The sequence below is a fragment of the Neoarius graeffei genome, chromosome 1, assembly GCF_027579695.1.
Source record: "Neoarius graeffei isolate fNeoGra1 chromosome 1, fNeoGra1.pri, whole genome shotgun sequence".
In the NCBI taxonomy this organism is placed as follows: Eukaryota; Metazoa; Chordata; class Actinopteri; order Siluriformes; family Ariidae; genus Neoarius; species Neoarius graeffei.
In genome coordinates this window covers 7,619,211-7,763,389 of record NC_083569.1, presented here as the reverse complement: position 1 = coordinate 7,763,389, position 144,179 = coordinate 7,619,211, and the positions used below count along the sequence as shown (strand labels likewise).

At 42.8% G+C, this 144,179-nt stretch overlaps 2 protein-coding genes across 2 annotated transcripts; one reads left to right on the top strand and one right to left on the bottom strand.

The window, feature by feature from the left end:
* The first annotated feature begins 38,066 nt into the window (after positions 1–38,066).
* pcolce2a (procollagen C-endopeptidase enhancer 2a) lies at positions 38,067–91,667 on the top strand. The gene is made up of 9 exons (XM_060917707.1): positions 38,067–38,137; positions 42,364–42,472; positions 42,579–42,834; positions 45,300–45,424; positions 59,610–59,746; positions 59,948–60,114; positions 73,535–73,618; positions 79,464–79,631; positions 91,430–91,667. Exons 1-9 carry the CDS (start codon positions 38,067–38,069, stop codon positions 91,558–91,560), a joined length of 1,248 nt encoding a protein of 415 aa, XP_060773690.1. The 3' UTR covers positions 91,561–91,667.
* A 13,361-nt stretch (positions 91,668–105,028) lies between these two features.
* Positions 105,029–143,864, bottom strand: pls1 (plastin 1 (I isoform)). The gene is made up of 17 exons (XM_060921446.1): positions 143,806–143,864; positions 137,917–137,982; positions 137,640–137,748; positions 137,146–137,306; positions 136,841–136,970; positions 134,679–134,811; positions 133,946–134,027; positions 128,401–128,566; positions 126,036–126,178; positions 125,645–125,740; positions 120,186–120,381; positions 114,770–114,848; positions 114,379–114,493; positions 113,930–114,063; positions 107,670–107,793; positions 105,491–105,615; positions 105,029–105,404 (listed from the first exon to the last, which is right to left on the bottom strand). Exons 3-17 carry the CDS (start codon positions 137,707–137,709, stop codon positions 105,275–105,277), a joined length of 1,884 nt encoding a protein of 627 aa, XP_060777429.1. The 5' UTR covers positions 137,710–137,748; positions 137,917–137,982; positions 143,806–143,864; the 3' UTR covers positions 105,029–105,274.
* Positions 143,865–144,179: the final 315 nt, after the last annotated feature.

Here is a 144,179-nt window from a genome sequence, read left to right as displayed (position 1 = left end):
GATTCTTGAAAATAAATACAGATATATCTGTAGATGTGTTTTTAACCGATAAGAAGCAGATTTATTCCCCAATGATTCACTTTAACTCACGACAGAAGTTAAAACAACAAACCTTTTCCAAGTACACACGAAAATTCGGGTCAAAAAAGATGGTAGAAAAGGTAAAAACAGCTACAGTTAGGTCCATATATATTTGGACACTGACACAAATTTTGTTTTTTTACCTGTTTACTGAAACATATTCAGGTTATAGTTATATAATGGACATGGACATAAAGTCCAGACTTTCAGCTTTCATTTGAGGGTATCCACATTAAAATTGGATGAAGGGTTTAGGAGTTTCAGCTCCTTAACATGTGCCACCCTGTTTTTAAAGGGACCAAAAGTAATTGGACAATTGACTCAAAGGCTATTTCATGGGCAGGTGTGGGCAATTCCTTCATTATGTCATTCTCAATTAAGCAGATAAAAGACCTGGAGTTGATTTGAGGTGTGGTGCTTGCATTTGGAAGATTTTGCTGTGAAGAAAACATGCGGTCAAAGGAGCTCGCCATGCAGGTGAAACAAGCCATCTTTAAGCTGCGAAAACAGAAAAAACCCATCTGAGAAATTGCTACAATATTAGGAGTGGCAAAATCTACAGTTTGGTACATCCTGAGAAAGAAAGAAAGCACTGGTGAACTCATCAATGCAAAAAGACCTGGACACTCACAGAAGACAACAGTGGTGGATGATTGCAGAATAATTTCCATGGTGAAGAGAAACCCCTTCACAACAGCCAACCAAGTGAACAACACTCTCCAGGAGGTAGGCGTATCAATATCCAAATCTACCATAAAGAGAAGACTGCATGAAAGTAAATACAGAGGGTTCACTGCATGGTGCAAGCCACTCATAAGCCTCAAGAATAAAAAGGCTAGATTGGACTTTGCGAAAAAACATCTAAAAAAGCCAGCACAGTTCTGGAAGAACGTTCTTTGGACAGATGAAACCAAGATCAACCTCGACCAGAATGATGGAAAGAAAAAAGTATGGTGAAGGCGTGGTACAGCTCATGATCCAAAGCATACCACATCATCTGTAAAACACGGCGGAGGCAGTGTGATGGCTTGGGCATGCATGGCTGCCAGTGGCACTGGGTCACTAGTGTTTATTGATGATGTGACACGGGACAGAAGCAGCCGGATGAATTCTGAGGTATTCAGAGACATACTGTGTGCTCAAATCCAGCCAAATGCAGCCAAACTGATTGGTCGGTGTTTCATAATACAGATGGACAATGACCCAAAACATAAAGCCAAAGCAACCCAGGAGTTTATTAAAGCAAAGAAGTGGAATATTCTTGAATGGCCAAGTCAGTCACCTGATCTCAACCCAATTGAGCATGCATTTCACTTGTTAAAGACTAAACTTCAGACAGAAAGGCCCACAAACAAACAGCAACTGAAAACCGCTGCAGTAAAGGCCTGGCAGAGCATTAAAAAGGAGGAAACACAGCGTCTGGTGATGTCCATGAGTTCAAGACTTCAGGCAGTCATTGCCAACAAAGGGTTTTCAACCAAGTATTAGAAATGAACATTTTATTTACAATTATTTAATTTGTCCAATTACTTTTGAGCCCCTGAAATGAAGGGATTGTGTTTAAAAAATGCTTTAGTTCCTCACATTTGTATGCAATCATTTTGTTCAACCCACTGAATTAAAGCTGAAAGTCTGAACTTCAACTGCATCTGAATTGCCTTGTTCAAAATTCATTGTGGTAATGTACAGAACCAAAATTAGAAAAATGTTGCCTCTGTCCAAATATTTATGGACCTAACTGTATTTATAGAAATGGATTGCTTCGCATCACCAGTCAAACTCTTATGGTTGTCAAGGAATATCAAGTTAGCTTGCCCACCACAGGCTTGTTGCTATGGGGAAAACTGACACGTGGCCAATTCCTGCAAATGGCCTATTCTCACTATACATTTGGACAGCACTACAAAATGGCGAACTCGCGATATAGTCCACTATATAGTGAGTAGTGAGTGATTTCAGACACAAGGATTGTCTTTCTGGTGTGGGTGTTTCTGTTCAGTTGTGTTTAAAAAGAATTACTGATATACACTTGACACCCACAGCCCCCTCACTTCTAGTGTGTGTATATATATATATATATATATATATATATAGACAAAGGTACTTGATTTACCTGGGATAAGAGACAAATGGACTTGTTTTAAGGTCATAAAATGTTCATTTCCAAGCCCTTTTTCTAAATGAAGCAAAGTTACAGCTGATGCCAGGAATGCCCTCCTCAGACATTCATCTCCGATAGTCATAGTCAACCAGAAACTAAGAAAAAACATTCCCATTAGCGAGGCATTTCAGCTGCTGTGCTTCATGCCGACACGTTCTCTGCTGGGAGTATTGATGATTCACCACATTTTTTTCTCTCTCTTGCTTCTTTTCCCTCCATCATTATTCATCCTCTCCACCTTTTTAATCTCCAGCGGGCTGACTCAGAATTCATTTTCTATCCAGGAAGCGCTCAGCTCCTCAGGAGCGTCGATTAAGAGGGTAGGGAGGAAATTACGTTTGGACTGTATTTTTAACACTTTTTGTTTTATTTTTCAACATGCCAAGTTTTTCATTAATACCCAACGTGGGCGGTTGGTTTGTGATCAATATCTGCTCTGTGTCAAGCAACAGAATTCATATCAAGGCTCTTCAGGGGCTTTGTTTAGACGGTTGCTCTTGGAACGTTTTCTAAAAGGGAACTATGGCTTCCACTATTCATTATTCAACAGGTTATAGAATAGCACTTGATCCAGCGCACAATTTAATAAAGCCAAAGGATACTAAATGGAGGTTATGAAATTTTCAAATTACAAAAAAAATATTGGCGGTGGCGGCACGGTGGTGTAGTGGTTAGGGCTGTTGCCTCACAGTAAGAAGGTCCGGGTTCGAGCCCCGTGGCTGGCGAAGGCCTTTCTGTGCGGAGTTTGCATGTTCCCCCCGTGTCCGCGTGGGTTTCCTCCGGGTGCTCCGGTTTCCCCTACAGTCCAAAGACATGCAGGTTAGGTTAACTGGTGACTCTAAATTGAGCGTAGGTGTGAATGTGAGTGTGAATGGTTGTCTGTGTCTATGTGTCAACTCTGTGATGACCTGGCGACTTGTCCAGGGTGTACCCCGCCTCTCGCCTGTAGTCAGCTGGGATAGGCTCCAGCTTGCCTGCGGCTAGAGATAATGAGATGAGATACTGGCGGTTTTTGTTAATTTGTGCCGTCCTTTAAAGAAAACGGACGCACAGTTTGAATGAGAAGCTGACCAATTGTGTGTAACAGAGACACACCTCCATTTTTAAGACACTTCTTTTCTAGCTACTCTTCTTCAGTATGCCGTCAGTCTCAAATTAAGTTCTTTTCTCAGTGAATATTACAGCAATAATCTTCCATCACACACTAGGCTTTTGGATGCGTTCTACTAGTACATTTCATATTACAAATGCTGAGAGACCCCCCCGACCACCACCCTTTCCCCGTTAAATCCTCAGGATACTATTAATATGATGGGAAATGACTTGACTTGAGGTATGAATGTTTTTTTTTTAAAAATAACAATATGCATGGCGGCACGGTGGTGTAGTGGTTAGCGCTGTCGCCTCACAGCAAGAAGGTCCGGGTTCGGGCCCCGGGGCCGGCGAGGGCCTTTCTGTGCGGAGTTTGCATGTTCTCCCCGTGTCCGCATGGGTTTCCTCCAGGTGCTCCGGTTTCCCCCACAGTCCAAAGACATGCAGGTTAGGTTAACTGTGTGAATGTGAGTGTGAATGCTTGTCTGTGTCTATGTGTCAGCCCTGTGATGACCTGGCGACTTGTCCAGGGTGTACCCCGCCTTTCGCCCGTAGTCAGCTGGGATAGGCTCCAGCTCGCCTGCGACCCTGTAGAACAGGATAAAGTGGCTAGAGATAATGAGATGAGAAGATGACCGCATCTCTGAAACATCAAATGTGCTGGGAAATTAAATGCTACTTAACGTCAGGTGGTTGGACGATGGCTCAGCTTTTTATTAGGCTTATTAAAAATGTCATCTTTTATTTATAGCCGGACTTGTTTGACTAAAGTTTTGATGTCATGTTACGTGTGACAGGAAGGGTGTTGATTGCACTATTGTATTCCATCATAAATCTGTCGAAAACTACTGGCTGCTGCAATTCACCGTTTGGCAGAAGAGGATTTTACAGTGCCTCGTCGGAGATAAATCAACATCCAGCATGGTCTGTCGAGAGACATTATTTCACACCTGACTCTAATGCCTCTGATCAGAGCAGTGAAAAGGCTCTCACCAGCTGACAGTTAACAGATATTGAGCAGCGATATGAGAATTTGGTGTTTTGTACAGTTTCCCTGGTCAACAGTGGATCTGCAAATAAAGCACGTTTTCTATCAGTAGAAACCATTTCCTATTGTCATGTACACAATCAAGCAAAGGTTTCGACACTCCTGCTCATAGCAGCGTTTCCTTATTTAATTACGATTTTCCAACTTTTCCACCAGAAGACATCAGATAAACTCTATGAAATAGAGTTGACTTCATGTCTTCCCCTAGGTGCACGAACGGAAAAAAGGAAAACGGGACCTCGATTTCAGAATATTCTGCATTTAAATATATCCTTTAATGAATTTAAAATGAAGCCCGCAACAAGACAACAACCCAAAACCAACAGAAGAAAATTGTTTGAAAAGAAGTCAAAGAACTTGAAGAAGAAGACGTGAGTGAATGAGATATTGAGAGAAAAAAAGCACATTGAGGAAAAAAAGGTACTCTGAGGAGATGAAAAACGTTGGAGTCAGTGAGGCAATGCGTGGAAACTTTATTAAAGAATATTTATATCACATTCAGAAAGAGAGGTGAAAACTTTGCAATCGCTTATTTTTCATGTACAGTGCTCAGCGTAAATGAGTGCACCCCCTTTGAAAAGTAACATTTTAAACAATATCTCAATGAACACAATCAATTTCCAAAATGTTGACTTATAACGTGAAAGTAAGGTTAATAATATAACTTCGATTACACATTTTTCAGTTTTACTCAAATTAGGGTGGTGCAAAAATGAGTACACCCCACAACAAACACTACTACATCTAGTACTTTGTACGGCCTCCATGATTTTTAATGACGGCACCAAGTCTTCTAGGCATGGAATGAACAAGTTGGCGACATTTTGCAACATCAATCTTTTTCCATTCTTCAACAACGACCTCTTTTAGTGACTGATGCTCAACTCGTCTCTTCAGAATTCCCCGTAGGTGTTCGATTGGGTTCAGATCAGGAGACGTACTCGGCCACTGAATCACTTTCACCCTGTTCTTCTTCAGAAATCCAACAGATGTGCGTTTAGTCATGTTGGAAAAGTGCACGACGACCAAGGGCACGGAGCGATGGTAGCATCTTCTCTTTCAGTATAGAGCAATACGTCTGTGAATTCATGATGCCATCAATGAAATGCAGCCCCACATAAGGACGCTGCCACCACCATGTTTCACTGTAGGCACCAGGCATTTTTCTTTGTATTCCTCACCTTTGCGACGCCATCAGTTCCAAAAACATTTATCTTGGTCTCATCACTCCAGAGTATAGAGTCCCAGTAGTCTTCATCTTTGTCAGCATGGGCCCTGGCAAACTCTAGGTGGGCTTTTTTGTGCCTGGGCTTTAGGAGAGGCTTCTTTTGTGGACAACTTCCATGCAGTGTACGCCGTATTGTGTCACGGGAAATAGTCACCCCAGTTTGGCTTTCTACTTCTTTAGATAACTGCAGTGAACTTGCATGTCAATTTTCTTCAACCCTTCTCATCAGAAGACGCTCCTGTCGAGGTGTTAACTTCCGTGGATGACCTGGACGTCTCTGTGAGATGGTTGCAGTTCCATCTTTCTTAAATTTTTGTACCACTTTTGCTACAGTATTCTGACTGATAAGTAAAGCTTTGCTGATCTTCTTGTCGCCTTCACCTTTGTGGTGGAAAGAAATTATTTTCTTTGGGGAATTCTGAAGAGACGAGTTGAGCATCAGTCACTAAAAGAGGTCGTTGTTAAAGAATGGAAAAAGATTGATGTTGCAAAATGTCGCCAACTTGTTCATTCCATGCCTAGAAGACTTGGTGCCGTCATTAAAAATCATGGAGGCCATACAAAGTACTAGATGTAGTAGTTTTTGTTGTGGGGTGTTTGAGTAAAACTGAAAAATGTGTAATCTGAGTTCTATTATTAAGCTTACTTTCACGTTATAAGTTAAACAGATGTTATATTAAACTTTGCCTTTTCAACATTTTGGAAATTGTTTGCGTTCATTGAGATATTGTTTAAAACGTTACTTTTCAAAGGGGGTGCACTCATTTACGCTGAGTACTGTACATGCATCATGTTGTGATACGTTTCTTTGGACTAAAATATAATATAGTTAGCGATTTCCTGCTTTAACCCCTTTATTAACCCACACCTCCTGCACTGGACAGAGTGGCGCACTGGCCACGCCTATTTCATCCTGAATGACAGTTACTCCTTCATTATGATCTACGGCTACATTAGCCACTAATAACAAGCCACACCTCCTTTACAGAAACTCACTGTAACAGAGGCCAGACCTCCTTTAGTGACAGACTGAAAGAAAGGCCACACCCCCTTTATTGGGCCTGGCAGGCACATACGTAGACCACACCTCCTCCATTATGATGGATAGATACACAGACAATGCCTCCTTCACTGAGACTGATAGTCAGGTAAGTCATGCCTCCTTCACTATAATTGACAGACACATGGACCACACTTCCATCAGTGGGACTGAATGTTACAGTAGCCACACCTCCTTCAAAAACTAACAGGCACAGAGAACACGCCTCATTCATTAAGACTGACAGTCATATAGAACACGTCTCCTTTACTATGATTGACAGACACAGGCAACGCCTCCTTCAGTGAGATTGAATATTATAGTAGCCCCGCCTCCTTCAAAAACTAACAAGTGCAGAGGCCACACCTCATTCATTATGACTGACAGTCATACAGAACATGCCTCCTTTACTATGCTTGACAGACACATGGGCCACACCTCCTTCAGAGGGATTGAATATTATAGTAGCCACGCCTACTTCAAAAACTAACAAGTGCAGAGGCCACGCCTCATTCATTATGACTGACAGTCATACAGAACACGCCTCCTTTACTACGATGACAGACACATAGGCAATGCCTCCTTCAAGGGGATTGATTGTTATAGTAGCCCCGCCTCCTTCAAAAACTAACAAGTGCAGAGGCCACACCTCATTCATTATGACTGACAGTTATACAGAACATGCCTCCTTTACTATGATTGACAGACACATGGGCCACACCTCCTTCAGAGGGATTGAATATTATAGTAGCCACGCCTACTTCAAAAACTAACAAGTGCAGAGGCCATACCTCATCCATTAATGGCCCTTTTCCACTACCCTTTTTCAGCTCGCTTCAGCTCACTTCAGCCCGACATGGCTCGCGTTTCGACTATCTAAGAACAGCACGACTCAGCTCGCTTCAGCCCTGCTCAGCCCCCAAAACTCGCACGGTTTTGGAGTGGGGCTGAAGCAAGCCAAACCGAGCCGAGTGGGGCTAGGGGCATGAGGAGACACTCCCCTGTGCACTGATTGGTGAGGAGGAGTGTCCTCACATGCCCACACACGCCCCGCGAGCACGCTGGGATCTGTAAACACCGTAAACCCGGAAGAAGGAGAATTATGAATTATGAGAATTATGAAGCCTTATGCGCCTCGCCTCATCTATACGCTCTTGCCAGTATCTGTTGGCGTTGTCGGTGACAACAAGCCACAGCACCAAGACCAGCAACACTAACGACTCCATGTCCTCCATGTTTATTGTTTACTATCCGGGTCGTGAGACTACCGCTTAAAAGCTCACTGATGTCACTGTTTGCGCCGCCTAACGACATCATCTGACGTCCACCCACTTTCGCTAACTCCACCCAATGTGTCCACCCACTTCCAGCCAGCACGGTTCAGCGCGGTTGTAGTCGAAATGCAACTCCAACAGCCCCACTCAGCTCGACTCAGCCCAACTCAGCACGGCACGGCTCAGCCGCGTTGGTAGTGGAAAAGCGGCATAAGACTGACAGTCATAAAGACCACACCTCTTTCACTATGATTGGCAGACACATAGACTATGCCTCCTTCAGTGGGATTGTATGTTACAGTAGCCACGCCTACTTCAAAAACTAACAAGCACAGAGGCCATACCTCATCCATTAAGACTGACAGTCATAAAGACCACACCTCTTTCACTATGATTGACAGACAAATAGACTATGCCTCCTTCGTGGGATTGTATGTTATAGTAGCCATGCCTACTTCAAAAACTAACAAGCACAGAGGCCAGGCCTCATTCATTAAGACTGACAGTCATATAGGCCACACCTCCTTCACTATGATTGACAGACACATAGGCAACGCCTCCTTCAGTGGGATTGAATGTTATAGTAGCCACGCCTCCTTCAAAAACTAACAAATGCAGAGGCCACGCCTCATTCATTATGACTGACAGTCATATAGAACACGCCTCTTTCACTATGATTGACAGACACATAGGCCATGCCTCCATCAGTGGGATTAAATGTTACAGTAGCCACACCTCCTTCAAAAACTAACAGGCACAAAGGCCACGCCTCATTCATTAAGAGTGAGTCCTATAGGCCACACCTCCTTTCACTATGATTGACAGACACATAGGCCACACCTCCTTCAGTGGGATTGATTGTTATAGTAGCCCCACCTCCTTCAAAGACTAACAGGCACAGAGGCCATGCCTCATTCATTAAGATTGACAGTCATATCAGCCACACCTCCTTTCACTATGATTGACAGACACATAGGCCACACCTCCTTCAGTGGGATTGATTGTTATAGTAGCCCCGCCTCCTTCAAAGACTAACAGGCACAGAGGCCATGCCTCATTCATTAAGATTGACAGTCATGGAGGCCACACCTCCTTTCACTATGATTGACAGACACATAGGCCACACCTCCTTCAGTGGGATTGATTGTTATAGTAGCCCCGCCTCCTTCAAAACCTAAAAAGTGCAGAGGCCATACCTCATTCATTATGACTAACAGTCATACAGAACACGCCTCCTTTACTATGATTGACAGACACATAGGCAACGCCTCCTTCAAGGGGATTGATTGTTATAGTAGCCCCGCCTCCTTCAAAGACTAGCAGGCACAGAGGCCATGCCTCATTCATTAAGATTGACAGTCATATAGGCCACACCTCCTTTCACTATGATTGACAGACACATAGGCCACACCTCCTTCAGTGGGATTGATTGTTATAGTAGCCCCGCCTCCTTCAAAGACTAACAGGCACAGAGGCCATGCATTATCATTAAGATTGACAGTCGTATAAGCCACACCTCCTTTCACTATGATTGACAGACACATAGGCCACACCTCCTTCAGTGGGATTATTATAGTAGCCCCGCCTCCTTCAAAGACTAACAAGCACAGATGCCATGCCTCATTCATTAAGATTGACAGTCGTATAGGCCACACCTCCTTTCACTATGATTGACAGACACATAGGCCACACCTCCTTCAGTGGGATTGTTATAGTAGCCCCGCCTCCTTCAAAGACTAGCAGGCACAGAGGCCATGCCTCATTCATTAAGATTGACAGTCATATAGGCCACACCTCCTTTCACTATGATTGACAGACACATAGGCCACACCTCCTTCAGTGGGATTGTTATAGTAGCCCCGCCTCCTTCAAAGACTAACAGGCACAGAGGCCATGCCTTATTTATTAAGATTGACAGTCGTATAGGCCACACCTCCTTTCACTATGATTGACAGACACATAGGCCACACCTCCTTCAGTGGGATTGATTGTTATAGTAGCCCCGCCTCCTTCAAAAACTAAAACGTGCAGAGGCCATACCTCATTCATTATGACTGACAGTCATACAGAACACGCCTCCTTTACTATGATTAACAGACACATAGGCAACGCCTCCTTCAAGGGGATTGATTGTTATAGTAGCCCCGCCTCCTTCAAAGACTAGCAGGCACAGAGGCCATGCCTCATCATTAAGATTGACAGTGGTATAAGCCACACCTCCTTTCACTATGATTGACAGACACATAGGCCACACCTCCTTCAGTGGGATTGATTGTTATAGTAGCCCCGCCTCCTTCAAAGAGGCCATGCCTCATTCATTAAGATTGACAGTCATGTCGGCCACATCTCCTTTCACTATGATTGACAGACACATAGGCCACACCTCCTTCATTGGGACTGAATATTACAGTAGCCACTCCTCCTTCAAGGACTAAAATGCACAGAGGCCACACCTCCTTCATTGGAAATAACAGATACAGAGGCCCCACCTCTTTCAGCAACAAAACTGACAGAAAGGCCACACCTTTCTGTGCTTCTCCTTTCCTGGGCACAGAAGCCACGCCCCCAGACTCAGAGAGCAATAGGAGGAACACAACACAGTGCAAACAATAAAATCATTTACTTGTGTCATAAATTTGAAAAAGCAAAAAGCCCAATTTATGTCCACATATTTTGTTGAATTGTTTTTCAACCAGTCTGATGTATGCATTTTATTTTCAGGCAGTAATACTTTTATGATTATTATTATTATTATTATTATTGCTCACCTCATTTCCCTGTCCTTCTTTTAAATTAATGCACAGTGAGCTGTTATTTCTGGAAATACAGTGGTGTAAGAATAAAGTTTATTAGCCGTAGCTCAGCAGTTGTGTGACCGGAAGGTTGCGAGGATTCTGCCTCACTTGCACGACTCTGCCAAATGAATAAATAAATACAGTACGTGTAACGTAATATCACAGTGCCTAACTCTCCTAACACCTCGCTCTTTTAAACCGCTCTTTTAGACTGCTTTTAAAGGACACATCCTCAACATGGAAAATAAAGTGTCGCTGCATTTCCACTTGAGTACAGACTTTCTGAGGTCATGCCTACTGTCAGGGCTCTCATGTTTCGCTAGCTTTTGTCGTTTTCAGTGCCTTTTCTTGTGCTGAGAGACAAAATTGTGCCGATCTAGTGCTTTTTTTTTTTTTAAGTTCTAAAACACCGATGTTCAGCTCCAGTCCCTGAATAGCCCCAACACTACACATTTTTTCATGCATGCCTGCAAAAATATACACCTGATTCATCTCGTTTTGGGCTCAGTGATCATCAGGTGCGCTTTCACTGACAAACGGTACAACACAAAATTTGTCCTTTGAGTATCAGGTTATAGGCGTTTCAGAAACATCTGGTCATGATACTACATAAGAGACAAAAATCTAATATTTATCCACAGCCTGACAGTAAACTATTAAGTTTGAGTAATTTGTTGTAGCTCAAGGTCTCATTGGTGGTTTAATAAGAATCACAAAGACAGATAGACAGCTGCATTCATGTTTTCTAAATTTTTTTTTAACTTCTGCCAACTTTGTTGGGCCCGCGAGCTGGCCTAGTGGTTAACGTGTCCACCTCTCGATCGGGAGATCATGAGTTCTACTCGCGGTCAGGTCATACCAAAGATCATCATAAAAATGGTACCTACTGCCATCTGGCAAGGCACGCTGCAATACAGATGCGAGTAGGGAAGTCAAACTCTTGCAGTTACCAGAAGACTAGCCCCCAACTGTATAGAGGATGTGCAGTCACGTGACCCGTCCATGTTTACTCCGCCATATTGGACGGCTTCAGCGTAATGGATCCAGGGAGTAATCCCCAAGAAAATTCGGAAAATACCCCATCTACATCGCGCGATAACTTGTCTAAGTTTGTTCAGCATCTTGAAGGTGACGTGAGGCAGCGTTACGTGGAAAAGTGTTCCAGGTTGGGGATTGCAGATCCGTACAACTTGCCGCAATCCTTGTTCAGGGAAATTCGGAGCTGGCGATTTGCCCGATCGGGCCTACCACGACATTTACAATTTTCTTGTTAATCGTGAATCGTGTTACAGTGGCAAAGCCCTCAAAGCTTACAAGAGCCTGGAAGCTTATAAATATTTTGTTGCGGGATGGGTATCCCAACTATACCTCTGGAAGGTTCCGAAGAAGAATGTCTACTTGATAACCTCACGGGTAAGTGGCATTAAGACGTTTATCATAAAGAGACTATGCAGGACGTTTTATCGTAAGAATGTTCGAAATCTAAACTCAGTTCCAGATAATGACAGGGTTGTAAATATGTATGTTTTTGTTTGAAAAAAAAAATCACAAATCACCGACTATGCAGTTATCATTCAATCCGAAAATCAACTTAACAGATGTACTAGGAGTACTGAATTAGAAGATTACACCTACCTGATATGAAGTGTTCACTACAAATTCGGCTGGTAGAACTGGGGTACCAGTTTTCTCTTCGCACAGCGGACACCCATTTTGCGCGTCTCTCAGCGTCTGCGGGGAATCTATAAAATGGCAGGCCCTCCTTATGGCCCTGTCTATTGGTACAACCAAATGCTGAACAAGATATAACCATTCTCGAAAGATCTACTCCCACGCACTTGATAATTAGAACGGGTTCGTCTAAGTTCTATGTGCGGTCATGCCGTCCAAGATGGCAGATAATCAAATATCACATGACCTCGTGACGTCACGTGCACGCTCTCTATAGGCGAGAGGCTGAGGGCTATGGAAACGGAGATCGACACCACACCCGTACACCTCAAAAAGAGCTGGTTAGTACTGGGACAGGAGACTGCCTGGGAAGACCAGGTCCTGGCATGGAAGGGACTTTGGCTTGACTTTGACAACTTTGTTGGAGGAGGTTATGCTTTTGCCTCCATTTGTTTGCCTTTTCCCAATGTAACTCAAAAAGTAGCAATCGGATCTTGGTGAAATTTGGAGGAAAGGTGGGCCATGGGCCAAGGAACAATTGATTAGATTTTGATTAAAATCCTTATGTGTAGTAGATCCAGCATCCAGAAATGTACGTAGATCCCAGATTTTTTCTCTTTTCCCAACGTAACTGAAAAAGTAGTGAATGGATTTTGATGAAATTTGGAGGAAAGGAAAGGTGGGCCATGGGCTGAGGAACAATTGATTAGATTTTGATGCAAATCCCAATATGTATGTGGATCTGGGATTTTCTTCTCTTTTCCCAAAGTAACTCAAAAAGTAGTGAACGGATTTGGATGAAATTTGGTGGACAGCTTTAGTATTATCCTAGGTTCAAGTGATTTGATTTTGATGCTGATAACGTGTGGCTTAGTGGAGGTATGCACTCTACTGATTGCCCTTCTAGTTTCAAATCTGCTCTACTTGCTTCATGTCATGTTTCCACCAAAGACCAAACATGTTCCCCAAAAGGAACAGTTCTGACATCTGTCCTTCTGTGTTATTTGTACTTTGATTGGACAATGTGTGTTTAGTCGATTTACTACAAATACATCAATTCTAGATACTTTCATATAAGTAATGGATAAATATATTGTTGTGCAGTATATCTATATATCCATCCATCCATCCATTATCCGTAACCGCTTGTCATGTGCAGTGTCGCGGGCAAGCTGGAGCCTATCCCAGCTGACTTTGGGCAAGAGGCGGGGTACACCCTGGACAATTTACCAGGCCATCGCAGGGCTGACACATAGAGACAAACAACCATTCACACCTACAGTCAATTTAGAGCCACCAATTAGCCTAACCTGCATGTCTTTGGACTGTGGGGGAAACCGGAGCACCTGGAGGAAACCCACGCGGACACAGGGAGAACATGCAAACTCCACACAGAAAAGCCCCCCTTTGCCACTGGGCTTGAACCCAGAACCTTCTTGCTGTGCGGTGACCGTGCTAACCACTACACCACCGTGCCACCCGGTATAATATATTAAAATGCAAATTTCTTCTTTTATCATTTGAAGAATTTATCATGTTATCATTTACATAAGGCGGCACGGTGGTGTAGTGGTTAGCGCTGTCGCCTCACAGCAAGAAGGTCCGGGTTCGAGCCCCGTGGCAGGCGAGGGCCTTTCTGTGCGGAGTTTGCATGTTCTCCCCGTGTCCGCGTGGGTTTCCTCCGGGTGCTCCGGTTTCCCCCACAGTCCAAAGACATGCAGGTTAGGTTAACTGGTGACTCTAAATTGACCGTAGGTGTGAATGTGAGTGTGAATGGTTGTCTGTGTCTATGTGTCAGCCCTGTGATGACCTGGCGACTTGTCCAGGGTGTACCCTGCCTTTCGCCCGTAGTCAGCTGGGATAGGCTCCAGCTCGCCTGCGACCCTGTAGAACAGGATAAAGCGGCTAGAGATAATGAGATCTAGGGGGCGGGATTATCCCAAATGGCTCAGAGGAAAAAACATGATTCAGCTGTCTAAGATGGCTGCCCAATACTGTAACATTACAATGTTTCGCTACAGCAGGGGGCTTCGATTGGTGGATCCAGAAAGGTATTTTGAAGAAAAAAAACCCAACATATGGAAAAATGCCTGTAATTCAGCAACCCATGGAGTTTGCATGTTCTCCCCGTGTCTGCGTGGGTTTCCTCCGGGTGCTCCAGTTTTCCCCACAGTCCAAAGACATGCAGTTAGGTTAACGTGGGGTGGCCTTGGGCTGAAGTGCCCTTGAGCAAGGTACCGAACCCCTGACTGCTCCCCAGGCGCTCTGGTGTGGCTGCCCACTGCTCTGGGTGTGTTCACTGCTTCAGATGCGTTAAATGCAGAGGATGAATCTCACTGTGCTTGAAGTGTGCATGTGACAAATAAAGCCTTTTTCTTCATGCACCTTCATAGTTTCTGGAGCAGACGCAGCCAATTCTGTGTGTTTATGTAAATTATTTAGCCGAATGCAGTTTGAGGGAAAAAAGGAGCTTTCAAAGTTTCAAAGATTTCAAATGTTTAAAGACAATTGGGCAGAGAATTACGTGTTTATTCGAAACAGTACATTTCAAAACGGACGTTTGATCTGTTCAGGCATTTCGACTTTCGTCAAAAGTGGTAACATGATGCACCAGCGTGAACCAAAACATCACCACTTCAAAATGATGTCTTGTTTACAGCCATAAACCATTCGGTCATGTTAGTCGCTTTGTAAGGAATTGTATGTAACTGACCCCTCACAAATTTTGGTACCCTGAAGATATACACACACACAAAAGTTTAGTTTCTTGATGACAGGAAGTCTCGCTGTGTCCTAAATCACTTCAGTACGTCTCGAAAACACTGGTTGTGGCTTAACCCACAAATGTTCAGACATCAAACATGTCTCAGCTCAATGACTACATTTGTGGTAAGACGTGGAAAATTGTGTCCTTTTTCCTCAAACCGCATCTTTAATCTTAACCTGAGTTTTCACTGTCCATTAAGTGCTTTCACGCCCAATGAAATATAGGATCTTTAGCATTTTAGTTGGCGCAACTGCACTATCATTCACTGGCCAACATCATTATTTTAAACACGCTCTGATTGGAAAAAGTAAGACTTTCTCACTTAGAAGTGTACATTAGCCAACGACTAACTGTCAAAGCTAATAACTCTCCCTTGAAGCAATTTGTCTTGTGGGAGTAGAGAAAGAAATCTGCATTTCTATTGAGCGCTAAGTAATAAACATTGAATTGCACATAGAGCTCGTTCACAGAAAGTAAGAGACCCAGATAACAAAAGCAATTTCACATTTATATTACTCTTTTCCAGACTGTTCTATCCAAAGAGACTTTGAAGTGAGGCAGAAATTAATACACACTCACACTGAGATGCCCAAAGCTAAATACAAAGTTGAAGAAGGCTAACTTCTAATAATAATAATATAAAGTATTTTATAATATTTAAAAAAAAAAAACGGGGCGGCACGGTGGTGTAGTGGTTAGCACTGTCGCCTCACAGCAAGAAAGTCCGGGTTCGAGCCCCGTGGCCGGCGAGGGCCTTTCTGTGCGGAGTTTGCATGTTCTCCCCGTGTCCGCGTGGGTTTCCTCCGGGTGCTCCGGTTTCCTCCACAGTCCAAAGACATGCAGGTTAGGTTAACTGGTGACTCTAAATTGAGCGTAGGTGTGAATGTGAGTGTGAATGGTTGTCTGTGTCTATGTGTCAGCCCTGTGATGACCTGGCGACTTGTCCAGGGTGTACCCCGCCTTTCGCCCGTAGTCAGCTGGGACAGGCTCCAGCTTGCCTGCGACCCTGTATAACAGGATAAAGCGGCTAGAGATAATGAGATGAGATGAAAAAAAACCCCACAGTGCTGCTGAATTCTCAATTCTGATTGCTCAGAAGGTGTTGATTCATTTTTGAAAACAGAGCTGTCTGATGGTAGTTCAGGCTACAAAGCAAATCACAGGTTTAAAATATTAACATGCTCCTTTTAATATTTTAATGTGTTAACATTTCTCTAGTAACAGCAAATTCACAATCTAAAGCTAGGATTAAATTGAAATGGATTTTAAATGAAATTGTAACAGGAACTAGCGTGTTTCATGGATCTTCCATAAGGTTAAATTTAACTATGATATCTGAACTGTTCGTTTTCTGTGGCCAAATTACTGTACAGCGTATTTCTTTCATAGAAAAAAAACCCATGAATTTGATGCAGAAGTTTTAATTTATTTTGGGTTTTCTGAAATCAACACAGGGTCAAAATTATACATACAGGGTCAAAAAATTTACATACGTGGACTTAGATTATTAATTCAGAGGTGCTGAGACTTCCAAAAATGTCTCTTATCTTGCCAAGGCTGAGGCCTCTTAACTTCTTGTTAGTGATCATGATTGACTAGAGCTGGTAGCTTCTCTGCGCCTTCATAAAAAGGGTCTGTTTACAGCACTCACTGGATTGACCAGCACACAGTAAAATGGGAAAGTCCAAGGAGCTCAGTGCAGATCTGAGAAAGAGGATCGCAGATGTACAGTACACAACTCCGGAATGTCTCTTGGAGCCATTTCTAAACAACTGCAGATCCCAAGATCAGTTCAAACAATTGTATGTAAGTTACTGGGAGGTCACTTTGCCAAGCCACTTTGCTTCAAGAAAACCCAAACGGTCACCCTCAGCTGAAAAGAAATTGGTTTGGATGGTCAGGAACAAATCAGGAACCACCATGGGACAGCCCTGCCATGAACTGGAAGCTGATGGATCACTGTCTACAGTTCAGTGAGTTTTATATCACCATAGACTAAGAGACTGCTATCCAAGAAATAACCCCCTGCTCCAAAATTGATATCTTCAAACTTAACTGAAGTTTGCAACTGACCACATGGACAAAGAAAAAGCCTTCTGGAGGAAAGCTGTATGGTCACATGAGACAAAGATTGAGTTGTATGGCCACAATGACCACCATGTACAGAGGGACACTGTACCAGCTGGTGGTGGTGGTGGTGGTAGGATCATCATTCTCTGGGGCTGTTTTGCTGCCAGTGGAATTGGTTCATTGCACAAAGTGGATGGAATAATGAAGGAGGACAACCTCAGAATTCTTCAGCATAACCTCAGACCATTGGAAACTTGATCACGATTGGGAGTCACAACAGGACAGTGAAACCAAACACGCATCAGAGCGGGTTGTGGAGGATATTAAGCTTAAAACAAATCCTGACTTCAACCCTATTGAAAATATATGGACCGTGCTTATAAGGTGAGTCCATGCCAAGAAAAAAAAACCCAAATTGAATTGAACTCTACCAATTCTACCATGAAGAATCGTGAAATATCCAACCAAAATTCTGCCAAAAGCTTGTTCATGGTAAACAAAAATGTTTGGTCAAGGTGAATCTTGTGAAAAGACATTTTACCCCAATATTAGACGTGTTGTATGTAACTTTTTGACCCTGTATGTATACTTTTGACCTGTGTTGATTTCACATGATGTACACTGTACAATCATTCTGCCACAGAAAAAGAACAGTTCAGAGAAATCATTGAAAGCCCAAATATTGCCATGACATTCATATCCAAGATGACATTCATGTCACTGTATGTAAACTTCTGACCACAACTGTGTGTGTGTGTGTGTGTGTGTGTGTGTGTGTATATATATATATATATATATATATATATATATATATATATATATATAGAGAGAGAGAGAGAGAGAGAGAGAGAGAGAGAGGTGCTGAGACTTCCAAATGTGTGTATATACAATGCTCAGCGTAAATGAGTACACCCACTTTGAAAAGTAACATTTTAAACAATATCTCAATGAACACAAACAATTTCCAAAATGTTGACAAGACAAAGTTTAATATAACATCTGTTTAACTTATAACGGGAAAGTAAGGTTAATAATATAACTTAGATTACACATTTTTCAGTTTTACTCAAATTAGGGTGGTGCAAAAATGAGTACACCCCACAACAAAAACTACTACATCTAGTACTTTGTATGGCCTCCATGATTTTTAATGACGGCACCAAGTCTTCCAGGCATGGAATGAACAAGTTGGCGACATTTTGCAACATCAATCTTTTTCCATTCTTCAAAAACAACCTCTTTTAGTGACTGATGCTCAACTCGTCTCTTCAGAATTCCCCAAAGAAAATAATTTCTTTCCACCACAAAGGTGAAGGCTACAAGAAGATCAGCAAAGCTTTACTTATCAGTCAGAATACTGTAGCAAAAGTGGTGCAAAAATTTAAGAAAGATGGAGCTGCAACCATCTCACAGAGACGTCCAGGTCATCCACGGAAGTTAACACCTCGACAGGAGCGGCTTCTGATGAGAAGGGTTGAAAAAAATCGGCACGCAAGTTCACTGCAGTTATCTAAAGAAGCAGAAACCCAAACTGGGGTGACTATTTCCCGTGACACAATACGGCGTACACTGCAGAGGAACGGCATGCACGGAAGTCATCCATGAAAGAAGCCTCTCCTAAAGCCCAGGCACAAAAAAGCCCGCCTAGAGTTTGCCAGGGCCCATGCTGACAAAGATGAAGACTACTGGGACTCTATAGTCTGGAGTGATGAGACCAATATAAATGTTTTTGGAACTGATGGCTTCAAAACTGTATGGTGTCACAAAGGTGAGGAATGCCTACAATGGTGCCTACAGTGAAACATGGTGGTGGCAGTGTCCTTATGTGGGGCTGCATTTCATTGATGGCATCATGAATTCACAGATGTATTGCTCTCTACTGAAAGAGAAGATGCTACCATCACTCCGTGCCCTTGGTCGTCGTGCACTTTTCCAACATGGCAATGATCCTAAACACACATCTAAGGCCACTGTTGGATTTCTGAAGAAGAACAGGGTGAAAGTGATTCAGTGGCCGAGTACGTCTCCTGATCTGAACCCAATCGAACACCTACGGGGAATTCTGAAGAGACGAGTTGAGCATCACTCTCCATCCAGCATCCAGTCACTAAAAGAGGTCGTTGTTGAAGAATGGAAAAAGATTGATGTTGCAAAATGTCACCAACTTGTTCATTCCATGCCTAGAAGACTCGGTGCTGTCATTAAAAATCATGGAGGCCATACAAAGTACTAGATGTAGTAGTTGTTGTTGTGGGGTGTACTCATTTTTGCACCACCCTAATTTGAGTAAAACTGAAAAATGTGTAATCTAAGTTATATTATTAACCTTACTTTCACGTTATAAGTTAAAGAGATATTATATTAAACTTTGTCTTTTCAACATTTTGGAAATTGTTTGTGTTCATTGAGATATTGTTTAAAATGTTATATATATACACACACACACACACACACATACGTTTAGTCCTCTTCACTGTTTGACTGAGCCTTCTGGCGTTTTTTGAAGACTGTGAAGGAATCTGCAGCGTGAATTCAAAAAATATCAACTGAGGAAAAAGCCAATCTTTTGACCTTTCCTCTATCCCTTTTCTTAAATTTACCACATTATCCTAGGTTGACTCTGGGAAATGCTCAAGGCGCTTTATCACAAAGGAATCTTCCAGCCCAAAAGGTTGTGTGGCTAAATCCCAACACTTCCAAAGAAGACCCTTGAGCAAGGACCTTAACCTTCAACTGCTCAGCTCTAGGCATGGATCGTAAGCTGCTTTGGAAAACAGAGGCTGCCAAAAGAATAAATATAGATGTAAAGCTGTAAATCAAATGGTGCATTGACTCATGATTCTGTCTCTGGGGGAGTTTAGAGGAGGAGATTTGTGGGGTTTTTTTTTTCTTTTTTTTCCCTGCCTTGTGCAGAAAGCACCATGGGAAAATGAGCTCCGTCGTAGTATGGACTTGAGTCAAAACATATATGGACATGCGATATGTGCAGACCCCCTCATGCAAAAACAAACCATGCAATTGGCATCATGATTTCCATGTGCAAATTTGAAACTTCACTCTCTGCCCAGAGGGGTGTTTGACAGCCCTGTCCATTGACTCTTAATTGTTTATGTGTTTTAGGTGCTATATTCTGCCTGCTCTTCATTCTGAAGTGGTTGCCTGCATTCATACTTACATTGAGTACTTTGTAGGTGTACAAATGCGATATTTGGAAAAATAATTGCAAAATATGATTGTATGGCTTGCTTCTTTTTAAAAATATTTATATATAATTAGAGGAAGTCCATCGTGTGTAGGAGTCTGACTTCATACCATATTCAGTGGACATTTATATATTGGAATACACCAATTATTCGCAAGTAGCTGTCTGACTTTGCGATGAGTGCATTACACAGTTGTGTAGGTGTAAAAGCCATTACTCCTTCCCCTTGAAACTTGGTAGACATTTGGGATTCAGCCTTGGGGCATTCCGAGTTGGCTGGCAGACTTTCCAATAAGTGTGGAAGCCATTATTTCATACCCTGCGTATGCTATTTATGTAGGAAGTAAGGAGCCATTTGGGATTTAACCTTGTTGTATCCTGAATAGCCATCATACAATACTGAAATGTGTGAACTACTACATACCGACATGTTGGGGGAAGTTTTACAGGCTCTTTCCATGTATTTTGTCTTCCATTTATTCCCTCCTTAGTACAACCATGCACAATGACAAATCGAGATATCAAACTTGTCATGGCTCTATCAATGGTACATCTTCAATGTGTATATTTCATCTATGGCGGCACGGTGGTGTAGTGGTTAGCGCTGTCGCCTCACAGCAAGAAGGTCCGGGTTCGAGCCCCGTGGCCGGCGAGGGCCTTTCTGTGTGGAGTTTGCATGTTCTCCCCGTGTCCGCATGGGTTTCCTCCGGGTGCTCTGGTTTCCCCCACAGTCCAAAGACATGCAGGTTAGGTTAACTGGTGACTCTAAATTGACCGTAGGTGTGAGTGTGAATGGTTGTCTATGTGCAGCCCTGTGATGACCTGGCGACTTGTCCAGGGTGTACCCCGCCTTTCGCCCGTAGTCAGCTGGGATAGGCTCCAGCTTGCCTGCGACCCTGTAGAACAGGATAAAGCGGCTAGAGATAATGAATGAGATTAAGAGCCTTGCTCTACGAATAAAGCTTTACTCAACTAATGATAACACTGGGTTTTATATGATGAATGGACAAACCATTTCAACTTCACAGCACTATGTGGCTTAGCAATAAATAAAAATGTACTAGCGCGGCGGCTACAATTATCTACACCTTAATGATCTTTTCGCCGTTGCAAAAGTAGAAAAGACTTTCAATACGTAAATTGTGCATGAATAATTACTCAAACTTCCACTGGACAAAAATGAGTTGATTCCCGCTTACTTAGCGTGTCAGATCACGTGACCGGTGTCCTCAATTATCGACACCATTCCACAATTATCGACACCCAGATGATCATTTATTAAAAAAAAAATAATCGGTATGTGGTATTAAGTTAACAAAACATAGTTTTTATTTAAAATTTGTTTTACATAGACTTCTATTTCATACAAAATATCTTATATAAATATATCGATGTCGGTGCTTACGTAAATGAAGAAGTAATTCTAATGTTTGTAAACAAATGAACTGATAATGTTTAACCTGCGTCAGAAAATCTTTTTGTTCCACTTTCTACTCACTTTCTAAGTATTTTTGTAGATCACATATTTTGTTAATCATTCGTTGTTGTTTGTATTAATTTCTAGTTTTGTAGTTTACCAATAAATGTCAACAGGCAATTGACATTGTAAGCACATGAAAATCCAGGTGAAAGGTCAATTTTTTAATTGAGATTTTAAATTTACATCCAAAAATATAAAATTTCTACTGATATTGTAATATGTGGTAGATATTTACAACAAACTGCAAAAAAAAATCTGAATGGAATAGAAAAATCTGAATATTTCAAGCATGTAATTTTTTATATGCTAGGAATTTAATTCTGGTCTAATTCTATTTATTCCAGTAGAATTCCAAATACTCAATAAACATTCCATTCTGTTATGAATCAGAAAAAAATTCTAAACTCACAGCACTTTTATTGTCTTAAAGTACTTCATCTACTTCAACAATGTTACACAAAGATCGATCCATAACGGTTGTAAACATCGCTTAATCCCACAGGGTGTCGATAACGGTGGACCCCGGTGAAAGTGATCACTATAATCGACACCTCACGTGACTTCTCAAACACGCGTTTAGATACAAAATGGCGACTGTCAAATGAAAGAGTAAGAAACAAAGTAGGTTTCGACAAGGAGATCATGAAATATCGGTGAATTTGATCAGTAAAAACATGTCCATGATCTTTCCACCATGCTTACCTGCGATGATGACGTCTGGGTTTTCCTTAAATTGTTGATCATGCTGAAAAAATTCCATCTCAGGTAACGAGCTGTGTCATCAGACGACAAGATCAAAGGGTGAGGGGGGTCTTCCAGTTGATTAATTAACCAATAATAAACTTTGGAACTGAAACTCACCCTTGTAAAATTGTTTTTTATTGGTAAATCTGAAAAAGTGTTGATAATTATAGATTGTTGATAATTGTAGCTGCAGCTCTAGTATTACCTTACAGTACAGTAAGAGCTGAAGCTGGTCGATGTTTTATGTGATGCTGAAATGTATAAATACTAATCAGATAGCCAGCTATCAGAACTGAAAATTTCCTTCTATTATACAGGAATACAAATGCTATTTATGTTGTAAGCAAGATTAGCAAAGATAGACCACCAAAGATAAACAGAAGATCGATCATTCGATTGCACTTTCTATCAAAATACTGTTAGAAATAAAGATGGCAGATGTTGGATCTGAGAATAGCAAGCACAAATGCTAGTTATGTTGTTAGCAAGATTAGCAAAACAGAAACAGAAGAACTAAAGCTCATCATTTCAGGAGTTTTGACACATCCATCTTTTGAAATATAGTAAAAATTAAAGATCTCAAGAAAGTAGCTGACATCTATCTATCTATCTATCTATCTATCTATCTATCTATCTATCTATCTATCTATCTATCTATCTATCTATCTATCTATCTATAATAAGAAGATGGCTGAAGTATTATACAAGATTAGTGGGTCAACAAATGCTAGTTGGCTTGTTAGCAAGTTTAGCAAAACCATCAAACAGAAAAATTAACCCTAATTTATGCGTACGTGATATTGTAAAATACATCTATCTATCTATATACTGTAAAAATGAAGATGGTAGAAGTTTTATGTGAGACTAGCTGGCACACAGTGCTAGTTGGCTTGTTAGCAAGTTTAGCAAAACCATCAAACAGAAAAATTAACCCTAATTTATGTGTACGTGATATTGTAAAATACATCTATCTATCTATATACTGTAAAAATGAAGATGGTAGAAGTTTTATGTGAGACTAGCTGGCACACAGTGCTACTTATGTTGTTAGCAAGAGCAGCAAACAGAAACAGAAGAGCTAGTACTAATTTTGATGTGTTATTTATTAATTTATTTAGCATTTTAAAGTACATGTTTCTAAATATAATTAAAAAAAACTAAAGACCCCTCCTAGAACTGCCACCTTATTGTGGTGGAGGGGTTTGTGTGCTTGAATGATCCTAGGAGCTATGTTGTTGGGGGCATTACGCCCCTGTTAGGGTCTCCCAAGGCAGACAGGTCCTAGGTGACAGGCCAGACCAAGAGCAGTTCACCAAAACCCTTATGGAGAATAATCGATCAAGGACCGTGACGTCACCTGGTATGGCACAGCCGGGGCCCTACTCTGGATCCAAGCCCGGGGTTGGGGCTCGTATGCGAGCGCTTGGTGGCTGGGCCTTTGCCCACGTGGCCCAGCCAGGCTCAGCCCGAAGCGGTGACGTGGGCCCGACCTCCTGTGGGTTCACCACCCGCAGAGGTAGCCGTAGGGGGCCGGTGCAGTGTGGATTGGGCGGCAGTCGAAGGCAGGGGCCTCGATGACCTGATCCCCGAACACAGCGGCTAGCTGTTGGGACATGGAATGTCACTTCGCTGGGGGGAAAGAGCCTGAGCTTGTGCGGGAGGTTGAGAGGTACTGGCTAGAGATAGTCGGGCTCACCTCCATGCACAGCTTGGGCTTTGGAACTCAGCTCCTCGAGAGGGGCTGGACTCTCCACTTCTCTGGAGTCGCCCATGGTGAGTGGCGGCGGGCTGGTGTGGGCTTGCTTATAGCTCCCCAGCTCAGCCACCATGTGTTGGAGTTTACCCCAGTGAACGAGAGGGTTGCCTCTCTGTGCCTTCGGACTGGGGAGAGGGCTCTTGCTGTTGTTTGTGCCTACGGGCCGAATAGCAGTATAGAGTATCCGGCCTTCTTGGAGTCCCTGGGAGAGGTACTGAGAGGTGCTCAGACTGGGGACTCCATTGTTCTACTGGGGGACTTCAATGCTCACGTGGGCAACGACAGTGACACCTGGAGGGGCATGGTTGGGAGGAACGGCCTCCCCAATCTGAACCCGAGTGGTGTTTTGTTATTGGACTTCTGTGCTAGTCATGGTTTGTCCATAACGGACACCATGTTCGAGCATAGGGGTGTCCATAAGTGCACGTGGCACCAGGACACCTTAGGTCGGAGGTCGATGATCGACTTTGTTGTCGTTTCATCTGATCTCCGGCCCTATGTCTTGGACACTCGGGTGAAGAGAGGGGCTGAGCTGTCAACTGATCACCACCTGGTGGTGAGTTGGATCCGCTGGCGGAGGAAGAAGCCGGACAGACCTGGCAGGCCCAAACATATGGTGAGGGTCTGCTGGGAACGTCTGGCCGAGCACTCTGTCGGGGAGGTCTTTAACTCCCACCTCCGGGAGAGCTTCTCCCAGCTTCTGAGGGAGGCGGGGGACATTGAGTCTGAGTGGACCATGTTTTCTACCTCCATTGTAGACACGGCTGTTCAGACCTGTGGCTGCAAGGTCTCCAGTGCCTGTCGTGGCGGCAATCCCCGAACCTGGTGGTGGACACCGGAAGTAAGGGATGCCGTCAAGCTGAAGAAGGAGTCCTATCGGGCCATGTTGACCTCCGGGACTCCTGAGGCAGCTGACGGGTATCGGCAGGCCAGGCGTGCCGCAACTCGGGCAGTTGCGGAGGCAAACACTCGAAACTGGGAGGAGTTTGGGGAGGCCATGGAGAAGGACTATCGGTCAGCCTTGAAGAAATTCTGGCAAACCGTCCGGCGCCTCAGGAGGGGGAAGCAGTACTCTGCCAACACTGTTTACAGTGCGGGCGGGGAGCTGTTGACCTCGACTGGGGACATTGTCGGGCGGTGGAAGGTATACTTTGAGGATCTCCTCAATCCCACCATCATGTCTTCCATTGAGGAGGCGGAGGCTGATGACTCAGAGGTGGACTCGTCCATTACCCAAGCCGAAGTCACTGAGGTGGTTTGCAAGCTCCTCGGTGGCAAGGCACCAGGGGTGGATGAGATCCGCCTTGAGTATCTCAAGTCTCTGGATGTTGTGGGGCTGTCTTGGCTGACACACCTCTGCAACATCACGTGGCGGTCGGGGACAGTGCCTCTGGAGTGGCAGACTGGGGTGGTGGTCCCTCTTTTTAAGAAAGGGGACCGGAGAGTGTGCTCCAATTATAGGGGAATCACACTTCTCAGCCTCCCAGGGAAGGTTTACTCCAGGGTACTGGAGAGGAGAATTCAGCCAATATTTGAACCTCAGATCCAGGAGGAACAATGCGGTTTTCGTCCTGGTCACGGAACACTGGACCAGCTCTATACCCTTCATAGGGTGCTCGAGGGTTCATGGGAGTTTGCCCAACCAGTCCACATGTGCTTTGTGGATCTGGAGAAGGCATTCGACCGTGTCCCTCGTGGTATTCTGTGGGGGGTGCTTCAGGAGTATGGGATTCGGGGCTCTTTGCTAAGGGCTGTCCGGTCTTTGTACGAAAGGAGCAGGAGTCTGGTTCGCATTGCTGGCAGTAAGTCAGACATGTTCTCAGTGCATGTTGGACTCCAGCAGGGCTGCCCTTTGTCACCAGTTCTGTTCATAATTTTTATGGACAGAATTTCTAGGTGCAGCCAGGGGCCAGAAGGAATCCTGTTTGGGAACCACAGGATTTCATCTCTGCTTTTTGCAGATGATGTTGTCCTGTTGGCTTCTTCAAACCAGGACCTTCAGCATGCACTGGGGCGGTTTGCAGCCGAGTGTGAAGCGGCTGGGATGAGAATCAGCACCTCCAAGTCTGAGGACATGGTTCTCAACCGGAAAAGGGTGGCTTGCCCTCTCCAGGTTGGTGGAGAAGTCCTGCCTCAAGTGGAGGAGTTTAAGTATCTTGGGATCTTGTTCACGAGTGAGGGAAGGATAGAGCGTGAGGTCGACAGGCGGATCGGTGCAGCCTCCGCAGTGATGCGGTCGCTTTACCGGTCCATCGTGGTGAAGAAGGAGCTGAGCCAAAAGGCGAAGCTCTCGATTTACTGGTCGATCTACGTTCTGACTCTCACCTATGGTCATGAGCTTTGGGTAATGACCGAAAGAACAAGATCACGGATACAAGCGGCCAAAATGAGTTTCCTTCGCAGGGTGGCTGGGCGCTCCCTTAGAGATAGGGTGAGAAGCACAGTCACTCGGGAGGAGCTCGGAGTAGAGCCGCTGCTCCTCCACATCGAGAGGAATCAGCTGAGGTGGCTCGGGCATCTCTTTTGAATGCCTCCTGGACGCCTCCCTGGGGAGGTGTTCCAGGCATGTCCCCCTGGGAGGAGGCCCCGGGGAAGACCCAGGACACGCTGAAGGGACTATGTTTCTCGGCTGGCCTGGGAACGCCTCGGTGTTCTTCCCGAGGAGCTGGCCGAGGTGTCTGGGGAAAGGGAAGTTTGGGCTTCCGTGCTCAGACTGCTGCCTCCGCTACCTGGCCCCGGATAAGCGGATGAAGACGAGATAAGACGAGAAAACTAAAGATGGGAGAAGTTTTATGTGAGACAAGATGGTCTAGAAATGCTAGTTATGTTGTTAAAGATTAGCAAGAGCAGCGAACAGAAATTGAGGAACTAGTATTAATTTCAATGTGTGGGCTATCTATCTATCTATCTATCTATCTATCTATCTATCTATCTATCTAATCATCTCATCTCATTATCTCTAGCCGCTTTATCCTTCTACAGGGTCACAGGCAAGCTGGAGCCTATCCCAGCTGACTACGGGCGAAAGGCGGGGTACACCCTGGACAAGTCGCCAGGTCATCACAGGGCTGACACATAGACACAGACAACCACTCACACTCACATTCACACCTACGGTCAATTTAGAGTCACCAGTTAACCTAACCTGCATGTCTTTGGACTGTGGGGGAAACCGGAGCACCCGGAGGAAACCCACACGGACACGGGGAGAACATGCAAACTCCACACAGAAAGGACCTCGCTGGCCCCGGGGCTCGAACCCAGGACCTTCTTGCTGTGAGGCGACAGCGCTAACCACTACACCACTGTGCCGATCTATCTATCTATCTATCTATCTATCTATCTATCTATCTATCTATCTATCTATCTATCTATCTATCTATCTATCATTTTAAAGTACATCTTTCTAAATATAATAAAAACCTAAAGATCACAGAAGTTTTACGTGAGACTAGCTGGTATAGAAATGCTAGTTATGTTGTTAAAGATTAGCAAGAGCAGCGAACAGAAATTGAAGAACTAGTTTTAATTTCAATGTCTGATCTATCTATCTATCTATCTATCTATCTATCTATCTATCTATCTATCTATCTATCTATCTATCTAATCATTTTAAAGTACATCTTTCTAAATATAATAAAAAAAATCTAAAGATGGCAGAAGTTTTATGTGAGACTAGCTGGTACATAAATGCTAGTTATGTTGTTAGCAAGAGCAGCAAACAGAAACAGAAGAACTAGTATTAATTTTGATGTGCTATCTATCTATCTATCTATCTATCTATCTATCTATCTATCTATCTATCTATCATTTTAAAGTACATCTTTCTAAATATAATAAAAATCTAAAGATGGCAGAAGTTTTATGTGAGACTAGCTGGTATAGAAATGCTAGTTATGTTGTTAGCAAGAGCAGCAAACAGAAACAGAAGAACTAGTATTAATTTTGATGTGCTATCTATCTATCTATCTATCTATCTATCTATCTATCTATCTATCTATCTATCTATCTATCTATCTATCTATCTAATCATTTTAAAGTACATCTTTCTAAATATAATAAAAAAAATCTAAAGATGGCAGAAGTTTTATGTGAGACTAGCTGGTACATAAATGCTAGTTATGTTGTTAGCAAGAGCAGCAAACAGAAACAGAAGAACTAGTATTAATTTTGATGTGCTATCTATCTATCTATCTATCTATCTATCTATCTATCTATCTATCTATCTATCTATCTATCATTTTAAAGTACATCTTTCTAAATATAATAAAAATCTAAAGATGGCAGAAGTTTTACGTGAGACTAGCTGGTATAGAAATGCTAGTTGTGTCGTTAGAAAGATTAGCAAGAGCAGCAAACAGAAGCAGAAAAACTAGCACTAATTTCAATGTGTGGGTTATTTATTTATTGATATATTTTGCATTTTAAAGTACATCTTTTTAAATATAATTTAAAAAACTTAAAATGGCAGAAGTTTTATGTGAGACTAGATGGCATATAAATGCTAGTTATGTTCATAGCAAGATTAGCAAGAGCAGCAAACAGATGAGTTGAAAGTCTTTTTCAGGGAAGACAATTGCAAGTTATGCTGTTAACTACAGCAAAAAACAAACAAACAAACAAACAAGCAAAACCCAAGAAATGATGTTTAAAACTCCCAAGTTTTAGTGTTTTTGACTGATAAGTGTGACTAGTTATGGGCTGTTTGAAATACTTCTGTATGAATACATGTATTGTCCCTGCGCTTCATTGTGAGGGACTCTACGTACTGCAATTATACAGGAAATATGGAGCCATGCGGGATTTGGGGGGCTTTCTGAATAGTTGTCCTGCAATGAGCTATGTTTCACACAACATACAGACCCACTGAAATGTGATCTTCCTTCAGATGTGTGTGTGCTTCTCAAGGCTGAACAGCTCCTACACTGACCATACCAGATACAGAAATGTGATCTTCCCTCAAAAGCGTGTGTTTCTCAAGGCCGACATGGAGCAGCGTACAGGCCAGCTGAAATGTGAGCTTTCCCTTAAAAATGTGCTGTGTGTATATAAAGCAGATGTTTATACTGTGCCCTCTTGAAGAATGTGGCACCTTCAGCATCCGTAGCATTTTAGAGACATCCTTATTCACGTCTGAGTGACTTTCTGGGGTATCTAGGGCCAGTGCATGAGATTTAATTTATGATGTGTCGCACACTCGGCTGCACCTCTTTTCATTAGCTCTACTACTGATGCCCATAAAGGCCATGTCCCAAATGGATGATCTGCCCTGCTCTGTGCTGCCGGGGATTGCAAAAGACAGGGCTGCTAATATGGGGGTGGTAAAATTTGTCCCTCCATCAGAGACGTGTTCGAAGGCAACCGCTAAGCTAACGACAACATGTTAGCGGGAAATGGAGTGAGCCTGGAAGCAATTTCCAGTCGCTAGTGATGGGAAAACAGCATGAGCCGATGAATGATTTCCTGCCTCTACGCATTTAGGCATCCAAACACATTTAGGGGCAGAGTTTTATAGAGACCTTTTTTTAAAATGAGTAGCCTATTATTAAATTCATACAACGTGACATAAGGATTTATGGTAGTGGTACTGGTAGGACAGAGTGATTTCTGCGTTGATTGAGATTCATGTTTAGTATACTAATCTTGAATAATTTTAACCTCCTGGTAGATGCAAGAAGGTTTTCCTGCTACAATATCCCAGCAGTTATTGTAATAAAACATTAAAAAATGTTTTATTATGGCCCTATTTGTGCCTAATCGTCTCATTATCATTATCTCTAGCCGCTTTATCCTGTTCTACAGGGTCGCAGGCGAGCTGGAGCCTATCCCAGCTGACTACGGGCGAAAGGCGGCAGGTCATCACAGGGCCGACACATAGACACAGACAACCATTCACACTCACATTCACACCTACGGTCAATTTAGAGTCACCAGTTAACCTAACCTGCATGTCTTTGGACTGTGGGGGAAACCGGAGCACCCGGAGGAAACCCACGCGGACACGGGGAGAACATGCAAACTCCGCACAGAAAGGCCCTCGCCGGCCACGGGGCTCGAACCCGGACCTTCTTGCTGTGAGGCGACAGCGCTAACCACTACACTGTTAGGGTTTTGCTGGGATTCGAACCTGGTTCGTTGGTGTGATAATCCAGCAAACCCCCACTAGGCCACCAGGGGGATGACTCAAATGCAGAGGCGTGAGGCGGAAGTAGAAAAAGAATCAAAAGGTTTATTTAAACTATATACACTATATACAGGGCAAAACAAAAGACAAAAAAAAAACCAAAGAGTATAATCCAAAAGAAAAGCAAAGTGCAAAAATACAAAAGCTAAGAAGATCAAAAAACACAGTACAAAGGAAACTGGAGATGAACATAACAGCACAAAGACTCCGTGACAAGAGGACTGAACTCAGGGGTATAAATAGACAAACTAATTAAGGACACAGGTGAAGATAATTAGGCAATTAACACAAACACAAGACACAGGAACAGTGGCGGCCTCTAGAGGCCAAAATAAACACGACATGAAAAGGAAATAACAGCGGCCTCTAGAGGCCAAAACAGTCCTAGTCCTAACAGGACCCCCCCCTCTAGGAGCGTCTCCTGACGTTCCCAGGGCGATCCGGATGGGCCGAATGGAAGTCCCGACATAGTTCTTTATCAAGGACATCCCGAGCAGGAACCCAGCAGCGCTCCTCAGGACCATAGCCCTCCCAGTCCACCAGATATTGCAACCCGCCGCGGACCCGGCGGGAGTCAAGCAGGCGATTCACAGTGAACACAGTCTGCCCCTGGAAGATGCGGGGGGGTGGGGGGTTCCTAGGGGCAGGGGCATACGTAGACGTCAGTACGGGCCGTAACAGGGAAACATGGAAAGTGGGGTTGATCCTCAGAGTCCGGGGCAACTGGAGCCGGTAGGAGACAGGGTTCACCCTGCGCACCACCTTGAAGGGGCCAATGTAGCGAGGAGCAAGCTTGCGGTTCTCCACCCGCAGTGGAAGGTCCTTAGTGGACAGCCAAACACGCTGCCCAGGGCGGAAAGCGTGTGCAGGTCTTCTATGGCGGTTGGCCTGAGTCTGGTTGGTTCTGGAGGTCTGTATGAGGGTCTTCCTGACCTTGCTCCAGGTCTTGCGACACCGTCTCACATATTGGTTGACCGAGGGCACCCCCGCGTCCTCCTCCTGGTCCGGGAACAGAGGTGGCTGGAACCCGAATTGGCACTGGAATGGCGACAGCTTGGTGGCCGATGACTGCAGGGTGTTGTGGGCGTACTCCGCCCATGGCAGCCAGGTGCTCCACGATGTCGGGTTATCCATAGCCAGGCCTCGCAGGGTGGTTTCCAGGTCCTGGTTGAGCCTCTCCGTCTGACCATTGGACTGTGGGTGAAACCCAGAGGAGAGGCTGGCAGTGGCTCCGATGACCTTGCAGAACCCGTGCCACACTCGGGAGGAGAACTGGGGCCCTCGGTCTGAGACGATGTCCTGTGGAAGACCAAAGACTCGGAAGACATGATTAAACAAAAGTTTCGCAGTTTCAAGAGCAGAGGGGAGTTTGCACAGTGGTATGAAGCGGCAGGCCTTGGAGAATCTGTCAACTAAGACCAAAATGACCGTGTTACCTTGTGACTCAGGGAGACCCGTGATAAAGTCGACTGCCACGTGGGACCAGGGACGCCGGGGAATGGTCAGAGGATGCAGGAGACCCTGGGGACGCTGTCGTGGGTTCTTGGTTCTGGTGCAAACCTCACAGGACAGGACAAATGACCTTACTTCCTTCTCCATGTTAGGCCACCAGAAGCGTCTTTTCAGGAAGTCCAGGGTCCTCCGAGCTCCCGGGTGGGCGGTGAGAGGGGAAGAGTGACCCCACTGGAGAACCTTGGCCCGGGCTTGATGTGGGACATACAAGAGGCCTGGTGGCCCCGTCCCAGGACCGGGGTCCTGGCGTTGGGCTCGTCGGACAGCCTCCTCAATACCCCAGCGGACAGGGGCCACAATCCGGGACACAGGGATAATAGGCCCGACTTCATTCTCCCTGTTAGTGGCAGAGAACAGTCTGGACAGTGCGTCAGGTTTGGTGTTCTTGGAGCCGGGGCGGTATGAGAGGGTGAAGTCAAACCGACTGAAAAACAGGGCCCACCTAGCCTGTCGAGGGTTCAGTCTCTTGGCTTGCTGGAGGTACTCCAGGTTCTTGTGGTCAGTCCAAACCAGGAATGGATGTTGTGCTCCCTCCAGCCAGTGCCTCCACTCCTCAAGGGCCAGTTTGACCGCTAGCAGTTCTCGATCCCCCACATCGTACCGGGACTCAGCAGGACTCAGGCGGTGGGAGAAGTAAGCGCAGGGGTGCAGCTTTCCTTCCGAACGTTGAGAGAGCACCGCGCCGACACCACTGTCCGAGGCGTCCACCTCCACGATGAATGGTTGGGAGGTGTCCGGGAGAACCAGAATGGGTGCCGTGCAGAAGCAGTCCTTGAGGTCTTTGAACGCCTTTTCTGCCTGAGGAGACCAGCCATAAGATCCACCTGTCCCTTTGGTGAGGTCAGACATGGGTGCTGCCACAGAACTGAAGTTCCTGATGAACTTGCGGTAGAAGTTAGCGAATCCTAAGAACCGCTGAACCTCCTTAACGGACTTGGGAGTAGGCCAATCCCGGACGGCCAGGGTCTTGGCAGGGTCCATTTGGAGTTGGCCTGTCCGTACAATAAATCCCAGAAAGGAGACCTCGGGAACATGAAATTCGCATTTCTGGGCCTTGGCGAACAGATTGTTCTGTAGCAGCCTCTGGAGAACCTGGCGGACATGGTGGCGGTGCTCCTGCACGGTCTTGGAAAAGATAAGGATGTCGTCGAGGTAGACAAAAACGTATAGGTTAATCATGTCCCTTAAGACGTCGTTGATTAGGGCCTGAAAAACAGCTGGTGCGTTGGTGAGTCCGAAGGGCATCACCTGGTATTCGTAGTGCCCAGACGGGGTGTTAAAGGCAGTCTTCCACTCGTCTCCCTGTCGGATACGGATGAGGTGGTATGCGTTCCGTAGGTCCAACTTGGTGAAGACGGTGGCGCCTTGGAGCAGGTCGAAAGCTGTGGACATCAGCGGAAGGGGATATCGGTTGCGCACAGTGATCTTATTCAGGCCCCTGTAATCAATACATGGTCGGAGCCCCCCATCCTTCTTGCCGACAAAGAAGAAGCCGGCTCCAGCAGGTGAAGTGGAGGGTCGAATAAACCCAGAGACCAGGGCATCTTTGAGGTATTCCTCCATGGCCTTGCGTTCTGGCTGAGAGAGGGAAAACAGTCTGCCACGAGGAGGGGTAGTCCCAGGGAGCAAGTCGATGGCACAGTCGTAGGCCCGGTGCGGAGGAAGAACGGCGGCCCTGCTCTTGCTGAATACCTCCTTGAGATCCCAGTACTCTGTGGGAACTTGAGATAACTCGGTGAGATCAGGGGGCTCGGCAGGAGACACAGGAGAGCTAGAGAGCAGACAAGAGGCATGGCATGCAGGGCCCCATTCCACAACCTGGCTTGTTACCCAGTCTATGCGAGGGTTGTGGCGAGTAAGCCAAGGAAGGCCTAGAATAACTGGGAACTCAGGTGAAGGAATCAGGTGCAGGGATATTTCTTCCTTGTGACCTTGAGACTGGAGGAAAACTGGAGAAGTAACTTGGGTGACTCTTCCATCACCTAACGCTTGGCCATCGAGGGCAGACACAGACAGTGGGACTTCAAGAGGTGCAGTCGGAATATTGATGCTTTGGGCGAAGTGAATATCCATAAAGTTCCCAGCCGCCCCTGAGTCTATCAAAGCTTGACAAGAGTGGACAGACTCACCCCAGGAGATGGAGACCGGGATGTAGATTCCTTGGCCAGGGAGTCCGGGAGAGAGGGTAGGCCCCGTCACAACCCTCCCTCGGCTGGACGGGGCGGTCCTTTTCCCAAGAGTTCGGGACATGATGCTCGGAAGTGACCAGGCTTGCCACAGTAGATGCAGCACTTGTCCCTCCTTCTGCGCTCCCTCTCAGATGCGGAGAGGCGAGTACGACCCACTTGCATGGGTTCTGGACAGTCACTGAAGGAGGTAGACGGTCTCCAGGTAGAGGTAGGGAGGCTGGAGGGGCTCAAGGCTTGGTGGCGTTCTCTCATCCTGTTGTCCAGATGAATAGCATGTGAGATGAGGGTTTCGAGGTCACTTGGGCATCCAATAGAGGCCAGACCGTCCTTGATGGGGTCAGACAGACCATGGTGGAAGGCTGACACCAGGGCAGTCTCGTTCCATCCACTTACTGCTGCGAGTGTTCGGAACGAGATGGCGTAATCTGCGACGCTTCCTCCTTGCCGGATGGACATGAGCTTTCGGGCTGCGTCGGTACTGATGTCTGCCTGATCGAAGACCCGAAGCATCTCTTCAGAAAACAGCTGGAAATCAAAGCACTCAGGTCCCTGTCTTTGCCAGATAGCAGTAGCCCAGGCTCGCGCCTTACCAGCTAATAAGGTGATCACAAAGGCAATCTTGCGGCGATCCGTAGTGTAGGTGGTAGGCTGAAGCTCAAAGGTGAGTTGACACTGGGTGAGGAACTCTCGGCACTCACTGTGCTTGCCGTCATACCTCTGTGGTGCAGGAAGGCTGGGTTCGCGAGGTGAAGAAGGCAGCATTGCAGGAGGCACTGGAGCAGGAGTGGGAGCTGGATCAGGAGCAGGAACTGGATCAGGAGCAGGAGATGCAGGCAGAGATGTCAGCTGTGCCAGGGTTTTCCCAATTTGCTGAAGCAGTTCCTCGTGGCGAGCGAGGGCCTCACGTTGGCTGGTGAGCGTACGTCCATGAGCGTCCATGGTTGCTCCGAAGCGTGTCAAAGCTGCCATAATTCCCTGAAGGTTGGCCGGGTAGACAGTTGAAGCAGCCTCTGCTGAGTCGGTCATGACGGAGTCTTTCTGTTAGGGTTTTGCTGGGATTCGAACCTGGTTCGTTGGTGTGATAATCCAGCAAACCCCCACTAGGCCACCAGGGGGATGACTCAAATGCAGAGGCGTGAGGCGGAAGTAGAAAAAGAATCAAAAGGTTTATTTAAACTATATACACTATATACAGGGCAAAACAAAAGACAAAAAAAAAACCAAAGAGTATAATCCAAAAGAAAAGCAAAGTGCAAAAATACAAAAGCTAAGAAGATCAAAAAACACAGTACAAAGGAAACTGGAGATGAACATAACAGCACAAAGACTCCGTGACAAGAGGACTGAACTCAGGGGTATAAATAGACAAACTAATTAAGGACACAGGTGAAGATAATTAGGCAATTAACACAAACACAAGACACAGGAACAGTGGCGGCCTCTAGAGGCCAAAATAAACACGACATGAAAAGGAAATAACAGCGGCCTCTAGAGGCCAAAACAGTCCTAGTCCTAACATACACCACCGTGCCGCCGTGCCTAATTCATCTCATCTCATTATCTGTAGCCACTTTATCCTGTTCTACAGGGTCGCAGGCAAACTGGAGCCTATCCCAGCTGACTACGGGCGAAAGGCGGGGTACACCCTGGACAAGTCGCCAGGTCATCACAGGGCCGACACATAGACACAGACAACCATTCACACTCACATTCACACCTACGGTCAATTTAGAGTCACCAGTTAAAGTGCCATTCCACCATTGGATGTATTCTTTGGCATAAAATACAATATATTTTATGACAACATGACTAGACAGAGAAATCTTTTAGCTTCAAAATGATATATCAAACATAATTTTTTGACAACGACAAGTATATTGGGGTGGCACGGTGGTGTAGTGGTTAGCGCTGTCGCCTCACAGCAAGAAGGTCCTGGGTTCGAGCCCCGGGGCCGGCGAGGGCCTTTCTGTGTGGAGTTTGCATGTTCTCCCCGTGTCCGCGTGGGTTTCCTCCGGGCGCTCCGGTTTCCCCCACAGTCCAAAGACATGCAGGTTAGGTTAACTGGTGACTCTAAATTGACCGTAGGTGTGAGTGTGAATGGTTGTCTGTGTCTATGTGTCAGCCCTGTGATGACCTGGCGACTTGTCCAGGGTGTACCCTGCCTCTTGCCCATAGTCAGCTGGGATAGGCTCCAGCTTGCCTGAGACCCTGTAGAAGGATAAAGCGGCTTGAGATAATGAGATGAGATGAGACAAGTATATTAATTTTGCGACCAAAGTCACCTACCCTTTTAATTTCCGCGTGGTAGTGAAACGTGATGTCATCGGCAGGTTCCCCTTCTTGTGTACCACGTGTCGGTCTATTTTTAGACCAGGAAACCCCCAAAGTGAGAGAGTCATTTCTCCTCGTATATGGGGGCCAAAAAAAATTGCGAAAAATTTTGAGTTAATCTTTCAGTTAGCTAGATTTATTGGTATTATTTTTATCGCGTTCTATCCACCATTGCTGATAATATGTGCCACGTCACACGTCACGCGGTACACAGGAAGGGGAACCTGCCGATGACATCACGCGCGGAAATTAAAAGGGTAGGTGACTTTGGTCGCAAAATTAATATACTTGTCGTTGTCAAAAAATTATGTTTGATATATCATTTTGAAGCTAAAAGATTTCTCTGTCTAGTCATGTTGTCATAAAATATATTGTATTTTATGTCAAAGAATACATCCAGTGGTGGAATGGCACTTTAACCTAACCTGCATGTCTTTGGGGGAAACCGGAGCACCCGGAGGAAACCCACGCGGACAACATGCAAACTCCATACAGAAAGGCCCTCGCCGGCCATGGGGCTCGAACCCGGACCTTCTTGCTGTGAGGCGACAGCGCTAACCACTGCGCCAACAAAAAAACATGCTCTTGTGAAGGGTGCCAATAATTTCAGAGTGTTCCTCAGTGCCCAGAGCCTGTGAATTGGGTGTTGACAAATTCTTGTGCAATGCAGACATCTAGTGGTGGTCCAGCTTACAAACTCACTCACACACACACACACACACACACACCTACTACTACTACTACTACTACTACTACTAATAATAAAATAATAACGTCTACTAAAAGTGTCTATAAAAGCAAAGATGTGTCTGCAAAATGGAAGACTTTTGGAAAAAATCTTTATTTTTTCTGGCACACAGAGAAAATTCCTGTCTTTCTGGAACAAACGGCTCATTCAGTCCCTGCTGGAATCAGAATAAATTGGGAAAATAAATAAATAAACCCAGAGCAGACTGTGTCCCAAACCGCTCCATAACGGCCCTATGTAGTGCACAACATTCAGGGTTCAATGCCAGCACTTTACAGCCTCTGTAGTGCACCAGTAGGCCGCCATTTTGAATTTAGCCCTGGAGTATCTCATATCAATAAATAACCATTTACGATGTTTAAAAACGACACAATTTTGTCATATTTACCTCATGTTTATATCTTTAATGATATTTCTAATTTAAAACCCTCATTATGACTGTCTTAAAACAGTAAGAGAAGTGATAATTGTGTGAACTACAAACATGCTAATTCAATCACTGCATACACGGACAAATAAATGCTAATCGGCTAATTAGTGATCACACAGGAGAAAATTAATGGTCGAATCCTAAACGCACATTTCGTCGGCTAAGTAGGGGCCAGAAACCGTGCTGTGACACAGGCGTATGAAGGGTGCGGAAGAAGGGAAGTAGGGAGTGATTTGGGACGTCGTTTTTCACTCTGCCCTCGAGATGTGGACTGTAACGTGGAGTGTTTGGGTTCCCTTAGTTTTCAGCTCGGTGTTTGGTGAGAGGCAACAAAGGTAAGGTTTTGTTTGTTTAATAAATCCTGAAATAGTCTAGTTTTATATATATTTTTATTTGTTTATATACTTTTTTAAAAAAAAAGTCAAACTTAGTTAGTTAGTTATATGTCCATAATTTATTGAACCTGAGTCCAGTCTGTTTTAGCTAGTTTTATATAAAGTTTTTAAAAAGCTGTCATGTCGAATTAACTTTAATTTTGTTCATTTTTAATCCCATTAAGTCACCTAATTACCAAAAATTAAAAAATGTTTGTTTCTTTATAGGTATCAGAAGCAACAGCTCACTTTCCTAGTGCAAATAATGGCTTAATGGTTTCCATGAATGTTTGAATGGTAGTTAATGGGATGGAACTGGGATTGAAGTTGACGGGCTGGAATGGACGCATGGATTTGAAAATACAAAAATTTTGTGAAGCTTGGTCTGGGGATCGTCTGTGGCAAATTTGGTGACGATTCACCAAGGTTTGTGGGCATTGAAAACTCTTTAAGGTTCTTGGTTGAGTCCAAAATGACGGATACACAAGTGTTTGGTTGTCGTGTCACGACCTTGAGATATCACCAGACCAGCACATCAGAAGATATGAGGGAACCGCCGCCCTATCCGGTGCTCAAATGATGCAGTTTGATGGCGTCATGGTGGTGGAGTGGTTAGCGCTGTCGCCTCACAGCAAGAAGGTTCCGGGTTCGAACCCAGCGGCCGGCGAGGGCCTTTCTGTGCGGAGTTTGCATGTTCTCCCCGTGTCTGCGTGGGTTTCCTCCGGGTGCTCCGGTTTCCTCCACAGTCCAAAGACATGCAGTTAGGTTGACGTGGGGTGGCCTTGGGCTGAGGTGCCCTTGAGCAAGGTACCTGACGCCTGACTGCTCCCCGTGTGTATGTGACAAATAAAGGTTCTTCTTATTAGGGATCGACCGATATATGTTTTTTTTTTTTTTCAGGGCCGATACCGATTATTATGGAATTGGGATGCCGATAACCGATAAATGTAAACATTATAATTCACATGAAATTAAACAACACACACTGACACAGACCTCCATATCCATGAAATGTATGTTTAATTGTAAAATTGAACATGAAATTTTGTGCAGGGAGATGCCAGCAGCATTTGTACAATAAAGTCAAACATTTAGTTAGAATAAAATGAGAAATAAAATAATAAAATATTCACCAATAAAAAAATAAATCACTCCCTACTATATTACAGCTCGCCATTTTCAGTGGAAAATAAATGAAAATACACTCTGGATTCTTTTACACTAAGAACTAAGTAAGACTTACCAACTTCAAGTAGTTTTTAAATAACAAATCAAGTGTAGGGAGCTGCCTGCAGCATTTTTTAAAAAGTAAACTCAAACATAAAGTCGGCTATCACTCCCTATTCTGTAACAACTTAACAAGTAACCATCTACATTCGAATGCTTTTAATGCCCAAGCCTAATATTCCTAATTTAGGAGGATTATATTGTAGTGAAGGAAGCATTACATGTAGTTTCAGCGAGACTAGTTGGTTGTAGGCTAATTCAAGTGCTTCCTTCCGTAAGCTAAGTTTGCCTGGCTACACAGATGCAAATGGACAATTTTAACGAGTAGTAGATGAAGAATGTAAACATATAATGATGTGCTTTTGCAGCTTGTGTGTTTGTGACTTATTGCGGCAAAAGCAGCGTGTCCTTACCTTGAAGTGGGATCTGCTCCTGCCCAAGTGCCCGTACGGTCGCCTTGAAACAGTTCACAGCGTTTAGCTACACGGGGGCAATTCCATGTAAATGTCAACCTCACCATGCAAAAATAAAGCAACATGTAATACATCAAAACCACTCCCAGAGATCTCACCTAGGCCTGTATTTTACAGATGTGAATAAGTTGAACCAATTTGTAACCAACCTAATCTGTCACTGTCAGTCTTTCTTTCTTATAATGTAAAACCCAAGCTAAAATCAACTTTGATGTACAATTCTATATTATTGCCACAAGCCACAGAAATGTATGCTAAAATCCACAAAACAGCAAAACAATAGCCATCCTAAATATTATTTAAGAACTTCGATAGTTTTAGCTGATATTTAGAGAGTTTTTCAAAGGGTTATGGTGGTTAAATTGCTGATTTTCTAAACATATGCCATGTCTATTTCAGACGCGTCACATCCATAACGGAATTTCGTCACATCCATAACGCTGACTTTTCCTTCCGAAACTCTGCATGAAATACAAAATATTTTAAACAAAGATTTTTTTTAATATTCACCTTGGACCCCTCTATCAAATGGATATCTCCATTTCGACATTAGGTTTACAATTTCACAGAGTTTGATAAAAATGTACAGTCACCCAAGAAAAGTGATACTTTTTCTGTCACATCCATAACGCATCTTTTATTGGCGTTTTCTGGCATGCCCTAGATGTACTATGGGAATTGTTCTTGTTCTGTCACTTCTCCAGTATGGTACAGCCTTAAAATATGCAACACCTGTTTAAATACTGGGAGACAATAAAACATGCACTGGGTCATTTGTTGCCATTTTGAGTTCAAGTGTCACGTCCATAACGCTGGAATTGCTCACATGTCGATTGGCTATATCTCTTGTGCCAAACAAATCAGATGTTGTGGTGGGCGGGACCGTGTTCTTGAACTCGGAGAGGCGAGTGCAGGAAAGGACGTGCAGTGACAGTCGCGTTAGGAACGAAATGGCTGCAAAAAGGCATGTTATCGGCATATCGGTGGAAATTATGGCCGATACCGATAACCCTAAAAATGCAGAATATCGGCCCGATATATCAGCCAGGCCGGTTATCGGTCGACCCCTACTTCTTATATCTTCAAGAAGTGGTCCCAAGTCCTTATAACGAGTTGGGCGTCAAAACATCAAGGCATTGCTGAGATACGTCCTCAGACCCTGTTTGGCAGCTTTGCCGCCGATGTCGATTGGTGGTGATGAACGAACGATTTTGAAAATCAAAATCCACCTGATGGATTTTGCGAGGTCTTGCGTTACATTCAGCAGACACTCTTATCTAGCGCATCGTACAACGTACCCAGAGCTTGCTCAAGCCATTCCTGCTGGTGCAGGGAATCAAACTAGTGTCCTTCCATCCATCCATTATCTGTAGCTGCTTTATCCTGTTCTACAGGGTCGCAGGCAAACTGGAGCCTATCCCAGCTGACTATGGGCAAGAGGCGGGGTACACCCTGGATACGTCGCCAGGTCATCCCAAGGCTAACACACGGAGACAAACAGCCATTCACACCAATTAGCCTAACCTGCATGTCTTTGGACTGTGGGGGAACCGGAGCACCTGGACATGGGGAGAACATGCGAACTCCACACAGAAAGGCCCTCGCCGGCTGCTGGGCTCGAAACCAGGACCTTCTTGCTGTGAGATGACAGTGCTAACCACTACATCACTGTGCCTGAACTGGTGTCCTTTTGGTCCCAAAGCTGCTTCTCAAACCTTTAGGCCATGGCTTGTCCAGCTTGTTCTGGAGATTATCTGTGTTGAACTTTTTTCCTAAAATTCAATCCATATGGCGGCTGCATCACTTAGGTTGATGACTATTGGCCGTGGGAAGTCCCACGGTACTACCACACAGGAATTTTTTTTTTTTTAAGGCAAGCACCTCAATGCTTATTCGCCAAATCATACTTTTGCTTATTACGGCAAATTCTAGTGGACAAATGACACACACGTATCTTGTGCTTCCTCAAAATGGAGGCCCGAGTCCATGTACCAAGTTTAGTTTTGAGACCTCAAAGCGTTGCTGAGATATGACCTCATTTCCTGTTTGGCAGCATCTCCATCAATTTGCATTGGACAGCAGCGGCCATATCGTTTGTTCTAACAAAATTCTCTGAATAACTTTTAGTCAGAACCCTCTGTAGTTGACGCGTACCAAATTTGGTGGTGGCACGATGTAGGGCTAGTTTACAACAGTAGCTCTTTTGAAAAATCCAATGTGCATTCAAATCAAGATGATTCAAGAATTCATCACTAGTCTTGGACCAACAGTTCAAAAGTTATAAGCAAAACTGTACCTTGAGATTTGGCCTGTTGATGGCGCTACACAGGTGGATGGATTGACCCCAAATTTGATGTCTGGATACTTTGGACTGTCTGAATATTAGTGATACTAGATACTAATGGTATGAGTTACTTGGAACCTGATATTAGTGATAGCTGTTTAGATAGCTAGCAAAACATTTTGTTTGACATTCGTTTCTCGTAGGCCAGTGTTTACTTGCGGTGGAAACATTACTGGAACTTCAGGCCTCATTGGGAGTCAGGGTTACCCCGGAGTTTACCCCCCTAACACCAAATGTGTGTGGAGGATCACGGTAAGCATCATGGAGTCTTAAATACTGTAGGCGCGTATCGTACATACGCATATTTTGTACCGTAACCATGTTTTTTTTTTTTTAAAATTTTTCAAATCATCCTCAGGTCCCTCAGGGCAAAGTGGTGTCCCTCACCTTCCGTTCTCTTGACTTGGAGAGTGACGGACTTTGCCGCTACGACTACGTGGATGTGTACGATGGATTCGTTAACAGCCAGCGGCTCGGGCGCTTCTGTGGCACGGCACGGCCCAGAGCGCTGGTGTCCAATCACAACAGGATGCAAGTAGTGATGGTTTCGGATGCCAACACGGCCGGGAGCGGCTTCCTGGCCGGATACGCCGCCGTTCGGCCAAACGCGAGGGGTAAGTGTTACTATCCTGGAGTTTTATTCCTTTTATAAAATCAGTTTGGCACAAGTTACATTTTTTTTTTTTCTATTCATTAGAGAGTAAGTCATTAGGGCTGGGTGATATGATGATACAATATCGATATCATTGATGTTAATTGTCACGATAAACTTTTCTAAGATCATGGATTTTTATCTTTTTTTTTTTTTTTTTGAAACTTTAGTTTAAAAAAAATAAGTGTAGTATAAAAATGTTAATTTTATTTTCCTGTTTTTAGTGTTGTATTTTTAAATTACAATTATTTTAATATGAAATGTATATTTTTGAAGACCTTAAATCAAACATCAGGTTTTCTCAAGATATTGAAACGTCTTTGAGAATCGTGATATCTTTGTCATATCGCCTGCATGTTTTTAAAAAAATAAATTTTTTACTTTTTATCCATTTATTATGTCATTCTTTGTATAACACCGTAGTAGTCCGTTTATCATTAAAAATAGGCTTGAATTATGTACAGCGTCCACCGTGAAGTAGCTGTGAATAAGCAGGCTTTCGTCTAAACGGGGGAACAGGGGCGCTGCGCCCTCTTACTCTCGGCGTGCGCCCCCTTACCGACTCCGTGAAAACATCCCAGCAACACTTCGTGACAATGTGTCTGATCATCAAACACGTTATAATTGCTCCAAAAATATTCCAATCATAGTAGATACACCGCCAGACGGTGCAAAAACAATCCGAATTGGCGTTTTCCAGACTGAGGCGCCATGTTTGTTTACTTGTCGCGGCTGCTCTCGCGAGATTTGACATGGGTTACATACAAGGTCAGCTGACTTGCAGAGCGAGATTTCTCGAGACTGAATGACCTTTCACCCACCGGCGCGGGAGCTTTTGACAGAAGTAGTTCGCGAGTTGGTTTTGTTGACACTTGGGCCGAATCCCATTTCACCCCTTGGACCAACCCCTTGGCCCTTCCCCTCCATTTTGCGCGTTCACGTGAAGGGGTAGGGGTATCCCAATCCCAGTTAACGCGGAGGGGTAGGGGAAGGGGTAGGGCTTCTGTACCCCTCCAAACGGAGATTTTCCTGGAGCTGACTCCGAACGAAGGGGTTTGAGTGATTTCCCACAATGCCATGCGGATTTCAGCGAGATTTCATGCGGATTTCAGAAAGATGGCGGTTCCCGCGGCGAAAGATTGTCATAAATGTATTTTCTCCATTATTTACGTGTTTTAAGTTGTTATCCAGAGGAAACACGCCGCTTGATTCGCTTTCGAGCGGAGAATGAGCAGCGATTTCTGAAATCCAAGCTGCTGCTAAAAAGGTTTGGGAGTGAGTATTGTTTTCGGTTGCTTGACTGCGTACGTTTTGTTCTGTTATTCTCGCTTTTATTGTTTACATGAGTGTTCTGACACCTCATTCTGTCGGATGTGGTGCACGAAGCGCCAAAGATATCCCATTCAGTGGTGTTAGTTAACAAATCACACTCTGCCAGCAGAGATTTCTGGTTCTGCCTCTGGCTCTGACTGTAGCGGCTGGTCGCAGCCAGTGACGCATTTGGTCGCGTTTTGCTAACGTAAACGCTGACGGAGGTACGCGATGACGTATGCGATCGTTGAAGGGCTATCCCAATACGTAGGGGTTGAATTTCAAGCCCTATCCCTTGTAGCTCAGTTTCAAGGGGAAGGGCCAAGGGGGAGGGGGAGGGGTAGAAATTAGAATTGGGATTGGGCCTTGGGCATTTAAAGATGTCATCCCGCGGCACGAAGCGGAAGAAAGCCAAAGACTGTCCGATTTCCGATTTTTCAATGTTGACAGACAATTTGTTACAATTTCCCTCTCAGATACTCAGAATGTCACATTGGAGCATTTTTCAAAGGCTTTGCACGGTGGGGGGGGACAACCGGCACCATCCCCCCCCCCCCGCTTCGCTCCCTCGCCATGGTGAGCGCCCTCGTACTAAATTTTTCTAGAAAAACCCCTGATAAGAATTGAGAACTCGGCAGCACCGCGGCGCAAAGAGGAGGCAAGGCGCGTTTATTTTAAAAATAAGTAAGTAAATGTAATGTTCGTAATATTAGTTTTCTAAAATAAACGACTGCAGTTCAGTGCTCCGACTGCTGCCATGTGGACACTAGAGTGTACAGAAGATTGTACTTGCGGCTGATTTGATCTTGTACTCCATCCCTAGTCGGACCTCATTCCTGGTTAAATATAGAAAGAAGCCCAGCTCGGTGCGCGCCAAGCTCATTTTGTGGAAAGATAAGTATGATATTTTGGAAAGGCCACTCATGCCCGCGGGTAGCGCAACGTCTAATTTTCTCTGGCTGCTTCTCAGGGCCGGGTTGTTCTGCGAAGGCTGTGTAACATGCATCTCTGTGCTTTTGATATTTTTTTACCGAACTGAAAACGTCCCCAAGATTTAAAAGGTTAAGAGTGACGTGGATGTGTGCTCAGTGTTCGTGCTACTGCTGTCTGTTCTAGGAGAGCGGTATTGCGGCGGACTCTTGGACAAACCCTCAGGAACCTTCATGACCCCGAACTGGCCGGACAGAGACTATCCTCCTGGTGTGACATGCTCGTGGCATATTCTCGCACCTGAGCACCAGGTGAGTGGAATGTTTAATATTTATTAGCATAGATCATATCGTATCTACCTGATGTTAGGGATGGCGAAAACTAAAAAAACTCTTGTCCAACCACCGAGCCTCATTAGTCGGTTAACCTATGAGTTAAAATTCTAGAACTGGAATTATTAGAATCTATTCCAAATCTAACCGCGAGCATCCGCACATTCAGTCCCAGTCGCTGCCCTCCACTCACATTACCTTCTCTACAGCGCGAAACATTTAGTCAAACGCGCATGGATTAAAGTTTTCCGTCGTGTGACGGATTTCCGTCAGCTGAACTCTCCCAAGGCCAAATGTGAGGTCGGTGCTGATCCGAGGAGAATTAAAATGACGGGTGGTTGGGTAGAGATCGGGTTATAACACTGATGTGTTGCAACACCATCGACTATCAGCAGGGTTTATTTAACTTTTTTGTTTTTGAGCCATGCTTTGTGTCGTTCATTTCCTACGTTCGATCATGTTTAAACGTTCGCTGTCTACGGTGCGGCATTAAAAAAACATGCGCTGTCAAAATTGGCAAAATACATTCCCATGTGCTTGGCGTGCTTGTGTCTGACCATTTCTGTTTTGTATTAAATTAAATCTTGCCAAAATGACTTAGTTCAAACTTGGACATATGGAAATACAACCCCGATTCCAAAAAAGTTGGGACAAGGTACAAATTGTAAATAAAAACAGAATGCAATAATTTACAAATCTCAAAAACTGATATTGTATTCGCAATAGAACATAGACAACATATCAAATGTCGAAAGTGAGACATTTTGAAATTTCATGCCAAATATTGGCTCATTTGAAATTTCATGACAGCAACACATCTCAAAAAAGTTGGGACAGGGGCAATAAGAGGCTGGAAAAGTTAAAGGTACAAAAAAGGAACAGCTGGAGGACCAAATTGCAACTCATTAAGTCAATTGGCAATAGGTCATTAACATGACTGGGTATAAAAAGAGCATCTTGGAGTGGCAGCGGCTCTCAGAAGTAAAGCTGGGAAGAGGATCACCAATCCCCCTAATTCTGCGCCGACAAATAGTGGAGCAATATCAGAAAGGAGTTCGACAGTGTAAAATTGCAAAGAGTTTGAACAGATCATCATCTACAGTGCATAATATCATCAAAAGATTCAGAGAATCTGGAAGAATCTCTGTGCGTAAGGGTCAAGGCCGGAAAACCATACCGGGTGCCCGTGATCTTCGGGCCCTTAGACGGCACTGCATCACATACAGGCATGCTTCTGTATTGGAAATCACAAAATGGGCTCAGGAATATTTCCAGAGAACATTATCTGTGAACACAATTCACCGTGCCATCCGCCGTTGCCAGCTAAAACTCTATAATTCAAAGAAGAAGCCGTATCTAAACATGATCCAGAAGCGCAGACGTCTTCCCTGGGCCAAGGCTCATTTAAAATGGACTGTGGCAAAGTGGAAAACTGTTCTGTGGCCAGACGAATCAAAATTTGAAGTTCTTTATGGAAATCAGGGATGCCGTGTCATTCGGACTAAAGAGGAGAAGGACGACCCGAGTTGTTATCAGTGCTCAGTTCAGAAGCCTGCATCTCTGATGGTATGGGGTTACATTAGTGCGTGTGGCATGGGCAGCTTACACATCTGGAAAGACACCATCAATGCTGAAAGGTATATCCAGGTTCTAGAGCAACATATGCTCCCATCCAGACGATGTCTCTTTCAGGGAAGACCTTGCATTTTCCAACATGACAATGCCAAACCACATACTGCATCAATTACAGCATCATGGCTGCGTAGAAGAAGGGTCCGGGTACTGAACTGGCCAGCCTGCAGTCCAGATCTTTCACCCATAGAAAACATTTGGCGCATCATAAAACGGAAGATACGACAAAAAAGACCTAAGACAGTTGAGCAACCAGAATCCTACATTAGACAAGAATGGGTTAACATTCCTATCCCTAAACTTGAGCAACTTGTCTCCTCAGTCCCCAGACGTTTACAGACTGTTGTAAAGAGAAAAGGGGATGTCTCACAGTGGGAAACATGGCCTTGTCCCAACTTTTTTGAGATGTGTTGTTGTCATGAAATTTAAAATCACCTAATTTTTCTCTTTAAATGATACATTTTCTCAGTTTAAACATTTGATATGTCATCTATGTTCTATTCTGAATAAAATATATGGAATTTTGAAACTTCCACATCATTGCATTCCGTTTTTATTTACAATTTGTACTTTGTCCCAACTTTTCTGGAATCGGGGTTGTAGAGCATGTTAAAAAAAAAAACGAAAAAATAAACCCCGGATAGCCCGCTCCTCTGCTTCAACCAGACTTGAAGACCCGACGGTGCAATGCTTGCAGACTGTCAGAAGTAATTAGACCTAAATTTATAGCTAACAAATCAGCAGACGCCCCAACAATTATTATTTTCGTTAGGCCAATGTGTAAGGTATGTTAGAACCGTGCCTTATAGCCTACGTTATATCACAATTTAAAGGACGTTTGAGGAGTTGGAGGCTGCGAGCGCAATGATGTTCCGACATGCGCTAAACTTTATTCCCTGAAAGTCATACACCAGCGTTCAATGCCCCAAACAGTCAAAATGTCTAGAAGACTACGGTTAAATAATAATCATAGCCTACTGTGGCAGCGGGGGCGTGGTCAAGCACCGGTCTGTGACAGGAGGGCGGAGTTGGGGAAGGTAAGTGGCAGAATCGCTTCACCTGAGTGTCATTAACCTGTGTTTTGTGTGTTCTCCCCAGTAAACCGCCCTATTTAAGGAGGGAGAGCGAGAGCAGAGGCAGACCTGGACGAGACGCTGTGTGTGTGTGTGTGTGTGTGTGTGTGTGTGTGTGTCTCTCGCGCTATTGTGAAAGAGTGTTGTAACCCTGAAAAGTGTGGCAATAAAGCCGTTAGACAAACCTGATCTCTGTCCTGCCGTCCTCTGTGCTCCACGATCCCGGGTTTCGGCACCACTGTAGCGAGAATCGCGTGTGGGTGGAGCACAGAGGACGGCAGGACAGAGATCAGGTTTGTCTAACGGCTTTATTGCCACACTTTTCAGGGTTACAACACTCTCACAATAGCGCGAGAGACACACACACACACACACACAGCGTCTCGTCCAGGTCTGCCTCTGCTCTCGCTCTCCCTCCTTAAATAGGGCGGTTTACTGGGGAGAACACACAAAACACAGGTTAATGACACTCAGGTGAAGCGATTCTGCCACTTACCTTCCCCAACTCCGCCCTCCTGTCACAGACCGGTGCTTGACCACGCCCCCGCTGCCACACCTACTAAGTTAAATTACGTCAAAACATCTGTTTCTGGCCTATGGAATGATGGAGGAAAATGAGAATGAACGCAAAGTAGATAGCAGCCAACTTCACGCGATCTTTTAGGGAACTTAACACTCGTGTCGGCCACAATATTTCTCTTGAATTGTTTTTGAAGTCGTATTCAACGCAAAGTAAGGTCAGATTATAATTTAAATTTTAATGTAAGCGAAAATCCAGACTTTTTTCTATATTGACGTCGAGCACAGAGGAGCATGTCATTCTGCTTTCGGTTTCGGCAGCATGGATGCGCTTTACATGAAAGAAGGCACTGATGTGTCTGCCATCGATAAAGGTGTAAAAACAAGTGGAGGTGGGCCTGGCTGTACGAGAGAGGTGAAAACGGAAAGCCATTTAGTTCATGGTGCAAAAAACTAAACATTCCAGGCGCCTGCATTTGTGTGGTTTGCCACAAAAAAATAATATATGAAGCAATGGAAAGAGAGTGCAATAAATTGAATATATTAATCCATTAATTAATTGATGATAAAGTTATCAGTTCTAACTTAACCATTCTCAGAATTTCATCGGAATCCGTCCATACTACCCCCCTGGTAAACTTTCAGTCAAATAATTTTTTTTTTGCTTTAATCCATAAACGCGCACTGATGTCGAGGGGTTTGTATTGGCGCGGAGGACAAATGGCTCCAGCTTAGAGACAGTTTCAGTTGGCCATGATGGCGTTGAAAATAAAGTCAAGTGCTAGAAGTACATAACATTCAGTGATGGGAATAACGGCGTTAAAATAAAGGCTGTTATAACGCCGGGTAATCTAATTAATTAGCTACAATCGTTATAACGCCGTTACCAATATCAACACGCCATTACTGCATGGTATTGAAGTTGCTCTGAAGCCGTCACCGACATAAAATCTGCGTTTGTCACTCCCCCTCCAGACACCGCTGTCATTTCATTCTCTCCCCTTCCCTCCAAAAGTCGGCATCTGCACCTTTAGTTTGTGTGCTAATTGTGCACAGCCATTGGGAATGGGATAGCTGATTAGCCGCTAAGCTAATATAGCAACTGTCTGATGCTAAGTAACATCAGTGAGTGAGTAACCAGGTTTTAGTTCAGATCTTGTGTATTATTACGTTGACATTAATATTCACCAGACTAATCAACCATCAACTTGATTCATGCGCCGTGTTCGTTTCTTTGATGGTCAAGAATTTCCTTGATGTTACGTAGTAAAATGTAATCCGACACTGAGACTTTTCTTTCGCCGAGCGGCAGCTGTCTTCAACTGGGGCGGGAGGGCGGGACATGACTGAATGGGTGTTTCTGATTTGTCAGCTGTCGTTCTTACACCGCATGCCAAGCCCCAAGCGTTTACAACACGGAATTCCAGATTCTCTGCTCCAAAATCGGCAGCTTCAAAATGATTTTTTATTTTATTTTTTTAACCGACAACCAAAAAAAAATTAACCGGTTGATGTTGATTTGGTCAACCACCGGTCAAATGGTCATCGGTTAACATCCCTAGTTCACAGCGAAAGCGAGTTTTACTCATATATTTTAAGTTCGTTTCTTAGACAAGTATATTTTTTAAGTTTGTTACCTTGTTAACAGTTTCGGCGAGAATCTCCCGCCTTCTTCAGAAACAGTCACCAGATGTCGAGTGGTGACGTGCCTTATCAGCTGATGTTGCGTGCAGGAGGCGTGAACGTCCCGCCCAATTTGACAGGTAGTCCACGCCTCCTGCTGTCAGGTCGCTCCTCCAGGACGGCGCTCCATGTGTGCGACAGCGCGTACGCTCCCTCGTCCCGGTTCATCGTCCTCTGCGCCCGCTTGCGTATCTCCACTGCCTCTAAAATCCAACGCTGGAATCTATTTTCTTCAGCGCGAGTTTTACTCCCCTGAGGAAGAAGAAATAAAAGAAACCATTTCAGGAGAAAGCTAAAAACCTGTAACTGTTGCTAACGCCGAGCAGAAACCTGGCTGAATCCTGAATGACTCCTATTTGTATAAATAGGGGACTGCATAGGCGGCAAAATGTAGTTTTTTTTCCTGCCATGGAAGTGCACTTGTATACCGAGGAGGAAGCCATTTGCATTACAGCCGTGAATGAGGATTCAGAATAGCATTAATTTTACAGCATGGATAGCGATAACGACAGCGTTCACAGCAAAAGCGAGTTTTACTACCCTGAGGAAGAAGAAATAAAATACGTTTCAGGAGAAAGCTAAAAACCTCTAATGCCGCTTTTCCACTACCAACGCGGCTGAGTTGGGCTGAGCCGTGCCGTGCTGAGTCGAGCTGAGTGGGGCTGTTGGAGTTGCATTTCGACTACAACCGCGCTGAACCGTGCTGGCTGGAAGTGGGTGGACACATTGGGTGGAGTTAGCGAAAGTGGGTGGACGTCACGTGATGTCGTTAGGCGGCGCAAACGGTGACATCAGTGACCTTTTAAGCGGTAGTCTCACGACCCGGAGAGTAAACAATAAACATGGAGTCGTTAGTGTTGCTGGTCTTGGTGCTGTGGCTTGTTGTCACCGACAACGCCAACAGATACTGGCAAGAGCGTATAGATGAGGCGAGGCGCATAAGGCTTCAGAAATTCTCGTAATTCTTCTTCTTCCGGGTTTACGGTGTTTACAGATCCCAGCGTGCTCACGGGGCGTGTATGGGCATGTGAGGACACTCCTCCTCACCAATCAGTGCACAGGGGAGTGTCTCCTCACGCCCCTAGCCCCACTCGGCTCGGTTTGGCTCGCTTCAGCCCCACTCCAAAACCGTGCGAGTTTTGGGTGCTGAGTAGGGCTGAAGCGAGCTGAGTCGTGCTGCTCTGAGGTAGTCGAAACGCGAGCCGTGTCGGGCTGAAGTGAGCTGAAAAAGGGTAGTGGAAAAGGGCCATAACTTGCTAACGGTTTGATCTCGTTAGTTAATAAGGCCCATTTTGGACCATGTTATCCTAATGCATAATATTACGTTTGGTAAAAACTTTAAACCAGTACAATCTCCTCTTCAAGGTTTCACCAAATGGCTTTTATTTATGCAATATAAAGGTCATAATACTGTATAACTCTGGTTGAGCAAAAACATGGCTGAATCCTGAATGACTCCTATTTGTATAAATAGGGGACTACATAGGTGGCAAAATGTAGTGTTTTTCCTGCCATGGAAGTGCACTTGTATACCGAGGAGGAAGCCATTTGCATTACAGCCATGAATGAGGATTCAAAATGGTGGCTCGGCTCGGTTTTCCCTTTCAGGCGCTCTCGTTTTCTGTTAGAATTTGGTAAAGAAAAAATAAATAAACGTATTATTTACCAGCGTAAGGTCGGTCCGTACGCCCAGAGGGCCTCGCTCAGTACTTTCAAGACCTCGGTCACGGTATTTCACCATACGGACCTCCCAGCTGGTAAATAACGTATGTATTACTATAACTAATGATTTAGAATATAATTTCCCCTTTTTACTAATTGATATGCTAATTTTCCCCACATGAGTGGCTAGGGGCCCCTTCCCCTTTTCTTGGAAAAAAAAAAAACCCTGACGAGTCTAGGTTTAACTTCCAGATCGGATGTCAGAACAAATGTAGTAAAGCAACCAGGATGTTTTTCTTGGGATCATCCCCTTGTTTGCATCTTTGCCTTTCCTGTTTGAAAGATGCATTTAACTATTAAGTGTATAGTGGTCAGAGTTTGGTTGGATACAGGGAAAGGTGTCAAATGTAAAAAAAAAAAAAAGCCGGGAAAGGGTTTATCCCTTGTAATTGTCAATATAACTAATGGGGTATTGGGTATAAATAATCTTCCCATAGATTAAAATCACTCTATGGGTGTGCTTTTACTACCTTAAACATGAATAGGCAGACAAAACAGTTGACCTACTTTCCGGACTTAGGATTTTTCAGAAAATATGCAAAAATAGTACCATATACAAATGCTTAGTTTATATTGAAGGAGTTGGATAATCAAAGTTTTTATTGGCTTAAAAGTTTGATAAAAGGTGTCTGATAGGGTTAAAGGTTCATTCCAGTCATCATGTGCCCACATGGCCAACTAATGGCCTGAAGTAGGGCGTACCACATGGTAATTTTGTCCCGAAGCCATATTTGGGTAGCCTGGGCCCGCCCATCCTAAGCGTGACGCAACACGAGGGCCTGTTGCGAGCTTAGTCTGGCCAGGCAAGCTATCTACAGCTCTTCCAAGCTCCCGAAAAATCGGGAACCAATCAACTTTGAGCATCTCCAACGGCCCTGGGTAGAGGCGTGTTCAAGGCACTGACGTAGTAGAACTGCGACCGGAAGCCATAGATTGTTTACAGAATCTATGCCGGAAGCGCTTCATTCACGAATGCTGTATTGAAAGCATTCAACGGGAAGTTCTCAGTGAAAACGGAGCAAAGAGCAGCCCTGGAGGTATTTATTGAAAGGAAGGACCTTTTCGCCTTGCTCCCGACCGGCTTCGGTAAGAGTTTAATAATAGGATGTCTATGGTTTAATCTACCAGTTAGCCCCGTCGCGTCGCATGCGTCAGAGGAAAGAGTGATGTGATTGGTTTAAGCTTCGTCACAGCCTTTTCTGGCTTCGACCAGTAGCAAACTGAGGCATTTCAGAGAGGCGGGTCAACCACGCGCTTTAGGAAACGGTTGGGCTTAATATCTTGGCCAGACCAATAGCTCGTAGAGCTTTGCAGTCGCGTTAGCCAGACTAATATTTGGGGCCCTCCTGTACCCCCACCAAACCTCTGAGTGCCCTGAAACTCTCTAAGTGCACAGTAGAGTTCCCAAATATGATGATAAATCAGTTGAAACCCCATCAAGATAAAACCTTTCCAAGATACGGACCCCCAAAATGTCAAAAAAATTGTCATTAAAAAATCCACTTTTAAGGGATATCTCTAAAGTTAGTAAACCTGTGCAGAAGTTTTTTTAGGCGCAGAATCAGATAGACAGGGCCCGAATACATAGATATAGCAATTTACAGGTCTATATCCCCCTTAGAACAAAAAATATGGGCCTCCAAAAATGCTTGCAAATTAAGTGCGCAATTCCCGGACCCCAAAAGTGGGCGTGGCACCCAAACTTTGAAGGGCCATAACTCAAAAAACGTTCGAGCTAGGAAGCTAAAATTTTGGATTCTTTCATTTGACATCATGAGGTACTAAGGGTGTATTCAGACCAGGATAGTTCACTTGCTTTGGTCCAAACCAAATGTTTTTTTTATTTTTTCATTTTGGTGCGGTTCGCTTTCACACTGTACATTTTAGTAAGCGGACCAAAATCTGTCAACAAAGCCACGCGCCCTGAGGTCGTTCAGCTATTGGTCAGAGACGACACGCGCACAAAGCGTCAAGTTCAAAAGTAGTCACAGAGGCTTTCCGCGCCGTTATTCTTTTTAATGTCATCAAAGCTATATGTTTTTACTGTTTTCACAATTGTGCGATTACTATGCTGTTGTACAAGTAATTTATCAACGACGACGATAAAGGGCAAGGCGGCTACGGAGGATAGCGCTGATGAGCGCACGTCATGTCGTGACAGTTCTGGCTCTTCACGCAATAGATGAATTTCTTTTTTGCGTCGCTAGTACCGCCACTTTTTGAAAGAATGTCCCTGATTTTAATGTAGGTCTGACGGAGTTTCTTCACTTTTAGCCGACATTGTTCTGGGGAGCGCGTGAACCCCTTCTCCTTCATTTTCTCACTGAATACAGCAAACACGTCGGCATTTTTGCGTGTTCTCTCCAAAAGCTCAGATATGTGGACACCTGCCCATATATCCACAAGGGGACGCGTTTCTTCCTCAGCCCACGTTTGCCCCTGACTCATTTTTTGTACTCTGTAGTCTAGCCTACCACTGGTCTGAATGACTGAACGACTGTTGTAAGGTTCCCTTGACAACCGAAACAGTGTTTGCACTTTGCGGTGGAGTGTCAAGACTCTTGGCCCTTTTCCACTACCCTTTTTCAGCTCACTTCAGCTTGCTTCAGCTCACTTCAGCCCGACACGGCTCGCGTTTCGACTACCAAAAACCAGCACGACTCAGCTCGTTTCAGCCCTGCTTAGCCCCTAAAACTCGCACCGTTTTGGAGTGGGGCTGAAGCGAGCCAAACCGTGCCGAGTGAGGTTGGGGGCGTGAGCAGACACTCCCCTGTGCACTGATTGGTGAGGAGGAGTGTCCTCACATGCCCACACACGCCCCGCGAGCGCGCTGGGATCTGTAAACACCGCAAACCCGGAAGAAGAAGAATTACGAATTACGAGAATTTCTGAAGCCTTATGCGCCTCGCCTCATCTATACGCTCTTGCCAGTATCTGTTGGCGTTGTCGGTGACAGCAAGCCACAGCACCAAGACCAGCAACACTAACGACTCCATGTCCTCCATGTTTATTGTTTACTATTCGGGTCGTGAGACTACCGCTTAAAAGATCACTGAATCAGTGACATACAGAGCATCGTGGACGAGTTCGCGGAGCGCAAGGCTCGTCGTATGCCCTTCAAATAATGCGCGCAGTAGGCTATTGATGTTTTATTATGAGCCATGTACAGTATGTCACCTAATGTTTTTTTGTTTCTGAGTTACATGTTCGTTTGAAGGACTTAATGTACAAAATAACATAGTTGCACCCCGGAGTGTTGAAATTGGTAAACACAGTGCATTCAGTGAGGTTTGCACCGCCCTCCTTTTATTTCTGACTCTTCCTGTCACCGTTGCAACCTCTGAGCGCTCATTCGTATGCCCTTCAAATAATGTGCGCAGTATAGGCTATTGATGTTTTATTATGAGCCATGTACAGTATCCTAATGTTTTTTGTTTCTGAGTTACATGTTCGTTTGAAGGACTTGATGTACTAAATAACATAGTTGCACCCGGTAGTGTTGAAATTGGTAAACACCGCAGTTGCGGACATTTTGTAGCCTAAAATGATGTTATGATAAGCTTTAATAAAGGGCCCGGTCATTTGCCCCGCCCCCGGCCCGGCTCTGACTTGTTCCGCCACTGTCACTGATGTCACTGTTTGCGCTGCTTAACGACATCACGTGACGTCCACCCACTTTCGCTAACTCCACCCAATGTGTCCACCCACTTCCAGCCAGCACGGTTCAGCGCGGTTGTAGTTGAAATGCAACTCCAACAGCCCCGCTCAGCTCGACTCGGCACGGCACGGCTCAGCCACGTTTGTAGTAGAAAAGCGGCATCTGTTTCCCATAATGCTCGACAAACGACGGAAGCTCACGAGGTACAAAAAAGCAGAACTGTCGGATTAGGTCCGGTCTGCTTTCACACCTCCAAAAGATCCGCACCAGGGTTCCTTTGGTCCGGACCGAGTCCGACCTTGCAGCTCGGTCTCGGTCCGCTTGTTTGGTCCGGACCAGAGTTCGGTGGTTTGTATTCAGACCAACCCAAAAGGTCCAGACCAAGGGAAATTTGGTTCGTTTGGTCCGGACCAAACAACGTAGGTGTGAATACGCCATAAGAAAATAAAAATAAGGCTAATTGAAGAGGTGCCACTGGGGAGGTTTTGGGCATTAATTGACATGGAATGACCCAATTCGTTAATTGTTCTATTTAAAAGGATAGTTGAGGATTTTTGACATGAATCTGTATGGCATCCCCATCAATAGTGTCGTGCAAACGCACTGACTTACCCCTGACAGCGTCCAGTTTTGGTCCAGACGAAAGTAGTCCGGCAAGTTTGTTGGGGTCATGAAAGTAAAACGTTTTTCGTCTCAAAACAGTACGTGTTCAAAAGAGTGATATATTTGCATCACAAAACCGTTGCCAAATAAAAAGTCAGACCTCGAAATCGCTTGGCACTATTTTCTCTCCCTCGGTATCACTGCACGCTGCTGCCAGGTGACAGCCACGGCTGTTTCATTCATTGTTTTCGTGATGGGAATTTCGGCTCTTTCGGCTCCCAAACGGCTCCTGAGATTTTATTTTTGATTTAATTGCTGCAATTAACTAGTTAATTAATTACATTATTATTTATATTTTATCAATAGGATGTTTTCCATTTCATTTTTTAGTTTTTGTAGCCATTGTAAAGCTTTGTAAAGTGCAAAACTGTGTTATATTACCAATATAAAATACACAGAAGACATCAACTGTATCCTTTATGGCTTTATTTCACACTCGACCTTGGACAAAATGCCACAAAATAAATTATGAAGTATAAATCAGGCCTAAGAAAGTTGGAAATTATTTTAACAAACACAGAACAATGTGCAACAAAATATGTGGCACCTTGAGTGCATGTAAAAAGAGAAAAAAGTGCCGCACTCTGCTCCACCAGTAATGAGAAGCCGCTGGAACAGCAAATCTGCTCCTGTTATAATGACTGCTGTCTCGTTGTATACCGCAGATTAATCTGGCCATGCCAAGGCGGTTGCCGACCGAACCTGTCAATTTATGAGCGACAAGTTATATCATGAGCTTTAGGAATTCACGGCAACAAAACAATGATCATGGTTGTCAAATAGACAATCATCCTTCAGCTGAGCTGATCTCTCTCTCTGAGGCACCTAAGGACAAAAAACTAATTCGGCTCCCACCGAAGAGCTGGCTCCCGTCGTTCACTTCAAAGAGCCGGCTCTTTGAACCGGATCGTTCGCGACCGACACATCACTACATTGTTTACTGCTAGCAAAGTTAGCGACAAGATGTCCTGACTACGACGGTGAAATGTGTGCGGAGATTCAGCCACATCTTTGTTGCTACAGCCTGGATAGTCGCAAGTGCGCACCATTTTCACAAATATATTATTGTATAGGTTATAGAAGGTGATAAATGTCGTTGCTGTTCTGGCTCTCAAATTAGCTCGTTAGCGCCGCTGATCTGAACTCCTCATCACTGCCAAACAATGGGAAAGGTGTTGATTCCTGCGCAGATGTCAACATGACAGCGCGCAGTGATACCGAGGGAGAGAAAATAGGGCCAAGCGATTTCGAGATCTGACTTTTTATTTGGCAACGGTTTTGTGATGCAAATGTATCACTCTTTTGAACACGTACCGTTTTGAGACGAAAAACGTTTTACTAGTGCATCTCAGAAAATTAGAATACCATGAAAAAAGTTCCTTTTTTTCATAATTTAATTCAAAAAGGTAAACTTTCATATATTCTATATTCATTACATGTAAAGTGAAATATTTAAAGCCTTTTTTGTTTTAATTTTGATGATTATGGCTTATAGCTCATGAAAATCAGAAATCCAGTATCTCAAATTATTAGAATATTCCGTAAGATCAATCAAAAAAAGGATTTACAATACAGAAATGTCCAACTTCTGAAAATTATATTCGTTTATACACTCAATACTTGGTTGGGGCTCCTTTACCATGAATTACTGTATCAATGTGGTGTGGCATGGAGGTGATCAGTCTGTGACATTGCTGAGGTGTTATTGAAGCCCAGGTTGCTTTGATAGTGGCCTTGAGCGTATCTGTATTTTTGGGTCGGGTGTTTCTCATCTTCCTCTTGACAATACCCCATAGATTCTCTCTGGGGTTAAGGTCAGGCAAGTTGGCTGGCCAGTCAAACACAGTAATATCATGGTCAGCAAACCATTTGGTAGTAGTTTCGGCACTGTGGGTAGGTGCTAAGTCCTGCTGGAAAAGGAAATCAGCATCTCCAAAAAGCTTGTCAGCAGATGGAAGCATGAAGTGCTCTAAAATCTCCTGGTAGATGGCTGTGTTGACTTTGGACTTGATAAAATACAGTGGACCAACACCAGCAGATGACATGGCACCCCAAATCATCACAGACTGTGGAAACTTCACACTGGGCTTCAAACACCTTGGATTCTGTGCCTCTCCACTCTTCCTCCAGACTCTAGAACCGTGATTTCCAAATTAAATGCAAAATGTACTTTCATCTGAAAAGAGGACTTTAGACCACTGAACAACAGTCCATTTCTTTCTCTCCTTAGCCCAGATAAGACACTTCTGACATTGTCTCTGGCTCAGGAGTAGCTTGATATTAGGAATGTGAAAGTTGTATCCCCTTTCTTGAAGATGTCTGTTCGTGATGGGTCTTGATACACTGACACCAGCCTCAGTCCACTCCTTGTGAAGCTCTCCCAAGTTCTTGAATCAACTTTTCTTGAGAATCCTCTCAAGACTGCGGCCATCCCTGTTGCTTGTGCACCTTTTCTAGCCACCCTTTTCAGCAATGACCTTTTGTGGCTTACCCTCCTTGTGGAGGGCATCAGTGATCATCTTCTGGACAACAGTCAAGTCAGCAGTCTTCCCCATGATTGTGGTTGTGTGTACTGAACTAGACCGAGAGATACACTGTGTTCATACTGTTTTACTCAAACTGGAAATGAAATTCTAATATTTTGAGATGGGTTTTTTAAATGTTTTTGTACTGTATGCCATACTGATTAAAATTAAAATAGAAAAATGCTTGAAACATTTTAGTTTATGTGTAATGAGTCTATAATATATAACATTTTCATGTTCTTAGATAACTGATGGAAAATATTGAACTTCTTCACAATATTCTAATTTTTTGAGATGCGCTAGTACTTTCGTGACCCCAACAAACTTGCCGGACTACTTTCGTCTGGACCGAAACTGGACAAGAACTGGACTCACAGGATGCTGTCAGGGGTAAGTCAGTGTGTTTGCACGACACTGTTGATGGGGATGCCATACAGATTCATGTCAAAAATCCCGAACTATCCTTTTTAAAAAAAAAAAAAAAAAAAAAGAATAAAATTGGAAGTCTGTGATTCGACTTCAGGAGCTTTCGGTCCACTAAACAAAAATAATTAGGTGTCGGGGGGGATTATTTTTATGACCTACGCTTGAAAAATCTGAAAGGTGGTCTAGCTTTAATATGCACTCTGAGGTGGTGTTTTTTTTTTTTTTTTTGAAGTATTGAATGAGTGCTGATTGTTTCTTGTCAGATAATCGAACTGAAGTTTGAGAAGTTCGACGTGGAGAGGGATAACTACTGCCGCTACGATCACATGGTCGTTTACAACGGCGCGGAAATGAGTGACGCGAGCAGGATCGGGAAGTTCTGCGGCGACAGCCCTCCTGCGTAAGAGCCTCATCTCTGCTGTTCTAGTGCTGTGGTCAGTTTCACAGACTCTCCATATTACTCATACTTGTGTTCCGTTAGCATTCTGGCATAAACCTGCGCAGACCTTTTACACCACAGCGCTGTTGAATTCTCGGGTCATGATCTCAGTCAGCCAGTGCTGTTTGTGTCTCAACAAGCTCATGTCATGTCCGTGTCTAGGCCGATCTACTCTGACGGCAATCGCCTCTTCATCCAGTTCGTCTCTGATCTGAGCCTCACTGCTGACGGCTTCATCTGCCATTACACTTTCAAGCTGAAGAACTTCACCATCACGAGCTCCGCCGTTCCCATTACTGCAGCCGCTCCCACCAGTGCAGGACCCGTAGGTTTGTAAAGTTCTCCTCTTCACATGCAGTCAGTCAAAAATGTCGCTCAGTTAATAAAACAATCAGTCGGAAATATTACCAATATGAATATAGTGACCTGTTTATACCACAGGACTATCGGAGGATCGATTCTCCTTGGTCGGAAGGTATTAATTACTATTTTATAATGGCATAATAGGAGCTTTTGCATGAACCAGATTTCTAAATACGTGTAACCTTTTATCACCGTTTCTTTTTATGCCTCCGTAAGGTGCGGGAAGCATTGTTTTTTCGGGTTGTCCGTCCCAAAACCTTGTGAACGCGATATCTCAAAGGCTAATGAAAGGAATTTCACCAAACTTACACTATTTGTGTGCTTTTGGACAAACATGAACTGATTAGGTTTTGAGATCAAAAGGTCTAAGGTCAAATCTCTGTCCGAAAACCTTGTGAACACAATGTCTCCAAGGCAAATACAGTTAGGTCCATAAATATGTGGACAGAGACAACATTTTTCTAATTTTGGTTCTGTACATTACCACAATGAATTTTGAACAAAACAATTCAGATGCAGTTGAAGTTCAGACTTTCAGCTTTAATTCAGTGGGTTGAACAAAATGATTGCGTAAAAATGTGAGGAACTAAAGCATTTTTTAAACACAATCCCTTCATTTCAGGGGCTCAAAAGTAATTGGACAAATTAAATAATTGTAAATAAAATGTTCATTTCTAATACTTGGTTGAAAACCCTTTGTTGGCAATGACTGCCTGAAGTCTTGAACTCATGGACATCACCAGACGCTGTGTTTCCTCCTTTTTAATGCTCTGCCAGGCCTTTACTGCAGCGGTTTTCAGCTGCTGTTTGTTTGTGGGCCTTTCTGTCTGAAGTTTAGTCTTTAACAAGTGAAATGCATGCTCAATTGGGCTGAGATCAGGTGACTGACTTGGCCATTCAAGAATATTCCACTTCTTTGCTTTAATAAACTCCTGGGTTGCTTTGGCTTTATGTTTTGGGTCATTGTCCATCTGTATTATGAAACGCCGACCAATCAGTTTGGCTGCATTTGGCTGGATTTGAGCACACAGTATGTCTCTGAATACCTCAGAATTCATCCGGCTGCTTCTGTTCTGTGTCACATCATCAATAAACACTAGTGACCCAGTGCCACTGGCAGCCATGCATGCCCAAGCCATCACACTGCCTCTGCCGTGTTTTACAGATGATGTGGTATGCTTTGGATCATGAGCTGTACCACGCCTTCGCCATACTTTTTTCTTTCCATCATTCTGGTAGAGGTTGATCTTGGTTTCATCTGTCCAAAGAATGTTCTTCCAGAACTGTGCTGGCTTTTTTAGATGTTTTTTAGCAAAGTCCAATCTAGCCTTTTTATTCTTGAGGCTTATGAGTGGCTTGCACCGTGCAGTGAACCCTCTGTATTTACTTTCATGCAGTCTTCTCTTTATGGTAGATTTGGATATTGATGCGCCTACCTCCTGGAGAGTGTTGTTCGCTTGGTTGGCTGTTGTGAAGGGGTTTCTCTTCACCATGGAAATTATTCTGCGATCATCCACCACTGTTGTTTTCTGTGGGCGTCCAGGTCTTTTTGCATTGATGAGTTCACCAGTGCTTTCTTTCTTTCTCAGGATGTACCAAACTGTAGATTTTGCCACTCCTAATATCCTAGCAATTTCTCGGATGGGTTTTTTTCTGTTTTCGCAGCTTAAGGATGGCTTGTTTCACCTGCATGGCGAGCTCCTTTGACCGCATGTTTTCTTCACAGCAAAATCTTCCAAATGCAAGCACCACATCTCAAATCAACTCCAGGCCTTTTATCTGCTTAATTGAGAATGACATAACGAAGGAATTGCCCACACCTGCCCATGAAATAGCCTTTGAGTCAGTTGTCCAATTACTTTTGGTCCCTTTAAAAACAGGGTGGCACATGTTAAGGAGCTGAAACTCCTAAACCCTTCATCCAATTTTAATGTGGATACCCTCAAATGAAAGCTGAAAGTCTGGACTTTATGTCCATTATATAACTAGAATATGTTTCAGTAAACAGGTAAAAAAACAAAATTTGTGTCAGTGTCCAAATATATATATGGGCTTAACTGTACAAGTAATTTCACCAGGTCAAGATTACTGTGAGGTCAAATGTCCATCCCCAAATCACATCTTAAGGTGTGTAGTCTGCCGGGCGGAGGCATCCCCATCGACGCCATTGGCGTCGAGTTCTATCTAGTTTGTGCCATGATGTATTTTAAAATCTCTCCATTTTGGTGAACAGAATTACAGCATTGCCTTTAAAATTGATCAAAATAAAGCACATGTTGCTGACGTAATATGAACAAGAAATAAACCACTTGGGGGGATGCAGTTATAAAGAAATGATCAAAGACAAGGTGGCACCATGAAGCGGAGTCAACGTTGCCATCCCCAGTACGTCCCGGTATTTTATTTCTTTCATAGCAAATTGAAGTTAAAACTAAAAAAAAAAAAAAAATTTGTAAATAATCGTTGACCTACACTACCGTTCAAAAGTTCGGGGTCACTTTGAAATGTCCTTATTTTTGAAAGAAAAGTAGCCTAGTAAACTAGACCCACCTGCCTAGCGGCCAAAAATATTTTTGCCTACGAGTGGGTCTAACCTCGCACCATATCAACAAAACACCCCGGGCATCAAATCGTGCCCGCCAATCACAACGCAAGGTTTTTGTTTGGATTCTTTGGGCAGGCTTTTGCAGGAGTGATGACAAGGCTGCGTGACGCTGGAGAAAGCACAACAGGAAAGATGGCTACGGCTAGTGAACAGCGCACGTTTGACTCCGCTTTGGAATCAGTTTTAGAAGAATTAGACTTGGAGTTTTCGTTGAAACATGAGCGGGAAGAGGCTCTCCGCTCATTCCTTTTCAAGAAGGATGTTTTCGCTGTTTTGCCGACCGGCTATGGCAAAAGTCTGATCTACCAGCTGGCTCCGCTCGTAGCCAAAAGGATGGGGCTAGTTTGTGCAGTACGAAGAATTAATAAACAGCTTTGAAACATTACTTTTTGATTGTTTCTTATTTTCCCGTTATTTTAAATTTTAAGGGAAATTATTTCACCAAACACCACTAAATAAAAACTCTCAAAAACAGTTTAAGCAAACCCTTGAAAAACACTTGGGGAAAAAAAAAAAGTGTATGTTAAGTACCATATGTGGTACAGACTCCAAACTTGTGGTCATTATCTCCAAACTTCTTAATATCTAGAACCTGTTTATTAATTAATACGCATTTTGAAAAATTATTTATTTCAAGGCCTCCCCCACTGCTTTCTGTCGCTCTGACTACATCACAGTCACTGTTGCGCTGATTGGTCAGAGCGTTGGCCTATACGCACAGAGACAGTTTGAAAGACAGCGGGTTGTTCCTCCCACACCCTTCGGAAATGTCTACGAGCGAGGCCAGACTAAATATTCACACTTAGTCTGGCTTGCCAGGCTAAAAGAAAAGCACTGTTCTTTTCAATGAAGATCACTTTAAACTAATCAGAAATCCACTCTATACATTGCTAATGTGGTAAATGACTATTCTAGCTGCAAACGTCTGGTTTTTGGTGCAATATCTCCATAGGTGTATAAAGGCCCATTTCCAGCAACTCTCACTCCAGTGTTCTAATGGTACAATGTGTTTGCTCATTGCCTCAGAAGGCTAATGGATGATTAGAAAACCCTTGTACAATCATGTTAGCACAGCTGAAAACAGTTGAGCTCTTTAGAGAAGCTATAAAACTGACCTTCCTTTGAGCAGATTGAGTTTCTGGAGCATCACATTTGTGGGGTCGATTAAATGCTCAAAATGGCCAGAAAAATGTCTCGACTATATTTTCTATTCATTTTACAACTTACGGTGGTAAATAAAAGTGTGACTTTTCATGGAAAACACAAAGGCTACGTTCACACTGCAGGCTGAAGTGACTCAAATCCGATCTTTTCGCCTATATGTGACCTGTATCCGATCTTTTATTGACAATATGAACGACACAGATCCGATTTTTTCAAATCCGACCCAGGCCGTTTGGATATGTGGTCCTAATTCCGATCCCTATCCGCTCTTTTCATATGCGACTTCAGTCTGAACCGCCAGGTCGCATTCATCCGACTTACACGTCATCAACAAGCCACAAACGTCACTATTCTGCGCTGAAGTAGGCGGCGGGTCTCTCAAAAAAAGTTACAACAACATGGCGCATAATCACGGGCACAGATAGAGGGTGGGACTCGTCCCACCCAGATTTAAATTCACCTCGTTCGGTCCCCCCCACTTATAGGGAGGAAAAAACGTCTATGCTGTCTTTCTTTGCATAAGGCAAACCTCACGGAAAAATCAAAAGACTAATTACCATTCGGTTTATTGAGGTGCACAGCAGTGTATACATAGTTGCAACAACTCACATAAAACAAAACAAAGACTGATATTCGGTTGGTTGAGCTGCGCAGACTGCACAGGTTGCGAGCTCGAGCTTGGTTGCTATGGTAACCCACAACAAGTTTGACAGGCATATTGGGGCTGGTTTGCTGGCAGCTTTGTCCCCCCCAGATTTTTGTTCCCCCCCCAGTTCAAAAAACGTATCTGCGCCCCTGCGCATGACATCAATGCGAGGGACGCTTCGGGCTGTGAAGGTTCTGAATCTTCTCAATGGAAGGACGCAGAGGTTAGGGAGCTGATTTCCATTTGGGGGGATGCAGCTATTCAAGCTAGATTGGATGGGTCATACCGCAACCGGGCGGCTTTACTTCCGTAAACACTGGCCATGCTCACTGCGTGTGACGTCGTCGTATCCTGCAATGTGCATGCGGAACACTTTTAGGTCGCTTTTCGTTCATACTGAGGATCACATACAAGTCGCATATATTTGTTAATGTGAACGACCTCACAAAAAAATCGGATTTCACAAAAAAATCGGAATTGAGCATTAAGCCTTGCAGTGTGAACGTAGCGTAAATTGTCCGGGTGACCCCAAACTTTTGAACGGTAGTGTACCGTATATTGCACTCAACAATACAACAGCACATGGTTTGATGTTTTATCTCGTTTTTTTGGTTCTTTAAAGATAAACGCACTTCAATTTTGATTTTGCAGCATGTTTCAAAAAAAAAGTTGGGACGTATGTTCAAGAAGACACCAAGTCGGGGGGAATGGTGCGCCGCGCGAAGCCTTTGAAAAATTGAGGCTACAGTGGGACATTCTGAGGCTGTCCGAGAGGGAAATTGTAACAAATTGTTTGTCAACATTGAAAAAGAAACAAACACTTGATTCAAATTCTAATACCTCATAATTCAAATCACATACGATACTAATTCCTCGTGATTCACATTGAAATTTATGATTCAAATGAATCAAACTTGCAAAGTATTAAACATTTCACCCGAGTAATCTGTTTTCTTATACTAGATTAAGGTAGAGTTAGTTGTTCAAAATGGGGGGGGGCGAATTCCAGAGCGAAATTATTTCCTTTAAAAGGAAACTAAAGTTTCCAACCCAAATCACATAGTTTGAAACCATGCAAAAAATGTAAGCGTGCTTTAAAAAAAAAAAAAAAATAACAATAATAAAATACTTGAACTTTTCCTGGAACTCTGCCTTTTTCTCATTTTGCTTTTCCACTGAACACTCGGTGCCTTCATCAGAGCAAGACATCAGGTCTTCGTTGGTCACGGATTCCGCGACAGCGCTCGGTCGGCGCGTCCTTCAACGAGGGCATGGACCGATCCCTCGATTTGTCACGATCTCGCCATTGGAAACATCTTCCTCCGTTTTGTGACAGAAAAAAAGAAGTCCTCTTCTTCTGCCCCGGACAGTCTTTGGCTTTCTTCCGTTTCGTGCCGCGGGACGACATCTTTAAACGCCCAAGTGTCAACAAAAACAACTCGCGAACAACTTCTGTCAGAAGCTCCCGTGCCGGTGGGTGAAAGGTCATTCAGTCTCGAGAAATCTCGCTCTACAAGTCAGCTGACCTTGTATGTGACCTATATCAAATCTCACAAGAGCAGCAGTGACAAGTAAACAACATGGCGTCTCAGTCTGGAAAACGCCAATTCGGATTGTTTTTGCACCGTCTGGCGGTGTATCTACTATGATTGGAATATTTTTGGAGCAATTATAACGTATTTGATGATCAGACACATTGTCACGTGGTGTTGCTGGGATGTTTTCACGGAGAAAAGATCGTTTTGAGAGAGACTGCATGTTGTGCATGGCCTTGGGGTTCAGTCAGCATTTCGGTAAGGGGGCGCATGCCAAGAGCAAGAGGGCGCAGCCCCCCGGTTTAGACGAAAGCATGCAAGTGATGAAGCATATCAGGGTTTTTTTTTTTTTTTTTCCCCCCCATTCTTCCTGCAAACAGGTCTTGAGGTGTGCAACAGTACAGGGTCGTTGTCATATTTTTCGTTTCCAAATTGGGGACCGAGGCAACAGGCACCCTTTCCTTTCACAGCCACGCCTTTTTGTAATGTGTGCAAAATGTGGTTTTGCATTGTCTTGTTGAAATCTCCCTGGAAAAGATGTCGTCTTGAAGGCAGCAGATGTTGCTCCAAAATCTCGCTGTACAACTCCGATTCCAAAAAAGTTGGGACAAAGTACAAATTGTAAATAAAAACGGAATGCAGTGATGCTGAAGTTTCAAAATTCCATATTCAGAATAGAACATAGATGACATATCAAATGTTTAAACTGAGAAAATGTATCATTTAAAGAGAAAAATTAGGTAATTTTTAAATTTCATGATAACACATCTCAAAAAAGTTGGGACAGGCCATGTTTCCCACTGTGAGACATCCCCTTTTCTCTTTACAACAGTCTGTAAACGTCTGGGGACTGAGGAGACAAGTTGCTCAAGTTTAGGGATAGGAATGTTAACCCATTCTTGTCTAATGTAGGATTCTAGTTGCTCAACTGTCTTAGGTCTTTTTTGTCGTATCTTCCGTTTTATGACGCGCCAAATGTTTTCTATGGGTGAAAGATCTGGACTGCAGGCTGGCCAGTTCAGTACCCGGACCCTTCTTCTACGCAGCCATGATGCTGTAATTGATGCAGTATGTGGTTTGGCATTGTCACGTTGGAAAATGCAAGGTCTTCCCTGAAAGAGACATCGTCTGGATGGGAGCATATGTTGCTCTAGAACCTGGATATACCTTTCAGCACTGATGGTGTCTTTCCAGATGTGTAAGCTGCCCATGCCACACGCACTAATGCAACCCCATACCATCAGAGATGCAGGCTTCTGAACTGAGTGCTGATGATAACTTGGGTCGTCCTTCTCCTCTTTAGTCCGAATGACACGGCGTCCCTGATTTCCATAAAGAACTTCAAATTTTGATTCATCTGACCACAGAACAGTTTTCCACTTTGCCACAGTCCATTTTAAATGAGCCTTGGCCCAGAGAAGACGTCTGCGCTTCTGGATCATGTTTAGATACGGCTTCTTCTTTGAACTATAGAGTTTTAGCTGGCAACGGCGGATGGCACGGTGAATTGTGTTCACAGATAATGTTCTCTGGAAATATTCCTGAGCCCATTTTGTGATTTCCAATACAGAAGCATGCCTGTATGTGATGCAGTGCCGTCTAAGGGCCCGAAGATCACGGGCACCCAGTATGGTTTTCCGGCCTTGACCCTTACGCACAGAGATTCTTCCAGATTCTCTGAATCTTTTGATGATATTATGCACTGTAGATGATGATATGTTCAAACTCTTTGCAATTTTACACTGTCGAACTCCTTTCTGATATTGCTCCACTATTTGTGGGTGCAGAATTAGGGGGATTGGTGATCCTCTTCCCACCTTTACTTCTGAGAGCCGCTGCCACTCCAAGATGCTCTTTTTATACCCAGTCATGTTAATGACCTATTGCCAATTGACTTAATGAGTTGCAATTTGGTCCTCCAGCTGTTCCTTTTTTGTACCTTTAACTTTTCCAGCCTCTTATTGCCCCTGTCCCAACTTTTTTGAGATGTGTTGCTGTCATGAAATTTCAAATGAGCCAATATTTGGCATGAAATTTCAAAATGTCTCACTTTCGACATTTGATATGTTGTCTATGTTCTATTCTGAAAACAATATCAGTTTTTGAGATTTGTAAATTATCGCGTTCCGTTTTTATTTATAATTTTTACTCTGTCCCAACTTTTTTGGAATCGGGGTTGTACTTTTCTACTTTAATGCTCCATCACAGAAGTGCAAGTTACCTTTACCAAGGGCACTGACACAACCCCATACCATGACACTCTGGCTTTTGGACGGTCCTTTTTGTCTTTGGTCCGGCATCCATCTCTTACAAGAGAGACCTGGAATACTGATTCATCTGACTACAATCGACGTTTCCACTGTGTGATGGTCCATCCCAGACGCCTCCGAGCCCAGAGAAGTCAACGTCGCTTCTGGACACAGTGAACATAAGGCTTCCTTTTTGCGCAGTAAAGTTTTAACTGGTGTTTGTGGATGTAACTCTCTGTATTGTCGCGCTTGAGAGAGGTTTGCTAAAGTAATCTCGAACCCTTGTGGTTATCAGCTGTAGATGAATGACGGTTCTTGATGCAGTGAGGGATTGGAGATCACAGGTGTTCAGATTAGGCTTGAACCCTTTGCCCTTTACATGCTGAAATTCCTCAAATTGTTTAATGATCATCTATACCATAGAGGGTGACGCATCTAAATCCCTTCCTATCTTTCTTTGAGGAACATTGTTTTTGAAATGTTTAAAAACTTTCTCATGCATTTGCTGACAATATGGAGATCCTGGGCCCATCTCTGCTCCTTAAAGACCAGGCCTTTCCTGGACGCTGATTTTGTGCCAAATCATGATTACAATCACCTGTTTCAAATTGCGTCATTATTTAATAGTTTTAGCTCATTGCCAGCATATTATTTTTTTATTTTTTTGGAATGTGTTGCAGGAATGGCCATTGTATGAGCCATTCCACCGAATCGGTGCCATTTCCGTCCTTAGAAAATTATATGTATAAATGCACATAAAAATGTACTTTAAAATACATTTCCTTATTACGCAGAATGTCCTGCATGTTGATCTGATTTCAAGTTTAAGATATATAATTGTAAGGATTAATAAAAACTACCTAAAACACTGAAAAATAGCATGTGTTACCTGTCCCCGCACTCTAACTTTATACTTAACTATGAAATATGATTAAAATCCTTCAGAAACAGTGTTTCTTTTGCACTGTTGTGTGACTCCATAGCCTATCCATGGTTTAAATATATTTTTTTCCATAAGAAATTCACAATATCTTAGTTAAAATACACATTTTAGTCGTGCCCCTGGGTTTTCACTCAGTCCTGTTACCCAAACATATTACCTCATCTGACAAATTTGGAACATTCCATAAATCACATGCTCAACAGGAAGTTACATCAGTTGTGTCTTCTGAAGGCCATGGGAAGACCAAAAGTTAGTTCTCTCATTTACTTTTCTGTATATTTGATGATTTTTTTTTTAACTTTGACTGATAAGGTCAATGTCAACATACTTTCCTGTTACTTAAATTATTTCTTAGATGATATTTGTTTATTTTAAAAAATACAGATTTTTGGTAAATCACTAGAATGTGCCAAGTGTGGTCATGCTATTAGCGATGACGCCATGTGGCTCGATTCCATGTGTCGCGGCGGCCTGCCGCAAGGAGTGTCTGAACGCAGGCTCACATGATTGACAGCTGCCTCCGCCACTCCCTGCTACGCTGAATCGCAGTGCTACGCTGCCAGCGCATGGCTTGACAGCACGCTGCGCTGAACAGGTGAAGCCAGTCACAACGCTAATTAGCAGGGCAGCGGTCGTTCTAGAACAATAGGCAGAATTGGCGTTCGGTTTGTAACGAAGCGGCAGCACGGCAGTTGCAAAGAGAATTCGTTACTAACACAAACCTTACAGCACATTGGGGGAAAAAAGGACGAAAAAGGCTACCGGTAAGCCCACTGGACTTTCCACATTTAGTAAACTTATAGCTTGCTGGTAGTTGCTAACGTGTGTCCTTCGTTTCATTACATTAGTTTAATTTCATCAGTTTCCTTTCTCAGTGGCGTGTAGTAAAATATCTTCAGTTAAAAAGCACAAACTGCCTGTTAAAGGGCTAATGGTTAGAAGTAAATGGTTCTTAGTTTAGAACTGGTTTTCTGTTCATTTATGTTTGTTCAGTAACGTATTGCCTGAATGATTAAAAATGGTTAAAATATACTTAAATATTTATATATTGTTGCCTAATTAAATTGGGCTTTGTTGTAGAAAAACAGGCATTTATTCATACATTTGTTTTTATGTTAGTATGTTTAAAGGTTTTTCCACCTTCTATTTCTGCTTCTACCTTTTCTTCTGGAAAAACCCTACTATATTTTACTACTACCACAATTCTACTACAACGTCAACTCCACTGAAAATCAATAAAACACAAGACGAGTGGAATCCTGTGTCCGAGTCCTTCCCTTTCAAGTGTGGGAAACCCATGATGCTCATATACACTTGACACCATGTATTAGCAAATCCTAGGCTAAAAACTCAGTCCTGTTACTCATATAAAGAGTATGCAGCCATCTTTGACTTCCAAACCTTGTAAAAAAAAAATAAATAAATAACGTAGCCTGAGGTTGACCAATACGCATTTTGAATAGTTAAATATGTGTGTTATTATAATCAGTGTTGAAAAGATAGAACATCCCGTATAATATATAATATAACGCATGGATTAAAGTTTTCCGTTGTGTGACGGATTTCCGTCAACTGAACTCTCCCAAGACCAAATGTGAGGTCGGTGCTGATCCGAGGAGAATTAAAATGACGGGTGGTTGGATAGAGATTGGGTTATAACACTGTGTTGCAACACCATCAACTATCAGCAGGGTTTATTTAACTTTTTTGTTTTTGAGCCATGCTTTGTGTTGTTCATTTCCAACGTTTGGTCATGTTTAAACGTTCGCTGTCTACGGTGCGGCATTAAAAAAACATGCGCTGTCAAAATTGGCAAAATACATTCCCATGTGCTTGGCGTGCTTGTGTCTGACCATTTCTGTTTTATATTAAATTAAATCTTGCCAAAATTACTTGGTTCAAACCTGGACATATAGAAATAGAGCATGTTAAAAAATAAACCCCGGAAAGCCCGCTTCTCTGCTTCAACCAGACTTGAAGACCCGACGGTGCAATGCTTGCAGACTGTCAGAAGTAATTAGACCTAAATTTATAGCTAACAAATCAGCAGACGCCCCAACAATTATTATTTTCGTTAGGCCAATGTGTAAGGTATGTTAGAACCGTGCCTTATAGCCTACGTTATATCACAATTTAAAGGACGTTTGAGGAGTTGGAGGCTGCGAGCGCAATGATGTTCCGACATGCACTAAACTTTATTCCCTGAAAGTCATACACCAGCGTTCAATGCCCCAAACAGTCAAAATGTCTAGAAGACTACGGTTAAATAATAATCATAGCCTACTAAGTTAAATTACTTCAAAACATCTGTTTCTGGCCTATGAAATGATGGAGGAAAATGAGAACGAACGCAAAGTAGATAGCAGCCAACTTCACGCGATCTTTTAGGGAACTTAACACTCGTGTTGGCCACAATATTTCTCTTGAATTGTTTTTGAAGTTGTATTCAACACAAAGTAAGGTCAAATTATAATTTTAATGTAAGCGAAGATCCAGACTTTTTTCTATATTGACGTCGAGCACAGAGGAGCATGTCATTCTGCTTTCGGTTTCGGCAGCATGGATGCGCTTTACATGAAAGAAGGCACTGATGTGTCTGCCATCGATAAAGGTGTAAAAAACAAGTGGAGGTGGGCCTGGCTGTACGAAAGAGGTGAAAACGGAAAGCCATTTAGTTCATGGTGCAAAAAACTAAACATTCCAGGCGCTTGCATTTGTGTGGTTGGCCACAAAAAAATATACAGTAGAGCCCTGCACTCCCGCGGGACTCGCGGGACCCGCCGCAAAGCAGTGCGGCGCGGGACAAATTTTGAAAGCTCATTGCGGGCGTGGGCGGGACCGGAAGTGCACATATGCGGGCGGGAGTGCACATATGTGGCGCGGGTGGGAGTGGTGATAAGCTGCAGTCCCGCGAACTAAAAATGTGTTTGAAATAAAATTTATAAATTATTAATTTATGTCTATCATATATAATTTGTGCTGGATATTTTATTTGGCATTAATAAAAACCTTTTAAGATGCCTAAATTTGCAGAAAGAGTCAGATTCCCAGATTGAGTGAGGAATGGCATCTTAAATTTGCCATTGATCACCCTAACGGGAAATCCTTTCATCACGCTAATGACTCGCCATTCACAGCCAACTAGCAAGAGAACCATGAGTGAAGTGATCTACTGCTTGAGTTAGTCTACAACTTTAATCAGAGAGACAGGTTACACAGTGACGGTAGGCTTGACTCAATGCTATCCCAGAAATTCTTCCTGTAATATGCAAATTTGGCTGTCCAATCAGACGCGGCCAAATTTGCATATTACAGGAAGGATTTCTGGGATAGCATTGAGTCAAGCCTACCGTCACTGTGTAACCTGTCTCTCTGATTAGAGTTGTTCCCTCATGGTTCTCTTGCTAGCTCTGCTTTGCAATAAAAAAAAAAAAACACATTGGTACAAAGCAAGCCCATTCACTTTTTTATGCTGATCAGAGAATTACAATGGTTTCTCATGTGACAAAAATGTGCGATTCGCTATTAAATATTTTAATCACTTGACAGCACATTATTATTATTATTATTATTATTATTAGAGACACTACATGCTGAATTCAGAAACAAGGTAAATAATAACGAACGTGAGCTGTAGATATTTATGCTCAAATCCACTCAAAGTAGGGGGCGGGGCACCATCACGCTGTGTCAAGACAAGAACTTTCCTGAGAAATAACGCGAACGTCTGCATCATGCGGGATTTGCGGGCGGGAGCGAGACCAAATATGGCAGGTGCAGGCGGGAGTGGGACTGAAAAATCCGACCCGCGCAGACCTCTAATATACGGAAGCAATGGAAAGAGAGTGCAATAAATTGAATATATTAATCCATTAATTAATTGATAACTTTATCAGTTCTAAGTTAACCATTCTCAGAATTTCATCGAAATCCACCCATAACCCCCCCCACCCCACCCCCCGTAAATTTTCAGTCAAATAATTTTTTTTTTTTGCTTTAATCCATGTATAATGTCCCGTATAATAACAAATGAAATGAAGTTGACCAGCAAAGCATGAAGTGTCTTGGGTTCGTTCTGTCTGCAAAATCGCTGCTTTTTTGGCTTGCGTTTTCTGTCGTGGTCAGACAGGATAATTATTTATGCTGCCTGGTATACCTGTGCATCCTCACACTTTTTTAAAACCCGGCACTGTGCTGTTTCCTGCACTGCGGTGGTGGTGATTATTTCTTCTCCCTCCCAACAGCACTGACGTATTCGGAAGCTCTCTGCAAGCAGAAGTGCAAGAGGAGCGGAACAATCGAAAGTCATTACTGCTTAAGCAACTTTGGTAAAGATAAGTAATATTTATTAATGTAAAATAAAACATTTTATAATATAAAAACATCTAAACATCTTGTGTTGAATCGTTTATTTTCTAATTGCCTTGTTCACTCGCATAGCATTTGATTTGATTTTGATTGATTACTTTATTCTGAACAATAAAGAAGAAAGATATAAAAATTTAAATAAAAAATACAATAATCAAAACATCATAAACAATAGCGTAGCCACAAGGCAATAACATAACAATGTTCAGAAGGGATTAGGAAGAAGTAATAACTTATCCTAACCCTCTATACCACCGCTAATCAAATGTCACTTTCACCATAATGAACTATATATACAAAAGCAATAAACAAAAAAGAAAACATACCGACATGGTATAATATCGACCAAATCATATATACAGATACTTATGTTATGCATATAGACACACATACAATACATATATACAGTACATACATATACACATACCTATAACTATACACTAAATACAAGAAGACCAGTCACAGACTTGCTCTCAATTTCATCATCACCTATATAGTCTGCCTGTCCTCATTCTCATATATTATTAACATATTTTTATATAATTTTTTAAACAGTTTTATGTTGGTGCTATTTTTGAGTTCATTATCCAGACCATTCCACAATTTCACCCCACAGACTGTTATGCACATACTTTTCATAGTTGTTCTAACATTTACTCTCTTAAAATTCATTTCCCCTCTCAGGTTATACCCACCCTGCCTTTCCATAAACGTATTTTGTACCTCACCCGGAAGAAGGTTATGTCTTGCTTTATACATACCGTATTTTCCGGACTATACGTCGCTCCGGAGTTTAAGTCGCATCAGCCAAAAAATGCATTATGAAAACGAAAAAAAAACATATAGGGGAGAGCGGGGTAAGATGAGCCACTTTTTACATTTTTCATCATAACTACATGTTAAAGCCATTTTTGCTTCCAGTCTACACACCATACCAAATTTCAAAGTGTACTGTTACTATATGAGCAAAAAATAATTGATAAGCTCTTATGGTTAGAGTGATATTACCTCTTGAAAAAAAAATGTCAAGTGGCTCAACTTACCCCATGCACGGGGTCAGATGAGCCACTGTGTGGGGTAAATTGAGCCAACACAAAACATGTTAGGTTAACAAAGTAAACAACTTTTATTATTAGAAATGCAATCAATGAATCAAGTCAAGTCAATCAAGTGGGGGATAGGGCCGTTGCATAGAGAAGGGGAGATGAAGAGAGAGGTGATAGAACGAGATGGGATAGGGAGGGATATGCGTAGATCATGCGCATCATGCACACCTGTAATAACAGAGGGCATTATTTTATTTATTAAAAACCTTTTAAACATATTTATATTAACATGTTATTTATTTGTTTGTTTATTTTTTGTTGTTGTTGTTGTCATATATGACCAGTAAATGTGAAAACTTAAGTGTCATCCATATTGGGTAAGCTCAGCCACCAATGGGGTAAGTTGAGCCAGTGGCTCAACTTGCCCCACATCTAATGGCTCGTCTTACCCCGTGGCCACCATTTTGTAGAAAAATGCTAATAAAGGGGATTAGGCTAATCAAAATTATTTTTATTAGCATTCATATCATAGCTTAGAAAGCCACTAACTTAACCCTAATGTGTCTAAATATTATTCTACTTTTGTCTTCTCTCAATCATCTTCACTGTGGACAAACATGGAATTGACTTAGAAAGCACAAAAACACATTTTTATAAATATCTCCCTCACCTAGTTTGACATGTGGTGCTCCTCTCCACAAGTGTAAGTAAATGGTCCCGCCCCCCTTTGAATGTGGTCACATGGTCACATTTGTTTACTGTTTCTTAGAAACAGGGGGTGGCTCATCTTACCCCCTGGCTCATCTTACCCCGCTCTCCCCTATACGTCACACCGGACTATAAGTCGCACTTTTTTGAAGGGTTATTCTATCCATAGAATCTGTGATTGTATCTGATAAGCGGCGCGCGGTTACTGCGCGACTGCATTGTTTATTTAATAAACGAACAGCTGAGCAGTGATAACGCGCCCTTTGCCCTGCAAGTAGCCTAGTCTGATTATTTTAAATATCTACTACTATCTTTAATACTATCACTATCGTTATTACTAATAGCCTATATTATTATTATAACTAATATTAGTAGCCTATTACTGATGCATTAATCAGTTTGCTTTTAGAATATTTTTTTACCGGTAGGGCTTATTATCGCCCCATGGCGCTTTCATCTGTGTTATTAAAGCTGTAGTCATCATCGAGGAGTGTCATTCTTCATTTTTGTCGAATTTTATTTCATCAAATCAGAGGTCAAGTAGGCTATAGGTATATCATCTCCAAAGACAGGTACGGTAGTAAAAACAACCACCGCTTTTAAATCCCCTACTTAAATCCTTAAAATGAGTCATTTAACTCATGTCTTGTGTGATCTGATCTCCAATGGTGAAATAAACCGGTTGTGATGAGTACAGTCTGTTATTTTAGAAGATAAATGTAATATATAATTTAATATATAAATTAATATTTTATAATATAATATCACGACATATTACTGTCTGTAACTGTTTGTCACTAAAGCGTTTTCTAAGATCATAATGTCTGATATTATTATTATTTTACACACACAATAAGTGTGTGTGCGTAAAGTTATAGTAAACCATCCCCCGTCTTTTTTTTTTTTGAGTCGCCGGACCCACCCACCTCCTGCGTTCTGGGACCTCCCACTTCACAAATTAAGCACTGCCTAAAATCACTACATAACTTATTTAAATAACTATAGGCCTATCATTAATAATAAAACACAGGTCAATCAAGTTTATCAAGCTGACGATTTCACTCCAAATCAGCAAATCCATTGAATTCCTCATCCTCGGTGTCGCTTCTGAACAACTCTGCCAACTCCAGCGGCAGATGAAGCGCCGTTTCCTCTTCTTCTGTGTGGCTGTCGTCAGACTCAGCATCAGCTCCAGTTATTCCGCGGTGAAAAAAAACAAAACATATATACGTCGCACCGGAGTACAAGTCGCATGGCCAGCCGAACCATGAAAAAAAAGTGCGACTTATAGTCCGAAAAATGTAATTTGTGCAGTCTTGTGTTTAACCAGATCAGTGAATTTCAGAGTGTGTGCTTTTACGAATAATGCGTTTATATGCTCAAGATATCCCGTATTATTGACAATTCTTATTGCTCTTTTTTGTAATGTGCATAACGGCTGCAGGTTAGATTTGTAGGTATTACCCCATATCTCCACACAGTAGCTCAGATATGGAAGTATGAGTGCATTATACAGAGTATGTAGTGATTTATAGTCCAGAATGTGTCTTGATTTCCCCAAAATTGCAGTAATCTTTGCTATTTTTGCTTTAATATGATTAATATGCGGTTTCCAGCAGACTTTATGATCAACAATCACACCCAGAAATTTTATTTCATACACACTTTCTATGGTTATGTTGTCAATTTTCAATTCAACTTGAGGGTTCGACTTATATTTTCCAAATAACATATAATCTTTGTTTTACTCAAATTCAATGACAATTTGTTTACGTTAAACCACCTTTTTAATTTATTCATTTCGGTTGTGATCGTTTCCATAAGTTGCTGTGCATTGTCCCCGGCACAAAAGATGTTTGTATCATCAGCAAATAATATGCATTTCATTATACTTGATACATTTACATAAATCATTAATGTATAATATACCGTATTTTTCGGACTATAAGTCGCACTTTTTTTCATGGTTCGGCTAGCCATGCGACTTATACTCCGGTGCGACGTATATATGTTTTTTTTTTTTCACACCGCGGAATAACTGGAGCTGATGCTGAGTCTGACGACAGCCACGCAGAAGAGGAGGAAACGGCGCTTCATCTGCCGCTGGAGTTGGCAGAGTTGTTCAGAAGCGACACCGAGGATGAGGAATTCAATGGATTTGCTGATTTGGAGTGAAATCATCAGCTTGATAAACTTGATTGACCTGTGTTTTATTATTAATGATAGGCCTATAGTTATTTAAATAAGTTATGTAGTGATTTTAGGCAGTGCTTAATTTGTGAAGTGGGAGGTCCCAGAACGCAGGAGGTGGTTGGGTCCGGCGACTCAAAAAAAAAAAAGGCGGGGGATGGTTTCCTATAACTTTACGCACATGCGCTTATTGTGTGTGTAAAATAATAATATCAGACATTATGATCTTAGAAAACGCTTTAGTGACAGTTACAGACAGTAATATGTCGTGATATTATATTATAAAATATTAATTTTTATTAGTCTATATATTAAATTATATATTACATTTATCTTCTAAAATAACAGACTGTACTCATCACAACCGGTTTATTTCACCATTGGAGATCAGATCACACAAGACATGAGTTAAATGACTCATTTTAAGGATTTAAGTAGGGGATTTAAAAGCGTTTGTTGTTTTCTTTTCACTAGACGGTTGTTTTTACTACCGTACCTGTCTTTGGAGATGATATACCTATAACCTACTTGACCTCTGATTTGATGAAATAAAATTCGACAAAAATGAAGAATGACACTCCTCGATGATGACTACAGCTTTAATAACACAGATGAAAGAGCCATGGGGCGATAATAAGCCCTACCGGTAAAAATATTCTAAAAGCAAACTGATTAATGCATCAGTAATAGGCTACTAATATTAGTTATAATAATAATATAGGCTATTAGTAATAACGATAGTGATGGTATTAAAGATAGTAGTAGATATTTAAAATAATCAGACTAGGCTACTTACAGGGCAAAGGGCGCGTTATCACTGCCCAGCTGTTCGTTTATTAAATAAGCAATGCAGTCGCGCAGTAACCACGCGCCGCTTATCAGATACAATCACAGATTCTATGGATAGAATAACCCTTCAAAAAAGTGCGACTTATAGTCCGGTGCGACGTATATATGTTTTTTTCGTCTTCGTAATGCATTTTTTGGCTGATGCGACTTAAACTCCGGAGCGACGTATAGTCCGGAAAATACGGTAAACAGTTTAGGACCTAAGACAGACCCTTGTGGTACTCCACATGTTATGGGTAAATACTCAGATGTGTGATCTCCAATTTTTACAAATTGTTGCCTGTTACTTAAGTAGCTCCTCACCCAGTCCAAACCAACCCCTCTGATACCATACCTCTCTAATTTTTTGAATAGAATGTCGTGATTTATTGTGTCAAATGCTTTCTTTAGATCTATGAAAATTCCCATAACATGTTTTTTATTGTCTATACCATTTGTGATTTTCTCAATAAGTTCCAGTAATGCCAGGGTTGTTGATCTGTCTTTCCGGAATCCGTATTGACTGTCAGCTAAAAGTTTATATTTTTCAATGAAGTTGTCTCGTTTTGCTGTGAACAGTTTTTCGAGGATCTTGGAGAACTGAGAGAGTAAAGAAACTGGCCTGTAATTTGTGTAATGGTGTCTATCTCCACATTTATATAAAGGTATAACTTTAGCTATTTTCATGTTGTTTGGAAATTTACCAGATTGAAAAGACATATTACATATGTGAGTAAATGGTTCTGCAATTTCTTCAATAACTTTTTTTATTAGACTCGTATATCATTCCAGTCAGTTTATTCCAGTCAATTTGAGTTATTGAAAAGAATTCAGAGGAACTTCACTGCTCTGAGAACAAATCTTATGACTGCTAGCGTACCGTACCCGTATGTAGTACATCAATGACCATCTTCTGTAATTGAGTTTTCCTCTGTGTGTGTTATTACGTAACCCCACGTCCTCAACAATAACGGCACATTTCTCACAGGCGCTGTGGAGGATGAGTTGATGTTCTGGTGTCGTCTCGTTACAGTGCTGACGGGAACACTCGTCTCGGCTGCCATGAGGGAACAGAGCGTGCTCGTGACCTTCTCCATCACCAACGTGTACAAGGAAGGAAACCTGTCCATCCAGCAGGCTGGAAAGAGCATGAGCACTAAAGTCATAATCCTGTGTAAGAAATGTCCTTTGGTCAGGAGAGGTGAGTAGGTTGTAAGGCGTCACTTGAAAATACTGCCGTTGCGTGTTTACGGCTGTGGTTTTGCACTGGCGATCCAAGGTTACAGGTCAACGCTCCAGGTCCTGTTTTTGTTTGATTTTTCACGAGTTTCTCGACTTTGTATTGGATGCTGCCTCAGATGAGCAGCTCGTATTGTAAAACACTTTCGTTCTTTTCTTTCTCGTGTAGCAGAGGTGGGACCAACTGAGCTGCTCAAATGATAAGTTCCCTCATTATCCCCCCAAACTCATAAATACTCACACGAGAGCTCTCCGTTTCGGTTCCTGTGAAGAAAACCTGGCAGCTCGTCACTCAACAAAATTGGTTAAATTACAGGGGAGGATATGGCGAGGAAAAACCCAAGCAGGAAACACTGTCTGTCTGTTTTTTATATAAGGCCCAAATGATGCAACGATGTGCAAAGAACACGCGGCATGGCTTCTAATACGCCTCCGAGATGGTCGCGTTGGTGTTTTCGCGACAGTTGCCTAGCAACCGCTCGTACATGTCCTGCAAATGAATTTATTCTGGTTCTCTTTTTTTTTTTTTAAATGCATTAAAATAATCTTTGTCACAAAATACCTTGTTTTCAGGGTGTATTCAGACCAGGATAGTTCGATAGTTCACTTGCTTTGGTCCGAACCAAATGTTTTTTTTATTTTTTCATTTTGGTACGGTTCGCTTTCACGCTGTACATTTTAGTAAGCGGACCAAAATCTGTCAACAAAGCCACGCCTCAATTACATTTTGACCCCAGAATAGTATCCAGGTCATCGTAATAGATGAATTTCTTTTTTGCGTCGCTAGTACCGCCACTTTTTGAAAGAATGTCCCTGATTTTAATGTAGGTCTGACGGAGTTTCTTCACTTTTAGCCGACATTGTTCTGGGGAGCGCGTGAACCCCTTCTCCTTCATTTTCTCACTGAATACAGCAAACACGTCGGCATTTTTGCGTGTTCTCTCCAAAAGCTCAGATATGTGGACATCTGCCCATATATCCACAAGGGTACGTGTTTCTTCCTCGGCCCACGTTTGCCCCCGACTCATTTTTTGTACTCTGTAGTCTGGCCTACCACTGGTCTGAATGACTGAACGACTGTTGTAAGGTTCCCTTGACAACCGAAACAGTGTTTGCACCTTGCAGCTCGGTCTCGGTCCGCTTGTTTGGTCCGGACCAGAGTTCGGTGGTTTGTATTCAGACCAACCCAAAAGGTCTGGACCAAGGGAAATTTGGTTCGTTTGGTCCGGACCAAACAACGTAGGTGTGAATACGCCCTTAGTGATGCCGTAGAGAACCATTTTAATCCCCTAAAGCCAAAAGAGAATCATCTGGTCCGTAGTTATTTAACCACGTTTTAAAAACTTTCTAATTTGCGGAAGCATATTGCTGCTAAACCAGGAAAAAAAAATCAGTATCACATAATAATGTGAAAAGTTTATAACAATATATTTTTCACATTATAATGTGGTAATTTAGTATTATGCTATGTAATAACCTGAAAATATACGGTCTGTATATGTTATTTACCAGCTGGGAGGTCCGTATCGTGAAATACCGTGACCGAGGTCAGTATTCAAGGCCGAGGTCACAGTATTTCACCATACGGACCGACCTTAAGCTGGTCAATGATATATTTATTTTTTTCTTTACCAAATTCTAACAGAAAACGAGAGCGCCCGAAAGGGAAAGCCGAGCCGAGCCGCCATTTTGAATCCTCATTCACGGCTGTAATGCAAATGGCTTCCTCCTCGGTATACAAGTGCACTTCCATGGCAGGAAAAAAAACTACATTTTGCCGCCTATGTAGTCCCCTATTTATACAAATAGGAATCATTCAGGATTCAGCCATGTTTTTGCTCGGCGTTAGCAACAGAGGTTTTTAGCTTTCTCCTGAAATGTTTTATTTCATTCTTCCTCAGGGGAGTAAAACTCGCTTTCGCTGTGAACACTGTCGTTACCGCTATCCATGCTGTAAAATTAATGCTGTTCTCCTGAGAAATGCTGGCAAACATTTTATAAGAGTTTCGATAATCTTATAAATGCATCTTATATAAATGTTGACAAAAAAATGCGACTGTGTTTGTTGTTGTGAATGAGTGAGTCGCCAGAGGTCCGTAACCGGGGTCCGTACTAGGGATGTTAACCGATGACCGTTTGACCGAATCAACGTCAACCGGTTAATTTTTTTTTGGTTGTCGGTAAAAAAAAAAAAATCAATCGTTTTGAAGCTGCCGATTTTGGAGCGGAGGACTTGGAATTGTGTGTTGTAAACGCTTGGGGCGTGCCATGCGGTGTAAGGACGACAGCTGACGAATCAGAAACACCCATTCAGTCATGTCCCGCCCCACTTGAAGACAGCTGCCACTCGGCGAAAGAAAAAAGTGTAGACACAGGCTTTTTAGCTTACAAATTATTATTATTATTATTATTATTATTATTTTTTTTTTTTTAATTATTAGAAGGCACATGGAGTTTAGTCCTGCCTTGGCCAGTGCATTCTGAAAGTATGTTTCGGTCTGTAGCCAACAATGCATGTTATTGCAGATCACATCTCTCCACACAAACTAAAGGCGCAGATGCCGACTTTTTCACGGCTGAATCGTGCAGATCCGATTGCTTTCCTTTGAGCATGCAGAATTTACTCTGATGAAATTATTCAGACACTCCAACGCCCCCCCCTAAAAAAAAAAAAAAAAAAATCGGATGCACGATTCAGCCGTGAAAAAGGCGGCATCCGCTAAAAGGCGCGCCGTAAAAAGTGTAACCTATGAGTTTAAATTAAACTCGTAGGTTAACCGGCTAATGAGGCTCGGTGGTCGTTCAAGATTTTTTTTTTTTTTTTTTTTTTAGTTTTCGCCATTCGCCATCCCTAGTCCGTACCGTAGGATCCAGCCAATCAGAGCGCAGGATTTGATGGAAACCGGACCGCGAAAAAAAAAATTGTTATAAGAATAAACTTTTCACGTTATTACATGATACAGATTTTTTTTTTTCCCTGGCGTGGCAGCAATATGCTGCCATACTAACTATTTATTCAGTCAGTTCAGTTCCGTTGGACGGGTTCAATGCCCAAACTGATAATTGCATCATCAGTTTTTCATTGGCTAATCAGACACAAGGTACGCTAGCCAGCCAATTCTGCTGGTCCAGGGAATCGAACCAGCAACCTTTTGGTCTCAAAGCAGTTTCTCTAACCATTAGGCCATGGCTCACCCCCCCCTACTTTTTATTTAATACAATTTCAGAGATGCCTACTAGTACGGATTGGCCGTATTTTGTACGGAAAAGTTACGTAAATACGATGTTACGGCAAACAGTGTTATTCTGTACGGAATTATTATAAAGTCTTAAATTCCAGTGAGTTGTTTTTAAATGTCCAAGCGACTTTTTCAATCCATGTGCGATTCACGGCTAGGCTATTTATTTTTACGACAGCCACACGTGCTGTGTGTGACATGCGCGGATTCCGCACATTTGTTCGCGCTATTTTCGATACGGTAGAATGGCCGTGCGTTACACCCAGTCAAAAGGGCAATGGATACGCGCACTGCAAACTGTGTAGAACTGACATTAACATCACTCATGGTGGTCGCGATGACTGCACGCGGCATGTCAACTACAAAAAAAAAAAAAACACATATGGAGTATGCTGAAATGGCGAGTCGGGCGGAAAGTAAATCTGGGGGTATCCAGCAGTTTTTTACGAAATCTGTGGATGAAAAGACACGGAACGTGACCCGTGCTGAAGCGGTGATGGTTGACCTGTGCTTGGAGTTGAACTTGCCGATTAGTGCCATGAAATGCGAGTTAAACTTATTCAGTTTCTTTGTACATGTCTGATTTTTATTCACTGAAATATCAAACACTGGCCGGACTTCTTTAATTCAAAGCCTTTTCAGTGTTGCAAGTGCAAATGTACATGTAGTATGATCAAAAACAGAATTTTATGATTAGTGCTGTTGGGATTGTGGCAAAAAATGGATCATTCCACTGTTTTAAATACAATTATAAATGTCATTTTATTCAATGTCTCTTCTGAAGCATTATGCTGAAGTATTTATATATTGCGACATTAAGATAATGTCGGACTCTCTTTGGCATGAAATAAGACTTTTTTTTTTTTTTTTTTTTTAAATTTTATTAGAATCGGTTAACAGGTAGAACATTTTTCCAGGCAATATAATATAATACTTTTGAGGAGTTACATTCAATACCAATGATTGGTAGTCAACCGTAATGTCTGCAAACAGGGAACACTATTGTATTTATAAAAATGTGATCTATTGTATGCTCTAGAAATTTGTTGAGTGGAAATTCAGTTGAGATGGCTGCTCGCGTTTTGTTTATTCAATTCACACAAAACAGTACTTTTTAATAATTTAAATGTTAAACATATTGGTATATACGTGTCAGAAAACAGAATCCAGGGACACATGTCGGCCCGGGGGCATTTTGAGTTATTGACAGATTCAGAAAGTACAGTTTCTAAGCTTTCCAATGATGCCTTCCATGTGGAGATCTGACAATATTTGAAGAATGTGTGGCCTTTTGAAAGTGTATACTTCTTAAAACAGAAAAGGGAGAAAATCGCCCTCAAAGTTTTCCATCTCAGCTACTCTGGGTGCAGGGCGGGCACATAATGGTGCTCATTTGCATGACATTAAGGAAAGCCCTACCCCTACGAGCTAGCACGATACTACTTTCATGTAAACAAAGATCCCCACGTCAATTTTCCTTCCATGCAAAGTATGCCCAACACAATTATGAAGTACAAAAATAAGTCCTAAAGTATACTTTAACGTTTTGTGGTTGAAAAATTACTCACACCGTAAGAAAGAAAGATAGCACGATGATGACACAACTAACACAACACTAGTTTCATGTAAAGACTCGGTCACAACCGGCCGTACTGTACGTGCTCCTACGGCCGGTCTACATGCAAGAAACGCACGGAGAGCGCGCATGAAACGCACGAGAGCGCGCGTGTGATGTGCTGATTTTCGAGCCGCAGACCGGCCGCAGAGGTTTGTTGTCATGTCAAACTCTACGGGCGCTTACGTTTTTTTCAGGTTGCAAGACAAACTTACGGCCAACGCGCGTCTTTCTCCGTGAACAAAAAAACCCTGCAGCGATTTGGGAAACGCCAAAAATCGCACGGCCAAAAAATCGTACGTCCGGTTGTGACCTAGGCTTAACCAAACCACAACACTCTCCGTTACATGCAAAAATAACCACACAGCCTTAGATTAATAAACTCACCCCATCAGAAAGAGAAACGGCGCCTTGCACACACCAATGCCTCCGATGGAATGTAGTCCTAGAACGGTCCGTGTATCATCCAATCATTCAAGTATTCCATTCAATCTGGAAAACGAGGTTGCGGGTTTTTTTGCTAGAAATGGTGATCTCCGATGTAAATACCGTGTCTGTTTGCTTCGCGGTGTTTCAGCTCCTCTGCGCTCTGTTTAGTAACTCATTCCATAGTGAAATTACACGCCTGTATGCAGCTTAAGTAGCCACGAGCTCAGCTCGTATCATACAGCTGATTCGCGAAAAAAAAAAACAAAAGACTTAAATCATCATGTGAATGGCCCATATGATAATTTACCCACACCCCCCAGCAGGCTCACTGTAAAAAAGAATAGTCGAGAATACTTGAAATTTCAAGGCAACAGTCTGCATTAAGAATTTTATGTTTTGCCAACGATGTATGCCCATGATAATCCAAACTATGATAACACTGTTATCTTTATTAAGAATTCTTAATTAAGTCAATTTTCAATTCCTCATTCTGCCAACATAGATTTCTCTTTTTGCTGAACAGTGGCATTCACAGTAGTGCAAAAAGGCAATTGAGGTTATCACAATTTTTGGGGGGGCTTTTTTCACCTTTATTTGGATAGGACAGTGTAGAGACAGGAAATGAGCAGGAGAGAGAGAGAGATCAGGAAATGACCTCAGGTCAGAATCAAACCCAGGCCCCCAGATTTATGGTATGGCGCCTTATCCACCTGAGCCACGACAACATGAACTTCAACCGGAGAGAGAACCACATTGCCCAGCCCTTGCATTTGGGAGAGGAAACCACGTGTCTTGGTCATTCAGAGCATGCGCTGAATAAACACCTGTGACAATTATGTATTTTCAATTCAGATTATTCACTATTGTATATTTACACATCATTGAGGTGCACCCTATCAGTTTGATGTGGATTTTTCTTGATGTGGATAATTCTAAAAAATAGAATTATGCTTTGTTCAAGTAATTCCATATTCACAATTGAATGGACAAGAAAATATGAATAATTATTAACGAACAGAAAAGTCCACATCAAACTGATAGGGTGCACCTCAATGATGTGTAAATATGCAATAGTGAATAATCTGAATTGAAAATACATAATTGCCACAGGTGTTTATTCAGCACATGCTCTGAATGACCAAGACACGGGGTTTCCTCTCCCAAATGCAAGGGCTGGGCAATGTGGTTCTCTCTCTGGTTGAAGATCATGTTGTTGTGGCTCAGGTGGATAAGGTGCCATACCATAAGTCCGGGGACCCGGGTTCGATTCTGACCTGAGGTCGTTTCCCTCTCTGTCTCTCTCTCCCACTCATTTCCTGTCTCTACACTGTCCTATCCAAATAAAGGTAAATAAAAGCCCCCCCAAAAATTGTGATAACCTCAATTGCCTTTTTGTACTACTGTGAATGCCACTGTTCAGCAAAAAGAGAAATCTATGTTGGCAGAATGAGGAATTGAAAATTGACTTAATTAAGAATTCTTAATAAAGATAACAGTGTTATCATAGTTTGGATTATCATGGGCATACATCGTTGGCAAAACATAAAATTCTTAATGCAGACTGTTGCCTTGAAATTTCAAGTATTCTCGACTATTCTTTTTTTACAGTGCTACAGTCCTGACAAAAAGAGACAATTTGCAACAAAAAATGTATGCTTTTCCAACAAAACAATCTATTATCTGAAATACTGATTGCATTCTTCAAGATCTCAACTTGCACATGATGGAAAAAAACAAAAATCACAAATTTCGAAAAAAAAATGCTTCTTTTGCGATTATCTCGGATTCGTTTCGGCCGACATGTGTCCCTGGATTCGGCGAGGGGTCACATATACCTCTTTATAATGGTAATGCGCATAAATTAATGTTACTGAAAGTCATTCCAAAATACTGAAAAATGTTTTCAAGAATACTGAAATTCAAAATTTGGGGTAGGCATCTCTGCAATTTGTAAAATCATTTTCTTGTTCATCGCTAACATCTTTCGTTATAACGCAATGCTAACTGGCTCATTTAAGAATGTTAACATTCCTCTCTGAGGTTTTCCTTCTTCCTCCGAGTGTCCGTCTGTGCTCAAAAGTATTTTAAGCATCATTTGCGGAGTCGTGACGTGTAACCTGAAGCCTGGTCTGTGATTGTGGTGTGTTTGTCCTTGCCAGCAGTAATAAGGCTGCACTGAAATGCCTTCACCTCAGTTTATTTAGCTTAGCAAATGTGGTGAAGAGAGAAATCTCAGTCAAGTGGAATCGTTTTGCTTGGGGGAGGGAGCTTTCAAGCTGCCATGGTGGAATTTGCTCCAAGAGCGTTATTGAACGAATTTTTCTCAGCTGCTGTTTGGAGAACTCGCAAATGAACAACCCAGAAAATCTTATTTATTTCTCTGCTGTTAGTTCTGTCTGTATTTTTTTTTTTCCTACAATTTCTCTTGCTCTTTGGTATAGAAGTATACTATATCATGTATAAATGTATATTTAGTGAATTTGGATCATAATTTGAGAAACAACATATTTCAGTAATATTGCCTGGTGTTGAGTGGTATATCAGATATATTCCATTCAGCTAGCATGATCTTGAACAAGTCGAAGACGAGTAGCTGAATGGAATATATGATGATGCCCTTTTGTCTGCATGATATATCGTTAAAAAACCGCGATCTCGGTTCACACCTACATGCGATTCACTTTTTGATTAGAGACGATTCTTCTGTTTTGTTTTGTTTTTTTCATCACGAGCCGCGTCACACTTTAGTTTCCCTCTGTGCTCCTGTAAAGTCCACTGTAGTTGCTTTCTCCCTCAACCGATCCTAAATGCACCTGCACGTCATGTGGTTGCGCGTAGCAGCAGGCTTTCTCCCTAAACCAATCATGAATGGACCTGCACGTCACGTGATTCAGCGGCAAGCAAGGCAGAAATGAGCACAGCAGCATGAGTGAGTGAAGAGATATGCGAAGTCTGCATGAGGAAAATGGAGGATGATGAAAACCCAGGTGTTAGCGAAGAGAGCCAGGCAAGTCGTCCAACACAGTTTGTTCCTAAGAGAGGTTCGCATTCTTTGGTGTGGCAATATTTCGGGTTTAAACCAGACGAATATCCACGTTTGTCTGTGCTGGCGAGGAAATATTTAGGCATTCCCGCCACAAGCTCACCCTCTGAGCGGCTGTTCAGTACAGGGGGGAACATCGTGACTTGTCTCCGGTCATCACTGAAGCCTCAAAATGTTGACAGACTTGTGTTCTTGGCAAAGAATCTTTGAGCCAATTATGCAGGGTCATGTCCAGGTCCATATTCAGCCCTTTGTGCTTTATGTTAAAAATCACATACGTTTTTTGCACTTAACGAATGGCCAACTTAATAGTTTTGAATAGTTTTTCCCCCTTTTGTCAGACTTGTTGGTTATGGTTCAGTCAATGGGTCTTCTCTGTTTTTATTACAGTGTTCTGGCTAACACAGTGTGTGTAAATGCTTGTTGTAGGTGAACTTCATAGAGTTCATTGCAGTTCATTTTAGAAGTAATTGGGTCTTCTCTGCGTTTATTTTTTTATTTTATTGGTGTTCTGGCTAACAGAATGTGTGAATATCTGTTCTAGGTGAACTTCATGGAGGTTGTAGCCATGGACATTGTGCACATTGCACATTACCGCAACTGCCTTGACCGTATTAGTCGTGCTGTATTTTACTTTAAATATTTTTGGTATGCAAATTGAATAGTAAATTGAATTTGAGATTTGAGTTGAATAAAGATTTAAATTTGTTTAAAAAAAAAAATCTTGCAGAGAATCGTGATATCAGTTCTTATCAAGAAAATTGTGATCCACATTTTTTCCAGAATCGTGCAGCCCTAGTACCAGCGAAATTAGCCATCAACCTGTTCGTACATATACAACATACAGTTGATATAGGGTAGACAGGACAGGAAGACAGGGATAAAGATAAAAAGGAAACACAACACGAGGAGAGATAAGGAAGAAAAAGAACACCCCACCCCACCACCATGCTCCTGTCAGGAGTACAGTGTGGCAACATTTAAAAAACCTTTGCATAAGCACACAACAGCACAAGTACACTTTAAACACAGGACTTGAGGGGGGGAATCAGGGGTGAGGTAGGGGGGAGGGGAGGAGGTAATCCAGCGCAAGCAAGCAGCCGTCCGCTCCTGCAGCCATGAAGGCGCTGGTCACGCACCCGCTTGTCACACTGGGGGTAAAAATGGTGACCGCGGAGAGTTAGAGAGGAATGCGAGGAATGAGTGACCTCATTCCTCCCGGCAGTGACCTTCAGGGGGAAATGTTGCCTCAGCAACGGCCTGAACCAAGACCGGCGCTGTCTCAGGGCGCCGAATGTCGATAAGATATGAATTATATAGGAATATCGATAAGATAGGAATGTATCTGATTATACCGTGAAAAAAGCCATTATTATACACCCACATTCGATGAAGCAATGATAGATTTTACAAAAAGCTGATTCTGATCGCATGTAATTAAACTTTGACTCTAAGTTCTAACAATAAAAACAGTACAAATCCAAAAAGCCTGAACAACAACCCAACTTGTATCCGGGTTGACAGTTCAGGTTCAGAGTTACTTTTGGTCGTAGTTAATTGTTCCATTGCAGTTGTTCAAAACAAAAGGGCTTTGCTGAGTGAAGTCCACGAGTGACGTCTTCTTGTAAAAGTCTCCATCACTTTTCCTCACCTCCAAGTAGAGCTTGGATCACGAAATCCAGGGACACATGTCGGCCCGGGGGCATTTTGAGTTATTGACAGATTCAGAAAGTACAGTTTCTAAGCTTTCCAGTGATGCCTTCCATGTGAAGATCTGACAATATTTGAAGAATGTGTGGCCTTTTGAAAGTGTATACCTCTTAAAACAGAAAAGGGAGAAAATCGCCCTCAAAGTTTCCCTTCTCAGTTACTCTGGGTGCAGGGCGGGCACATAATGTTGCTCATTTGCATGACATTAAGGAAAGCCCTACCCCTACTAGCTAGCACGATGCTACTTTCATGTAAACAAAGATCACCACGTCAATTTTCCTTCCATGTAAAGTATGCCCAACACAATTATGAAGTACAAAAATAAGTCCTAAAGTATACTTTAACGTTTTGTGGTTGAAAAATTACTCGGACCGTAAGAAAGAGCACGATGATAACACAATGCTAGTTTCATGTAACCAAACCACAACACATTCCGTTACATGCAAAAATAACCACACAAACTTATATTAATAAACTTACCCCATCAGAAAGAGAAACATCGCCTTGCACACATCAATGCCTCCGATGGAATATGTAGTCCTAGAACACTTCCTTTTGGTTGGGGTTTTTTGCTAGAAATGGTTATCTCCGATGTAACTACCGTGCGTCTGTTTGCTTCGCGGTGTTTCAGCTCCTCTGCGATCTGTTTAGCTTGCTCATTCCATAGTGAAATCACACGCCTGTATGCAGCTTAAGTAGCCACGAGCTCAGCTCGTATCATACAGCTGATTGGCGGGGAAAAAAAACCCCCAAAAGACTTAAATCGTCACGTGAATGGCCCATATGGTAATTTACCCACAGCCCCCAGCAGCCTACAGTCCTGACAAAAACGAGACAATTTGCAACAAAAAATGTATGCTTTTCCAACAAAACAATCTATTATCTGAAATACTGATTGCATTCTTCAAGATCTCAACTTGCACATTATGGAAAAAAAGCGAAAATCACAAATTTCGAAAAAAAAATGCTTCTTTTGCGATTTTCTCGGATTCGATGTCCATTGGTCTGGTTTTTTTTTGTTTTTTTTTCCTCTTGTAAATATGCGTGAAGAATATCCAGTGAAGTTTTTGTAACCTTTCGGGTGTTCAGCACGTCTGTCTCTTTAAGTCTTCGGCTTTTAATGACGCAAACCTCGCCGCCATTTTTGTTTACAAACTGCCACAGTCACTCGCTAGTGCCGAAGTTTTACATCTCCGACGTGTCTCTTTTCCAGTTTTTCAATGTCCGTTGGTATGTTTTTCTCTTGTAAATTATGCATGAAGAATATATAACGAAGTTTTGGTAGCCTTTCGGGTGTTCAGCGCGTCTTTAGTTTCGGTTTATTTATGTAGTGCTTAATCTGAGCACTGTATTAACCCTGTCTTCTCTCTCTCTCTCTCTCTCTCTCTCTCTCTCTCTCCTGGCTGACAAAGAAATGATTGTGTGCATACGCAGCAGAAAAGTTTTGTCATTGGATCTTTGTTTGAGCTCCAGAATGTGACGTCTTGACAGCGTACAATATTATAACAATATTGCATGCTCATTCTCCGTCATAAATGATATGATGATAATATTGCACGCCGTCAATAAACCCACTGGAAGGGAGTAGACTACGTTTTTATTCCATGGAAAAAGTGTCCCGTATGTATAATAATTGCCCATATTGGTGCATGTTGATGCTGATCTGCTTCTATACTTGACCACTGACCGTTCTTGCATTTCCTTTGTGTGTTCTCTGTCCCCAGGTCTGAACTACATCGTCATGGGTCACGTCGACAAGCAGGGACAAGGTGTCGTTTCACCTCAGAACTTTGTGATGGCCTTCAAGACTAAGAAGCAGAGGGACCTGGCTGTGTTGACTAATGCCCGCTGCTGATGATAGGCGGCGGCCATGTTGGATTTGTCGTCTCATCGGGCCACACTCTGGATCTGTACGCAGTAAATTTAGTCATTGCAATAACACGAGTCTACAGAGCGACCACGCTAACAAATAGCATTATTATTATTATTATTATTATTATTATTTTGTAATATAGTTATAAGATATTGTAGCTGGTGCTTGGCTGTATAAAACATGTCCTAGTCTATTACACAGGCTCATTAATTGTAGACGTTTTTATTCGTACGTCAGATTCAGTCCTGTGCTCGTTTCAAAAAGGGCCACAATTTGTGTTCGTTGAATATTTATGCTGAATGGCTACACCTGTTAATTAGTATTTATATACCTACACTACCGTTCAAAAGTTTGGGGTCACTTTGAAATGTCCTTATTTTTTGAAAGAAAAGCACTGTTCTTTTCAACGAAGATCACTTTAAACTAATCAGAAATGCACTCTATTGAGGTTTTTCACCTGACGTCACAGGGTCACGTGCCGCCCCGGTGTCCGCCATTTTGAAGGTCAAGCTACATACTAATGCTGCAGACAGAGAGGGAGAACCAGCTTGAAAAAAAACGTGTTACAGACACCGGATCCAGTGTAAATAGCTGCCGGAGCGCGCTCCGGCTTGCTCCCCCTCAAATTAAGCAGCGCGCTCCAGCTTGCTCCCCCTCAAATTAAGCAGCGCGCTCCGGCTCGCTCCCTCTCAAATTAAGCAGCGCGCTCCGGCTCGCTCCCCCTCAAATTAAGCAGCGCGCTCCGGCTCGCTCCCCCTCAAATTAAGCAGCGCGCTCCGGCTCGCTCCCCCTCAAATTAAGCAGCGCGCTCCGGCTTGCTCCCCCTCAAATTAAGCAGCGCGCTCCGGCTCGCTCCCCCTCAAATTAAGCAGCGCGCTCCGGCTCGCTCCCCCTCAAATTAAGCAGCGCGCTCCGGCTCGCTCCCCCTCAAATTAAGCAGCGCGCTCCGGCTTGCTCCCCCTCAAATTAAGCAGCGCGCTCCGGCTTGCTCCCCCTCAAATTAAGCAGCGCGCTCCGGCTTGCTCCCCCTCAAATTAAGCAGCGCGCTCCGGCTTGCTCCCCCTCAAATTAAGCAGCGCGCTCCGGCTTGCTCCCCCTCAAATTAAGCAGCGCGCTCCGGCTTGCTCCCCCTCAAATTAAGCAGCGCGCTCCGGCTTGCTCCCCCTCAAATTAAACAGCGCGCTCCGGCTTGCTCCCCCTCAAATTAAGCAGCGCGCTCCGGCTTGCTCCCGGAGTGCTCCGGCCGAGGTTCCGGAGCGCGCTCCGGCTTGCTCCCCCTCAAATTAAGCAGCGCGCTCCGGCTTGCTCCCGGAGTGCTCCGGCCGAGGTTCCGGAGCGCGCTGCTTAATTTGAGGGCGAGCAAGCCGGAGCGCGCTGCTTAATTTGAGGGGGAGCAAGCCGGAGCGCGCTGCTTAATTCTTGGACGTTGGCTCCGGCAGCTATTTACACTGGATCCGGTGTAAATAGCTGCCGGATCATAATTACAGTAAACTAGTAAATCCAGTAAAGGAAAAACTTGAGACTGAAAGGTTTTAACAGTCATCCAAATGACTGAACGTAAACATTGCTACAGTAACATACTAGCTACTATGTTGTTGACATTAGCTAGTGCTAACAGCTAGCTGCTAGTGCACTGCTACAACAGACACCGACCCTAATAATACAGTTCTTGGTCATTGCCTGGTAACAGCAAATTTATAACGGGCCATGTCTCAACAGACTAAGAAGTTATTTCAATGACATGTTGTTTATCCTGAGGACCGAAAGTAAATGAAAATGTGAACAAACCTTAGCTGTAATAATATGGCGACCACCGGCTCCAGGGACGACCCGCTGATGTAGGCATGTTACCCAGCCTGACACAAAATATTTGTAGGCATCCAAACTCTTATACGCTTTCAGATCAATACCTGTGTATGGCGATGGGTTTTTAACGACATAGGTATACAGATCACGTGGGCCGGAGTCAGGTAAAGACGAGGGCTTCGTGTACTTCCGTACGTCAGTGAACAATCCTGGTGGAAGCAGGTAAACGTCGTTCTGTAAGCCTGCTAACCTCAATTTTTGCAAATACCTCTCCCTCTGCTCGCCCTGTAAATGCCCTACGTCGCTGGATAGTGAAGGTGTTTTCTGCATCTCGCTCCTTTTTCTTTTATGTTTTTCGTTTGTCGCCTTCCTCGCATTCAAACCGATTCGAGCCGTGACGTCCAAAATGGCAGCCTAACGATGCATCACATGACTTGGTCACGTGGGTGAAAAACCTCAATACATTGCTAATGTGCTAAATGACTATTCTAGCTGCAAATGTCTGGTTTTTGGTGCAATATCTCCATAGGTGTACAGAGGCCCATTTCCAGCAACTATCACTCCAGTGTTCTAATGGTACAATGTGTTTGCTCATTGCCTCAGAAGGCTAATGGATGATTAGAAAACCCTTGTACAATCATGTTAGCACAGCTGAAAACAGTTGAGCTCTTTAGAGAAGCTATAAAACTGACCTTCCTTTGAGCAGATTGAGTTTCTGGAGCATCACATTTGTGGGGTCGATTAAATGCTCAAAATGGCCAGAAAAATGTCTTGACTATATTTTCTATTTGTTTTACAACTTATGGTGGGAAATAAAAGTGTGACTTTTCATGGAAAACACAAAATTGTCTGGGTGACCCCAAACTTTTGAATGGTAGTGTACGTGTGTGTGTGTGGGTTTTTTTTTTTCTTTTTCAATGTGTTATTTTGAGCTGTAAACATACAGACTGTTCAACATCAGTAGGCTATAGCAGGACTGTGACTTTATTCATGAGCAGCGCGAGTATCACATGTCGAAAATGTATATTTAATCATTTTTGTACCGAGTGAATAATTTAATTTAAATGCGTTTGTGAATTTTCATTCGTACAAGCTGGCAGTCCGATCCGAGGCTCTCCGAAGGTTTTATGCCAACGACCAGAAGCAAACTGCTAAAAGAAATTAAGAAATTGTATCCTGGCCCATTTCGATAAAAGCATCTGACTAAATAAATAAATGCTAACGTAATGGACCAAACTCCAGATTGGAACACTGCTCGATCAATATTTACATGAACGATTGCTTTTTGCCAAAGAAAGATGGATTACAAAGCAAGAGGGAGAAATAAAATAAAATAAAAACAAGGTTCCCAAAAGCTTCCAGAATAATTATACTGTGTTTGTTGAATCAGATGTGTAAGTGGGTGTGCGGTCCATTTCTCAAAGGATTTCCGAAAGCTTCCAAGTAAGCAGAAGTGCAGACGCATTTGGCACTTTTCCTTCCTCTGCATGTCAAGGCGCTGTGTTTTTCACAAAAACACTGCGTTTCATCCTTTACTCTGACGTCTCTGGGCCAAATTAGTCAGCACTTGGTCCCATTTGCCTTTTAGTACCTGGAGTAAACCCACTAACCTCATATCTCATAATCCTGATGTCCGGAGCGGATCGGCCAACACTGCTGGTATGCAAGGTGTTTACTGCTTTGTTTACACTGAAGTTTTCTTCAGTTTGTCCCCCCTGCTGGCTGAAAGGCCCGAAGGGGGATTATGTCATAGCGCAGGGCTTTTCAAAGTGTGGGGTGCGCCTCCCTAGGGGGCGCCAGAGTTCTTCGGGGGGGGCACAACGTGAGGAAAAATAAACCAGAATAAGTTGCGGACATTTAGCTAACTTCAGCTAGCCTTTGCCAGAGACAAAATGGATCGATTTTTAGTACCTAAAGCTACAGTGAGTGAGGAGACAGAGTCTGGGCCAAGCGAAAAAAGAAGGAAGTATGACCACGATTATTTAAAGTTTGGATTTTCATGGACTGGATCTGAAGATGCTCCACTGCCACAGTGTGTTGTCTGCCAAGAGGTGCTAGCTAACAACGCTATGAGATGTTTAAAACGTGTAAAACAAGATGTTAAAAAAAAAAAGCACAGATGTTTAAAATGTGTAAAAGAAAAATGTGTACAACAACCATTTTTTTTAAATACGAATGGAACATTAAGTATAGCAACAAGAAAAATTGTAAAGGGGGGGGCGCTGTTGTTGTTTATTTGCTCTCTGGGGGGGGGGGCTGACTCTCCCACGCTTTTGAAAACCCCTGTCATAGCGGATTCCGTCAATCTGTCCCAGGAAGGGTTCATCTTCTGAAATCAACTCCTCTCACGATTTTTGGAGGAATTTCATGAAACTTGGCAAAAGGCCTTGTTACATGTCATTAGAACGCATATTATTTTGTTCAATTTGGTCGCATTTTACCAGAGTTGTGGCCCTTTTTGAATACTTTATTTTCACAATTTCACTTTTTCAACTTAACATACATACCTATAGGTACAATAAAACAAATCAAGGCACAGAACAACCACACACACACACACAAAAAGAGACAAAAAAAAACCCTGAGAGAAAGATCAGAACCTTGGTCAATACAAAGAAAAATACAGAAATAAAACGATTACCAATCCCACATAGCAGCCCAAATCACAAACTGGTCATTTATAGTGGTGCTTGAAAGTTTGTGAACCCTTTAGAATTTTCTATATTTCTGCATAAATATGACCTAAAACATCATCAGATTTTCACATAAGTCCTAAAAGTAGATAAAGAGAACCCGGTTAAACAAAGACAAAAATATTATACTTGGTCATTTATTGAGGAAAATGATCCAATATTACATATCTGTGAGTGGCAAAAGTATGTGAACCTCTCGGATGAGCAGTTAATTTGAAGGTGAAATTAGAGTCAGGTGTTTTCAATCAATGGGATGACAATCAGGTGTGAGTGGGCACCCTGTTTTATTTAAAGAACAGGGATCTATCAAAGTCTGATCTTCACAACACATGTTTGTGAAAGTGCATCATGGCACGAACAAAGGAGATTTCTGAGGACCTCAGAAAAAGCGTTGTTGATGCTCTTCAGGCTGGAAAAAGTTACAAAACCATCTCTAAAGAGTTTGGACTCCACCAATCCACAGTCAGATAGATTGTGTACAAATGGAGGAAATTCAAGACCATTGTTACCCTCCCCAGGAGTGGTCGACCAACAAAGATCACTCTAAGAGCAAGGTGTGTAACAGTCGGCGAGATCACAAAGGACCCCAGGGTAACTTCTAAGCAACTGAAGGCCTCTCTCACATTGGCTAATGTTAATATTTATGAGTCCACCATCAGGAGAACACTGAACAACAATGGTGTGTATGGCAGGGTTGCAAGGAGAAAGCCACTGCTCTCCAAAAAGAACATTGTTGCTCGTCTGCAGTTTGCTAAAGATCACGTGGACAAGCCAGAAGGCTATTGGAAAAATGTTTTGTGGGTGGATGAGACCAAAATAGAACTTTTTGGTTTAAATGAGAAGCGTTATGTTTGGAGAAAGGCAAACACTTCATTCCAGCATAAGAACCTTATCCCATCTATGAAACATGGTGGTGGTAGTATCATGGTTTGGGCCTGTTTTGCTGCATCTGGGCCAGGACGGCTTGCCATCATTGATGGAGCAATGAATTCTGAATTATACCAGTGAATTCTAAAGGAAACTGTCAGGACATCTGTCCATGAACTGAATCTCAAGAGAAGGTGGGTCATGCAGCAAGACAACGACCCTAAGCACACAAGTCGTTCTACCAAAGAATGGTTAAAGAAGAATAAAGTTAATGTTTTGGAATGGCCAAGTCAAAGTCCTGACCTTAATCCAATCGAAATGTTGTGGAAGGACCTGAAGCGAGCAGTTCATGTGAGGAAACCCACCAACATCCCAGAGTTGAAGCTGTTCTGTACGGAGGAACGGGCTAAAATTCCTCCAAGCCGGTGTGCAGGACTGATCAACAGTTACCGCAAACGTTTGGTTGCAGTTATTGCTGCACAGGGGGTCACACCAGATACTGAAAGCAAAGGTTCACATACTTTTGCCACTCACAGATATGCAATATTGGATCATTTTCCTCAATAAATAAATGACCAAGTATAATATTTTTGTCTCATTTGTTTAACTGGGTTCTCTTTATCTACTTTTAGGACTTGTGTGAAAATCTGATGATGTTTTAGGTCATATTTATGCAGAAATATAGAAAATTCTAAAGGGTTCACAAACTTTCAAGCACCACTGTAGGCTTCATCAAGTAAATCCAAGAATGGCTTCCATGCTTTTTCATAATACTTTGGTGAGTTCCTTCTGCTAAAGCGAATCTGTTCTATCCTAGGAACCCAAACCATTTCGTTGAGCCACCTCTTAAAACATGGGGAAGATGGAGATTTCCAGTTAAGTAATATCAGTTTTTTGGCTGCTACCATGCCTGTTTTGAGAACCTGCTTACAGTAGGAAGGAAGGGTCGATGTCTTTTCCGAGGAACCAAAAATGGCCAGGTTACAGTCTGGTTGAATATTTGTTTTATATTGCTTAGAGAACCAATTAAAAATATCCCTCCAAAATTTGTCCAGTACAGGACAGTACCAGAATAAATGTGCGAGTGAACCTTCGGCTCTGTTACATCTATCACACATGGGAGACACCGATTCAAATATTCTATTAAGTTTAATTTTAGAATAATGCAGTCTATGTATGACTTTAAATTGAATTAACCGATATCTAGAGTTTATAGAACACCTTCTTTACATTGGACAGGCTCTCCTCCAATATTTCATCTGACAGTGGAACTCCCAGTTCTTTTTCCCATGTATCCCTGAGATAACTAGTACTCGGTGATGTCTCAAAAGCAACGACGAAGCGGGAAATCAAATGTTTGGAATTTGGTTGTAAGAGAAGTGTATCATAAAAGTTATAATTTTGTGGTCTTATTGGGAAATCCGAAATATGTTCCTTTACGAAGTGTCTGACCTGTAAGTATCGATTAAAAATTTGGGCTGTAACAATATGCATATCGAAATCGCGATACGCAGAGCCACGATCCGTATCGCGATACAAGAAGGCAGAATTGCGGTACACCCTTTCAAACTTCTCCTCAGCCCAAAAACAGAGGTGCTTCCAAACTTCAATTTATGAATACTTTACTTTTTATTTAAATTACATTTTAAACTTGCTTAAATTACTTTTATTTTTTTATATCTATTAGTAAGTCGTTTTTTCACCGACCTGCGACAATCTTCTGCGAGTCACGCAACGTCCACACTCGCCACTGGCAGAGCATTCGTTTCTTTTAAGCGGTCGCCATTCTGGTTGCGACGCGGGGAGCGAATCTGTAAACAAGCAGCTCATTGGCTGGCTAGGTGTGCCACAAGCCAATCACAATCACTTGACCGGAAAGGCATGCAGTGTTGCCAGATTGGGCGGGTTTAGGTGCTTTTTGGCTGGTTTTGAACATATTTTGGGGTGGAAAACGTTAGCAATATCTGGCAACACTGAAGGCATGTCTGCTTGGGCGGAAGCCTTCTGCGGCAGTTACATTTTGACACGCGAGCAACGTTTCACCATAAAAATTCCGTAATTTCCATCTGTTTTCCGCGATCACAGAAAATCATTGGCCCTATGAGAGTGAGACAGTGAGAGAGCCACCCCCCCCCCCCCCCCCAAAAAAAAACATCTTAACGGATTTACACGATTTAGAAAAATGACTTTTTCAGAACCGAAAAAAACAGAGCTTCCGGCTCAACAGTATTATTTTGAGAAATAAAACAGTCTTTGGATATACATTTGTTCATTTTTGCATACATATTACTCATTCTCTGCAGTGGTCTGAATTATTTGTTATTAAATAGTTAATGTAAGTAAGTAAATGTTAATAAGTCAAATTTACTACTTTAAAAATACATTTAAAAAAAATCGTGGGTGTATCGAATCGTGGGTCAAAAATCGCGATACGAATCGAATCGTGAGTTGGGTGTATCGTTACAGCCCTAATAAAAATGTGATTGAGGAAGGTGATATCTAGCCTGGAGCTGAGGGAAAGAAGCAAAATTGTTATCAATGTAAAAGTCTGATATGCAATGTAGGCCTCTCTCTCTCCAGTCCCAAAACACCCCATCCATCAAGCCTGGCTTAAACAAGTGATTGTCTGTTATTGGGGAATTTATCGAAACATTTGGTAATTCAAGGACTTTTCTAATTTGATTCAATATCTTCAGAGAATTATTAAGAATGAAGTTGTAACCAAAGAGTTTATGGGATGATTGTGAAATTGAAAAAAAGCAATGCTGAGAGCGAGGTTTGTGACACCGACATGGATTCAATTTTTAGCCAGAGTGGAGATGAACAGTCATCATAAGAGTTGTGGCCCTTTTTGACATCAACTCCTCTCACAATTTTTGGACAAATTTCTTGAAGCTTGGCAAAAGGCTATGACGGTAATGCGCGTATTGCGATTCAATTTCGTTTATGAAAATCTTCCCAGAGTTTTGACCCTTGATTAAATAACGTTGACGATTTCACGAGGGCGTACGTTCTTCTGAAATCAACTCCTCTTGGAATTTGTGGAGGAATTTCACCAAACCTGGCAAAAAGCTTTGTTATATGACGGTTATACGCATATTGAAATTTCGTTTAATTTGGGCAAATTTTTACCAGAGTTATGCCCCTGATTATTAACAAACTTTGGCAATTTCATCAAGGTGTGCTTGCTTTCTGAAATCAACTTCACTCACAATTCTTGGAAGAATTTCATGCAAAAGTTTTTATCCCCCGCTGGCCAAAAGGCCCGAAGGAGGATCGTCATGGCGAGGTCCGTCCCAGGAAGGCTATTCACTTTTTGAAATCAACTCCTCTCACAATTTTTGGAGGAATTTCACAAAACTTGACAGGATTCTTTGTTTCTATGTCGGTAATACACACATTGTAATTTCGTTCAATTCTGTCACATTTTACCAGCAATGTGGCATAATTGCCAGTGGGGGATATCATGCTGTCAGAGTGCTCTTATCATGGGTAATGATTTCTACTGCTGTAACAAAATTTGGACAAAAAAAAAAAAGGTGTGCAACAGCTTCCTGAAGAACTGGATGTAGTGTGAGGGAGATATTTACACAGGGATGTGATTTTTCCGCGAATTCGCGGAATTCCGCTTTTTTCACCTCAAAACTTGAAAAAAAAAAAGTTTCCGATTTTTCCCTCAAATCCACATTTGTATCCTATTCGTTCCGACTTTGTTTGAAAGATGGCAGCCTCGGATTTGCATCTTTACGCCTCGATCACGGAGGCTGCCATCTTTCAACTCTTTGTTTGAAGCAAGCGCATTCATTGGTTGTTACAGAGCGATGGGCCAATCCTGTACCTCGTTTCATCTCATTGACGCAATTACGTCATTGAGATGAAACGAGGTACGTGATTGGCCCATCGCTCTGTAACAACCAATGAACGCGCTTTGATGGATAGCTGTACGTAAGCTCGCTTCAAACAGAGTTGAAAGATGGCAGCCTCCGTGATCGAGCGTAAAGATGCAAATCGAGTTAAAGAAATTGACAGAATAGTGAAAAACAAGTTCCGCTGGGAATGGTTGGAGAAAGAGGTTGCTACAGACGTTGGACATGAGACTGTGAGACATTTGTTCAGCGATTTCGTTCTTTGGAGAGAGGGCAGAGGTCTCTGGCTGTCGAGTTTGGGGATACTGGGACCTCCCCTGCCCGAGCTACGAGCGTCCAAAGTCGGGTTGGAGCCCGGGATAGAAACGAAACCTAAGCGGAGCGCCGCGGCTCGCCTCGGGGCGAATTACGTCCCAAGGTGCGGGGCTAGCGGGCCCTGCCGCGCTGGTTCTTTGGGGGGGGGGGGGGGGGGTGCGAGAGTGTGTGTGCGAGTGTGTGTGCGCGAGAGAGAGCGTGTGTCAGAGTTGCATGTTGACCATTAAATTGGCTTGAATTTGTTAATCATGACAAGTTTTTTCTTGTGTGTTTGCTTGCCATTTTAGTACAATTTTTAAGTCAGAAAACCCCAAAACCCAGGAGCTTCGGGGGGCTTTGCCCCCCCCCCCCCCCCTTGTCCCCCCACCAGGGTGCTGCCCTGGACCAGCTGGGGGCCTGCGGCCCCCAGACCCCTGGCTAAAATTTTCAGATAATTTCACCAGCCCCAAATCACATCCCTGTTTACAAAAAAAAGGTTTAGACGTTGGACAGAAAATGTTTTGATTTATATTTTTGCCAAATAGTATTTATATATTTACTTTTTAAATTAAAAAGCCATTTCTTTAAGGTAGAACTTGCCAATGGAATCCCAACCAGCATGAACAGTGGCTGTATTTCCATGCTGCAGGAATCCTTGCTTTTCTAAACGAAGCAGTCATCAGCCTCTCGGTAGTCTAAACCTTTTGTATTAAATTAAGGATGAACAGAAACGCATGCTGGTGATGATCTCACACTACACTTTCCCTGCTGAACTGGATGTCCTAATGACTTCCAGACTCCATCAGCACCATGGTAAGTCCCTCTGGACTTCCACAAGCTCACGTGTCATTGACCTGTCGGAATGCCAATTTTTTTTTTTTGTCAGTTTCTAAATGCCAGAAAATGATCTTGATTAAAATATTATCTACATTCCATAGTCTCTCAGCGGCTGTTTTTCACTGCACTCCTTCAAATGTCAACCGAAAACATACCTTTTCTCTGTGCACTTTGACCTCTCGGAGACTACAGAGTGTCCCTCAGGACTTGGAAAGTCTCGTGTAACATTAGCATGGTGGAATGTGTGTTTTTTCTTAACGATCCATTTCCCAAACCTTGGAAATGATCAAGATGGAGACTTAACGACTTAGTCCCAGGGAATGGAGTTTTGCTTCGTAAGTGGGTAATTATGGTGACTACGTGCACTTTTCCAGGATTTTCTGGCCATGCATTCATTTTAAGCTCTTTTAGCTTCTATCAAAATCGTGTTCATGCTTGAACAGTGGTGGAGCCAGGACTTAATCCCATGGGGTGGATTTCAGGCAGTCGTAGAAGTGGTGGTGGTATTCATTCATTTGTTAGCTTTCCTTCCTGAAGTGACACTATGCTGAAGAAAAGCATGAAACCTGGTCTTTCCCAACATGTCCTGGGTATGACTTTAAACTGCAACCAGTGGTGAGTCTCCGGTCTGGGAGGACTTGAGTATTGGGGGAAAGTGGAGTTACCCCTTAATCGCCACTGCTCCCAGGTCCGTTCTAACCTGGAGTGGTAACACCTGCCTGGGTTCCAGCTATGGGTTAAATAGTACATCACCAATAAGGCACTGGCAGCAGGGTGCTTTTCGGTGCAATGTGGCAGATGAACCCAACAGGGTCAATGGCACACCACCAGATGGCATCTGGAAGAGCCACTCAAATGGCTGGGGCAACTTCCATACCGGTCAGGGCTGTGGCACTTTTGTGCACCACTTGACATCAAGTGTGGAGGTCCAGAGAGGCAACATGATGGGGGCACGACATCATTTGTCTGCCCTTACTGTACAAGGTGCTTCATTCGGAAAGATTTCTGTGCATACTAATGAAGCAGTCATCATCGTTAGTGATGGACAGCAGACGACAACGAATTTTCCTTCCACCTTTCCTGGTGGCAACAGGCTGAAGGTCAGTCCAGACTTCTCTTCCCCTTGTCACAGATTCCAGCACTTCTTTGAGATCCTCAGATGTTCCCAACCTTACTCTGAGGGAGTCTCTCAATTGGGTCCTGGATCTGCCCCTGGATTTCTGTCCATTGGAAGTTTCTAATCCAGCTTTTTGGGAGTAGATCGGGGGCATCTGTATAAAGCACCCAAACCAGCTCCCCTTAAACCTCTACTCCAATGTTCTGCTGGATTCTCGAGCTCTTCACCCATCACCAGAGACCAAACCCATCAACCCTGCAGAGGAACCTCATTTCCACGGACTGTACAACTTGAGTGCAGTGAAGATATTATTGTTCCTTGACTCCTTCTGGACGTTTATGTAGCTGGACCCCTGGTTTAAACTTCAGAAGTCATAGTATTTATCATAGACATATAAACATGGATGCCGCATTGAGCTGGGTGGCCCGTTGCTGGGATACGTCAGAGTGTCCGCCATATCGGATGTGGCAAATCTTCCCCGTAAACCAATGCAAGTAAATGGACTGAACTTCATAAAGCCCCTTTCTACAATAATATTTAACTCGATGCCTTTTATTCACCCATTAAGACACACACGTATATATTTGGGCATCAAAACAACATGTATAACTTTTAATGTGATGGTTATAAATAGTGTGCGAAATACCCTGTACACTGCAAACTAGCGATAGATAGCTCAGGTAAGCTAATCAGTCAGCATACCGTAGCAAGCTACCAAAACCTGAGGCCACAATAACCAACCTACAAGACTGAATATGATAAATGATGGAAATAGTGAATGAAAATAAAAATGTACTGTTTTATTTATTGAGTCACCACACAGACCTACTCTCGTTGAATAAAGTGAGCTGAATGACCGCCAAACTGAGTTCGGCCAGGTTCTAACGTCATACCAAAACAAAATACATCACTGATTCCTTCACATTCAGAAAGGTTAAAAACATTCATCATACGTTCAAAAACGTTCATCATAGCGTGGCACTGTATTATCTAATTCTCACTGCTTATAACTCTACACCTACCCGGTGGAGATGAGCTGGGAAACTGAAGACTGAAGGAACAGCTCCCTCTCTGATCCTGACTGTCCGACCTGTTCTGTCAAAATCCTCCGTTCCAAAGTGTTCACTGCACAGCATGGATGACGGAGTAGCAGAAAACCCTTCCCATCGCACAGCTGTCTCCCACTGCTTTTTCATGGCTTTATTTTTGGGAAACCTACATAGTATGTGAAAAGTTAGCTAAGCAACTAACAACAGTCAGCGTAGTTACGAAGGAAATACTTCGCTGTTTGGAGACAGGTTTCACCGAGCGGCTATTATGCGCGAGACTTCATATTAGCCACAAAGTCAGGAAAATCTGTTCGTAAAATTACGTTATCACCAAATACAATGAAAAGTATTTTTGTGAAAGGTAATCCCATGTGATCTCGTTTGGACGGTAAACCTGTTGGTACAGTTAAACGCAGCGCATGAATGAGGCGTCTTTATTCTCGGCTACCGTCTAGACGCTATACCAGAGACGGTTGAAGAATCTCCACTTTGCCACATCCAATATGGCGGCGAGGATGCCGTATGATTCTACGCAGAATGCGGCGTCTATGTTTATATGTCTATGGTATTAATCACAAGGAATTGTTGTCAGTATCTTAGCATATAGAGTTGTTGGGATTCGGATATTTATTTCCAATGACTGAAAGTTCATACTGAAATGAACAATTAGTCTCATTTTTTTAAAATACGTTTTAATGAGTCATCAGAAGCAAACATGTCGTGAACATTATGCAAATATCAGGACAAGTTTGATATATTAAAGCATAACACCTTGCTAGCAAAAGAAACTGATTAGTCAACATCTTATTCTAGAAATCAACTACAAATGAATAGAAAATGGAGCTCATATCAAATGAAAAGGCAAGTTAGCATAATTTAAATGACCACATGATGAATGATCATTTTCTTTTTTTTCTTTTTGTTGGTGTGGCTCAAAGTGCAGGAACCAAAAGACTGCAAATGATGAAAGGTCTGAAAAATTTCATATCTGCAAAACTCAACTCCACCAGTTTCGAAGGAAATCTTAACGTTTCAAGTTGTGCTCTTCATCCATAAATATGGTTTACTTTTATATATGACCTCATTATTAACACCACAATATCATCACACAGCAAGAGAGAGCATCCCAACATCTGGATAATAAGCTAGTCAGAACCAATCAGGCCTTCACTTTTTCAGACTTCTCCCCATCAAACAGGCAAACACGGTCATCACCATCTTGGGGTTGACCTCCACCAGGTCATCGGGCAGCGCGTACACCTTGGCGCCGATCTTGCGTGCCATTGAGATGGCATACCTGAGGAAGACGGAGTGGTACATTTTGTGTCAGATGAACAATTTGTGAATTAACGCTCTTAATTCTTGAAGATTTACCGTACGTACTTGGCGTTGTTGAGCATGTCCTCAGGACTCAGGTCTTCCTTCTTCACCATATCTTCTCTGATGGCTCCAGGTGTGATTATGTCAATCAGATCAATCACTGGGAGGCTGGTGCTGATCGATTTGTCCTGAAAGCATTGATTTGTTTCGAAATGGGTTAAGAGAGTTCCATGACAAGCTAATTTGCAGACTCGTTCCATACGGGGCAGGGTTAGTTCTGAAGGTTGAGTTCAGCAGCCAGTTGCACCAGTAGACCATAAGTTCTAGTGTAGCCTATAAATTGCATTCAAATTGACCAACTGGCTGCAGATCTCCTGAATGATGATCTTGAACTCTGTTTTATGACTAGCCTCACTTGTAGCTCCAAATTATCCACCAGGTTAATAAATACAAGTTCCTGCTTTGCCAGGTTTCCTCATCTTTGGTTTGTCCATCAGGGAGACCCTTCATGTACCAAAATCTAACAGAAAAACTACAACCCCGATTCTAAAAAAGTTGGGACAAAGTACAAATTGTAAATAAAAACGGAATGCAATAATTTACAAATCTCAAAAACTGATATTGTATTCACAATAGAACATAGACAACATATCAAATGTCGAAAGTGAGACATTTTGAAATTTCTTGCCAAATATTGGCTCATTTGAAATTTCATGACAGCAACACATCTCAAAAAAGTTGGGACAGGAGCAATAAGAGGCTGGAAAAGTTAAAGGTACAAAAAAGGAACAGCTGGAGGGCCAAATTGCAACTCATTAGGTCAATTGGCAATAGGTCATTAACATGACTGGGTATATAAAGAGCATCTTGGAGTGGCAGCGGCTCTCAGAAGTAAAGATGGGAAGAGGATCACCAATCCCCCTAATTCTGCACCGACAAATAGTGGAGCAATATCAGAAAGGAGTTCGACAGTGTAAAATTGTAAAGAGTTTGAACATATCATCATCTACAGTGCATAATATCATCAAAAGATTCAGAGAATCTGGAAGAATCTCTGTGCGTAAGGGTCAAGGCCGGAAAACCATACTGGGTGCCCGTGATCTTCGGGCCCTTAGACGGCACTGCATCACATACAGGCATGCTTCTGTATTGGAAATCACAAAATGGGCTCAGGAATATTTCCAGAGAACATTATCTGTGAACACAATTCACTGTGCCATCCGCCGTTGCCAGCTAAAACTCTATAGTTCAAAGAAGCCGCCGTATCTAAACATGATCCAGAAGCGCAGACGTCTTCTCTGGGCCAAGGCTCATTTAAAATGGACTGTGGCAAAGTGGAAAACTGTTCTGTGGCCAGACGAATCAAAATTTGAAGTTCTTTATGGAAATCAGAGACGCCATGTCATTCGGACTAAAGAGGAGAAGGATGACCCAAGTTGTTATCAGCGCTCAGTTCAGAAGCCTGCATCTCTGATGGTATGGGGTTGCATTAGTGCGTGTGGCATGGGCAGCTTACACATCTGGAAAGACACCATCAATGCTGAAAGGTATATCCAGGTTCTAGAGCAACATAAGCTCCCATCCAGACGACGTCTCTTTCAGGGAAGACCTTGCATTTTCCAACATGACAATGCCAAACCACATACTGCATCAATTACAGCATCATGGCTGCGTAGAAGAAGGGTCCGGGTACTGAACTGGCCAGCCTGCAGTCCAGATCTTTCACCCATAGAAAACATTTGGCGCATCATAAAACGGAAGATACGACAAAAAAGACCTAAGACAGTTGAGCAACTAGAATCCTACATTAGACAAGAATGGGTTAACATTCCTATCCCTAAACTTGAGCAACTTGTCTCCTCAGTCCCCAGACGTTTACAGACTGTTGTAAAGAGAAAAGGGGATGTCTCACAGTGGTAAACATGGCCTTGTCCCAACTTTTTTGAGATGTGTTGTTGTCATGAAATTTAAAATCACCTAATTTTTCTCTTTAAATGATACATTTTCTCAGTTTAAACATTTGATATGTCATCTATGTTCTATTCTGAATAAAATATGGAATTTTGAAACTTCCACATCATTGCATTCCGTTTTTATTTACAATTTGTACTTTGTCCCAACTTTTTTGGAATCGGGGTTGTATAAGCCTTAGTGAACAGATGGGAGGAAAAGATGATATCCAGAACTTTGAGCGTTAGAACAGAAGACCTATTGAATGGATACATTACATTTAACCTCTTACCTTAAAGTTGCTGATAGAAGTCTCTTTTTGTCCTTTTTGCAGTGTGCTGTTCACCCAGTCCACTATGACTTGGTCGTTGATTTTTTCTCCATCGCCAATGTCAGATAGCACTTTGAGGGTATACCTGCATGTAGCACATGTACAGGTATATGGATGGACTACTATTGTTATTTCTCTGTCAAAAGTAATCACACCCACATGCAACCATCTCAAGTCTATCGTTGGATTCATGGCTGCGACTTTCCGATCTTTACCACGACTACAACTTGAAGTGTTTTGGCAAAAAGTCTTACAATGGTAAAACATCTCTACAAGCACTGAGGGGTGTGTGTGTGTGTGTATAAAAAAAATATCTCCAGTGAATGTAGATATGAGCAATCGCGTGCTCTGATTAGCTACTCTCCTACTAGGCTATCGGCTCATATACGGTGAGTAGAGAAAAACAAAATGGCGGAGCGTGTAGCTGAACCAACTGAGGACGAAATAAAAACTCTACTCAAAAACAAAACCCCAAAAATTGTATCAAGTATTTAAACGAAACCGAAATAGCTAAAAGTAGGCATATCAGACGCTCGCTGGCCGTGGTGTGAAAATTGTGCTTGCAGACGCTCATCTAAGTTTCCAAATCTGTGGTTTGCTTAACTCTTGAATATTTTTCTATTGTGAATATCATCATTTAAAAAAACTTGTAATCTCTGCTTTCCAAAGAAATGCATCTGGTTAAGATCTGTTCAGTACTTTGGGAGTTGAAGTTGATACAACAGAGTAAAAACTCTGCTGGTAGGACGTTGGGAAGCTGAAAGCGCTCAGTCTCTCTCTCTCTCTCTCTCTCTTCTGATCGGTTTCCGACTGGATTATTCATGAACATCAATCAGATAACTTTGATAGGGATGTTCTCTCGCTCTCACTGTTTCTGATGAAGGATTCAGCAAAATTTTCCATCTGCTAGTTTTGATGTTCTGATTCACGGGAGACTTTGAAGTGAGTTTTTGTAGCTTTACAGACTTTATTTTTTCAAATCAAACTGATTCATGCAAATAACCATTTTAGAATATAACTGCTTTGATGAAAACATGGAGATTTTAAAAAACCAGAAGTCAGAAACGCGAGGGTCAATTTCAGTTGAGTTAATGTGAATTGTTTTATTGGATGTGGATCAGACTTTTTTTTTTTTTTTTTGAGGTTTGCCTTGGAAAGCTGTGAATATTTAATCGAAATAATTATTTCATATAAACGTTAGCAGGCCCTACTTTTGAGAAATGGGTCAGTCCATGAAATGTTACTTTTCATTGGTCCGGGTTTACATAATCATTTCATCTTTAATTTCCATGATTTAAAGAAATATTTAGCAGATTATCCATAAATATTGTTTGAAGAAATAAAATAAATAAAAAAATGTGAAACATTTTCTTCCCCTGTGACTGGACACGGATGACACGTTTTTTGTGACGTGGGATATTTGCTGACTTTGAGCTTAAATAAACCTTCATTACTTTCTGAGAATTTCAATAAAATTAGTTTCATGGTACTTGCAATTTAGTTTTACACTCGCATAATAAAGTTAAGAAGGATCTATAAACTATTTAGCTTCAAATTCATCCACTAAAAATAGGTTGTGAACGTAACATTGTGGTGTCCTACCGTGTTACGTTAGAAACCAGGCTTATAAAAAATGATAAAACGAGTTGAAATCATGATTGATGTTTTTAATATAAAGAATATACTATAAAACAATGTAGGTAGAAAGAAATTTAAACAAACGGCAATAAAAGAAATTATCGATGTTTTTTCTCACATCCTAACTTGGCGTCCACTCACTTCCTGGTTCGTTCACAACCTGCGAGACCTATTTACTCAATCTAGGTCAGCTGAACTGACGCGAGATAACTTCTCGCGGGATCTCACGCACCACAACACGTGCTCTAGAGAAGTGCAGATATACAGTGGTGCTTGAAAGTTTGTGAACCCTTTAGAATTTTCTATATTTCTGCATAAATATGACCTAAAACATCATCGGATTTTCACACAAGTCCTAAAAGTAGATAAAGAGAACGCAGTTAAACAAATGAGACAAAAATATTATACTTGGTCATTTATTTATTGAGGAAAATGATCCTATATTACATATCTGTGAGTGGCAAAAGTATGTGAACCTCTAGGATGAGCAGTGAATTTGAAGGTGAAATTAGTGTCAGGTGTTTTCAATCAATGGGATGACAGTCAGGTGTGAGTGGGCACCCTGTTTTATTTAAAGAACAGGGATCTATCAAAGTCTGATCTTCACAACACATGTTTGTGGAAGTGTATCATGGCACGAACAAAGGAGATTTCTGAGGACCTCAGAAAAAGTGTTACTGATGCTCATCAGGCTGGAAAAGGTTACAAAACCATCTCTAAAGAGCTTGGACTCCACCAATCCACAGACAGACAGACTGTGTACAAATGGAGGAAACTCAAGACCATTGTTACCCTCCCCAGGAGTGGTCGACCAACAAAGATCACTCCAAGAGCAAGGCGTGTAATAGTCGGTGAGGTCACAAAGGACCCCAGGGTAACTTCTAAGCAACTGAAGGCCTCTCTCACATTGGCTAATGTTAATGTTCATGAGTCCACCATCAGGAAAACACTGAAGAACAATGGTGTGCATGGCAGGGCTGCAAGGAGAAAGCCACTGCTCTCCAAAAAGAACATTGCTGCTCGTCTGCAGTCTGCTAAAGATCATGTGGACAAGCCAGAAGGCTATTGGACAAATGTTTTGTGGATGAATGAGACCAAAATCGAACTTTTTGGTTTAAATAAGAAGCGTTATGTTTGGAGAAAGGAAAACCCTGCATTCCAGCATAAGAACCTTATCCCATCTGTGAAACATGGTGGTGGTAGTATCATGGTTTGGGCTTGTTTTGCTGCATCTGGGCCAGGATGGCTTGCCATCATTGATGGAACAATGAATTCTGAATTATACCAGCGAATTCTAAAGGAAAATGTCAGGACATCTGTCCATGAACTGAATCTCAAGAGAAGGTGGGTCATGCAGCAAGACGACGACCCTAAGCACACAAGTCGTTCTACCAAAGAATGGTTAAAGAAGAATAAAGTTAATGTTTTGGAATGGCCAAGTCAAAGTCCTGACCTTAATCCAATCGAAATGTTGTGGAAGGACCTGAAGCGAGCAGTTCATGTGAGGAAACCCACCAACATCCCAGAGTTGAAGCTGTTCTGTATGGAAGAACGGGCTAAAATTCCTCCAAGCCGGTGTGCAGGTCTGATCAACAGTTACCGGAAACGTTTAGTTGCAGTTATTGCTGCACAAGGGGGTCACACCAGATACTGAAAGCAAAGGTTCACATACTTTTGCCACTCACAGATATGTAATATTGGATCATTTTCTTCAATAAATAAATGACCAAGTATAATATTTTTGTCTCATTTATTTAACTGGGTTATCTTTCTCTACTTTTAGGACTTGTGTGAAAATCCGATGATGTTTTAGGTCATATTTATGCAGAAATATAGAAAATTCTAAAGGGTTCACAAACTTTCAAGCACCACTGTAAGTGTGACTAAGTAAAGTAATGAATTCAATAATCTCATTTACCCCATATAGGATGAAACTGTTTCCTGTTAATGACTGTTATTGTTCAAATCTTAGAGATTTTATGAAGTTTGTGAAATACTGGTATTTCATATTTTCAGTGTTTATGATGTTGAACTAATATTTCTAATGAATTCTTATTCAGTGTTAATGTTTAAAGTAAGCAAATAAAAGCAAAAAATTGATTTTATCAGTATTTTTCCTTTATTTTTAAAAGCTTGTTCGTGTCCTTGTTACATTAGCAACCGGGTAAATATTTATGGATTTTATCATACATTGTAGAGCAGGAGTTCTCTTAACAACTGTTATATTTTCTTATATGGTCAATGCTTCATGGAAATAAAAGTTGTTTTCAGTTGTAAATTGTTTTAAGTGACTCCCTCTGTCACATTTTGGTAACCCAATTTCATGGACTGACCCATATACAAAGGCCTACAGCGCACAAAGAAGGGATTAGAAATCTTTTCCCTTTATTTTGATAGAGAATGGTAGATGTGAATGACATTCAGTGCTTATTTATGCATATTTTATAATTAACACTGATTTCTCCTTCTTTGTGATGTGTAATGAGTTAAAATCAGCTTTATATATTGTGCAAATAAAGCCATTTGATGAAACTTTGAAGAGGAGAGTGTTCCGATTTTAACGTTTTTACCTAATTAGCATTATTAATACTAATTAAATACTGATTTGCATAATTTGTTTTTATTAATTTTTTTGAACTTTGTATTCGGTATACAACCATCTATGTGCTGCCAATTTCCATGTAAATATCTTGAAAAATAGGTTAAGAAAAAGCATTTGATCTCATTGGTTAATGAGGCCCATTTTGGACCATGTGATCCTCATAGAGAATATTACGTTAGTTTTCTAAAAATTAAGCCGCTTCTTCAATCTTTGATTTGTAATATCTCAAGAACGGATAAACACGTTTTAATTCTGTAAGAAGTATGATCTGAATTCAGCGAGACCAGTTTCAAGCAATTAGGATTGAATTTGAATTTCCATCGAATATGCCTATTAAAAGAATAGTTTCCCCCCCCAAAAAAAAAAAAAAAATCTCCTGTTCCACACTCCAGCCCAGTTGGCGGCGGTAATGCACCTTTTAAGTTAACCACCAAAAAACCCTGAAGGGGGGGGGACCCAAAAATACAAGAAAAAAAAAATATGGAATCAAAGTATTTGATGGTCATTTCTTTTTTCAAAAGTGTATATTTTTCACAAATTGCTACGGTCATGTATGGAATCAATTTTGTGCCAAAATGTTCATATAATACTTTTGAAATATCAAACAAAAATGACAAATCAAAATACAAAAAAAAAGTCAATTTTTTTAGACTGGCAAACAAATTATTCGTGTAATCGTGCAAAATATCAGTCGATTACTCTTCAGAAACCTTTTATTTTTGTTCCGCAGCTTTCTCAGTTTTGTCTGACGTAATTTATTTTGGTTGCGATTCCAGCTTTCTCGTTTGCGCTCCCTGACTTTTTGCACAAACTTGACGTGTGGGTGGGCTGTCCAGGAATGCATTCCCATTGGCTAACTTGTGTTTGACTGACAGCTACGCTCAGCCGTTCCCTACTCGGATTCTGGCGGACTGTTTGACGAGTGACCGATCCATTGACGGTAAACAAGGATCGAGTGGACTTCAGTGGCGACTATGATATTGAATTAATTCAACAAAGTGTAAGTACGGGACAAATGTGTTGCAGTAGTACACATTTATGCAGGCGTGTTTAACGTTAGCAAGACAGCTATTATATTGGGTAGTGGAGCTAAGGCTAACATTTGACTTGCCACGAAACACCTGCATAATGTGCACTACTGCAACACATTTGTCCCGCACTTACACTTTGTTGAATTAATTCAACATCATAGTCGCCACTGAAGTCCACTCGATCCTTGTTTACCGTCAATGGATCGGTCACTCGTCAAACAGTCCGCCAGAATCCGAGTAGGGAACGGCTGAGCGTAGCTGTCAGTCAAACACAAGTTAGCCAATGGGAATGCATTCCTGGACAGCCCACCCACACGTCAAGTTTGTGCAAAAAGTCAGGGAGCGCAAACGAGAAAGCTGGAATCGCAACCAAAACAAAACTGAGAAAGCCGCGGAACAAAAATAAAAGGTTTCTGAAGAGTAATCGACTGATATTTTGCACGATTACGCGAATAATTTGTTTGCCAGTCTAAAAAAATTGACTTTTTTGATTTGTCGTTTTTGTTTGATATTTCAAAAGTATTGTATGAACATTTTGGCACAAAATTGATTCCATAGTCATAGTTTGTTTACATTCTTAGCACAAATGAATTGTCGGAAGTTTTGTATCAAGTTTTTATTTATTGAATTTGCAAAAAAAAAAAATGCTCTGTTCCTCAACATCCAGTGAACGTGGGTCGAACAAAAGTTATTCCAATCAATCTCGTTGCACGTGGCTTATAGTCAACTCGGTGCTACGCGCCTCATCAGTTATCAGCTAATCTACGACTCGATTTCGTGGAATAACTGATATATAAAATGTTCCATGATCTTCCTAATAGTGAGGGGAAGTAAACAACAGAATTGAAACCTAGAAGAGCGTAACATTTTTCTAGAAATCCGGTCACAGAAAATCAGCTCAGTGTACACCATTCTCAATGAACAGTTCCACCACATATCGAATGAAGTACCTTCTCATTATCTGGAACACCAGCGCCAGCGTGTGCTTGGGATTGCCTTCGTTGAGATTATCACCTCCGATGCCCACCAGTGAGAACTTTGCCTCCTTTTTGCCCAACTCAACCGCATAGTTACAGTTCTCCAGCTGGGAACACAGACAGATTTGCTTTATTAGAACGACATCCATAATGCAGCACACCTCCTGCAGCACTTCATACATAAATCACAGGAATTTTATGATGAATGCAAATGATGTACGGAATTCTGAACAGATCCGTCGTGCTCTTGGGAAGCCAGGCTGTGAGATGTACTGATGACTGATTGAACAAATGGACAGGAACTAAAGGAACAGTCTTTTATTGATGTTCTCAAATAAAATAAAAAATCTGGGAAGAAAGAAACGGAAAGGTACAAAAAAATATGGCTTTGAATCCCTTTTCACCGCACACCTCCTACTCACTTTTTTCATTTTGCTGCCAAGGACAGGATAGGGAGGACGGTTCACTTTCTTCCAGTCCACGGGGACCTGGATTTTCTCATACAGCTGGAGAATAACCAGACCGTCCACCAGGTCGCTGGAAAATAAACACAAAGCGAGGCCTTTCACTTATTTGTAGTATTAAAGAACTGCTGAAATGCTGACTGATGAACCAGGACGAATTGTGTGGGTGGCCGGTAGGATTTCTAAACTGAATTTCGAGTGAAAGTGTCTCAAAATGATGTCCTGCTTCTTACTGTACCACAATAAATTGAAGTGAAATGGACGTTTTCGCCACATGTATACATTTCTATAGTTTGGTATGGTTCGTAAATAAATGAGGCACATGTCCAACCATAGACCATTAGTTTACCTGTATAAGTGATTGACTCTCGGATTTACCCCCAGTGAGTTCATCCAATTTCTGAGGGTTCTGTCCTCTCTGGATTCTTCTGTAGAAATGAAAATTGTAGAAACGGGAAAATTACATACCTGTCCAAGGTTTTCAACCAGTGTTGTACAGTTTCTGCAATAAAACGTGTGGAGAAAGGCTCGGTCTGTTCTTTAGAGTCACTGCACACTTGCACGCTTTCCTGGGACATCCTACTCATCTCATCTCATTATCTCTAGCCGCTTTATCCTGTTCTACAGGGTCGCAGGAAAGCTGGAGCCTATCCCAGCTGACTACGGGCGAAAGGCGGGGTACACCCTGGACAAGTCGCCAGGTCATCACAGGGCTGCACATAGACAACCATTCACACTCACATTCACACCTACGGTCAATTTAGAGTCACCAGTTAACCTAACCTGCATGTCTTTGGACTGTGGGGGAAACCGGAGCACCCGGAGGAAACCCACACGGAGAACATGCAAACTCCACACAGAAAGGCCCTCGCCGGCCACGGGGCTCGAACCCGGACCTTCTTGCTGTGAGGCGACAGCGCTAACCACTACACCACCACGCTGCTCACATCTTACCCAAATACCAGCAATCCATCGATAAACTGAGTCACAAAGAACTATCACATCACATTATCTTTTTTTTCCCCATCTGAATCCAGATTAGATGACCGTGTGAAGGAGGCATAGTCTGTGTGACCGTCAGTCCTGATGTAAGAGGCATGGCCCAGGTGCCTGTCATTCTCAAGGAAGGGGGTGTGCCCTTTGTGTCTGCCACTCACAGTGAAGCAGGCGTGGCCTATGTGATTGTCAGTCTTCAAGAAGGAGGCATGGCCTGCGTGACTGCCATTACCAGTGAAGGAAGCATGGCCTAAGTCAGGGCTTTTCAAAGTGTGGGGCGCGCCCCCCCTGGGGGGCGCCAGAGTTCTTCGGGGGGGCGCAACATGAGAGACAAAATGGATCGATTTTTGGTACCTAAAGCTACAGGGAGTGAGGAGACGGCCAAGCAAAAAAACAGAGCCTCCAGGATGTTGCAATTTGCAACTTCAGCGCAAATTCAACCAATCCCCGCGAATTCAGGGCGATGTTGCAATTATATCCAATCACCGCAACTTTCCCGCAAATTTGACCAATCGTTGGCGTCGTCTTGAGGTGACATCGACAAACTACCTTCCGCCTTACTTCCGGATGTCTATGTTCAAGAGAAGCAGCATGCGCGCAGTGTTGCCAGATTGGCGGTTTCAAGTGCATTTTGGAGGGTTTTGAATATATTTTGGACTGGAAAACATCAGCAGTATCTGGCAACATTGCATGATGTGCGAGTCAGTGTTTATGTAGGCTTAAATTCTGTTACTGAAAGTGTGTTATGTTTACAGTGAAGGACTGTGCGCACTTTACATTATTTTTTACTTAATACAAGAAATTAATGGATGCCAACATTTTTGCCAAAATGGTATTTTATTTTCCATTGTTTAGGCAGCTTCAGCATCATACTGTGAGATTCTGTTCAAATTGTTTTTTTCTTCTATGAAGCCTGAGCCATTTATTTTATTAGTTTATAATTATTGTTTAATTTAGTCTTCAGGAGAGACTGCCTGCACACAGTACTAGTATTAATAGTTTTTTTTTTCTTACATGAAAGCTGAGGCATTTATATTATATTTTAAGGTAACTTCATGTTGTGCTGTGAGGTTCTCTGCACTTTAACTTTTGAACCAACAGGTGCATTTGGATAAGTAAAGCCTATTTTTCTGCATTTTTGTAGTCCTGGTAATCTTTTATATTGGTAAAGTTGTTTATAGGACCATTTCTCAGTGTCTGTTTTTTTAATCAATAGTTTTTCAGTAATAACTTAATATTTAACATATCACTCAATTTTAATCACAAAAAGAGAAAATTGCAACAATTTCTCGCAACTTTCACTTCCTCCCGCAATGTAATCGCAACAAAAACCTAAACACCGCAACTTTCATCGCAATTTTTTTGGAAACCCCCGGAACATCAGACATTTTAGCCCGCAACAATCACAAAAAAGGCCCTCGGAATCCTGGGGGACTGGAAAAAGAAGGAAGTATGACCACGATTATTTAAAGTTTGGATTTTCTTGGACTGGATCTGAAGATGCTCCATTGCCACAGTGTGTTGTCTGCCAAGAGGTGCTAGCTAACGATGCTATGAGATGTTTAAAATGTGTAAAACAAGATGTTTTAAAAAGCACAGATGTTTAAAATGTGAAAAAGAAAAAAATAATGTGTACAACAACCATTTTTTTAAAAATACGAATGGAACATTAAGTATAGCAACAACAAAAATTGTAAGGGGGGGGCGCTGTTGTTTATTTGCTCTCCGAGGGGGGGCTCACTCTCCCACACTTTGAAAACCCCTGGCCTAAGTGATTGTCGTTCCTAATGAAGGGTTGTCCTAGTGAAGGAGGCGTGGTGTGTGTGACTGTCAGTCCTGATGTAGGAGGCATGGCCCAGGTGACTGTCATTCTCAATGAAGGGGGTGTGGCCTTTGTGTCTGTTACTCCCAGTGAAGGAGGCATGGCCTGCATGACTGCCATTACCAGTGAAGGAGGCATGGCCTAAGTGATTGTCAGTCCTAATGAAGATGTGTCCGAATGAAGGAGGCATGGTCTGTGTGGCCATCAGTCCTGATGGAGGCATGGCCCAGGTGACTGTCATTCTCAATGAAAGGGGCGTGGCCTATGTGACTGCCATTACCAGTGAAGGAAGCGTGGCCTAAGTGATTGTCAATCCTAACAAAGGAGGTGTGGCCTACATGACTGTTTTGTCTCAATGAAAGCAGTTTGACCAATGTATCAGTCAGTTCTAATAAAGAAGGCATGGCCTATGTGAATGTCGGTCTCCTTGAAGGAGGGCGTGGCCTACGTGCCAGTCAAGGCTAATGGAGAAGGTGTAGCCTGTGTGACCGTTAGTCCCATTTGAAAAATATGTAGCCAATGTACCCTTCGGTTCAAATGAAGGTCCAACTGTGCCATTTCCAAGGCAAACCTGTCATGATGAAATCTTAGCACAGTAGACGGAGATCGTGAACACACTTCTGAGCATGCAAAGTGACCAGTACATTAACACCGTACCAACAATGGGAGGGGTCAGGTCTGTGCAGGAAGGAGCAGAAAGCAAAGATGAGATGTGATAAACATTCTTGCTACATCACCCATTTTTAAACTAAATCTGAGCAACCAGGTGCAAGCTTTAAGTTGAAAGTTACATGACTTAATGCTGACACATAAAAGTTACTAGTTTTCTTGCCATCAGGAAAGAGTTTAATGTATTGCTTTGTTCTGTGAGATGAACCATATCTAAAGAGAGGCCTAGTCAGTCACTGTTAGCCATCAGCGGTTGTCTCTTAGGATCAGCGTTAGCGTACTGTGACCAGAGCCGGCCCGTGGCATAGGCAATATAGGCAAATGCTAAGGGCGCTGCGTCCATCCAGGGGCGCAGAAACGGGGGGAGAAAAATTATGACTTCCACTATTCTGAAAACGAGTCAGCATTATAATGTCTTAGCCTAATTTAATTGTACAGCAAAGCATGTAGTCAGGGTGCGATTTGTCAAAAAAAGCTGGGTGGGGTGTGGTGGTGGTTGTTAATCATGAAACAATAAGCGCTCAACAGTGGTTCGCCCTGTTTATAGTGTGTCTTCGGGCGCGCAAGTGCGCATCCGCGGCTATTCTCTGTTTTGGCCAATTGCCTAGAGCGCAAAGTGTGCCCAGGGGCACCAAGGGCAACCAAAACCCCACCAAAAAGGAGGGATGGAGTTATTGAATGGAGATGTTACCAAGTGCATCAGTGGTGTACAGTGTTTTCAACCACTGTGCTGCCGAATTCTAGTACCGCGGAACACTAGTGTGCCGTGAGAGATCACCAAGCGTACTGTGGAAAATTATATAGAATGACTGTATATTGTAAATATTGGCAACAGCGTTTTAGTTTCAGTCAACATTTTCTATTGGTGATGTGCCTTTGAGATTTTTTCATTGAAAAAAGTGCGCCCTGGCTCAAAAAGGTTGAAAAACAAGTGTAGCCTACGCAGTAGTGGTCGGTGATTTCCTTATGCCTACTAAAAATGCACAATGATAGGTTATAAGGGGGGCGGGGGGAGCGGTGTTCATCGGGGAATGAGAATGGCTATCCACTGCAAAAAGTAGCCCAGACTACAAGTGCTTAAATGAAGAAATCCAAACTCTCGGGTGCGCAAGGGCGCAATCACCCCCCCCCCCCCCCCCCCCCCCAATCTGTCCCTCTGAGTTACACGTTGGTCCTGGGATTGAGATGCTGGCCTCTTCTGCCCCTCGGACCTGCTTGATCCATCCTGGTGCCCTGTGTCTGGTCGGAGTTTTATCGCACCGCTCCTGTGAAGGACGGCCCCATGAGGACAGTTGAGGGTTATACCTGTTAAAACTGTTAATATTATAGTCAGGCTGTCTGTTGTTGCCCAAATGAGGATGGGTTCCCTTTTGAGTCTGGTTCCTCTCGAGGTTTCTTCCTCATGTCGTCTGAGGGAGTTTTTCCTTGCCACCGTCGCCACAGGCTTGCTCATTGGGGATAGATTAGGGATAAAATTAGCTCGTTTTAAGTCGTTCAAATTCTGTAAAGCTGCTTTGCGACAATGTTTATTGTTAAAAGCGCTATACAAATAAAAAAAAAAAACGAAGGCTACAGGAAGAAACAAACAGAGCCAAGTATAGAGGTAAGTCTGATCTAATCTCTCATATCAACCATTATAGTGGCAAATTAATATTTTAGACGCCTGAATCAATGTCTGCCTAGCTAACTAGATGCAAACAGCAATAGACTTAGTACCCATAATAACTTTATTATGGGTACTAAGTTATTATTAACCCATAACTTTGTTATTGCTGTTTGCAATAACAAAGTACCCATAATAGCACTTTTGTTTGAAAATACAGCCCATTGATGTCCTAACAGGGTGCTTAAGTTTGCACAATTTAGAATTGTAGAATTTTTTATTCATTTAATTTGTTAATTCTTCAGAGATGACTTAACTTTTAATAGCAAAAAAGAAACTAAAAATAATTTCTTGTTTATTGTCCATGCACTACACTTTGAACAGGGTGCGGAAGAGTTTTTGCCAATTATATGGAGATATGTATTGAATTTGTGTGGTCATTTTACTTTGTGACACTTTGTTAATAATGCTAACAATAATAACAATAATGAAAAAGATAAAAACGACTTCTTGTTTATTGTCCATGCACCGTACATTGTTTAATAGTAATAGAATAGAGTGATTAAAGTGTTATTTAGATGTTATTAGAGGGTTTTTTTTCTTGGGGGGGGGCGCCAAAACTCAATCTCGCCTAGGGCAGCCAAAGACCTAGAGCCGGCCCTGACTGTGACTCACCCTCGATCGTGGAGACGTCAATGCCGTTATCGGTGGGCTTTTTCAGGGCCGGGTGCATGTTGAACAGGTTGGCGATGAAGGCGATGTTGAGCTTTTGATTCCCTGCTACCACGTCCTGAGGTGAGACAAACTGCCGGCAGTCGAGCCGAGCCGCCTGTTTCAGCATAAGCTCCGCCCTCTTGTGGTCATCACTCTCCTGCAATCATAAATACTGTCCTGTACTCATCCCAGGACTCCTTCACATTTTCACACCTGTTACGCTTTATTTGTCTACACCTGTGTACTGTAATGACTCATAACCTGCTGTCACTCGGAAGCGGATGAGTTCCTCTGTAGGTTGTCTTGCGGAGTTTTCACTCACCTCTGGCTATGGAGCTATATCTGGATTTTTGCAAAGCTGCTTTATGACATTTGGGTTTAATTTATCAAATGGAACACTATATAAATATAACGTTAAAGGTATTGAATAGCTATTGTATAGACTAATCGATGATCTGTGATTTAGTGAAGGGAGATGGCGAATTCAGAGCACCATTATGTTTGGACAAATTTTCTCACTGAAAAAAGCATTGTAAAGTCTGCAGAAAACTTGCAATGACCCAAGTGTGAGGAGGTAGTGTTTTCATTACTTGGCTGCCAGGTTTTATGGATCTCTCGTGAACTGTTCTTAACTTTGAACCTTTTTATAAGTTTAAATACTGTCGTTTGTCTTTGCGTGATCCCTTTTTCCTTTGTTTGTGGCATTTCTTGTTCATCTAGTGCCTCCCTGAGGCCCCTCTTACTTTTTCATTGTACATCAGTGTTGTCGTCGAGTCACTAAACCTCGAGTCTGAGTCCAGTCTTGAATTCCCAGTGTTCAAATCCAAGTCATGAAAGAAAATTTCGAGTCAAGTCCGATAACTAACAAGATTCCAACCGCACCATTTGACGGTGGCTGTTGCTGCCTTTATGTGAAAGTGTCTCTGCTACTATGTCGGACTAACGTTACTACTCGACTGCCCCATTTTAGTTAATAGGCTACAGATAAAAAGCTTGTTCATTGCTCAGCAAGCCCCGCCCACTCTCAACAGGGCAAATAACATGAGAGAGGGTTAACACTAGCTAGTTTATCGCTCAACAAGCCCTGCTATCAACAGGGCAATGAACATAGTATGTCACTTCCTTCTCTGGGTGGAGTCTTGCCAAATGACAATTGAAGTTCGAGGTTGTCCCCGTCGTCTCCTCGATAGTCCCTCTACATATAGAACACCTAGCAGTGCATTTTTTTCCCACTGCACGAGAAGTCTGTATAAGCAAAGCGGACAATCCTAGGAGCATTCTCTCCAGGGAATTTAGTGCCATTAACGTTAGTTTGTTCCTGAACATGATGTATGAACAGGTGAAGGCACGCCCCGGGCTGCGTGTGAGTCAAGGGGACTCCAGCACGTGCGCCGTTAACGACGCACGCTTGAACTCAATCAAGGAGCGATGCGCACCTATTTAAGGACTGTGCTAATGCATGATCTTTGCAAAGTATTATGATACGTCAGTACGCATTACCGAGTCTTTCTACCTGTGTTTCTGGTTCTGATTTCCTGATTCCTGTGCCTGTTTCTCGTTCTTGTTCTCGCTTTGCCTCTGATGTCCTGTTTGTGCCTCGCCCGACCCTTTTGCCCGTTTTCACATTTTTGATCTAGCCTGTCATTTTGGATTGTTTCCCTGTGTGTATATTTGTTCATTGTAAATAAACATCACTGTTATCATTATAACTGCTTCTGCACTTGCATCCGCCTACCTCGTACCTGACAGAATACTTCGCCATACAATGGATACAGCGGAAGTAATACGGTTTACCATACCATGCATCTACCGGGTTCCTGTATCTCTACCCCTCGCTTCGTATTTCCAGCATGTTTCATAATGGGCCTCCCGGCAATGTATTATGGAATCTATCACCCTAGGGTATTCAGCCTACAGTATAATCTATTCTACAAGGCCTTTGAAGAACCCAAGCTGCCAGAACTGATCTGGGTGAGCCTTTACGCTCACCTGGACAGCTGGACGAGCTCACTGATGGGTGGAGTACCTGATTTGAGTTGAGCACCCATGCCTTCGGAGTTCACAGACTTTCTTAGCCATGCTCCAGTTTATTTTTGAATCTTTGGAAAAGGAGGAATCCCATGAATTTTTTTTTTGGTGGGGGGGGGCGATCACTCCAGTGGCTGATGCAGCGGAGGAGGCTGTCGCTCCAGAGCTCCCTCCAGTGGCTGACACAGCGGAGGAGGCCGTCACTCCAGAGCTCCCTCCAGTGGCTGACACAGCGGAGGAGGCCATCGCTCCAGAGCTCCCGCTGGTGGCTGATATAGACAGCAGAGGAGGCTGTTGTTACTGAGCCCCTCCAAGAGGCTGTCTTTCCAGAGCTGGTTTCTCAGCCAGAGCCAGCATCTGAATTAATGCCTGAACCAGAGTCTGCATCAGAACCCCTGCCTGAACCAGAGCCAGCTCCAGTGCCAGAGCCGGTGCTAGCTCCAGCATCAGAGTCTGAGTCAGCACCAGAGGCAGTGCCAGTGTCGGAGCCGGTGCCAGCACCAGCATCTGTGCCAGTGCCAATATCTGTTTCAGAGTCAGCGCCAGTGTCTGCTCCAGAACCAGTGCCGGAGTCAGTCAGCGCCAGTATCTGCTCCAGAACCAGTGCCGGAGTCAGGGTCAGCGCCAATATCTGCTCCAGAACCAGTGCCCGGGTCAGCTAGAGCATCAGAGCCTACTCCAGAGTCGGCGCCTGCGCCAGCTCCAGTACCAATGCCAGAGTCAAGGCCAGTGCCAGAACCTGAGCCTGTTCCAGAACCTGTGTTAGAGGATAACGGAGCAACCACTGCCTCGGCCGGTTGTGAAGCCGTCTGCGTCGTCCCGCCACCACCCGGCTATGAAGCCGTCTGTGTCATTCCGCTGCTGCCCGGCTATGAAAGCATCGTCGTTCCTCCACCGCCCGGCTATGAATGCATCGTCGTCCCACCGCCACCTGGCCATGAAGACGTCATCATCCTCCTGCCACCAGGTCCTAACTAGGACTGAATCAACACGGTGACAGAGCTCGAGCCCATGCTTGAGTCCACTTCCAAATCCTAGTCAAATCCAGAGCTCGAGTCTTCTACTGATCCCAAATACAGCCCGGAGCCCGAGTCGAAGCTCGCTTCCTGCCTTGAGCCCAAGCCAGTTCCAGAACTCAAACCAGAGTACAGTCCAGAGCTCAGGCCATTTCCACAGCTCGAGTCCAGCCATGAGCTTGAACACACTTCTAGTCCTGTATCCAAGCCAGTTCCAGAGCTCCAACCTGAGTCATCTCCTGAGCTGGAGCCAGAGTCCAGCCCAAAGCTCAAGTCATCTCCAGAGCTCGAATCCAGCCCGGAGCTTGAGTCCACTTTCAGTCCTGGATCCGAGCCAAGTCCAGGACCCAAGTCAACTCTGGAGTCTGAGTATGATTTTTTTTTTCTCTCCATGCTCTCACGGAAGGTGGTCGCATTTCTCTGCTCTCCTCTCCCTGCTTATGCTCCTCTTGTCTCGTCTCGTCTTGTCTGTCTACTGTCTATACTTTTGAGAGACTCTCTCCGCACTGCTCTCCAAACTAAAAAATCATGGAATTGATAAACTGGTCTCTTAACGCAATTGACACAATTTTCTCGACGAGAAGCCTGGGTTCGGGGGAACCGGCCTGTCCTGCCAGAACGTTCACAGCTGGCTATATGATGGATGTGTGAGAGAAGTGGCAGGTCATGTGCCTGGCGATTCTTTCTGTGGAGGACATTGAAGACATCTACCTATTCAGAACCATGATTACAGGTCTTTTGCTGATTGGATTAGGCACTGCCCTGGTTTATCGAGGAAATCAGAAAACGGTGACAGCTGTCCAAAGCCCCATAAAGCTGGCTGACATGATTGAAGCAGTGGGCAGAGCCATCGGCACTCAGACTGTGGCTATTCAGAACTTGAACCGCAACATGGATAACATCATGGAGAAGCTTTTGGCTTTGCAAAGGAAATGGATTGATTCGGAGACCAGAATGGGCAAACAGAGTAGTCATGTAAAGGAATGCGTCTACTCGCCCCAAGACCAAACAATCCCAATCTTATCTGCTTTCGGCTCCCTCAGACGTCACTGGCCTCGACCAAGGCCGTTGCTGGAACAACAACTCCCCCTGAAGATCACTGCAGTAAGACGCTCTCGCATTCCTTCCCCCACTTCCCACGGTCGCCGCTTTTACCCCCAGTGTGACAAGCGGGTGCGCGACCAGCGCCGTCATGGCTACAGGAACGGATGGCTGCTTGCTTGCACTGGGTTACCTTTATTGCCCCCTTCCACCCCTCAGGTCCCGAGTTTTCATGTTGTAAAGTGTACTTGTGTTATTTTGTGCTTATGTGCTGAGGTGTTTTTTTAATGTTTCCACACTGTACTCCTCACAGAAGCATAGTGTGGGGGTTGCTTTTTTTTTCTCCTCCCCTCTCCTCATGCTACATTTTGTTTTTTTTTCTTTTCATCCCTGTCTTCCTGTTCTGTCTACTCCCCCTCTGTCAATTGTACGGTATGTATGTGTATATGTAAGGATGGGTTGATGGTCAATTTCGCTGGTACTTGTGACTAGTGGCAGTAAAGGATTCATTCATTCATTCATTCATTCATTCATGATTCCGGCCCAGAGCCCAAGTCAAGTCCCGAGCTCAAGCCCACTCCTAGTCAGGAGTCCAAGTCGTGTCCTGAACCTGAGCCCGAACCCCCACCGGAGCTGAGAATAATGGATTTTTGCTCCCGGAGGGAGCTCTTTGGGGGGGTTTCTGCATTGAGTGGCCTCCAGCACGCGTGCCGTTAATGACGTGCCTGAACTCAATCAAGGAGTGATGTGCACCTGTTTAAGGACTGTGCTGATGCACGATCTTTGCAAAGTATTACAATCCATCAGTATGCATTACTGAGCCTTTCTACCCATGTTTCTGGTTTCCTGATTTCTATGCCTGTTTCTCGTTCTCGCTTTGCCTCTGACGTCTTGTTTGCGCCTCGCCTGACCCTTTTGCCTGTTTTCACATTTTTGATCTAGCCTGCCGTTTTGGATTGTTTGCCTGTGTGTGTATATTTGTTAACTGTAAATAAACATCACTGTTATTATTATAACTGCTTCTGCACTTGTGTCCTCCTACCTCGTACCTGACAGTTCTCTTGCACAAAATTTAGTATAAAAATTAATGTATATATAAATATCTTATGCCAAATTATTATGGTAGGTTACAAAAAATAAAGAAAAAATCCGAGGCCTTGTATCCAATTTACGAGTCCGAATGTAGTTAACGCACAAGTCCGAGTCATCAGTGCTCAAATCCAAGTCAAGTCACGAGTCCTTAAAATTAGGGCATGAGTGCATAAAGCTTCATACTTTTAGTTATTTCAGCCCTGAGAGTCATTCCAATTCAGGAAAGTCTACAGACAGACTCACGTTTAAGCCAGACATGTCGATGGTAATTGGCATCTCGTCGTCTTCATCTCCTCTAGGAGAGACCTCGTTCAGCAAGTGGAAGTAGGCCTTGGAGTCCTGCAAGAGAGCTGAATATTAGAGTGCTGAACATATTTCTGGATATTAGAGCTGTGATTAATGCATGGGTGTGTGCCTGAAGCATTTCTTTTAAAGGAAAGGAAGCATACGAGTCAAGGGAGAACACGTATCATGGTGCAACTATGTATTTAATTACCTAGCAATAGACAAAAAAGAATACAAGATGATAGGGCACGGAAAATAATAAACGGTTATGTGATGTGAAACAAAGTCGATGAGGTATTTCACGCCATGCTGAAGAGACGTCTTGGAGAACAGTGCATCGTGATGCTACCTTGATGTCCTCAGTGAAGTTTTTGATTGGTGTTTGTCCAGCAGCTTTGAGGTGATAGTTCACCCAGCGCAGAAGCAGCTCCTCGGGGGACATGGACAACAACTGGTCCAAGTCCTCCCCCTCGCCGAGCAGTGCAATCATAGCTGCACAAACAAGCATACGGTATCAATACTCAGAAAACGTCAACACAAACGCACACTCGGCGTCTAGCACCAAGATCAATTAAATGTCCTTACTTTGTATTGCTATTTCAGTACGTTCATTAAAGCTAGATGGCCTTTCAATTTCATAAAATCGGTGAAATTTAGTTCTCTCTGAAATTTGGCAATTGTGATATGTTTATTTCTGTACTATCTCTCAAAATATCAGGCCATTCTGTGGCTGGGAAGTTATTTAATTTGAGGGGATTCCTGAGCAAATAATGTGCATGAAATCACTCGCTTCGCGCAGTCAAGCAGACACAGGAAGTCCGTGTGTGTGTGTGCGTGCATACGCAGGTTTACCTTGACCGTGCACTGACCAGTTCCATTATTCTGTCGCTAAATGAACAGCTGATCACACCGAGGTGCTCACTGACTGCCGATATTTATTAGTTTGGTCCTGCGTTTCCTTTCCTTCGCAACATAACGTCTTTTCTTCTCGTTTTCTGTTACTGTAGTCAGTCTTTCATTTTTCATTCGCACACTCGCGTCCTCCCTTTTTCTCTCCTGTTTCAAATTTGTATCCCACAATGCCTTGCATGAATGAGGAAAGCCCACCACGTGATGCATGACGTAGTATCTTGTATTGGGTCATGGTGAAGCAGGAAAAAATAGTGGAGAATTTGGGGCCATTAATAAAAACCCTAATAAAATTGGAAGTCTGTGATTTTCAAATTCGGTAGCTTTTGGTCCACTAAACAAAAATAACTGGGTGTCAGGGAAAATTCTTTTTATGACCTACACTTGAAAAATCTGAAAGGGAGTCTACCTTTAAGTATACTATGAAAAGGAAATCATCGATCAGATGCATTAGGTTGCTGAAATACAAGAGTGAGACAAATTTCAAATTTTTTTTTTTTAATCATCATCATCAGCCCTTTATTGTCACTAGTCACATGTACCAGCGAAATTAGCCGTCAACCTGTCCGTACATATACAACATACAATTGGCATAGGGTAGACAGGACAGGAAGACAGGGATAAAGATAAAAAAGAAACACAACAGGAGGAGAGAGAAGGAAAAAAAGAACACCCCCCACTATGCTCCTGTCAGGAGTATAGTGTGGGAACATTAAAAAAAAAACCTTTGCATAAGCACACCTACAACACAGGTACACTTTAAACACGGGACTTGAGAGGGGGGGAAGGGAAGGAGGTAATCCAGCGCAAGCAAGCAGCCGTCCGCTCCTGCAGCCATGACGGCGCTGGTCACGCACCCGCTTGTCACACTGGGGGTAAAAATAGCAACCGCGGAGAGTTAGAGAGGAATTCGAAAAATGAGAGCGTCTCCCGGCATTGACCTTCAGGGGGAAATATTTTCTCAGCAACGGCCTGAAACAAGGCCGGTTCTGTCTCAGGGCGCCGAATGTCGATAAGATATGAATTGTTTGGTCTTTCCAGATGCAGTCTTTGCACATCCTCACCGCTCGTCCATTCTATTCAAATTCAAATTGGTCTCCGAAAAACATATTCCTTGCAAAGCTGAAAGCTGCTCCGAGATAACAACCATTTTGTGGTTAAAGTTCTGAATGTCCACAGTCCGAGTGCTAACAGCTTTGCCCACCACTCCAATATCGGGCAGCTTTGTGAGGCTTTGAACAGCTATTATTTTAGCATTGAGAACAATGGACCAGTGGGATATTTGTACTTTTTTTGCAAGGAGACCGTTAAATGTAATCTTTCTCTAATATGCCACTTTTAAGTTTTTACGACTCATGATCGTGATCTCGACCGGAACATCACAAACATAAATCATTCCGGAAACTTTTGTAAATCCGGTGGGAATTGATTGATTTTGGTTTGGCCAGCAAAAAGGCACAAAGTTAGTAAGTGTGCGCGATGCATCCTAATGCCAGGGAGCAAATATATTCCAACTGTGACGATCCAGATTTTTTCATACATTTTTCTTACTTTTATAATTATGAACTGCTATAAATTGTTTGGCGCAATTTTTTTTTTCCCCTAAGGGTGTACAAACCTTTGCTCTTAATATTTGTCTCTGTGAAGCTTAGTCACTTTCAAACTAGATATATGTCAGAGTAACCATATTTGCCATTAGACTATAACAAGCATATCATAGTAAGCAAGATGTAATCATTTTTAGCTACCTTTGTTTACTTTCGCGAAAATTTTTTTTTTTTTTTTGCACAAGGTGTTTGTCTGACCTTCATTTTTTGAGAGCTCGATGTTGGCGAACAGGCCAATCTTAATGATCTGCCAGAGGAGCCCAAGCACCAGGTGAGGAGTTCCAGCAATCATGTCCTGAGCATCAATGTTGACCACCATACACCCGATGGCTGAGGCGGAGTTAAGGGCCAGGCTCAAATTCTCCTAGAAGACAAGAAAGACCGATATGTTTGTCTTTATGTGGAAAATGCATGGTTATGGTTAATGTCCTCCAAAAGACTGAGGCTACATCCACACGACAACGGCAACGAGATGTTATTTAAAAATATATCGCGTCCAAATGGGCAACGATCAGTAAGATATCAGGTCCATATGGCAACGCAACGCTTGCTGAAAACGATGCAATACACATGCCACACCTCTAGGGGCGCTGTAAGACGGTCCCTTCGGAGACACCAGAACAATAGAAGAAGTAAGGACGCATGCGCATAAACTATTATGCGTGAGACTTCATATTAGCCACAAAGTCAGGAAAATCTGTTTGTAAAATTACATTATAATGACCAAATACAATGAAAAGTATTTTTCCAGTCTCACCTGTGAAAGGTAATCCCATGTGATCTCGTTTGGACAGAAAACCTGTTGGTACAGTTAAACGCAGCTAATCTTTATTCTCCGCTTTGACCTATCCAAAATGGCGGCGAGGATGACGTATGATTCTACGCGGAAGGCGGCGTCTTCAATGGTCCGGAATAAAGTGAATGATACACGTTGATGGAATTAATTTGTTGTTTCTCACCTGTGAAAGGTAATCCCATATGATCTCGTTTGGACGGTAAACCTGTTGGTACAGTTAAACGCAGCTAATCTTTATTCTCCGCTTTGACCTCTCCAATATGGCAGCGAGGATGACGTATGATTCTACGCAGAAGGCGGTGTCTTTAATGGTCCGGAATAAATTGGATTAATTTGCTCCTCTACGCCCTTTTTAAGGAATGTATTGTCGGACTTAAATCAACATCTGAAGAGGTGAGATCGCTCCTTTTTTCCCCTATTTTTGCTGGCGGGATTGCACCATTACACAATAAATATTCACAGTGAAAATATTTTGTAAGCGCGTTTCATGAACCAAGTTATAGGATTTGTTGACAACTCACATCGCATCGCAATGAGAAGATCATTGGCACTACTGGTGTTAAGAATCAGACCATTTCATAAATGAATATTTTGCTGTAGAGTTGCAGTGTTTGTACAATTGCATGTTTTTGCTTCACTATTACTGTCACTATTCTGCTTCTTGCATTACTACTGTGAACTAACACTGAACATAATAATAATAATAATATCCAAGCTCGTGTTTCACTCACACTAGTGCTCTATAAGGCTTTTTCCTGGTGATATTCGTTACACTTCTACCCAGCGTGAAGCACTCACAGTCATGTGGTTGTGACGTCATCGTAAACAAATCCGTTTTACTCATCCAGACGACTTCACAACGGCAACGTTGCCAGATCTTTCCACTCTGGAACCCGTTCTCAAAAAGATTGCGTTTTGGGCACCCAAAACGCCGGTGCCGTGTGGACGCCAGGCCTAAATGATAAGCAATTGTATCGGAGTCACCTGAATCCGTTGCCGTGTGGACAGGGCCTGAGACTTTTATGAGAAATGGTGGAAGCAGAAGGCATGGGAAATCCAAATGGTGGCTCTTTGTTCACTGAAGAAATGAATGTCATCTATACGTTGGCACCACAAACCGCTGGCAACTTAACAGTAACAAAATAAAGCAAGGCGCCCATGTAACCAACTCTTAAACCATTTTGCCAAGTCCATTTTCTTATGGAAAAACCTTGTTGAATCAGATGTATTTAAAGCAGTAGACTCTACTGGAGTGTGAAGGACACCATATGGTGGAAAGGAAATCTCTCTTCATGAACGACCCATTGAAATAGATGAATCTGAACAGATTTTCCCAACACAGTCTTTTGATTTCGTTTGCACCACAGTGCTGTTGAATCCTTGAATCTGATTGGTCAGAATATTTGAATTCTTCTTCTTCTATAACTTCTTCTATAATCATTCATTGATTGATTTAATTCCCTATGTGATTAATAGATCACACAACCATCTAATATGTAGCTCCTTTCCTGGCATACATCTTATATTTATATGAAGAATGACCGACCTTTTTGATCTAAGCTTTGATAGCATCTCTGCTGATACAGATAAAATCTGAAGCTCCAGTTCCTTCAGCTCCATCCTGAGGTCAGCCCAGCCGTGATGTGCTCATTTCATTCTTCACCCAGCCACTTTACCACAGTGAAATTGAGAGCTCATGAAAAAAAGATGAAGTGTTGACTGGCCTTTAGTACATAAAGCTGGATTTGATAGCAGGAGTATGGTGAGTCTTATTTTGACCCAGCCATGCACGGAGAGACCATTTTGGATGCAAGCCCAGTATGTCTTGTACTGGCACAAAGTGACTAGGATGGAAAACTGGATACATTTGCATTTGTCAGCATGGCTCTGCCACCTGTTGAACCTGTTGAATATTTGCAGACAGAAAGTGTCTGGCAGGGATTTGGGGATGTCTTCATTTTCCAGCTAAATTTGCTTGCTGGCACATTTACAGTGAGCGATGAGTGTTGGAATTCAACAATCAGTCATCCTGTCCTCCTTCATAGCTCGACTGCTTTAGAGTAAAACTGCAATATTACAACTTCATAGGTCCTGGGATGTTGGCCAACCATTTTTCCTGGCACAAACGGTGATAATCATGACCCTGAACTGGCTGAAGCTCGTGTACATTTGTAAGCTAACAACAACACCACACCAAACACAAAGATTCATGAATATTAGCCATACTAGTCAGACCATCCATCCATCCGTTATCCATAACTGCTTATCCTGTGCAGGGTTGCGGGCAAGCTGGAGCCTATCCCAGCTGACGATGGGCGAGAGGTGGAATACACCCTGGACAAATCATCACAGGGCTGACACATAGAGACAAACAACTATTCACATTCACACCAACAGTTAATTTAGAGCCACCAATTAGCCTAACCTGCATGTCTTTGGACTGTGGGGGAAACCGGAGCACCTGAAGAAAACCCACACAGACACGGGGAGAACATACAAACTCCACACAAAGGCCCCCATTGGCCACTGGGCTCAAACCCAGAAGCTTCTTGCTGTGAGGCAACAGAGCTAATCATTACACCACTGTGCTGCCCCTAGTCAGACCAGAGAGGGTAAAGTTTGGGTAGCTAGGGGTCACAAGTATCTGTCTTTTGCTAAATAGTGACGTAGTACTCGAGATTGGTCTCGAGACCACTTTCTGAAGGTCTCGGTCTTGTCTCAGAATTGACCACATTTTTACTCGGTCTTGTTTCGGTCTCAGACATGGAGGACTCGTGATTTTAGTTCAAGACTGGTCAAGACCACAACTGTGGGGATTTCACTAAATCACCTGTGCATTGTCTTGACTCTGTCTCACTGTGCCTTGGTCTTGACTTGATCTCAACCCCTCAAAGTCTTGGTCTTGTCTTGGGGGAAGCCATGGCCTAAAGGTTAGAGAAGCAGCTTCAGGACCAAAAGGTTGCTGGTTTGATTCCCTGGACCAGCAGGAATGGCTGAAGTGCCCTTGAGCAAGGCAGCAAACCCCCAACTGCTCCCTGGGCTGCCCACTGCTGTGGGTATGTTAGGGTCCTGTTGTATTTCGCTCTGGATAAGAGCGTCTGCTAAAGATCTTGATACGCTTTGGTCTTGGTCATGACTTGGTCTTGGTTTCAGTGGTCTTGACTACAACACTAGTGCTAAATAATTTCCATAAAACCTGTAATTGACCACAACAGATGGTTCATTTTAGAAAACTAGAGTCGTGGAAATGCACCCATTTTGGTACATTATTCAGCTATGCTATTTTTCCTTTCAGGAACTCGGTTCACTGGAATAATTTGCTACTTTACTGCCAAATCCTGACTGTGGTCTGCGACTTCAGTTCTTGGAACAACACAAATGAAAATGCTATCTACAGTACTTTGCAAAAATATTCACACACACCCCCTTGGTGTTTGTCCTGTTTTGTTGCATTACAAGCTGGAATTAAAATGGATTTTTGAAGGGTTAGCACCATTTGATTTACACAACATGCCTACCACTTTAAAGGTGCACTTTTTTTTTTTATTGTGGCACAAACAATAATGAACATGAAAAAACAGAAATCTGGAGTGTGCATAGATATTCATACCCCAAAGTCAAGACTTTATAGAGCCACCTTTTGCTACAATTACAGCTACAAGTCTCTTGGAATATGTCTCCATTAGCTTCGCACATCTAGCCACTGGGATTTTTGCCCATTCCTCAAGGCAAAACTGCTCCAACTTCAAGTTAGATGGGTTGTATTGGTATACGGCAATCTTCAAGTTATGTCACAGATTCTCAATTGGATTGAGGTCTGGGCTTTGATTAGGCCATTCCAAGAGATTTAAATGTTTCCCTTTAAATTGCCCTGTATTCAGTGCCATCCATCTTTCCTTTCAGTCCTGACCAGCTTTCCTGTCCCTGCAGATGAAAAACATCCCCACAGCATGATGCTGCCACCATTGCAGGGACGGTGTTCTCAGGGTGTTGGGTTTGCGCCACACATGGCATTTCCCACGATGGCCAAAAAGATCAATCTTTGTCTCATTTGACCAGAGAATCTTCTTCCATGTGTTTGGGGAGTCTGCCACATGCTGTTGGGCAAACTCCAAACATGTTTTCTTCAGCAATGGCTTTTTTCTGGCCACTCTTCCATAAAGCCCCGCTCTGTGGAGTGTACGGCTTAAAGTGGTCCTGTGGACAGATACTCCCATCTCCGCTGTGGATCTTTGCAGCTTTTGCAGTGTTATCTTTGGTGTCTTTGTTGCATCTCTGATTAATGCCCTCCTTGCCCGGTCTGTGAGTTTTGGTGGGCGGCCTTCTCTTGTCATGTTTGTAGTGGTGCTATATTCTTTCCATTTTGCTATAATGGATTTAATGGTGCTCAGTGGGATATTCAAAGTTTGGGATATTTTTTATAACCCAACCCTGATCTATACTTCTCCACAACTTTGGACCTGTTTGGAGGCTCCTTGGTTCTCATGTTGCTTGCTCAGTAATGTTGCAGAGTCAGGGTCCTTCCAGAACAGGTTGATTTATACAGGCATCATGTGACAAATCATGTGACACTTTGATTGCACACAGGTGGATCTTAATCAACTAAGTATGTGACTTATGAAGTGAATTGGTTAGACCAGCTCTTATTTAGGGGGTTTCATACGAAAGGGGGTGAATACTTATGGACACTCCAAATTTCTGCTTTTCCATCTTGTGTCACAAGAAAAAAAAAAAAAAAAAAAAACAATTTGCACCTTTTAAAGTGGTAGGCATGTTGTGTAAATCAAATGTTGCTAACCCTCCAAAAATCCATTTTAATTCCATCTTGTAATCCGACAAACAGGACAAACACCAAGGGGGATGAATACTTTTGCAAGGCACTATATCTAGCTGTCTATCTAGCTAAATAGAAGAGATCTTTGTTGTGTATGAAGAGTGAGCGCTTACGGTCATGTTGAACATTGTGCGTTTTTTCACGTTGATGACCCTTTCATCGATTGTGTCCTTCTGGGAATGGTTGACCATTTTGCTGTGAATGAATCAATGAACAATACAAACTGTTAGGACAAATAGCAGTGATCCCTTTCCAGATAAAATTGTCTGAAATATGCATGTGCAGGAAAGCAGTGGTGTCAAACATGCAGGCCAAAAGGTTATTCTAATCGATAGCACTCATGATGATACTTAATCTTGAATGTGTTCTAAATTCAAATTGTCTTTTATAAATGGTGACTAAATTGCAAGATTGGAGCAATAGAGCAATAAACCCCGAGCCATAAACATATCAGCTAACAAAGTGGACTAATGATAATTCTTTAATGAGCTAAATATAAAGATAAGATAAACATTTTATGTCATGCCTGCTATCAGAACTAATCTGGGGGGTTTCCAGGGATGGAAGTGAATAGTTATGGAATCTGAACTTTAATACTTCCATGTTTTGTGTAGCTTCGTTCAGATATAATCCTAATTACAGCCGTTTCTTTTCTTGAGTGTAACCCAACAACATGCGGAAAAGTTTAAGAGGTGTGAGTACTTGTGCAAGGCACTTGGTTTTAATCAGCTCGACTGAATTTTTTGGTCTGGCCCACTTGACATTGGATTAGGAGTAACGTGGCCTGTTATCTAAAATGAGTTTGACACCCCTGATATAAAGAAAAGACTGGTAGTATCATCGTACCAGAGGAGTATTCCATCCTTCACTGATTTGAACAGACTGTCAGTATTCGGGTCCATGGGGATGATATGTTGGCAGTCAGGGTCGTTTGCCAAGGCCTTATTGATCCAGTTGACGAAAGCCACTTTCTCTTCATCTGCAGTCCAATTTTATAGATAAGACATAAGCAATAGAAGCAGCAGGCTCAGATTACCAATGGGAATTGCGCACAGCCAAGGGCCATAAAATGACTTCATTCAAGCAACTCATCGCTTCTAATGGGATGATGCTCTGGCTCAGATTTCAGCAAGCGCTACAAAGATGTGACACAAAACCCCGAGAGCGCTACACATGCAATTACACCAATACCAGTAATCAAATTTGGTGCGCCAAAGAGCAAAGGGTCAGTGAATTGAATCCAAAAGTTGGCAGTTACGCGGCTTCAGAGTTGGGTGACACAGCTGCTTAAAGCTAGACGGCCTTTCGTTTTCATAAAATCAATGAAATTTAGTTCCCTCTGAAATTTGGTCATTGTGATATGTTTATTTCTGTAATATCTCACAAAATATCCAGCCATTCCAGGCTTTCGTCTAAACAGGGGAACAGGGGCGCTGCGCCCTCTTACTCTCGGCGTGCGACCCTTACCGACTCCGTGAAAACATCCCAGCAACACTACGTGACAATGTGTCTGATTATCAAATATGTTATAATTGCTCCAAAAATATTCCAATCATAGTAGATACACCGCCAGACGGTGCAAAAAACAATCCGAATTGGCGTTTTCCAGACTGAGGCGCCATGTTGTTTAGTTGTTTACTTGTCGTGGCTGCTCTCGCGAGATTTGACATGGGTTACATACAAGGTCAGCTGACTTGTAGAGCGAGATTTCTCGAGACTGAATGACCTTTCACCCACCGGCGCGGGAGTTTTTGACAGAAGTAGTTCGCGAGTTGTTTTTGTTGACACTTGGGCATTTAAAGATGTCATCCCGCGGCACGAAACGGAAGAAAGCCAAAGACTGTCCGGAGCAGAAGAAGATTACTTCTTTCTTTTTCAATGTTGACAGACAATTTGTTACAATTTCCCTCTCAGATAGCCTCAGAATGTCCCATTGGAGCATTTTTCAAAGGCTTTGCACGGCAGGGGGGGGACAACCGGCAACATCCCCCCCGCTTCGCTCCCTCGCCATGGTGAGCGCCCTCATACTAAATTTTTCTAGAAAAAACCCGGCATTCTGTGGCTGGGAAGTTATTTAATTTGAAGGGATTCCTGAGCAAGTAATGTGCATGAAATCGCTCGCTTCACGCAGTCAAGCAGACACAGGAAGTCCATGTGTGTGCGCGCATGCGCATGTTTACCTTTGACTGTGCACTGACCGTTACATCACTCTGTCGCTAAACGAACAGCTGATCACACCGAGGTGCTCGCTGACCGCCGATATTTATTAGTTTGGTCCTGCGTTTCCTTTCCTTCGCAATTTCCTTGTTACTGTAGTCAGTCCTTCATGTTTCATTCGCACACTCGCGTCCTCCATTTTTCTCTCCTGTTTGAAATTTGTATCTCTCAATGCCTTGCGCAAATGGCACCACGTGATTCATGACGTAGTATTTTGAATTAGGTCATGGTGAAGCAGGCAAAAATAGTGGAGAATTTAGGGCCACATGGCCCTAAATTCATTAATTGTTCTATTTAAAAGAAACCCTAATAAAATTTGAAGTCTTTAATTCAAATTCAGTAGCTTTCGGTCCACCAAACAAAAAAAAAAAAATTGGGTGTCAGGGAAAATTCTTTTTAAGACCTACACTTGAAAAATCTGAAAGGCAGTCTACCTTTAAGTCTTTGGCTTCCTGTTTAGATTATTAAAATCATCTGGGTGTCAGTCAAGTCTCTGAGGTTGGCTGGTTCTTCTTGAGTAGAAGCAATATGGGGTTTTTCAGTTGTGTCTTTAGAGCCACCATCTTTAAACACAAGCACTTGCCTTTAAGGCCCCCCTAAATAATCAGGACTAGAAGGACTGAAGTACCATTTACTGAAGTAAATGTGCTTAAGTTCAAGGACAGAATTGTACACAACTAAGACATGCCTGTGCTTTACTTAAACTCCACCCCTCATTTGTAACAGTTCTGGCATCAAATCCACATCGTGTACAACAGTAGAATCAACTCTGAATACAGTGATTATCCCACCAGAATACGAGTGCTGAGTTCCTTCGCTGGAACTTCCAGATGTTCCTCCAAACGAGTAGATCCCATCCTTCCTGGAGATGGTCTTGCGAAAGGTTTCTCTAACCTCTTTGCTTCTTACGTCTTGGTATATCTGTGGAATCAAATAGGAAGTGATGGAATCACTATCCACTGCAGTAAAGTATTAGGTGCAATAAGAGCCATCAAGGAGTGACGGGTATGGTTTGAGACCCACTTTCTCCATAACTAGAGACAGTATTTTAGTAGCTAATAATATAAATGGATGACAGTAGGTAGATGATCTGTACCGCAACAAACTCTTCAAAGCTTATCTTCTCATCTTTGTTGGTGTCACCAGCGATGAACCTCTCTGCAATCTCTCGCACCTTGTACCCTGGTAATGAGAGGCTTGCCTCCCGAAAGAGTTCCTGCAGCTCAAAATCACTGACATAACCGCTGTTATCGATGTCTGTCGAGAGGAAGCGAGGGAAGCAAATCATTCTCGACAAAGGATTTATTTCCTTTCGCTAATTTGTTCCACCAGTGCTGCTGTTCTTAAAGGTCAACTTGCCCTTGTACCCAATGACCATGAAGGCATTTTCACAAACTGGCATTGCAAATGCAAAGTTGACTTGTGACTGATGATATTTCCCGTACCATTCTATAACTTTGTAGTCATACAGTAATCACCATATTTTCATGGTCGGGCAATAAAAGTTTGATAATCTCTATCATGTCATGCACTAAACTCTAAAACAGGTAGTGTATTTCCTTGTAAACAAGCACATGCTGACAGACTGACCGATTTTGTTGAAGGCTTCCCGGAGCTCCTCCAGATTCTCTTGAGAGATCTGTGTCATATTGTTCTCCATGCTGCCTGCTCCACAGCCTCTCTTCAGCGTACAGGTGTTCTGGAGAAAGAACACAAGTGTGACTTAGACTTGGTTTTGAAAGTGAAATTGGATATCGTATCCAAAGCATATGCAGAGTAAGACAAAAGAATCAAAAGGGAACGAATTGGAACATCCAAACCACAAGCAAAACTCAACAAGAGAATTACAAACGATTACTGAACATACCTCTGTCTGAGGTTTGACTCCTGCTTTAGATCCAAGCTACTGTGAGAATATAGATGAGCTCCTACCCTGCAGGGAAGGGGAGGAGACCTTTAGCCTTAATGAACTGTGTTCAGGGTGAGGCTTCTCTCACCGTGTCTGCTCTAAAGTTAACTTTTAAACCCACTGATGAGTCAGCAAGAGCTTCCCAATCTAACAGCTGAAGGTGTCAAAATTTTTAAAGAACTTGTACTTTTGACTTTTTCATATGGCACTGAGGCACTGAATCCCTATATCGCTCCCACTGCCCGAGACTATACCATTGTAATATTAACTAGTTATTGTGAATCTTGTGTTTGGTGATAGTTCGCAGGTATGTGCGCACAAGTAGGCACAAGGCCAGTATTGTTTAAAGCAAGGCAGTGATGCAGAGACACTCGGCATCAACGGGGACGGCTGGAAACTAGAGTACGTATTGAGAGGATAACTGACTTTCTTTATCGAGGAAGACATTTCTGCACTTCTGAATACCTGGAAACACATGCCTTTGATTTTTTGTCGTTGTTGGTGGTATTGGTGATGCTGTGCCATCTTGTTGCATTAAGTACTCTTTAACAGAATTTTTAGACTCTGTGTCAACGTGAGGACGTGTGGGTTTTTTTTTTTCCACCGAGAATTCAAAACAAGCGCACCTGGCAAATGCTGTGAATGTAAATAGAAGAAATGTAAATGATCTCCAGATTGACAAGCACTACATTTGTGTATGCAATGGGAATAATTACACATATAAGCAGTGTGTATTTGCTGGCCCTTTACACAGCATGACTTGGCTATTATGGCATGCGTCTCTGGTACACCATGAAACCAATTTGTTAATAAAATGCTAAGCAGAGGTCACCTATTTTCTGTTCTGTTCGGGAAGCCACGGCCTAATGGTTAGAGAAGCAGCTTTGGGACAAAAAGGTCATTGGTTCGATTCCCTGGACCAGCAGGAATGGCTGAAGTGCCCTTGAGCAAGGCAACTAACCCTCAGTTGCTTCCCAGGCTGCTCTGGGTATGTTGTACATCGCTCTGGATAAGAGGATCTGCTACCGGTAAATGCCTGTCATGTACGGTAATGTTCTCCACTAATATCGTCATGATGCTAACCGAGGGAACGTTTTGGGATCATCTTTCATTGCACTGTGATCATGGTGGCCCAACACCTTACTAACAGGCTTTAGGTTGGGTTCCGATACAGTCTCATCTCATTATCTCTAGCCGCTTTATCCTGTTCTACAGGGTCGCAGACAAGCTGGAGCCTATCCCAGCTGACTATGGGCGAAAGGCGGGGTACACCCTGGACAAGTCGCCAGGTCATCACAGGGCTGACACACAGACAACCATTCACACTCACATTCACACCTACGGTCAATTTAGAGTCACCAGTTAACCTAACCTGCATGTCTTTGGACTGTGGGGGAAACCGGAGCACCCGGAGGAAACCCACGCGGACACGGGGAGAACATGCAAACTCCGCACAGAAAGGCCCTCGCCGGCCACGGGGCTCGAACCCGGACCTTCTTGCTGTGAGGCGACAGCGCTAACCACTACACCACCATGCCACCCTCCGATACAGTACCGTTATGGTACCGTAACTTGGCACTGTATTAACTACGGTATGTTGATATTATGCTGGCTGAAACAAGGATTCGTAACGCGGCAATTTGCATCACAGAATATGCCGCAGCGGTGCAGCCGCATGGACTCTGGGGCCTGTGATTGTATTGCCCAGACCAGTTGGTCTCCTAGTGGAAAATCCTTAAAAAATGCTCTGACGCTTGGAACTTTCACTCGCGTGCATTCGTGCTCTGAGCAGTGCGCACCTCAAAGACTAAGTGCATGCACCTGTTCTGGATTAGAGTGCAATCAGTGCGTGCATATAAGGACACTGAACTCTGAGAGACATTGCTGAGTAATGCACTCAGTATCTCGTGTCTCCTTACTGAGCCTTTGTTTGATATTGTCTTCCTGGTTTTCGACTCCTGTTTGTATTTTGCATTCTGCCTTTTGTCTATGCCTCACTTGACCTTTGCCTGTCCACTGTTTTCTGACTTTGCTTTATGTTTCGGATTGTATGCCGACTATTTATTTTTACAGTAAACTTCCTGCACTTGCATCCGTTTACCGCCACTTTCCTGAGAGACACACAAAATTGATGTTTTGTAGTCATTTTCATAATTTAAATAAACAAAAATCAGTCAAAACAAGTAAGTACACCCCTATATTTATCACACTTTCAAGTCCATAAAATTAGGATCAGGTGTTCCATATTAGGTTTCATTGATTAGAACCTCCTGCAGGTGGAGGTGCAGGTGGAACCTGTATTATTTAAACCTGATATCTAGAGTCTGGTGTTCTCTTTGCTATTGAAGCATGAGGTGTCATCATAACATCTAAACAGCTCTCTAAAGACCTCAGAAAAAAGGTCGTGGATGCCTGTGGGTCTGGCAAAGGATTTAAAAAGATCTCTAAACGATGAGAAATGAATAATTCCTCTGTAAGGAAAATCATCTACAAGTGGCATAGATTTCAAACAACTGCCATTTTGTCCAGGACTGGCAGCAAATTCAGCCCAAGAGCAGACTGTTTGATGCTAAAAGAAGTCTCCAAGAACCCTGAAGTTTCACAGTAACTCTTGGAACTGTTGGTGTGAAAGTGCAAACATCTACAATCAGATAGAGATTGGACAAATTTGATCTGTATGGAAGGCATACAAAGAAAAAGCCTTTGCTGTCCGAAAGGAATGTTAAAACAAGACTACATTTTGTGAATTAACACAGGCAAAGACCAGGCCTTTTGGAATAACATGCTCTGGACAATAGGTGCTAAAGGAGGCAACTGGACTTGCTTGAAATTCTTGAAGACTTTTCACCTCTCATCTGAAAGGCTTCTTCAGTTCTGTCTGACTAGTGGGGAGTTCCAGGTATTTATCCTTGAGTGGACCAAAAGCAATCCTAAGGAGAGTCACATGGGTCGTTGACCCTCTCAGTCATCCTGTAGATGTTGGGGTCACTGGAGGCCGGGTGTGAACAGTGTTAGCAGTATAGAGGGTCGTTAGGGTGATCTGTGGGTCGTTGGCTCTCTTTGCCATCATGTGAGTCATGGAAGTCAGCTGAGTCTTTGTGTGGATGTGTGTCAACAAAACACCATTCACACCCGGCCTCTAGTGACCCTCACACCTACAGGATGATTGAGAGGGTCAACGACCCATGTGACCTCAATGACTCTCCTTAGGGTTGCTTTTGGTCCACTAGAGGATAAATACCTGGAACTCCCCACTAGTCAGACATAGGCTACATCCACACGACAACGGCAACGAGATGTTATTTAAAAATATATCGCGTCCAAATGGGCAACGATCAGTAAAATATCAGGTCCATATGGCAACGCAACGCTTGCTGAAAACGATGCAATACACATGCCACACCTCTAGGGGCGCTGTAAGACGGTCCCTTCGGAGACACCAGAACAATAGAAGAAGTAAGGACGCATGCGCATAAACTATTATGCGCGAGACTTCATATTAGCCACGAAGTCAGGAAAATCTGTTCGTAAAATTACGTTATAATGACCAAATACAATGAAAAGTATTTTTCCAGTCTCACCTGTGAAAGGTAATCCCATGTGATCTTGTTTGGATGGTAAACCTGTTGGTACAGTTAAACGCAGCACATGAATGAGGCATCTTTATTCTCCGCTTTGACCTATCCAATATGGCGGCGAGGATGACGTATGATTCTACGCGGAAGGCGGCGTCTTTAATGGTCCGGAATAAATTGAATGCTACACGTTGATGGATTAATTTGTTGTTCTACGCCCTTTTTGAGGAATGTATTGTAGGACTTAAACCAACATCTGAAGAAGTGAGATCGCTCCTTTTTTCCCCTATTTTTGCTGGCGGGATTGACTCTGCCCTAAGGGCTATTTTCTCTCTCTCTCACTCACTTTGCACCATTACACAATAAATATTCACAGTGAAAATATTTTGTAAGCGCGTTTCATGAACCAAGTTATAGGATTTGTTGACAACTCGCATCGAGTTTGTTACACTTCTACCCGCCGTGAAGCACTGACAGTCATGTGGTTGTGACATCATCGTAAACAAATCCGTTCTACTCATCCAGACGACTTCGCAACGGCAACGTTGCCAGATCTTTCCACTCTGGAACCCGTTCTCAAAAGATTGCGTTTTGGGGCACCCAAAACGCCGGTGCCGTGTGGACGCCAGGCCTAAACGATAAACAATTGTATCGGATTCACCTGAATCCGTTGCCGTGTGGACAGGGCCATAGCTGAAGGAGCCTTTCGAATGAAACGTGAAACATCTTCAAGAATTTCTAGCAAGTCCAGTTGCCTTCTTTATCACCTACAGTTTACGATGACCTGGATGACTGCGAGCTTTCACAGACGTGCTCTGGACAGATTAATCAAAAGTTGAGTTGTTTGGCCATAGTAAGAGTACACATGTGATGAATTCTGAATCATATCAAAGAGTGCTCAAAGATAATTTGAGGCCATCTGTTCAAAAGTTGAAGTTGAACCTGAGGTGGACCTTTCAACAAGATAATGATCCACCAAGGAATGGTTCAAAAAGAAGAAATGGAGGGTTATGGAATGGCCTGGTTATGGAATGGCCTGGTCAAAGCCCAGATTTATACCCCATTGACCTGTTGCAGGGAAGAAAACATGCAAGAAAACCCTCAGACATCTTGCAACTGAAGGAATTTTGCATCTATTGGTATTTTTGTTGAAGGAATGATTGAAATGGATAATTTCCTTATTGTTTTGTTCATCACCTGTATCTGTAGGCATTGTATCGAAGAGAGTGAAATGTTTGCTTGTTTAAATATGTTGAGAAAAGTTGACCATTTCCATGTGATCTTATTTTTCACATGACTGTATATACTGTACAGTGTCAGTGCTTAACTTAGTTTGAGGTAGTTAAATGTTGGACATAGTGATGTATGATACAAGTTATGGAAATCTGAAACCAACACCCAGATGCCAGTATTTCCAGTACAGTAAGTGTTTGCTGAAGCTTGGATAGGAGTGATCAGTCCAACAAGCTCTGAGGTCCAAGGAAAGCCTTAATGCCTATGGTTGCCCAAATTAGGCTTTGGGTTACAATTTCTGTTACAAATTCCAATAAATCAACCACAGATAAAGGATAATTCAACATGGTTATCCCTTGTGAGGGTGCCAGAAAAGCCCAAGAAGATCTTCTGGATGTTCCAGAGTATTTCAAACAGAAACTACGGACAACAAAGTCAGAGAAAAGCGCTATTATGAGTCCTAGTATGTGCAAACTCAGTAGCCTAGATTGCTATCTAGGTTCATTGTCATCAGTAATGCAGATTGGTGTTTATTTTTGCTTACTAACAAGACTGAACGTTCGCCGGCACTTTGTCCTCCTTGTTTGTTTGATTGTCTTTGCAGCTGTTTGGTCAGTAAGTAGAAATGCATTTAAAGTTGAGTAGTATTTATTTATTTTTTTTGTAAATTGTCTCTTCCAAGTGGATTTGATATGTAAAGCATACTGACGGTTGAGGGGAAAAAAAAGTCAACAGCAAGAGCAGCCTATCTATCATATGCAGCCTATTACGTAATGTAACTTGCTGCCAGAAGAAACACAGAAGACCTCCAAATGGACATGTGTTTGACAGAGCAGAGCAACATGAGATCTCCATATGCCACAAAGACACAATGCCTGTTCATTATCTGTTACAGTGTCACAGTTCCTAGCACACGTTACATATAAAATCCAAACTTATCAGGGTTTCAGTGCTGTATATCAAGGATCAGGGTAGTAAATAAAAATGTCAGCTCAGGACAAAAGCAAAGCCAGTTCAGTTAATACAGTGATATGCTTACCAAACCTGCCGAGTCGTCAAAATTAATGGTGCAATTAGGAAGTCAGTCCACTTCCTGCTTGGCAGTGTAGTTATCTTGAGAATTCCATGATAAACTTTAGCTCTTCTAAACCCAGGCAAAGTTGAGGTTCCTCCTAGAAGAGCGTAAATGAAAGAAACTGGAACTGAGATGCAGAAATACAGAGACACCCGACACCAGGCCGGGTCGACTTTTTGAAGAGGCTGTCACGGGGCTTTGGATCTCCACTACCTGCATTATTGATCTCCCTGAAAATAGGATCAGTTACCAAGCAGAGGCAGGACCATCCTGCAGGTGAAGCATGTTCTTGCTCGATTTATCCACGCACCTGCTTTCTGATTAATTGCTTTTGACTG

Coding starts and splice junctions, on each gene's coding strand:
- pcolce2a (XM_060917707.1), top strand. CDS start 38,067: ATGTGGACTGTAACGTGGAGTGTTTGGGTTCCCTTAGTTTTCAGCTCG. Junction 60,115..73,534: donor CACCAGTGCAGGACCCGTAG/GTTTGTAAAGTT, acceptor CCCTCCCAACAG/CACTGACGTATTCGGAAGCT. Junction 73,619..79,463: donor TTACTGCTTAAGCAACTTTG/GTAAAGATAAGT, acceptor GTCTCGTTACAG/TGCTGACGGGAACACTCGTC.
- pls1 (XM_060921446.1), bottom strand. CDS start 137,709: ATGGAGAACAATATGACACAGATCTCTCAAGAGAATCTGGAGGAGCTC. Junction 134,812..136,840: donor AACTCAGCACTCGTATTCTG/GTGGGATAATCA, acceptor ATTGGACTGCAG/ATGAAGAGAAAGTGGCTTTC. Junction 128,567..133,945: donor GCACAATGTTCAACATGACC/GTAAGCGCTCAC, acceptor CTTGTCTTCTAG/GAGAATTTGAGCCTGGCCCT.